At 31.8% G+C, this 124,643-nt stretch overlaps 6 protein-coding genes and 2 long non-coding RNA genes across 11 annotated transcripts; 3 read left to right on the top strand and 5 right to left on the bottom strand.

Moving 5' to 3' along the window:
* The first annotated feature begins 9,114 nt into the window (after window positions 1-9,114).
* LOC111710096 (putative ammonium transporter 1) lies at window positions 9,115-28,286 on the top strand. Of its 2 annotated transcripts, XM_023484124.1 has the most exons (22): window positions 9,115-9,204; window positions 11,111-11,598; window positions 12,055-12,110; window positions 13,613-13,657; window positions 14,110-14,189; window positions 14,317-14,347; window positions 14,814-14,932; window positions 15,359-15,398; window positions 15,955-16,053; window positions 16,418-16,512; window positions 17,515-17,548; window positions 17,770-17,839; window positions 20,350-20,405; window positions 20,992-21,107; window positions 22,793-22,885; window positions 23,846-23,940; window positions 24,274-24,400; window positions 25,639-25,726; window positions 26,388-26,459; window positions 27,193-27,228; window positions 27,550-27,641; window positions 27,724-28,286. In XM_023484124.1, the coding sequence occupies exons 2-21, from the start codon at window positions 11,120-11,122 to the stop codon at window positions 27,609-27,611; spliced, it is 1,893 nt and encodes a 630-aa protein (XP_023339892.1). In that variant the 5' UTR covers window positions 9,115-9,204; window positions 11,111-11,119; the 3' UTR covers window positions 27,612-27,641; window positions 27,724-28,286. The 2 variants fall into 2 exon arrangements, with proteins under 2 accessions (XP_023339892.1, XP_023339891.1); XM_023484123.1 differs by having other exon boundaries at window positions 27,550-28,286.
* A 2,952-nt stretch (window positions 28,287-31,238) lies between these two features.
* LOC111710084 (uncharacterized) lies at window positions 31,239-46,078 on the bottom strand. Its single transcript, XM_023484108.1, has 22 exons — window positions 45,394-46,078; window positions 45,170-45,335; window positions 44,685-44,789; window positions 44,096-44,149; window positions 43,800-43,936; window positions 42,737-42,757; window positions 42,281-42,343; window positions 41,832-41,961; window positions 41,318-41,440; window positions 41,005-41,116; window positions 40,355-40,446; window positions 39,435-39,478; window positions 38,073-38,165; window positions 36,482-36,571; window positions 35,828-35,959; window positions 35,365-35,434; window positions 34,687-34,868; window positions 34,017-34,093; window positions 33,485-33,543; window positions 32,800-32,876; window positions 32,069-32,121; window positions 31,239-31,379 (listed from the first exon to the last, which is right to left on the bottom strand). Exons 1-22 carry the CDS (start codon window positions 45,497-45,499, stop codon window positions 31,254-31,256), a joined length of 2,112 nt encoding a protein of 703 aa, XP_023339876.1. The 5' UTR covers window positions 45,500-46,078; the 3' UTR covers window positions 31,239-31,253.
* A 16,424-nt stretch (window positions 46,079-62,502) lies between these two features.
* LOC111710093 (uncharacterized) lies at window positions 62,503-71,411 on the top strand. Its single transcript, XM_023484115.1, has 6 exons — window positions 62,503-62,731; window positions 63,246-65,141; window positions 65,703-66,314; window positions 66,819-66,927; window positions 68,515-68,902; window positions 70,792-71,411. The coding sequence occupies exons 1-6, from the start codon at window positions 62,522-62,524 to the stop codon at window positions 71,132-71,134; spliced, it is 3,558 nt and encodes a 1,185-aa protein (XP_023339883.1). The 5' UTR covers window positions 62,503-62,521; the 3' UTR covers window positions 71,135-71,411.
* Window positions 71,412-72,885: 1,474 nt separating this feature from the next.
* Window positions 72,886-79,407, bottom strand: LOC111710083 (potassium voltage-gated channel protein Shab). The gene is made up of 8 exons (XM_023484106.1): window positions 79,387-79,407; window positions 77,921-78,002; window positions 77,383-77,520; window positions 76,265-76,347; window positions 75,903-75,981; window positions 74,913-75,040; window positions 74,660-74,734; window positions 72,886-74,360 (listed from the first exon to the last, which is right to left on the bottom strand). The coding sequence occupies exons 1-8, from the start codon at window positions 79,405-79,407 to the stop codon at window positions 74,064-74,066; spliced, it is 903 nt and encodes a 300-aa protein (XP_023339874.1). The 3' UTR covers window positions 72,886-74,063.
* A 17,415-nt stretch (window positions 79,408-96,822) lies between these two features.
* Window positions 96,823-109,962, top strand: LOC111710105 (major facilitator superfamily domain-containing protein 8). Of its 2 annotated transcripts, none has more exons than XM_023484135.1 (15): window positions 96,823-96,968; window positions 97,369-97,448; window positions 98,277-98,397; window positions 98,613-98,760; window positions 99,924-99,967; window positions 100,757-100,835; window positions 102,617-102,685; window positions 103,034-103,103; window positions 104,897-105,008; window positions 105,565-105,616; window positions 106,400-106,509; window positions 107,989-108,099; window positions 108,570-108,609; window positions 108,665-108,742; window positions 109,843-109,962. In XM_023484135.1, exons 1-15 carry the CDS (start codon window positions 96,939-96,941, stop codon window positions 109,902-109,904), a joined length of 1,206 nt encoding a protein of 401 aa, XP_023339903.1. In that variant the 5' UTR covers window positions 96,823-96,938; the 3' UTR covers window positions 109,905-109,962. The 2 variants fall into 2 exon arrangements, with proteins under 2 accessions (XP_023339903.1, XP_023339902.1); XM_023484134.1 differs by having other exon boundaries at window positions 99,924-99,976.
* A 1,350-nt stretch (window positions 109,963-111,312) lies between these two features.
* Window positions 111,313-112,803, bottom strand: LOC111710104 (uncharacterized). Its single transcript, XR_002766998.1, has 3 exons — window positions 112,673-112,803; window positions 112,382-112,421; window positions 111,313-111,713 (listed from the first exon to the last, which is right to left on the bottom strand). It is a non-coding gene; the product is annotated as an uncharacterized LOC111710104 (long non-coding RNA).
* A 1,222-nt stretch (window positions 112,804-114,025) lies between these two features.
* On the bottom strand, window positions 114,026-115,597 carry LOC111710092 (uncharacterized). 2 transcript variants are annotated; one of them, XR_002766996.1, is made up of 3 exons: window positions 115,562-115,597; window positions 114,815-114,926; window positions 114,026-114,114 (listed from the first exon to the last, which is right to left on the bottom strand). It is a non-coding gene; the product is annotated as an uncharacterized LOC111710092 (long non-coding RNA). The 2 variants fall into 2 exon arrangements; XR_002766997.1 differs by lacking the exon at window positions 115,562-115,597 and adding an exon at window positions 115,345-115,389.
* A 16-nt stretch (window positions 115,598-115,613) lies between these two features.
* On the bottom strand, window positions 115,614-122,055 carry LOC111710090 (F-box/WD repeat-containing protein 1A). The gene is made up of 8 exons (XM_023484114.1): window positions 122,006-122,055; window positions 119,877-120,189; window positions 119,718-119,812; window positions 119,402-119,495; window positions 119,250-119,327; window positions 117,979-118,096; window positions 116,411-116,604; window positions 115,614-116,219 (listed from the first exon to the last, which is right to left on the bottom strand). Exons 1-8 carry the CDS (start codon window positions 122,041-122,043, stop codon window positions 116,193-116,195), a joined length of 957 nt encoding a protein of 318 aa, XP_023339882.1. The 5' UTR covers window positions 122,044-122,055; the 3' UTR covers window positions 115,614-116,192.
* Between the last annotated feature and the right edge of the window lie 2,588 nt (window positions 122,056-124,643).

Below are 124,643 nucleotides of genomic sequence, written 5' to 3'. Positions count from 1 at the left end.
GGCCCCCCTCTCTGTCCACCCTTAAATTAGCCACGGTCTTTTTAAAGACACCTTTTGCTCCACGCTTTCCAGAACCTGTAAAAAGTACAATAAAACCTTGTTTTCAATATTCAAGTTATAACTTCGTCCAACATTGATAATATTTAATTTGGATTTCATACAAAGAAATCGTAATATACCCACAAATGACGACCAAAAATGTTGAGTTGAAATACGGACTATCACTGTAAAGTGTGCACTCAAAATCAAGCAGTATATTATTTTGCCAATTTATTTTTAACAATTTTTTAACAACGTAAGATTCTACCCCCTTTCATTTTTCGCGAACACTCCCTTTAAGCAAGAAAAAAGTCCATTACATTTTAAAATGTATATTGCACAAAAGGGCTACAAAAAAGTATAAGGTAGTTGGTGTGGTATATAACCAAAGGCTAAGGCGTTGCGAAGCTATAAAGCTGTTAAAAATTTGAAGAGTTTACAATTTCGATGAGAAAATTTAAAATTCAATTTAAAGAGCATAAATACCCTTGAAGTTTTAAGTAAAAAACGAACTGTTACTCAATTAGTCTTTATTCGTTTCGGTTATTTCACTAGTGGTTAACAATTAGATTAAAAATACAATACTCAAATATCAAGGGGATGGTAGTTTTCTACCTGTGTGAGCTCAGTTAGCTGTACTGTACACTTACAACTGTTTACTAATATTGATTTACAAAAGGTTAGGCCAGAATCTCCTTATAATTAACAAATATGCAGTACGCTCCCGGTATATTTGATGGCCTATACAATTAGTATAGGCCATCAACTATTTATTAGGATTAGTGTACATAATCACTCTATACACTATAACCTCGTTGTCAAATATTCAACAACCTAATTAATCAATCAATCAATTAACCAATCTTTAAATGAAAAGAATCAGGCAAGGATCTATGACTAATAACTGGACACAGTTATCAGTGAGTGTTTGAATAAGTTTTACTGTCAAAATAGTTTTTTTGTGCAAAAATCTGGGTTTTGACTTTTTTATGGTTCGCATATTCTGAAAAATACAAATAAACATTCTAGTTTGTTGAAACTAATCTTGAATAGTTCTTGAATTGGAATTGATAGAATAAACAAAATATTTTGCTGATCCAAGGTCAAGCTTATACAGACTTCGATAACCTGGGGTGGTCGTAGGTACTCAACAGTTGTAATGAAAGAATCAAACATTGATCCTCAACAAGTTTAAGGGTTTAAGATAAAATATTCTGAACACAAAACTTGTACAAAATCACATTATATTGTTTTATCATTGGAATTCTCTGCTTTTTTACCAGTTATTTTTTGTGCAATGCTGTACATAGGGTTTGCAGCGAAAAGGAAAAATCGTTTGCTCGCAAAAAAATGCAAAAATCATCGCTTGTTTCGCGAAAAATGGAAAAAATTTCCGAAAAAAAGCAATTTTTTTTTGAACATTTATCAATAAAGATAAAATACAGCTTCAACACCTGTGGTTTTCGCGAACAAAATTTACGCAGAAATTTTTCGCAACATTTTTTTAACGAAATTTTGCTTCGTTTTCGCATTTTTCGCTCTATTCATTTTCTTTCAAAATGGGGAATTTCGCGAAACGTTTCGTCCGCTGCAAACTCTAGTACGTAAGTAAGTAAGTATAAGTATTCATTTATGAAATAAAACAAAAACATACAAATTTAAGAGTTTTAGGAGAAAATATTTTAAAACAAACAAAAATAGAGGTTATAGGAATATTTTTCCCCAAATGTAAAAAGAAAATAAAGGAAAAGGAAAGGGAATGTAATGAAAAGTATAAGTTACATATAATTGGATTGTTGGTATTTTTCGACGATGAGCTAACAACTTTAAAATACAAAAATTATAGATTTATTTGCAATGTTAAAAAAAATGAATTAGGCTTTATGGGTTGCGAAAAAGATTTAGATTCTACGCAAAAAAGGCATTATTAGGCATCTTTTTCATTCTCGCCAATGTTCGACATCATTTATGTTTGATTATATCTTTTACTCTTTTTATTCTTTTTATTCTTTTCGTTGTAAAATCGTCTTTGCTTTCTTTAATTCTTTTGCAAACATAGCATGTGTTAGGATTAAAACATTGGTTCTGCTGATAAAAATCTTTAATTAAATTATGTTTAAAATTCGAAATAAAATTGATTCTGATTCATTATTATTTAGTGTGCTGAAAATATAGTTTAAAAGCTTAAAGTGATGCTTGCATAACAAAACGTCCTGGCAAACAATCCAAATTGATTTGTTTATAAAAGTTATTATTGTTGAGAAATGAAAGCATTCTTTTATGCAGAATTTTTTCCAGAATTTTAGAAAAAAAACATTGATTAATCCAATTTAATTAGAATTAGATAGGTCGTCTTTTTTTATCTTTTTTATGGAGTAAAGTTAGTATTATAGTTTATATTTTCAAAAATACTATTAAAGTGTACGTTTGTAAAGTTAGTAATAAAGTGTACGTTTGTAAAGTCAGTATCAAAGTGTTAGTGTGTAAAGTTATGATTAAAGTGTAAGTGTGTAAAGTTAGTAATAAAGTGTAAGTTTGTAAGGTTAGTATTAAAGTATATGTGCGTAAAGTTAGTATTAACGTGTACGTGTGTAAAGTTAGTATTAAAGTATACGTGTGTAAAGTTAGTATTAAAGTATACGTGGCGTAAAGTTAGTATAAAAGTGTATGTGTGTAAAGTTAGTATTAAAGTATACGTGTGTAAAGTTATTATTAAAGTATTCGTGTGTAAAGTTAGTATTAAAGTACGTGTACGTGTGTAAAGTTAGTATTAAAGTATACGCGTGTAAGGTTATTATAAAAGTATACGTGCGTAAAGTTAGTATACAAGTGTATGTGTGTAAAGTTAGTATTAAAGTGTACGTATGTAAAGTTAGTATAACAGTGTATGTGTGTAAAGTTAGTATTAACGTGTACATGTGTAAAGTTATTATAAAAGTGTACGTGTGTAAAATGTACGTGTTACTGAATAAACTATTTTGAACAATGAGTAATAAATAATAAAAATAATTTAAGCACAATTTCTAAATATGCGGGAAAACAGTGAAGGAAAAGTTTTATGAGTTACGGCCACAGAATAGGTAGAAATAGATGCAGAGTTGACGCGACGACGCGTCCCTTACTTGTCATGTATTTTGTTTATTCAGACAACTGAATTGTCAAGAAAAAATAAAAAAGAATGAAATAAGATGGTTCTAAAGTAAAATATCATTTTTTATCAATAAGGATGCAAAGAAAAAAAAGATTTAGTTAGGGCAGTGCAGAACCTCAGAGACACCTATTGGAGAAAAACGGAACTTGAAAATTCTGTGATGAAGTCCTGAGAATTTCTTAGGAATTTCCGGAGAAGCATTCAGGAGAATTTCTCAGGAATATCTTGGGGTGAAATTCCGGAGAAATTCCCAGAAATTTCTAGAAATTAATTTAATTCCCCTAAAAACCTGTAGACTTGGTGACCAAGTACTAAGAATTTCTCAGGAATTTCCGGAAAAGCAATCAGGAGAAATTCTCAGAATTTTCTTGGGGTGAAATTCTGGAGAAATTACCAGGAATTTTTCGGAACTAATTCTCTTAATAAATTCCCCTAAAAATCCGTAAACATGGTGATTAAGTCCCTAAGAATTTCTCACGAATTTCCGGAAAAGTATTCTGGAGAATTCTGAAAAATTTTCTTTTGAAAAATTCCGAAGAATTTCTCAGGAATTTCTCGAAACTGAGTCTCAAAACTGTGATCCCACAAAAATCTCTCCTCTTGGACAGTAATTCTGGGGAATTTCTCGAGAATTGCGAGGAATCAGTTACAGGAAATGATTCTCGAGAAATTCCTTGGAAATTCTTTAAAGAAAGTCACCACGGTTGGAGAATCTGGGGAAATTCCTCACTTGGGATACTGGTGACGTGATACAGATCAATCAGCTTAATGCATTATATTTAGGTTGTATTTAAAAGAAACATTGAAATTTTGAGTCACCCTCCTTTTAAAGAGGGTCTCGGTTCACAACGGTACCCTTTCAACCTTAATATGATCAATTCTATAAATCAGATTTTCTTGCAATCTTAGAAACTGTTGAAATATATTATTTACGTTCTAATTGTCTCCACACCGCAGGTCACTTATATAGAAAACCCACAATTAGAAATTTTTGATTTTTAAATAGAAAATTGATGATATTTTCACAATTTTAACTCAGACAAAGGTTAAATGAGTACCGTTGTGAATCAGGCATGCTTCTATTTTTAAAATGTGAAGTCACTTGAATTTACGCCGATAGTACCTTTAAACTGTAACATAGATAGATGTGATGGTATTGTGTGATCATATAATGTTAATAATGTGAGTTAATCGCAGTTTGATCCTATTCAGCACCAGGCCATGTACAAAACATACATTATACAATAAACATAAAATAATTGTCTGCGTGTTGTTCATATGCTGTCTGTCTGTTGTCTCTCTGTTGTCTGTCAATTGTCTATCTGTTGTCTGTCTGTTGTCTGCCTTTTGTCCTTCTGTAGTCTTTCTGTTGTCTAATTGATATCTGTTTGGTGTCTTTCTTATGTCTATCTAATGTCTGTCTGTTGTCTGTCTGTTTTCTTGTCTGTTGTCTTGTCTGTTGTCTGTCTGTTGTCTGTCTGTTTGTCTGTTTGTTCTCTGTCTGTTGTCTGTCTTTTGTCTGTTTGTACTCTGTCTGTTGTCTGTCTGTTGTCTGTCTGTTAGGTGTGTATAAAAAGGAATGATAATTATACTAGAACTTGAATGAAGGATATTTATACTGAATTTATGAATTTAATTCGTATAATTCTCTACACTACCATCCCTCCAGCAAACCTAAGAGGAAACTACAGAATCTGGTTGTTTTTTGTCCCTTTAAAGGAAACCAAGGTTCTTTAAAGGGAATGTCGACGTAGTTTTAAGAGAGGCATCAATCGTCTTGCTTAGTGTAAGGCCAGACATTTCTATGAAATCTTAAAGCTAGACCGTCGTCGATGTGAATCTATCTATCTATCTATCAATCAATCTATCTATCTATCTATCTATTTATCTATCTATCTATCTATCTATTCCCTCCCCTGAGACACGATTTCCCCCTCACCGGCCTTAGAAAATAATTCCTATCCCCCTTTTCTTTCCTCTAGAAAAGATTCCCCCTCCCAAAGACTGAAATTGGAAAATAACAAAAAAATCTACATTTACGGGATAAAAAATGGGGATGTTGATCGCTATTTTGTCACTAGAATTGACGACGAATACACAATATTTAAGGTCTTTAAGTTGTCTTATTAAAGGACTGTACGCGTAATTTCAAGTGACCCTCCATGCAAAAATGGCTATGCCCGATTTTCAACGATAACCTTATTCTAATCAAAAATGTTTTTATAACTCGAAAAGTTGTTGATTCTAATAATCTCACCATTGCCACGGTGGACTAAGCCAGTGGGGTCGGTCAAATAGACCTATAGATTAGGCCGGGTACTGTAAAAAGTCTGAACGCGCCATGGGAGTTGTCATAGTTAGCCCTCCGACGGGACCCTGTCAAGAAAATTGACACCTGCCGTATGTTACTCTGGTTAGGGCGACGTACTGTACAGAACATGGTCATAGAATCGGGTCAGTACACGCTGTTATCTGACAGGCCGGTACAAACTGGGAAGGTCCTATTTTAATTCAAATTTACTACGGCCCAGAGTGATTGCAGATCTTAAATATAAAGATATGCGCAAGTCACTTACACAGAGAAACCGCAAATGTAAAGAAACAGAATAAAGAAATATAAACATGGATATCTAATTCATACTTGATCAGACAAAGTTTTTAAGGATACCACTGTAAATCGGGCATTATCATCTTTGCAGAGAGGTTCACTTATAATTACGCTTACAGTCCAATTTAGTCATATTTAGAATGACTCCTTGTATGTATATAGCTTGGAGGATTGAGAATCCCAAAAATGACAAATCATTGATTTTATTAATATCGTTATATGAGGACAAATTATGATTGATCATTTCTCATACATTCTATCCATTTATTTATCATCATCTAGTTACAATCAGTCAACATTGCCATTCAATTAATCAATAAATATGTCCATTTAAACACCATTTAAAGGGAATTTTGAAGTAATTAAAAATAATCCTCGATTTAGAGAGAGAGGCAGAACTTTTAGGTTTAAACACGTTCTTAGTTAAATAGGTTGGGTCTTATCAAGAAAACTTTTTTCCAGGTACAGCTGGGTTCCCAAGCTATTTGCTAGTTTTATAAATACAGTGAAACCCTTCATAACGAATACATCGAAAAAATTCATCAAATGTCGTATTCTTCACTTTCTGATAATAGAATGTTGCAGATATTTAGTTTTTTAATTAAATGATTATATGGAACTCTTTAAAACTGTTCCCGCATATTCATGGCTATTTATTTATTTTCGCAAATACTAAAATTTACGTAATATAGTATAAAACTTATTGAAAAATTGTCAAGACGACTTTTGATAAATTCTTTCGATGTATTCGTTATTAAGGGTTTTACTGTAGTAGTAATCTCTGTTTGTTTGTATGTCTGATAATAACTAGGGAACCCCTTGACCGATTTGACTCCAACTCGTTAAAACCATGGGAATTTGGTTTTTGCTTTGTTTAGAAACTTATAGAGTTGAGTGAATCGACGTACATTTTTACAGGGAAAACTAAGTTTCCTGGCAAAGCCCTGTAGGTATAAAATGCCCCAGTTTTATAAAATTAAAGTATATAGTGTCAAGTTCTAAGGTAGTGAGATTCATAAAAAAAAGTGATATTGAAAATCAAAAATGAGAATATGAAATTTAAACTTTTATTTTCAAACTCTGGTATTGGTGGTAGTGAGATTTGAAAATGAAAATGAGAATATAAAATTTTTTTCAAACTGTGGTATTGGTGATAGTGAGATTTGAAAATCAAAAATCCAAATATAAAATTTCGATAGAAATCAAAATCTCACTACCGCCAATACCACAGTTTAAAAATAAAAGTTTAAATTTTAAATTCTCGTTTTGGATTTTCAAATCTCACTACCCTCAATACCGCAGTTTAAAAATATATGTTGAAATTTTATATTCAAATCTCACTACCGCCAATAGCACAGTTTGAAAATAAAAGTTTAAATTTTATATTCTTATTTTGGATTTTGAAATCTCACTACCGCCAATACCACAGTTTGAAAATAAAAGTTTAAATTTTATATTCTCATTTTGGATTTTCAAATCTCACTACCACCAATACCACAGTTTGAAAATAAAAGTTTGAATTTTATATTCTCATTTTGGAATTTCAAATCTCACTACCGCCAAAACTTCTAGTTTAAAAGTATTTACATTTTCTAATTTCGAAAAAAAGGCATTTAATAATCTGAAAAGTCTCAAAAAATGTACAAAAACTAGCTCTCAAAGCCTTCAATACCATTTTCTTTTAATTTGTACATAAAATTTTCGCTCAAAAAGAAGGCATTTTATACAAACACGGCAAAGCTAGGTTCCCAAGCTAGTATATCATAAGAGAGATTAAGTTGTTTACAATATTAAATATCTCTAATCGATCCTTCATGGAAATATTACTTTTACAAAATATATATTTAAAATGTTTGGATTCATGGTCTTGACTTTTGGATTTTATAAGAGAAAAATATCTTGCGCAAGATAATCATTTTCACTGGTTTTTATTGTAGTTTTTCACTTTTTTATATTTCTTTGATGCATGAGAGATATGACGTAAGCTCATTTTTTTTGCTGTTTTGAGGAAGACGATTTTTCAGTACACCAGTTTCAGAAGTTCTCTAAATCTCTACGTTTTTGTCAAAAAGGGTTCTTGATACGAAAATGTATCTATTAATGCGTAGTTTTCTTAGAAAATGTAAAGAAAAGAATAACATTTAGATTATTATAAAAAAAGGTAATTGACCCTGCAATCTTAAAGTAAAATTGCAATATTTTCAAATTTAATATTAGAAATTCCATATCGTGTTAATGTTCCGTATCATATATTTAATGCAGCTGAGCTACGCAAAAAAATCAAGAATCACCTTTTATACAGTTGACCCCTAAATGAGCCATACATCGAACAAATTTATCAAATGTCGTCTTGACAATTTTTCAATAGGTTTTATACTGTTTTACGAAAATAAATAATTAGCCATGAATATGCGGGAACAGTATAAAAGAGCTCCATATAATCATTTAATTAAAAAACTAAATATCTGCAATATTCCATTATCAGAGAGTGAAGAATACGACATTTGAAAATTTCTTCCGAGGGTTAAACTGTAAATAAAAACCAATTTCATTTAATATGTGATTTAATAAGTTACCATAGTGAAACCATTTATTTTGTAAGAACATCAGAAACATTGAATCATTGCATTAATGTCGTCTTCCTGTTCCACCGTTGTGTGGTTCTCACTGCAATATGTAGCAAACCGAAGAACTTAATTAATAACTAATTCTGGTATTTGTAGCAAGAAAACAATTCTAATAATAATAATAAATTTAATTTTTTAATGTACGAAATTTACAATATTTTCAGAGAAATTATTTCTTGAATTTAAAATTTTCTTTATTCAATTTATAAACAGGATATAAAAATATTCGTCTAACAAGACTGGATTCAGTCACGAGAAATTTTTAAAGCATCAAAAATGGATGGTACAGGGTGTCCCAAAAAACATGGGAATTCAGTGACGAATTCGATATCGTCTTTTATATGAATAAGCATTGTAATATATCTAATTTAAAAGCCATAATATTATTATGTCTGCTAGAGTTTGTTTTATGAAAAGGGTAAATGGCTGTTAAGATGTGTCTTTAATGTCTCCGCAAGATGAACAGTGAAGACGGTCAAGTTTACTCTGTTTGAATACTGCAATTTTCTTGTTTTACACCCTTACGTAAATTGGGCTTTAAATCGGAATCCTAGCATTAAAATGATAATAATATCGATATAGAAGCAAAGGTTATATAAATGCGCGCGCTTAGTTCATTATGCCGAGGAAATGTTGAACCTGAAAAAAAACCATTAGCAACTTTAATCCGGTTTAGTCAAACTATTCATTTATATTTGATTTAATGGGCTCCAGAGAGCTCTTGCTCTTCAGTTCTTATCCGACATTGTAAGGTGCTGGAGGTATCCGGTAATCGTCAGGTAAGCATCACCATCGGACATCACGTTTAAGTTACAGGGTTTCCCAATGAACATGGGAATCGAGTGATGATTTCGAGATCATCTTATATGGTGATACACCTACATAGAATTCCAAGTACAAACTACCAAGAAGTAGATTCCCAACTTTAAATTTTCCAATATTTTTACTAAAGATTTTCTATTATTCGAAAGGCATGTCAGGTTTGTGCCATAGTAACAAAATTATCTTTTTGAACTATTTATATCTTTTAATTAATGTCGAGTAGAAAAAACTGTCTGCATTCTTACAGAGATGACCAGAAAACTCTGAAATAGAATGACAATTTGTATAGACTCAAAGGGACTGTAAAGGAAAAATGAAAGGGGGTATAGACTGAAATCTATACTTTTTAGGAGTTGACCAAGACCAATCAGACTTCTATCAGATACAGACGGTTAAAAGTTAAAAATTATTAAATTAAAATAATAATAGGAGCAAACCTAAGTTTTTCAGGCTCCTCTAGCGTATCGTCGTTTAGATTAATGGTGTATTTGCTGAAAATAATATGTTTAAAACTACAATTTTTATACTCATTTTTTTAAATATAAATTTTCGTAGAAATTTGACAACGTTTTATATCCATTTCTCGAGACAGAATCATCAGATAAAACTTTTTTGGGTCTTGATCAACTCCTAAAATGTTTAAGTTTCAGCCTATACCACTTTTAATTTTTCCTTTAGAGTCCCTTTAAGTTATGACTTTATATAGTCTAAGAAGCATGGACACCGCAATTGGACCCATTTCACTTAATTAAAGTTATTTAATGTGTCTAGTAAACCTATTTGTAACACTTAAGTACTGCAATAAAGTCGTCTTCTTATTTCAGACTTTTCTGGCAATCACTGAATATTTACATATATTCTTGATAATGGTATTTTTCGTTCTTGTTATGCTTTGTAATATGTTGCAAATATAGATTATATTGATCTTATTATTTGTGTCCAAACCTGACACCCAGTGTCAAGTTTAGAACATAAACACGGTTTGGAAGTTGCGTCCCCTGCATACACAGTTTTATGAAAAAGTTGAATAATAAGTTGGGAAAATAGTACCCCACTTCCAATTATATAATAAAGATTTAAATGCCAAAAAAGTTTTAATTGAGCAACAAGTTGTTTACGGAAAGTTTCCTTAAAACTTGATTTGCTGCAATAGTTTGACCCGTTTATTAATTATTATACTTTCATTGTTTAAATTACAGCAATTAATATCATTAAGAAACTGGTTTGGGGCCCATGACGTATAATCTAATCAAAATAATCATAATTCTAGATTTTTGTTTATTTTTTAATTAAAATTAAAATAATATAGCTTCACAGTGCACAGATCATAAGCTTATAAAACTAAATATATAAAGTGTAATTTGTGTTAATTCTTAATTTATTGTTTTTCAAATTTATTTTGTTTTTACTTTTAAACTTTTTATCTGTGATTTATCATCTTTTAAACTTAATATCGTAGTTAAATTCATTCAAACTTAATCTTAGAGTTACATTCTTTCAAACTTAATCTGGGAGTTACATTCTTTTAAACTTAATCTGGGAGTTACATTCTTTCAAACTTAATCTGGGAGTTACATTCTTTCAAACTTAATCTGGGAGTTACATTCTTTCAAACTTTATCTGGGAGTTACATTCTTTCAAACTTAATCTGGGAGTTACAATCTTTCAAACTTAATCTCGTAGTTACATTCTTTCAAACTTAATCTGGGAGTTACATTCTTTCAAACTTAATCTCGTAGTTACATTCTTTTAAATTCTTAATCTGGGAGTTACATTCTTTCAAACTTAATAATAATGGGTGTTACATTCTTTCAAACTTTCAAAAAGCAAAGTAAAATGAAAATTCTTTTTGTTTTTTTTTAGAGCAGAGCCATGTCATCAGTTCTACCTGGGGTTATTTCTTCAACACCAACAACAACCATTTTTCCAACTACTTCAAATAAATCGAATCCTTTTAGTTCTAAAGAATCTAATGGCATTGGCGCCCTTCCCTTCAAGAAGATTGAAAGCAAGGATGATGTTATAAAACCTGATTTATCACCGGTCCTAAAACATCTCCCTGACCAACCCGTGAAGGTAAACCTTCAACCCTTCAACCTCTCTGCCAGTATTATAAACGGTGAAAGTACCAGACAGTTTTTCCGTCCGTCCAACGCCTCCTGGAAACGCTGGCAAAGACCACTGCCCTACCAGACCAAGAGTAAAGAATATCCTGTTCTGACTGTTGAGGAGCTTTCTAAACAGCTGTTGAGTCTTGAGAAGAGTACGGATCATTTCTTTTTGATCGTCTTCGGTGTGATAATCTGGTTTATGCAGTGTGGATTTGCTTTCTTAGAGGCAGGAGCTGTAAGGTAAGTTGTTAACTAGGTTCAGGGAATTTTGTTGTAATTTAAGGTAACCCCAAAGTTAAAGAGCGGCGCCATTCGCAATGGTACCCTTTAAACCTTTGTCTGTTTTTTTTCTGACGTTTTTATTTATTTTCTATTTTCGATATCTTTCTCAATGTTACAAACGTTTAAATGGTGTCGTTGTGAATCATTCATGTAACTCTGGCAGGTCACTTAAAATTAAGTCTCCTACAGTCCATTCACACGTGATAAATGTTTAAACCAATTGTTTGGTACAGCAATATATTCAATAATTGTTTGGTACTGCAATATATTCAATAATTGTTTGGTACAGCAATATATTCAATAATTGTTTGGTACTGCAATATATTCAATAACTGTTTGGTACTGCAATATTTCTAAGTGAAAGTATATTTTCAGTATCTTTAAAAAAATAATATTAAATTATATCTTTTTTAGATCCAAGAACACCGTAAATATTCTGATCAAAAACCTGCTGGATGCTTTCATCGGAGGAAATTCAACTTAATATTTAATTTCTTTTTATAAATTTGCTAAAAGTCAAAAGTTTTGCGCAGTATCCACGGATATTTAAGCAAATAAGAAAATCCTGATTTGATATTTATGATATATAATTCATAATTATATACATCTATTACATAAACTATTTATATGCATCGGGGGCTATATTTTATACAAAAAAGCGTAGGATTATCAATCTTTGACTCATCTGGTTTTTAAGGACATACTGTTTAACAGTAATAACCTCCCCCCCTCCCTCCTTAAACCTATTATTAACAGATAATTCCTAATGATTCAATTCCATTAAATATTTTGACTAATGTCTCCCCACGGATTAGCCAAGACTGGTTTCCTCATGATAAATTATACAAAATAAAACAAAACAATTAGTTTAATGAGAACAAACTAATTCTACAGGTTTACACCAGATTTGACAGAAAATGGAAGGAGTCGCTGTGATTCCAACGCCTTGCTAAAACCGGATATAACCGGACAAATCAAATTTGATTAGGATTCGATTAGAAAAATAAGTTATTTGCCAAAAAAAATTATGATCTGGTTCGCGAAAACCAAAAATCGTGGAATTTCTTTTATTACCCTAGTCTTTAACCTTTTTAAAACAGTCTTTAACCTTTTTTAAACCAGAAGGAATAGTCCGGAGAAGCAATTTTTTTACGAAACATTTAGCAAAATTAAGAAACTATCGATGAAAGTAATATTAGAACTGATAATTTTTATCATTATTATCTTGAATTTTTCATTTGGTATAACGGAATTGAATCTTAGTTACACACTCTGATTTTCTAATCCTTAAATCTTGGAGGCCCAATGTTAAGATAATGTAAGTTTGAAATATCAAAGGTTTAAACTATCAAGTTGCAAAGATTTATGGATTAGAAAATTTAAGTTAATGGCAAAGACTCAATTCCTTTGCTCACAGATTTATTTAAATGTCTTCTTTGCAACAGAATCTGCTTTAAACGTTAACGATCGTTGACGACGACCCTTCGTTAACGATTGTTAATATAATTGTCAATAATGTTTGTCCAAAAACGATAGTTTTTCAAAAACGATAGTTTTTTCACAAGCGATCGTTTTTTAAAAAATAATGTATGAAAAACAGTCGCAAATAGTTTTATAAAAACAGTCGCAAATAGTTTTTATAAAAACGATCGTTTCGTTTTCTAAAAGTTCAAAATGAGTGGGTCGCTTTTAAAAACGATCGTTTTCTTCCGAAAACGAAACGATCGAATTCAAAAACAATTGAAAAACGAAACAAAAAACGATCGTTTTACTATTAACTATTAACTATTAACTATTAACAACCCTACCTATACATGCCAGTAGATTGTAGAATAATTTGAGATTTTAGATTATTGAGATTTAAGAATTGAGATTTAAGATTATTGAGATATAAGATTATTGAGATTTAGAATGATTGAGATTTAAGATTATTGAGATTTGAGATTATTGATATTAAGTTGGATATCTCCAGGAATCTCCTATTGGGCTTTTGGCTGGGGATTAGCCTATGGATCAGGTAAAAAATATAAAAAGTAATATAAAACTTTTTTTGGATGGTGCCACGACATTTTTTAATCTTTTCTACCGTCATTTTTGCTCGTGCCAATTTTTCTATATCCAATTTTGCTAGTTGCAATTTTTACTGCACGTCATTTTTGATATGTTACTCTTTTCCTATGTGAAATAATTCCCTAGGTTCTCATAGCCACAGCGCTTGGCCCCTGCCGGCCTGTCCTATTCACAGTGCTCAGTCCTCAATTGTAGCATGTAGCCCAACCTAACCAAAAATAATCTGACGGGTATTGGGGGATGTTTTTCAAATAAAAAAATATTGTATCACAAAAATGACGTTTCCCAGGGGCCAGGACTCCCAGCTAGCTCCTAGCTAGGTGAACATAGTAAAAATGGCGATAGCAAAAATTACACTAGCCTCCTAAAAAAGCGTTGTCGACATCTTTGCTTTTTCAGGTGGAAACGGTTTCTGCGGAGCGTCGGAATTTTTGAATTATCATCTTGACTATAATAAGTATCCAAAGTGGTTTTTCCAGGTAAAACAAGAAAAAAGTCAAACTACTAAAAAGCCAAATATAATATAGCATTTTTATGGTTTCTCTACCCTTTTTTGCCTATTCTTTTGCATGTAAAAAAAAAATAAAACAAGTTTAACTTTTTCAGTTTGGATTTGCAGCAACATCTTCCACTATAGGCAACCATATTTTAAACATTTAAAACCTACCTAATGAAGAAATGTTTTGTATTTGTGCAACTTTTCGCAACTGTACTTATTTTACGAATAAAAAATTCTTGGGGCTTATGAAGGACATTGAACATGTATGACACACCTAGGTGAGGGGGGGGGGGCCTGGATATATAGTGGGACAAATAAAACTCTGAAATAGGAAGACGACATTTATTCAATCTCATGTGATAAATCGTTAGGTAACCTATAAAGGCCGAATTTAAAGAATTTGAGCCGCGGCTTTAATTCATTAAATTCGGACATTACTCATCGAAAGTCGAAACCCCAGTCAGATGAGAGCTTGCACATTCACACCAGTGCAGTGCTCTGCTAGATGCTATGGACCTTTAAATAGTTTATATAAGCTGTACTGCCTTCGTAAGATTACAATTAACAGCTAACAATATATAAATATGAAGAAATGGTTTGTTAGTTGCTGGCGCTATAGCAGAACGTTGTCAAATCGGCGCCTACTTTATCTACAGTACTGTCATCACTGGGTTTGTGTATCCCATTGTATCCCACTGGGCCTGGGACTATGGGGACTACAATGTAAGCTTTTATTATCGTCAAATATTGGTTTCATTTAAAGGGACAGATGGCGTAATTTGAAGTGACCACTCCTTTAAATAGAGGGACATGCCCGATTCACAACGGTACCCTTTAAACATTCGTATCCCATTAATTTACAATTGTGATTTCTCAACAAAAGGGAATTGCCAATGGTCTTTAAAGTGTTTGTCAGTAATTAGTAGATTTCCAAAAAGAAAAATTATGATAGCTTCCTCATTGTTGCATAGATTAAGGTTTAAAGAGTACCATTGTGAATTGCACATGATACATTTGAAATTACGTCAAAAGTCCCTGGAATTTTAGATAATTTAAAATTTTTAATTTCTGCATCTCTAGTTTTTTTTCAGTATCACACTTGTATGTGTTGAGTGCTGACATATTTAAGATTTAATTATTTTTTTTCAGGGCAATGGCCAAGGCTGGCTGAATGAAGCTGGATTCTTAGGTAAACAAATTTTGTCACAAATTCTTAACAAGTGTTAATCTTTTAAAGAGATTGCCATTGAAATTTCAAGTGACCCTTCATCCATAAAAAATGACTGAAGGAGAATGTAAAATTCAACACTTGTATTGATAGTGAAACAACAATGCTATCAAACACACCGGTGTTTTTATCCTATACTTAGAGCAGGAAGGGGAGGGTGGTATATCTTCCTAATATCTTTTTCTCGGATAAAATGTTCAATGGTATTGTTGTAAATCAGAAATACCACTTCACAAGTGGGGGGTCAATAAAATTTCTTACTGTAAACAAGTATGATCTTCTTGCTTTCTTTGCTAAATCATTAAATAAGAAAGAACATATTCAACGCAGAAAATTTAATTTAAAGTCGTCTTTACAGTCTCATCCTTTATAGCTAACCCCGTATCTACAACATCTCTTATGATATTTTTTGTCCTATAGCGGTTATTTTGAAGATAGCTGGGCCTAGATTTCTACTGGATAAAAGTTAATAATTTTTGATTATTATTATCAATATTACTTTATTCCTTTTTATCAGATTTTGGTGGATCTGGCGTAGTCCATTTGGTTGGTTCATCTTGTTCTTTGGTTGCCTGCGCATTTATTGGAAGACGACGTGGCCGGTTTAATAAACAAGGTTATTTAATAAAAAGTCAATACCCCCCCCCCTTCCCCACCTACAAATCTGTGTTTTACAAGTGAACATTTTCTGTAAAGATAAAGATATTCGTTTTTCAAATCTTTCAATCAAAATTGCAAAGAAAAAATAATGTCACTAATCACGATACAAATATTTCTTTTCAATTGAAAATAAGTATTTCTTAATCCTTAAAACATGACAAAGATATAAATATAGATATTGGAACCTTTTTTAATTTAGTTACCTACAGTAAACAATCAAAAGTTAACAATCACATATTTCTAATATTTCAATGTTCAATATTTTGACGTTTTCCACACACAAATGAGACACTGACATAAATATGAATATATGTATCTAGGCCAGGTTCTGGAAATGTTGGGACACTCTGTACCTCTCTCTGCACTTGGAGGATTCATCCTTATTCTGGGATTTATTGGACTATCTGCCAAAAATGTAATGGATTTGTAAAAAAAATTTCGCCGAAAATTTCTCAGTTTTTTACATTTTGTTAGTGTAATAAGAAATATTCGCATAATTTCGCCAAAAGTCTTCGTTTGCAGAGCTGAAAACTTTAGAATGCGATATTCTTAATCCCGATTGGTTAGTTAATCTTGAGATTACGAAAAAGAGGAGAACAAGCATTATTTAATCTCTAGATTAAGAAAAAGAGTGGATCAAGCATTAATCATGATATCCACTATTCTAAAGTTTTCAGCTCAGGAAACCCTGTAAGCAAAACAAGTTTACAGTAGTACCTTTAAAACTGTGGAATAAGAAGACGACTTGCTCAAGCAAATATACAAATGGACATGAAAGGACAATTGTGCGGTATGTATCAAGCTCATATTATTTGATAAAATCGATCATCAAACAACATCAAATACACATATGAGCTGAAAACTTTAGAATGAGGTATCCCTATTTCCGATTACTTAATATGAGTATCCAATGGAAACACTTTCGATTTTCTTTTTAAATCGTCCTTTCTTGGATATAGAGGAGAAAAATCAAAAACCGGTTTTTAAAATTAGAAAGTTCCTCCCGTTTCTGTATATTAATCTTAAATGGCGCACAAAATTTCAAATTTTTAGGGTTCATATACGCGACTCTGATTGGTTGAATGTTATACACTTTTTAGGATACAAAACAAGTACAAGATTAGGTTAGTCTCGATATTAAGAAAAAGAGAGGATCAAGCATTAATCTCGATATCCACCATCCTAAAGAGAGGATCAAGCATTAATCTCGATATCCACCATCCTAAAGAGAGGATCAAGCATTAATCTCGATATCCACCATCCTAAAGTTTTCAGTTAAGGTTTACTTAAATGTCATCTTCCCATTCTACTGTGTCATGGGTTTGACTATTATTTTTTAAAGAGGTATTTGTGAAAAATAAACAACTTGAATTATGCTTTGAAAAACGTTTCATATCTTAATTTTTTCTTTTTTTAGGCATCAATATCCCAAGAAGGAGACGGGGCTACAGGACTACATTTATTTCATTTCAAACATTGTTACATTTTATTTTGAAAAAATCAGCAAAATTAATACTTGTTAATTTTTTTTTGATTTTAATGACAATATAAAGAGTGCATGGACGATTAGAAAATTTAAATTCTAATTAATTTGCTTTCACATTTCCGCATTTTCACATAAAAATCATTTTGAATTTGTGTTTTTGACTTTATTGAAATGAAATCTGTTTAGTGGCGCTTGCAATTGTAAACACTGTTCTAGGAGCAAGCTCAGGGGGTATCAGTGTTCTTCTTATTTATAGGTATTTATAGGCTTTTTAGGACGCTTCGGGCCCATCTTCTATTTCAACTTTTAATTGTGGCTCTATCTGTGAGCATCTTCTCTTTGTACAGTATAAAACAGTAACAAAAAAAGCTCGTGGATTTTCAAATATTTTTCGCAAATTTTAAAGATTTCACAAAAATTCAAAAGCTTTTGGATACAACTTTTTGTAATTCTAAGCTTTCATAAACCTTTCCTAGGGTCATGCGAGGTTCACACAAAATTTCGGCCCGATCGATTAGCCGTTTTTACGTTTATTGGAAACAAACATACAAACAAACAGACAAGCAAAGTATATATATTACATATACTACTCTATACTCTATAGTAACCCTAATCCTTATACTATTCATATAGTACAGAAAAACCTGATTTTGATACTTAAACCTTTAAAGGTGAACTTCGTTTCTTCCATTTTTAAATCTTCCAGGTTTTTTGCTTTCAGGGGACGTCAGAACATTCTTGCTTAAGTCATCATTTTTTCATCCTAGGCCGAATTTAAAGAATTTAAATTTAAGCCGCGGCTCAGATATGGCTGGGTCCGCTTAAAACTGTATAAAATTTTTCACGATTTAAGCTGGTGTTCAATTGAAACCGGTTTTGGGGGATTTAGGACGCGACTTAAATTCATCAAATTAGGACACCGTAGAAAATGTAAGCCTAAGCGAAGCATAAACGATCTGAAAAATCGTTAATCTTTTTCCAAAGTTAATATTTTGCATAGTGTAATAAAATCTAACTTTAAGAGAATACAGTTTTCAAATATACGTCTCATGAAAGCTTAAAAAATCACTAATGTAAAAAGGGATGAAAATGATACCTTAGTTACTCTACTGATTTTATGTATAATTTTAAAAAGGTCGTGGACTCTAATTAAAGGTCGTGTACTCTAATTAAAGGTCGTGTACTCTAATTAAAGGTCGTGTACTCTAATTAAAGGTCGTGTACTCTAATTAAAGGTCGTGTACTCTAATTAAAAAAATTTAAATCCAAATATGTTTCGACATCCAATTATGCATATGGGGTAAATCCTAAGAAAAAAGTTAAGCAAATATTATATACTAACTTGGGAACATAGTTTTGTCTTAAAAACTAAACCTTTAAAGGGACAGACTGGCTATGTAAGGTAGTTGAACTGAGTATGCAGTGTTGTGGAAAGCTTCTTTATGATTCATTTAAGACATTATAAAACATTTTAAAGATCTGTAAGTCCGAGTTTGAGCGCAAATTTGACGTTAAAAACTCGTATTTTGGGGGTGGATACGTTTTCAGAATCGTTTTTTTAAATTATTAAATAACAACGACAAAAAAAAGTAAAAATTATAATTAAATGGTTAGGAACATATTTCTCAAAAGAAATTTGTCAATAAATCAGTGCTAAAATCAATTATGTCGTTTTCATCATTATATTGAACTTCTTATTTTCTTTGAATTTATTCGCAGGTTTCTTCAAATTCTTCAAATGTCGTCTTTTCAATAATAATTCCAGAAAATCTTTGTGTATAATGAGAAACCAGAATAATGAGAAAATAGGAACTAACTGAACAAGATTACTTATTTTCGATGATAAGATTAATTTCCATTTTCTCAACCTGCTCCTAAACAACTAATTAGTTTAATGTAAAATTTTTTTTTTACATTTTATGTTGTCGATATTTGATGTCTCAAATGAATCCTACAGGGTGTCCCAAAAAACATGGGAATTCAGTGACGAATTCGATATCGTCTTTGTTATGAATTAGCATTGTAATACCTAATTTCAAAAGCCATAATATTATTATGTCTGCTAGAGTTTATTTAATGAAAAGGGTAAAAGACTGTAAAGATGTGTGTATAATGTCTCCGCAAGATGAACAGTGAAGACGGACAAGTTTACTTTGTTTGTATACTGTAATTTTCTTGTTTTACTAAGTACAACCGGTTGCAGTCAAAACATAAACAAACAAAATGTAAACATAGCAGACGAAACTCTTACAGATTACAGCTTTCTCAGTAGGTATCACTATACTAAATCAAAGAATTATTTGAAAAGACGATATCGAATTCGTCACTGAATTCCCATGTTTTTTGGGACACCCTGTATAGAAGCTTTCCACAACACTGCATACTCAGTTCAACTATCTCACATAGCCGGTCTGTCCCTTTAAGTCAACCTACTCAATAATTTGCAAACCAAGCTGAAAAACATTCCCATGGTTCTACCAAGTGTCTCAATCAAAATCAAAATATGAGGCAAATCGGGCAAGGGGTTTTTAAGTTATGATCGGGCAAACAAACAAACAGACACACAGAGATTACAACTTTATATATATAGATTATACATTTTGACACATCAAATTCGAATATATTTTGAGTCTAAAGTTAGTGAGGGGTATGTGTAGATAGAAAAATTCTTTTTGAATAACTCAAGAAAAAGATAAAACTTTTTTTTTCAACACTGTATCTAAGATTGTATGGTGGCTTTTAAAATAAAAGACTTTATTTTCTTAGATTTGTTTTTCATCATCATTGGAGCTTTTTGGTGACACTAAACGGTTCCCTCGCAGGTTAAAGATTTAGATTTATAAGTTTTCTAAACCGAAGAAATAAATTTAAAAAATTCAAAAGTTTCTAACCTTTGTGTTTTCTTTACTTTTAGACCTATCAATGTCAACAAACAGAGGCCATTAATTAAATACCAAACTCTTGACTTTTTTATGCAATTAAAAATGCCGCAAAAGTTAAAATTATACCCCCTGAACATTTTTAGAACTTCATTACACATTTAAAAAAAATATTTGTTATGTCTTTCATGCACCTCAAATAATAAAAACTAACGAACATTTCCTTTTTTGAAAGCATACGTTTGTTATTTGCAATATTCCTTTCATTTTTTATCCTGAACGGTTCTTCAGTCGTTCACGATTTGAAAATTGATAATTTTTCCGTTCGATAACTGAATTGTTCGATAACTGAATTGTTCAATAACTGAATTTTCTGTTAACTTAAAACAATGGGTCTTTCGTTAAGGGGATGTAACCTAGCCTAAAAGTCTAAATTACGGTTGTAAAGCATATCTAACCCGGAAAACAAAAATGTTGCCAACCTGCAAGAAAGTAAAAACGCAACATAAAGTCGTCGTTAATTGTCTAGGAATGGTTTCTATTTGTGGCGGAGCTAACGTTTATGAACCATGGGCTGCTCTTGTTATTGGAACAATGGCGGGTATAATATTCCTGGCTGTTAGGCAGCTTATGTTTAAATTACAGGTAACCCCGGGGTAATCATTAATGCATTAATTTTCAGAAAAGGGAATTCTTTAAAGGGACTGTTAGTGTAATTTCAAGTAACCCTCCATGCAAAGTAGACAATGCCCGATTCACATCGGTACTCATAAAACATAAAAGCTTTGGCGGATAAAGTAGGAATTAGATATTAATTTTTATAATATTTTCAATTGCGGGTTCTCTGCAAAAGCAAATAACTTGCGCATTTCTACTCCAAGAAAACAAAAAGGAATTTTAAGAACTGTACTCTTTTAAACCTGGAAAAAATACAATATTTTCCAGTATATTGACAGATATAGGTTTCAATGGCATCCTTGAAAATTGGGCATTGCCATCTTTGCATGAAAGGTAACTTGAAATTACGCTTACAGTCCCTTTAAATGCAATTTTTTGTTCAATGTGATAAATTAAGAGTGGGCGGGGTAGTTTTTGTAATATTCGGCGTAATATGACTGCTAGAAGAGTGGAGAAAGGCAGGCGGCCATTTTCCCCTTCCATGTCACAAATTAGCTTTTTTTTCTTCTGGCAGCTATAAGCCACAACACAACCGTACAGTATTCCATGCCACAACATTTGTCCCTTCCGGCAAAAATTAGGTTTTCAATTGGTTAAATGTAGTCCATTGAAATTTCGATTGTTAAAAACCAGCCACATCATGCAAAAAATATATATAAAGAAAGATATTTATATTTCAGTTTTATATTGAAATAATAATTATTCATTTTAATGTAAACTGCTAAACCTTTTATCCCAAAAAATAAATTCAATCGTTCTCTAAAATAGGTTATTTTTTAAAACATGAACAATGAACAATTTTTTTCTGTGAATCTGTAGCGCTCAAATGATGCCAGTTAATATTGTGATTTTTCTCACCTTTTCTTCTTATTCTTTAGACTCCCCAAACAATTAATTCGGTGCCCACGATGCGTATAATGATGTAAAATCTTCTTTGTAAAATGTAAAGCAGATTATAAACTAAACACACAATTCATTGATCTTTTATGAACTTCTAAAACTTCTTAAAGATATGATCTATCGCGTAATGCGGCTAGATTTTTGAAAATTGCAATGTCAATGCACTAAATTTATCATTTAAAAACGTAATAATTGCCGGAAAGGTCAAATGTTTTGGCATGGAAGAACGTACGGTTGTGTCTTATGACTGCCAGATGACAAAAAAAGCTAATATGTGGCATGGAAGAGGAACATGTTATGGCTTATGACCGCCTGCATTCCCCCACTCGCTGGAAGCTAGTTTTATTTTTAAAAAGATTGTAATAACTGTAGGTATTTTCCCGTGCAAGGTTTTATTATTTACCAATAGTTGTTTATTTACATTTCATCAGTTTCTAGCAATGTAAAATTTACACAAAACATTCCCCCCCTCTCCCCCTACCTATTTTTTTACGTTTAAATTTTTTTAAATTAAGTTATTAAGGATGTGCTTCGCCATTTTTTGACAAAATTACATAACATAATTTTTGTTTCGATTATTTTTTATCTCATTTTACTTTCCTTTCGGTACTTAACAATTACATTATTAAGATTATCATTCAGTAACTTAAAGAAGAACATTAGTGTGTTTGAAAATCAATTAAACACTTTTTATGTTTAAATTTTTAATACTTTTTTGCATAAATCAAATTTTGATAATTTTCCATGTTAAGCTTGATGATCCGCTTGACTCAGTAGCTGTCCATGGTACAGGAGGTGTTCTAGGACTACTTGCTGTTCCATTCTTCATGTATGCAACTCTAGATGTAAGACATATTTATATTTTTGAATACGACATTCACGTTAATTTAAATCGATTATGTCCCAATATATATGGAATTCAACATCAACTTGTAAATCGTTTGCGATAGCGGATATACGAAGTGGAAGAAAGAATGTACATATACATTATTATTGATAGACATATTAAAATCAAATATAATTGATCAATGTTAAGATCGTAAATTGATTCCCAATTCCCATGCAGTGGCGTGTATAAGGGGGGATCAAAAGAAAAAATGTTTAGAAAAATTTTGGCGCTTTGCGCAAATAATCTTACTCAATCAACTTAAATAAAGTAACATAGATAAATTTTACCCAAAAATCGAGTTTTTTAATGCAGTAGCGTACTTGCACTATATGTCAAATTAGGTATATTAGGTATATATATATAATATATGTACAATAATTAAATTAAATCCAGTTTTTTTTACAGAATAAATGTAGTCAATGTAATTAGTGAATATATAAGGTGTCCACTATGAATAGAGACTTTGGAAAAACGCTCTCACTCATCAGTTTTAAATTTACGTTGGTTGATTGGATTTTGACTAAGGGCAAATTTCATGAGAAACACTAGCTCCAAAGGTAGTTTCTGTGTATGCATAAATTTTTTTTCCAGTATAAGGCCCTCAATTTTCAGGGAAAATATGTATCATAATTGGCAAGGTAGTTTTGGTGTAGAACCTACAAGAAAACATTTTCATCCACTCCTCTTTCATGTCCGTAATCTTCTCTATGTTGAAGAATATATACTTTGTTTGTTTGTATCCAAATTTCTCTTGAATCTTTAACTTTTAATCGCTAGTAGGTAGGTAGTTTAACGACCTAGCTCAAATTCATTATATTCGGTCCCTGGTCCCAGATAAATGTTTTATGGATTAGGAATTTTTAACAACACACTTTTTCTTCTAAATTTGAATACAAAATTAAGCTTTTTCTTTTAGGAAGGAAAGAGAGGAATATTTTTCGATGGACACTTAGCATACCCTTGGACAGTGCTGGGATATAATGCTCTAGGGTGCTTCTGTATTATAGTTTGGTAAATAGAGTCAATTTGATGGATCTTATCCATGCATGAATCATGTTCGTATATGCAAACACCTTTCCTTTTTTCAACTTCCAACAATATGAATTATTAGAATAAATAATAATATATTTGACATTTTTTTGATCAAACAAAAATAAAAGTTTTGCAAAAATAATTAAAAATTTTAAAGACAATCAATTTTATTGGTTTCATCATATTTTCCTTCTTCAATCATTGTTTAAATTTTTTAAACTTTAAAGATTCTTAAAAATTACCGAGGACAATTATCATTAATAGCAATGATAAAATGATGTCATCCATTTTATTTAAATGTTTTATTTATAGGTCCTGTTTTTGGAGCGTTATTATTTTTGGATTAACCTCGTATTTTGGGCTTCTACGGATCACAGTTGATATGGAGCTACGAGGGGTTGATTATCTTAAACACGGAGAATCCGCCTATCCAGCAGAGGTACAGGGGGATTCAATAAACATAAAACTGTTTCAAGAAATCTTTTCGTTATGATGAACCAAAGAAAATCCTGATTAAATCTGAAGTACAAACATTTTCTTTCTTTTGTGCATCTTTAATTAATACTTGTCCGATTCTGAATGGTTTCAGAACTTTGTCGGATTAAACTTTAAACCTTTGTCGGATTAAACTTTAAAGCTTTATCGGATCAAGCTTTAAACCTTTGTCGGAAAAAGCTTTAAACCTTCGTCGGATTAAACTTTAAACCTTTGTCGGATCAAACTTTAAACCTTCGTCGGATTAAACATTAAACCTTTGTCGGATCAAGCTTTAAACCTTAGTCGGATCAAGCTTTAAATCTTTGTCGGATCAAACTTTAAACCTTTGTCGGATCAAAACCTTTATCGGATCAAGCTTTAAACCTTTGTCGGATTAAACTTTGAACCTTTGTCGGATCAAGCTTTAAACCTTTGTCGGATTAAACTTTGAACCTTTGTCGGATCAAACTTTAAACCTTTGTCGGATTAAACTTTAAACCTTTATCGGATTAAACTTTAAACCTTAGTTGGATCAAGCTTTAAACCTTTGTCGGATCAAACTTTAAATCTTTGTCGGATCAAACTTTAAACCTTTGTCGGATCAAGCTTTAAACCTTTGTCGGATTAAACTTTAAACCTTAGTCGGATCAAGCTTTAAACCTTTGTCGGATCAAACTTTAAATCTTTGTCGGATCAAACTTTAAACCTTTGTCGGATCAAACTTTAAACCTTTATCGGATCAAGCTTTAAACCTTTGTCGGATTAAACTTTGAACCTTTGTCGGATCAAACTTTAAACCTTTGTCGGATTAAACTTTGAACCTTTGTCGGATCAAACTTTAAACCTTTGTCGGATTAAACTTTAAACCTTTGTCGGATCAATCTTTAAACCTTTGTCGGATCAAACTTTAAACCTTTGTTGGATTAAACTTTTAACCTTTGTCGGATCAAACTTTAAACCTTTGTCGGATGACAATATATAAAAGTAATTCGTTGATTTCTAGAGTAAGATAAACAAAAAGGAATCCTAAAGAAATTATATATTTCCAAGACACAAAAACTGACAATAATATCTTTCTCTCTAAAATCAATGGTGGATATAGGGCTAAAGGTTACCGTTGTGAATCGTGTATGTAACCCTGTAGAAGCGGGTCACTTGAAATTACGTCTAAAGTCCCTTTAATACCTTTTTGTACTGTAGGCCTGGGTAGAGTTTCAATACAAGCCTAAAGCAGGAGTTGGAGAGAACTATACTCCAGATCATATGGCTTACTTAAATACAACACTTGGTAAACAGTTTTTTCTTTAACTACCAAAATACAAAATAAAAGTTTGGTTTCAAGAAAACAATTTCGAAAAATTAATCTTAAACATAGATTAATAACAATACGATAGAACACTAGATGTCGTCTTTCCAAAATTTAAAGGCTTTTTGTTCACAATAACCCTGAGGAAGAAGCCCAAAGAAGTTGTGCGTAGACTGCAATGAATTACAAATAAATAAATAAATAGAGTTCATTATGATAAAAATCCGAGGATTAACATTCATATAAAATAAGATTATACATTGTATTTATATTATTGCCTATTTTAAAAATCTTTAATTTTCGGAAATTTAAAATGATTAATTAAAACAAAATTAATTAATGCTATAAAATTTTAATATAATATTTTTCTGATGTAATGGTTATTTTCCAAGTATAGGGTTCCCCCAATGGATGAGACTTTAAAGAGAACTGTTCGGAATTTTATCCGCATTTTTTCTTACATCCATAATTCCATATAGCTTTAAACTTCTTTGACAAAACATTTAATACCCCTTTAAAAGACTATTCAAACTGAAGACTAAAACCGACCTTTAGATCTTCAGAATTAAAGAGTTCTAGGGCGTCATTGAAGTCTCATTGTGGGTAATTGCCCTGTATATCTAATCATTTAACATTTTTCAAGGTTTTGATGGAATCTCCTTGGATAAAAATATTTCTTCTAGTAATGATCCTCATATTCTTCTACCAACTACAGGTCGAGCATTATGTACAGGGTGTCCCAAAAACAAGGGAATTGAAAAAAGATTTTGAGATCGTCTTTTTGATTTATTATGTTGATGTCTACCAAAAAAGACGTATAAATCTGTAAATATTTCGTCTGCTAGAGTTATGAATTTGTTTGTTTATGTTTTCTTTGATTGTTGTATACTGGTGAACCACTCTGGACTATCCAGAGAGAGATATATTCTATTTGATCTTTAAATAATAATTCAATAATCTTTAAACTTACGGAGCTGTTTTTCTTACCATTTCATTTAAAAAGCGCATGCCAACAAAAAAAAGTATTCAGAAGAAAAAGCGAAGAATTTATGTTTGATAAATCAAATTTGGATCGATAGCCACAGCTTGCAAGGATAAGAAAGCTGTACTGTACTGTACTGAACTGTACTTTACTGTACTGTATTTACTGTACTGTGCTTTACTGTACTGTACTGTACTGTACTGTACTGTACAGTACTGCACTGTACTGTACTGTACTGTACTGTACTGTATTTTAAGCTGTATTAGGATAAATACGTTTCATAAGTTTGCAGGTTTGAAATATCTGAGCTTTTTCATGAAATATTTGATATTTTAATTTTTTTTTTTTTACTGATAAAACATATTGTTTCCCCGCTAATAATAAACAGATAATATAAATTTCATTTTTACTGGTGCTAAAAATGAAAGAAACCTAAATTAATGATTATAAGACTACTTTTGTTCAGGCATTTTGATGAATAACATTGCCAGAGGTGCACTAGGTAAAATTAAAATCTCAAATGAATCTATTTCTGGGGGGGGGGGGTAGAGGAAAAATTGTTAAAAAAACGTAGTGGGCCATAATAACCTGTATTAATCAAATTACAACATTTTGCTTTTTGTAGATTGTAAAATTATGAATTCTTTTTCTTTAATCTTTAACGTTAGATTTTCTTTGGTTACATCTGCCTTGCTTATTGACGTTTAATAGCATATTAAATTATTTGGTCATGAAAATACAAGTTTGTGGCCTCACGAACCGTGAATATAAAGAATAAAGTCTCATCATTTGTGGGTAACCCTGTTTATTTTACTATTCATAGATATGATTGATCGTCATGATGGAGGAAGAGGCAAAGAGAACTTAGGATATCTGCACAGTTAAACACCAGTTCATTCTGGAATAAACCAGTTGAACACTCTACAGAACCAGTTCATTATGGAATAAACCAGTTGAACTCTCGACTGAACCAGTTCATTATGGAATAAACCAGTTAAACACTCTACGGAACCAGTTCTTTATGGAATAAACCAGATAAACACTCTACAGAACCAGTTCATTATGGAATAAACCAGTTAAACACTCTACAGAACCAGTTCATCATGGAATAAACCAGTTAAACACTCTACAGAACCAGTTCATCATGGAATAAACCAGTTAAACACTCTACAGAACCAGTTCATTATGGATTAAACCAGATAAACACTCTACAGAACCAGTTCATTATGGAATAAACCAGATAAACACTCTACAGAACCAGTTCATTATGGAATAAACCAGTTAAACACTCTACAGAACCAGTTCATTATGGACTAAACCAGATAAACACTCTACAGAACCAGTTCATCCTGGAACAAACAAGGTGTTTAGAAACAAATTTTACTACTGTTTTAGCAATGTCTTTTTTAAAATCTAACATTGTGGACGGACAGAGTTGATATTTAAGTATTTTTATTTAACTAAAATATTATGATTATTTAATTATATGAATTAAAAGATTACAATTTATAGATAACATTGCGTAATATATGTTTATTCCAAATAAAATCAAATAAAATATCTTACAGTTAATAACATAAAATAGAAGATCTGTAGAACAATCGTACCATCATAGATTTCCAGATTGAAAATAATCAGTTTACAAAATTATAAGTATTGATCTAATTCGAATATACTTGATCAGACAAAGCCTTTTAGGGTATCGCGCGTTATGACATGGGGCATTGCCATTTGGATGGAAGGTCACTTGAAATTACGCTTACAGTCCCTTTAATTAACCGTAATTTAAAGAATGTCATCAACGATTAACAATGCCGCCTTTTTATGTTCTAAATGTAAATTATATAATGATTTTTTTAAATTTTATTTTCTTTGAATGCGCATATGTTTTTAGATTAAAGTAAAAATTTTCAATCGTTCATGATTAGATAGATAAAGGATTGAAAACCGTATTTGACATTTTGAATGCAGGATGGTTTTTATAAATGTGAACAGTCTCTTTATGTAAAGGGACTAATCGCGGAAGACTAAATTAGAGTTTAAGGTTTAATTAAAGGAAAAAGTTCTTTATGTTTGATTCAAAGATTGAAATCGATGATAATTTCGCCCCTTACTACTTCTGAAGGATTGCTAAAAAGTAAAAAAATTGATTTTAAATCATAAAATGTAAATGTCTAGGGCTTTAAAAAAGTTTGAAGTGAGATAAATCAAAGGCAAAATTTCCAAGGCGACCCAATTTTGAAATATTGTGGAATTTTTCACAACAGCCGAGGGTATTTGTGGAATGTAGATGGTTTGTAATAAAATTTAATCAGCCTTTAATACACTTAGAAAAAATTAACATTATTTAATACGTAACTGAAAGTATATATTGTTGAACCGGTCTAATTTAGTTTCGGTAATAACCTTACAACTCTGGAATAGGACGACGAATTTGGACTCAAATTTAGATCTTGAACTGTCCAATTAAAATCAAACCCATAAAGTTAATTTTTCTTTGAAATCAAATAAATTCCCGAATTGTCGTCTTCCTATTCCACAGTTGTATGGGTATTACTTTATGATATAATAAGATTTTCAAATAATTTTAATTGTTTCATAAATATTTTTATATAAAGTTTCCGCATGTTGGAAAGTTCTCAGGCACTTTCCCCCAATCACTTTCTTCACCTAAAATAAATTTGGTTAAAAATTCCAAATTCAAAGAAAAAAAATTGACATGTTGATTTCTTCTTTTTAATGAAAGCCAACCTTATTCTAAAACAAATTTCTTGTACAAAGCTTGTAAAAGATTATTTCGAATTTAATTTTGATTTCAATATCCTGGTTGAAATAATTTTAATTGTTATTATTTGAAAGTTTTTCATCAACGAGAAAAAACCCTNTATTAAAGGTAAATGTGTTGATATTAAAGGTAAATGTGTTGATATTAAAGGTAAATGTGTTGATATTAAAGGTAAATGTGTTGATATTAAAGGTAAATGTGTTGATATTAAAGGTAAATGTGTTGATATTAAAGGTAAATGTGTTGATATTAAAGGTAAATGTGTTGATATTAAAGGTAAATGTGTTGATATTAAATGTAAATGTGTAGATATTAAAGGTAAATGTGTAGATATTAAAGGTATATGTGTAGATATTAAAGGTAAATGTGTTGATATTAAAGGTACCTAATAAGTGTGTAACCAGAGTCTGGAACAACTACAGTGTCCTAGAAAAATTATTTAGTAGAAAGATTAACTTTAAGTTCTAATGGTCTGATTATAAGCTTCAAATGCTTTTTTTTGTCGTCAATGTGAAGGGTAAATTTATCTTAAAATTGTTGAATTTTGAGAATATTCTTCTACGACTTTGCTGCACTAACCCCCCCCCATGCTTTTCTTTGCCGTCAATGAGGAGAATAAAGTCATTTTTTCTATCTTAAAAGTGTTGAATTCTGACAATCTTCTTCTTTGACTCTGCTGCATAACCCTACTAAGAATTGAAAGTTAACAGTTGCGTAGACTAAGGTTTACAGTGTATTGCTTAACGGGGATGCCTATTGTCCAAGCTATACCTGAAGTCCCTTTTAAAGGAATTTTTAGGGTTAAAAACACATTTTCTTAAATGAATTGATATGTAATAAAACTTACATAAGTAGTAACGCATCCTTAAAATGTCAGAAACCATCTTGCACTTTGAATTGTTTTTCTCAATCTCTTTAAGGAGATTTTTTAATGAAAGTGAGCTGTAGTATACAGGGTTACCCACAAAGTATTTGACTCCAAAGACGACTGTACAAGGTGTACAAAGACGACTGTACAAAGTGTACAAAGACGACTGTACAAAGTGTACAAAGACGACTGTACAAAGTGTACAAAGACGACTGTACAAAGTGTATACTGTCTGTTTATTTATATCTAGGTTTCCCTGCAACTGTAAACTTGTTTTTTTCTCTTTTCTAAATCATCAAAGAGCATTCAAGACAAACAACTTTATTTACCCTAAGAGTCGTCAAATTTAAGAGTTTCAGGTCGTCCTTACAGTCTCATCCTTAGTGGGTAACTAGGGCTTCCAGCGAACGAAAACTTTCGCGGAAGAATGAGAAAACTTTGGTTCGTATTTCGCAAACTTTTTCGCGAAATTTCGCATTTTTCATGTTGTAGCTGGAATAATTAATTGCGCGAAAAACTTGTTGAAATCTCTGCTCTGAGAGCTCAGCATTATAGCAGTTTCATTATATCATAATCAATAATTTCTCTTCCGTATATTATTTTGCAAAATTTCGCACTTTTTCCCACCGAAGTTGTTTCACTCTTTTTTAACAAAAATTTTTTGCGAAATTTTGGCATTTCTTTTTCGCTAAAATTTAGCGAACTGAGAATCTTTCCTATTGATCTAATTGTCTGATCTTTGTAACCTTATTTCTTAGACCTTTGTATATTTTCGACTCTGAATTATATTAGATCAAAAAGTCAAAGTTTAGACATTAAAGGGTTACTCCATTAGATTGCGAAGATAACGGGATTCGAATATAAATAATTTTTATCACAAATATTTCTTTTTTAAATTAAAAAAGTATTTGCTGAAGAATAATTTCCTTATTGAGTTTCCTGGAGGACTTGAACCAAAAATATGATCTGGTTCAGCAGCAAACCTCTCCATTGACAGAACCTTACATTTTCAGGGAGCTATTAAAGTCGTATTTTCAGGTCACCTTCCCCTTGTAGAGTGGTATTTCTGATTCACAACGGTACACTTTATTAAGGATGACAGAGATATCCTTATTTCATACATAAAACAATTGTTTTTTTTTCTCGACCGATCTTTTAGGACTTGAAGTTTCGGAATTTCCATGAAACTTGTACATTGTAATTTACTCGTTAATTACAATGTACAGTGTACAATATACAATGTAGGTGCGCTAGTAAACACTACAGTTTTCAATATGATTTGCTTAAAAAACTCTGGCGTTGATAATCAGTTCAAGGTTTACAGGGTAACTTTGTGAATCGAATATGTAACTCTTAAATAGAGCAATACATAATTATATACATTGTACAGCAATTCATATAAATATGTACAATGTATATACCTACGTACAATTTACCTACCATTGTACATTTTACAAACCACCGGACAATTTACATGTTTAGTACATTGTACATAAGTATTACAATTTGTACATACTAGATAAATATGCACATTGTACATAACATAAGTATGTACATTGCACAAAAGTATGTGCATTGTACAATGTGCATAAAACTGTACAATGCATGTACAAAAGTATGTACATTGTACATATGTACACCCTTATGTACATAATTATGTAGATTGTACATAATTCTATGTAATAGTACCTGGAAATGAAGACCATGAAGATGGAATGGATGAGAAACGTCCCATGGCAAACCTTAGTATTTTTAATCCAAGTTAGTTTTGACGATTTTTGTAGCAGCTTTTTTATGGACCGGATATAATAACACAAATCTATGTAAGGTTAAAAAAATGTTCGGAGGCCGGATATTTGTGAACCAGGTAGTGTCGTCTTTGAATGTGGAGGGTCTCATAAAATTGTGAACCGGGAATTGTCGTCTTTGCATTTGGATGGTCACATAAAATTGTGAACCAGGTAGTGTCATCTTTGCAGGATGGTTACATANTCGTCTTTGAATGTGGAGGGTCTCATAAAATTGTGAACCGGGAATTGTCGTCTTTGCATTTGGATGGTCACATAAAATTGTGAACCAGGTAGTGTCATCTTTGCAGGATGGTCACATAAAATTGTGAACAAGGTAGTGTCATCTTTGCATGGATGGTCACATAAAATTGTGAACCGGGTAGTGTCATCTATACATGGATGGTCACATAAAATTGTGAACCAGGTAGTGTCATCTTTGCATGTGAAGGGTCACATAAAATTGTGAACCGGGTAGTGTCATCTTTACATGGATGGTCACATAAAATTGTGAACCAGGTAGTGTCATCTTTGCATGTGAAGGGTCACATAAAATTACGTTTACAGTCCCTTTAAGTAGCAAAAATGCACAAATCTGTAAAATTAAATTTTTAGAAAAATATATTTTCTTACCTTCGTCAATAAGAAACATATCAACGATATCTCCAACTTTGAATTTTTCAACATGGTAGCAGTGACAGAAACCCTCCCTGAATTTATTATTTAAATTATAATTTTTACCAATATTCAAACTATTTGATAATTCAGTTATGACCAATAAGCGATTAAATAGAAAGATCCAACTTTAAACAAAGAGCACAAACCCATAATCCAAAAAATTATTTTTACAATTTTAATTTTTTCTTGTTCTTATTTTGATCTTTCATCCAAATAAAGAAAATGTTAGTGTTGACTTTGTGAAGGACATTTTTTACATTTAATATAATTCTAAAATATAAAATAGAAATCAATAATATTTTGTTGAAATTTTCCTTTACAAGGTGCATATATGTCTCGCCTATTGACCAACATTTACCAACCAAATGACTTTGAGCCTATAACAGAGTTTCTTATCGTCCCTTGGGACATTGATAAAAATAACGACACGATCTAAGAAGTTTTCGTGAAAAATTCCCGCATTTTTCGGAAAATTATAAATTCTTTATGAACCCATGGTAAAGTGCAATTCCCCCTTAACACCCATGTAAACTAGATGTAAATAATTATTTACTTCTCAAGAGAGAGAAAAGTAGCATAACATCCCGTTATTATAGAAAATAAAATAGAACATGTTCTTGAAATAGAATATTAAACTTACTTGCAATGCTTCTTTTGATTTAGATTGTCAGAGTTACAAACCATATCAGCATAAACATCCTAACGTTATGATTATTTTCGTAAAAAATATTTTTTTTTCTTCACTGCACTCAATTTACAACTAGAAAAATAAGAATATCTTTGGGAGAAAAATATTTACGGGGCATCTACGTTAAACAGATAATCCCCCCCCCCCCCTCCTACGAGTAAGGGGTCATTATGAAGTTAGTTTAAAATGTTAGTCTTTTCATATCTGTATCAGATCAAATTGTAATATGGAGGATATCGTAGTTTGTCTAGCTTAATTCTGACAATCAACTCCATACGATCTGTGAGAAGAAAGTCACTCTCGTAGAACAACCACAAGTGAAAAAGTCAATTCTCAAGAAGAGAAACATGGATAGCTCATTTTTTATTGATCAGATATATATTTGCAGGATACCGTGGTTAATCTGACATGCCATTCTAATATATAAGAGTATAGCCACTTGACTGAATGATTAAATATCCGTAAACTGTTTATTAAATCTAACCTTGTATTGGGTCAGCATAGGAGATACAGGAGACATCATTGTTATATTGTTGATTTGGGGAGTCCTGGTATATTTTACTTTTTAGGATTAATTAGTTTTTAAATCATTTAAATATTTTCTTTGCGAAGTTGAAATATCCATCTAATCTCGATCTTAAAATTGATCTTGATCTTGATCTCGACCTTGATCTTGATCTTGATCATGATCATGATCCTGATCTTGATCTTGATCTTGATCTTAATCTTGATCTTGATCTTGATCTTGATCATGATCATGATTTTGATCATGATCATNCTGAGATGGAATTTAAAGAATTTGAGCCGCGGTTTAAATCTGCCAAAACCCGGTTTAAATTCAGCGCCGGCTTAAATCTTGAAACATTTGATACAATCATATTTAAGCCGCGGCTTAAATTTAAACCGCCGCTCAAATTCTTTAAATTCGGCCACAGGACAACTCATTAAGAACATTTTAGACCTCTATCTTTAATAATTATGGAGCTAGCAAGGAAGGTAAAAGAAAAAAATATATATTTCTATATTTTTCTATCCTACCCTGTGCATCAACATTTATTTGCATTATATGTCTTTTTTTAATGTTGTAAATTCAAGAAGTTTGAGCATTCTTTATCAAACAGTTTTTTGACGTGTCTAAATTTTGTTAGTATTTATTTCTTCTAATTTTTTTGCATTAAAGTATCTAAACAAAACCTGGAAGGGGGAGCACGTATATTTGTGGTGAATAAAAAATCCCTGATGATGGAAATCTGGATTGTTAAGATCGTAGAATGAATATGCTAGAAAAATTGTTCTATCTGCCTCCCCATCCATTCCTGGCACTTTAGTCATCGATCTGGAATATAGATAGATCGATACATACAGTGTTAACAAGAACATCCTGAAATAGGAAGACGACTTTTAGAATGAAGTTTTAACTTTAAGAAGTCCAATGAGCATGATACACATCAATTGTGTTATGTAAACAGACCCATTTTACTAAATTAGTGATTTGATAAGTGTCTTGTAAACCTATTTGCTTTGTGACAACATAAAATACTGTAGATATATAGATAGATAACTAGATCTGAATTACAGAATATATAAAACACACTTTCAGAAGATAAATTCTAATTTCTTGTTCGAATGTCAGAACAGAATGTCTCGCAAATTTTTAAGCTGAGCATAATTTGTGAGATATTCCTAAAATTCTGTTCTCAAAAACTTACAAAATGTTAAGTGTGGAATTGTAAGAAAAAATTGTTGTTTTTTTCGTCATTTTTTCTATTTTTCAATTTTTTTTTGAATATTTTAAGGTTTTTTATTGTTAATTTGTTTTCAAATTTTCCTACCTAAGATCTGTGACTGTAAGTTTGTTTTCAAATTCCCCAGAATTCACATTTAAAGAATTAACTTGTACTCCTTAAGACATGCATTCATTTCTTATTATTTTTTATATTTATTTTGCAGATCTGGTGCCTTTAATTAATTTTGAACATCATACACTCATTTTGAAATAAATGAGTTTCTAATGTTTTACATGCTAACATCATCAAAACATCCTGATATCCGGTTTATATCCGGTTTAGCCCCCGCGTGCAGGAATCCTATGACATATTAGGATGAGATGATGAGATCAAACAGGTCATGAAATCTTATTAAAATATTATATTTTTGTTAATTCAGAGTAGTTCTTCAAAAAAATTCAGATTTAAATGGTTATTTGTAAATCATTACTATTAGATTTCATAGAATACATTTATCATAAAAATCATTTTATGAGAAATATTTTCTTAAAAAAATAATACATGTTTCCTTTAATGTTTATATACTCCGAGTATTTAGTTTCTCCATCCTTGAAAACATCCTTTATCTGTTTATCTGAACTACCCTTGTACACCAGTAGTGCTGTACCATGTACACCCTTAGCACCACAGTCAAACAGACCTATACATTGTACATACATTAGTCTTGTTAACATACTGGGTTACCCACAAAAGATGAGAAGTCAAAGACGTATTTATTCTTCAATTTTTTTTTCAGAGTATAGTTGGAAAAATTCAATCTTGAAATTATTGTTTTAATCGTTTTTATGTTCATTAATTAAGTCTTATTCTATGTGGATAACCCTGCAGTACGTGAGTGTCCGTCTTTCAAAACATTTAAGGACAACTTTTACACACACAGTTTTAAGACTAAACTTAAATATTGTCAAATGCAACCTACATATAAACTAAAATGAAAGAAAAAAAATTACTTAAACAAACTCAGATTTTCTAATCTTTTTATCTTTGCAACCCAAAGTTGTAAACCTCTAATATTTCAAACCATGAATTCTTTTATATCTGCAAATAATCTCAATTATTAAATATTGGAAATTTCACCAACTAAGATAAAAGGATTGGACCATTTGAGTTTGTGTCAAAACAAAGATAAAAATAAAACCAATTTTAATATTATAATACTAACCTCCGAATTTGATTTTGTATGGTTTGATCTGGTTTCCAGATGTATCAATCACAATATCATATCTCTCACCGTTGTGTGATACAAGGGAGTCTAAAAACAAACTTGGATTTTTAGAAAATTTTTGAAGTTGATTTTTTAATACTTTCATTGAGCAATGTATAAAAATAATAATAATAATAATCGTCGTTTCTCCATCTGGAAAAGTGTTGAATTTTGGGTATTTCCTTCTATGTTTCTTCTTTGGCTGAGATAAAAGTTTCAAGGGTTGACATGACCCTCTTTAGATGGTGGGTAACCCCTGACTAAAGATGACGTTTAGCAGCCCCTTTTTAAAAATGTAAAAACAAAGTATTTTATATACTTCTAGATTTTTCATTATGCTACTATCATATATCTAAGCTTTCAGTGCCTCCTCCAATGATTTGAAGCACTCTGCCCGAAAATAAATTGGATTTTAGTGGAGAAAGAGTAGCTAAAAATTAAAAGTTTTACATTGTAACTTTAAACAGAATTTAGTTCTTCTTCAGATGAGTTGTTTTCTTTTCTTACAGAAATGAATTGAGTTTTTGCCAGAAACTAAAATCCCTGCATCTTGGCAACCTGCTGATGCAAGCCTTTGATATTTCAAACTTAGACTATTCGATCTAACATAATTCATAGTTTGAAATGGCTCAGCTACATTTTGCCTAGTCACAATTTGCCTAGTCACATTTTGCCTAGTCACATTTTGCCTAGTCACATTTTGCCTAGTTACAACTTGCCTAGTCACATTTTGCCTAGTCACAATTTGCCTAGTCACATTTTGCCTAGGTAACAGTTTGCCTAGGTAACATTTTGCCTAATAACATTTTGCCTAATAACATTTTGCCTAGGGTAACATTTTGCCTTGAGTAACAAAAGAGCGCATTTTTCGCCTAGACTATAATTTTTTCACAAAGAAATTTTCAAAAATCCGATAATATTTTTAAAAAATCCGCAAAGTTTTTTGCAAAAATTGCGCAATTTTTTTTTTGATAATTCAATTTTCTATAAACCAATCAGATCGAGAGACACATTGAAAATGGCTCCTATGATAACTGCAGGGCTTACCATGTGGGGTAAGCCCAACTACAGGGATAAGAATAACCATGGCCTTACCAACAAGCTGCTGAAAATTAAAGCCACAGAAAAGATTGAGAAATAAGATAAATAATGATAAATAAAGATATAAAGATCTACGACATCAGGTTGAACAGATATACGTATAGGAAAATCAGAGTTTGTGGCAAAGCATCAACTAGTTTAAACTTCAACTTGTTTGTAAACAAATGGGGTTTGAAGGTCTTGGATCAGCTGTTGTATCTTTTCTAAAATAGATTGAGAAAAAAAGATCTTAGGATAGGGGTTTAGGGATTGTATACATCTTACTGCGTCGGCACAGGATATTTTGTTTAACCATTGTTTACAATATTTGTTAATGTTTACAATAAAACTAGTTCCAGAGCTGTTCTCGGGCGAAACAATAACATGTAAATAATATCTTAATCCTAAGTTCTATGTTCTTTTACTCTACTATAATGACAACACGTTTTTTATTTTGAATACAAGTTTCCTGCAAGAACTGGTTTTATATCCATTCCGTCCGTTGCAATAACCAGCATCTTGTGACCCTCTATTGACATCTCAACTGGACACATGCTCACACCTGGGACAATAAACAAAATAGAAGTCGGGCGACAGAAAAAGTTCCGTTTAAAGGGACTGTAAGCGTAATTTCACGTGCCCCTCCATGCAAAGATTGCAATGCCCGATTTACAACGGTAACTTTGTCCGATCAATTAAATAAGCATGTTTTTGTTTATTTAAACTGTTTATTTTCATTTGTGGGTTCTCTGCAAAAGTGGCTTGCGGATTTCTTGCTAATAAGAAGTAATGGAGACATTATCAGATTGAAATACTTGTTAACTCAGGTAAACAATGGTATCTTCCATACTTTTGACCATATTAAGGTTTCGATGGTATTGTTGTAATTCAGGCTTTATTTGCATGGAGGGTTACCTGAAATTACGCTTACAGTCCCTTTAAGAATGGGAGTTTTGTCGCTTACAGTTCCTTTAAAAATGGGAGTTTTGTCGCTTATAGTCCCTTTAAGAATGGGAGTTTTGTCGCTTAAGTCCCTTTAAGAATGGGAGTTTTGTCGCTTACAGTCCCTTTAAAAATGGGAGTTTTGTCGCTTATAGTCCCTTTAAGAATGGGAGTTTTGTCGTTTACAGTCCCTTTAAGAATGGGAGTTTTGTCGCTTACAGTCCCTTTAAGAATGGGAGTTTTGTCGTTTACAGTCCCTTTAAGAATGGGAGTTTTGTCGCTTACAGTCCCTTTAAAAATGGGAGTTTTGTCGCTTAGCCTTACAGTCCCTTTAAGAATGGGAGTTTTGTCACTTACAGTCCCTTTAAGAATGGGAGTTTTGTCGCTTATAGTCCCTTTAAGAATGGGAGTTTTGTAAATAAAAAAAGAACCAATAATGTAAAATAGGAAACGAAGAACGGAAAAGAACTAACATGAGGGATAAGTTTTGTTACTTCTATGCAGCCTAAAAAAGGAAAAGTAAGTTTATTTTAAAACCTTTCTTATATAAATGTTAAGGGGGGGGGGGGCAAACTAATCTGCAATTTGTGCCTTAATTGGATGTTAAACCAATAGTTAAACAGTTTCTATCTAATCGCTTATGGCACGATCGATGAGGTCAAAGAACTTAGAAACTCTCATTTCAACTAGGATTTGGAATTTGTCGATCATTATTTATTTCAAAAAATGTGCTCTCAACATTTACGGTTACGAAATTTACAATTCACAAAACCCCTAGCGAGCATTTCATAAGTCAAAAAATAAAAGTAGATGACTTTTTTTTATATAATTCAAAATTTAACAAGTTTTCCGAATTAATTGCGATATTATGGAAATGTTCAAAATTTACCTGCGTTAATAATTCTGAATCTGTATTTTTTCCCTTGCTCAACACTGAATTAAATTTCAGAATATGATCGAAAAAATTTAACTTTAAATAATTTGATTTTTGACAAAATTGCATTTTTTAACATAAAGAATAAAAAGAGAGGAAGAACTTATTTTCAAATAAATCATGATTTTTAAGTTGAAAAACGATCTGCTTAATCCAATTGATCAATTATGTAGCTTTTTAACAAACATTATCGACCCATAACTACTTCGATTAAGTACTTTGCCGGAATTTGTGTTAATGATCACCGATTATTTTTGTCAGAAGGCGATAAAAATGGGTGCATTACTTTATAGAAAATGTTAGGATATACTTTATGCTGTGTAAGATAAATTAAAGTTAGAAAAACTGAAAAAAGTTTTTTAAAAAAATTTATAAAAAAACTCTTTTAGATGCACAAGAAACCTCATGTAAATTGTACATCTTTATTTACATACATGAAAAGAGATTCGTAAATTCTTCAATCAAATAAACAAAATTTGTTTGTTTATGTTTCGTATTCCTCCCATGAGATTGCAGTACACTTAAATTGCAAGCAAAGGAAACAAACTCACATTTTCTCATCCTTGTATGTTCGCAACCTGATGATGTAAACCTCTTATATTTCAAACTTAGTTAGACTCGTTTGAAATTTGGGTTGCAAAGATATAAGGATAAAAAATCACAGTTTGTTTAAAAACTCCTGTTTTGTAATCCCAGAGGCCGAATTTAAAGAATTTGAGCGGCTTAATTTGGTTGGTTTTACTTAAAATTGTATCAAATGTTTCAAGATTTCAGCCGGCGGTCAATTTAAACCGGGTTTTGGCTGATTTAAGCCGCGACTTAAATTCTTTAAATTCGGCCTCAGGATAAATCATAATGATAGATAGATATTCTGCCTGAATTGTTCAACGGGTGTGAAGAGCCCGGGGACGACATTTATTCCAAAATTCTTGAATCGTCCTTTTCCATTTATGAGAAAACTCTCCGGCTAATCAAATATTTTCAACAAAATTTAATTTTTAATTGACTGTTGTTGCAACCTTACATTTTAAAGGGGCATACCCTATTCACAATGGTATCCTTTAAACCTTTAGTTGATCAATAAAATATATTGTCATTTTTTTATTTTAAAAAGTGTTCTATTCTAACAATTTTCTCCATTGTATCTGAAGTAGATGTTCGTATAAAGTCACTTTTTAGAAATACAACAATTGGAAATTGATTATTGAGAATATCTCATGCAGAATATTTGATCAGACAAATATTTGAAGGGTACCGTTGTGAATCCATTCAGGGTAAAAAAAATCTTTTAAATTTTATTAATAAATTCATTAAAAGTTTTGATTTTCTTGCTTGGGAAAAATAATCAAAGAATCAAATATCAGCTTCTCTTTGTTTTATTATAAACTTGTAATTCGAAGAAAGCTTTTTAACAATCAAAACCTTTGTAAAAAAAGTCGTCTTCGTTGTATTGATATAAACGCCGACCACTGCATCTTATATTGATACATTTTTAACTAAAAAGTAAAATTTTGATAAAAATTTCCTTGTTTGATCCATCATCCCAATGATGAGGAATAAACTGATCGACCCCTGTCTTGTGAACCCAGTCCTGGACGATCATCACGTGATCGTCCAGATCCTCGTCGTACAAACTCCTGACAATCAAACCAATTAATATGAGTCGATCAAAATTGTTATAAACATTGCCCTTGATTCAATTTCAGTAAGTTTTTTCGATCAACGAATAAATTGAATACAGGCACATCATACAAGAAAGGGTAAAATTTAAGAGAAGATCTAAATCAGTTTTGAAAAGTAAAAGCTGTTTAAAAAAGTATAAAAATTTTACTTCTAACCTATGAAGATTTTCTACATCTGGTACTCTAACTATAAGTTTTCCGTAGTTTCCATCCTCACGCTGGAACGCAGCATGCGCATGATACCAATGTGTTCCAGCAGGGTTTGCTATAAACTTATACCTAGATTTAAGGGATTCTTAACAAATATTTGAGTAGGTACAGTACAAACTGGGACCGGAAAGGTTGACCCTGCTCGGAAATTTAAATGTACTACGGCTGCTTGTGACTTATCGCCGATTTCAGGGTAAATTTAAACCGTAAAAATAAAACATTTTCAAACCTGTATTATTTCTTTATAGTTCATTAACGTGCGCTTAAAGGAGATTATGTTAAGAACTTCACTTGAGTGGATTTAATTATGTTAAATCAATCTTTGAAATCTATTTTTCTTTTAAGAAGTGTTTATCAAATCTATCTATCTATCTATCTATCTATCTATCTATCTATCTATCTATCTATCTATCTATCTATCTATCTATCTATCTATCTATCTATCTATCCCAGGTATAACCTGAAGGTTTGTCTAGGTAGGATAGGACACTGATTGACTCCCGGTACTCCATCCGACCAGGGGGTTGGATTTTTTATCCTCCTTGATACTGTATTTCGTCTTCTAATATTTCGAGGCAGGGGTCTTTTATCTGAAAAAGTATAAATTTCTATGAAAAAATTTAATCTTTTTCTAGGCAGTTGACATAAAGATATTTTCTGATACAGTGATCGAACCAGAAAACTCTGGAATAGTCAGATGACTTTAAGACTCTAGTAAAGAATTTGAGTAGTCCCAATGAATATGAGAAGTGTAAATAGACTTATTTAACTGAATAAGTTATTAATCAAGTTCCTAGTAAATTTTGTTTGCTTTGTAACAACATCAAATAAACTTAATTGTTACTTAATACTTTAATGTCGTTTTCCTATTCCACAGTATTCTGGTTTTCACTGTTTTTAAAAGCTTACTCTTTGGTCTCCATCCCCCCATCCCCCATCCATCTATCCATCCCAAAACTCTGTTATTGTTTTCTATAAAGAAATTATTCCATCTTCGTTGTTTTCAATTGATTGTAAATATATAATCAAGCTAATGTATAAGCATGGGATTTTAAAGCATAAAAATGTATATGCGCATTATGTTAAATTAAGGATATTAGTTATTAACTAATGTCATAAAAAATCCCGAATTTTTGAGAAAAGCATTGATTCTTTACTTAACCAATTTTCCCTTTAAGTATGAATTTTTCGCGTTTAACAATTTCAATTTTTTGTTGTGCTAGATACAATTTTAACAGAAAGTCAAGATTTTGAAGCAATGTATATATTGCACATAAAAAGTCTGAATATCCCCCTCCTACAAATAAAAGCTTTAAAATTCCACATTAAAACTTATTTTTTTTTAACTATTGTGCAACATCTTACCTAATCCAACATAACCAATCTCTAAAACAGAATTTGATTTTTTTAAAATAAATGGGAATTTTCATTTTTAAATATCTGAACAATCCCTTTAATTTATTTGTCAAAATATCTGAACAATCCCTTTAATTTATTTTTCAAAATATCTGAAAAATACCTTTAATTTATTTTTCAAAATATCTGAACAATCCTTTTAATTTATTTTTCAAAATATCTGAACAATCCCTTTAATTTATTTTTCAAAATATCTGAACAATCCCTTTAATTTATTTTGTTCAAAATATCTGAACAATCCCTTTAATTTTTTCCTTCAAAATATCTGAACAATCCCTTTAATTTATTTTTCAAAATATCTGAACAATCCTTTTAATTTATTTTGTTCAAAATATCTGAACAATCCCTTTAATTTTTTCCCAAAATATTTGAACAATCCCTTTAATTTATTATTCAAAATATCTGAACAATCCCTTTAATTATTTTGTTCAAAATATCTGAACAATCCCTTTAATTTATTATTCAAAATATTTGAACAATCCCTTTTATTCATTATTCAAAATAGTTGAACAATCCCTTTAATTTATTATTAAAAATATCTGAACAATCCCTTTAATTTATTTTTCAAAATATCTGAACAATCCCTTTAATTTATTATTCAAAATATCTGAACAATCCCTTTAATTTATTTTTCAAAATATCTGAACAATCCCTTTAATTTATTATTCAAAATATGTGAACAATCCCTTAAGTTTGTACTGTACTGATTCATTTCCTATTCACAACGGTACCGAATACCCTTTGCCTGATGAAAAATGAATGAGCTATTCATGTTTCTATTTTTGAAATTTGATTATTTCAATTTTAGTTTCTCTAACTTTAACAGAAACTTATAAACTCAAAAATTGATGAGTCATATTAAACACTTTTCGAGCCAATAAATTACGATATTTTTTAATTCTTGATAAGATAAAGTTTTTAAAAATACCCAGATTCGTGAATCCGACAAACACTTCACTTCACTTGAAATTTCAACATCAGTCCCTTAGATATTTCATATTTATATTCTTACCTTCCTCCCCCTCAATATCTCCATGCATATACTGTCCGTGCCAGTGCATTGTTGTTGTTTCTACTGGGAGTTTGTTTACAACATCTACCACAACCTTATCCCCAGAACATACAGATATAGGTGTTCCAGGCAGCTGTCTAGGATAATAATAATAATAATAATAATAATAATAATAATAATAATAATAATAATAATAATAATAATAATAATAATAATAATAATAATAATAATAATAATAATAATAATAATAATAATAATGATAATAATAATAATAATAATAATAATAGCAATAATACCTATTAACTGTAATAACTCCTCTCTCTACCCCATCACCAGCAACACAGTGAGGTCTAATTACAGATTAATTAAAAGAAAAAACAGAATAAATTCATAATTTAAGAAAATGGAATAATTAATGCATTGCTCAAACTGTAATGTTTATCTCTAAACATAATAACTTCTCATTCCTGTACTGAAAACTTAAGAATTGTGAATATCAAGATTAATAATGTTGGATCTACTTTTTTGTTAATCTTAAAATTATTTTAATCTGTATTTTGTATCCCGTAAAGTTTTAAAATTTAACCAATTATAGTGGTTTACGCAGAAGCCAGAAAATTTGAAATTAAAATTAAAAATAAACATAAATTTATGAATAAATTCTGTTGCAATTTGCTTAATTTTCCTGGGGGAGGGGGGGGCGAGGGGGGCAAAACTATCCCCACCAGACAATTGACGGCAGTTATCATTATTTAAAACTTATTTAGTTTTCTGTAACAGTCGGTGATACTAAAGAAATATCTATTCACCTGTAACAGTCGGTGATACTAAACAAATATCTATTCACCTGTAACAATCGGTGATACTAAAGAAATATCTATTCACCTGTAACAATCGGTGATGTTCAGAGGACACTCAAAGCACGCTTTCCCAAGAACTGAATACCACTCAACAATAAACTCATAGTAGCAGGTTTTTGCCTCCCCAACTCTGTAAATATTCAAGTTTTAATAGTTTTGATTTAATTACTTATGTTCACTCGCAGAAATATCTTTTTCGAGAAATTATGATCTAAATTAAAGAACTCTAATACTTAACATTTGTCCTTTCATGATTTTCCTTATGGGCTGCAACCTATTTCGTAACTGTATACAGTATTTTTCAGAAATATACAAATTATAACAGTCAGAAGTTTTCCAGGGGTTTTGATTATTGGCCAGTCATTGCAAATGAATCCCAGCATGAATCTTAAAAGTACGTATAACAAAAAAAATGGAGTCATGCAACGGCCAGGATGTATGGTTTAAGCAGGATCAATGGACTGCAAATTTCAATGGAGTATCGGTTTAAGAATTCTCAGAATAAATTACTTGCAGGTTCGGCTACAGGGATGTGGATCCAGGTTCTTGTCTGGCACGCATCTATCGTAGTGAGGATCACAATTGTTAAATGAAATGGAAGGATCAAAAATTGAGTTTTCTGGTTCAAGCGGAAATGATATATTATCTTCCTCTTGATCAACAGAAATATCTGCTCCTAAAAAGTATTTTAGATTGTAAAATGGTTACAAAATTATTTCTGAAATCATTCCCACCTTTTCCTTGTCTGGCATTCATAAGAAGAATCATCATAGGAACCCAAGATATTGGTGGATTCATTGATTGATGTAATGTCGTGTCTACGCCCATATTCCCGAACATAATGTTGTGCGGCAACTGATCTTGTCCTGTTCCAACTCCACTAGCGGGAAATCTGGAACTATTGATTAGAAAACATCTGCCCTTCTAGTTTAATTTTATTACACATTAACATTGATATGCTTGAGAAAGGTTGTAATTACATAAAAATTTTATCTAGAAAAATAGGGGATGTTGTTAATACCAGTATGATAACAAACAAAAAATTGTATCATTGAACTCTTATAGCGGCAGGGGGGTTTAAAGCCTAAATGTGTATTATATTTTTGATAAGTAAAATTTTTATGGAATTTAGATTATAACTCTGTAGATCTTTAATCTCGTTTTTACTATAATTTTTTTAGTAATTCACTTTGTTTTTAGCAAAAAATGTTTTTGTCGTGACATCTTTTAAATTTCAGGACATTTGGGCTTGATCTTTCAATTTTTCCTACAGGGCTACCCACAAAGAATGACACTTTAATTACGACCTAAAACTCTGAAATAGAACAGCCCAAAGATCGAAAAGGACTTAATGAAGGTCTTATAAACCTCCATTCAGAACAGAAATATTCCCGATTCACAACGATACCTTTAAAACCTAAATCTGATCAATAATGTAAAAGATTTTTCTGGCTTGACAAGTGTTTAATTCTGATATTTTCTATATTGTTTTCAAAAAAAAATACGTAAATCACTTTTGCAGAGAAACCACAGATGAAAGTAATCAGTTTTCAAAATTAAAAGCGTGGATACTAATGATACAAATTTTAAATCTCACTCATTATTAATCAAACAAAGCTTTTAAAGGGTATCATTACAAATTCCATTCTACCAATGGATGGTTAATTCCGTACAGTCGTCTAGCTATGAAATCTTAAATTTTTCAGATAACCCTGTAACTCTGCAATTGGCTCCAATCACAAAATATAACTTTTGGATGAATTATCGTCCATCTCTTGAACTCTTGATCTCGACATCCGATGTGGGTTCTTTCATATATGAGAATCAATGCTTGATCCCTCAAGTAAAGTTATCCCCGCTATGGGACATCGAAGAGGAATTAAATTAATCCGTCGCGTAGGTCTGCATAAGATAAAGGTCAATGTATAACCCCGAGATTAACAACACAAAAATTCTGACTTCTGTGTCCGAATTTAATGAATTTAAGCTGCGTCTCAAATCACCCAAAACCCGGTTTCAATTGAGCGCCGGCTTAAATCTTGAAAAACGGAATACAATTTTAAGTGGAACCAGCAATATTTGATTTTAGTTACGGCTCAAATTCTTTAAATTCGGGCCTCTGGATTCAAAACACAAAGATTTGACCTAGCTGTATCTTTCTTAGATAGATTGTAATAATTGTTCGTTTTTCATTTTATCATTTATTTTGAGTTCTTGACTTCTTAGGGAGAGAGCACTGAAGTTATAATTTGTCAAATGTAATGTCTGAAAAATATAAACAACTTATGATTATAACAAGCAAATGTATATTGAACAGTTACTGATCAAAGACTGCTTTTAAACCAAATAAACATTTTTTTATTTAACTGGTGTATTTAATAGGGCGTGGTTCTTTTTGCTTTACAATTATAGAAATTTCTGACAAGTTTTACAATAGGATTCCATGAATAAAACTGCGCTAAACAATGCTTGATGGGCATGGGAGAAAGAGTTTTTATTTTACAAAACATTAAAATTGACGAGGAAAAATTTAAATTTGCAGAGAAAGGAAGATAAAAAATCAAAATAAAAAAATCCAAGATCTTAAGCAAAAATTTATCCGGATTCTACCAATAACTTGTTTTCAATTGAAGAACAAGAAAATTCAGTTTTGAAATGTACATATCCAAGGCTTCAAAAAAGTAAAATCGAACCAGGCCGTCGAGGAAAAAGTAAACTTTGTAGTTTATTTCTGAAGTACTTAACAAAATTCTTTGAGGAGAATACACCTCCCAAAGCTAAGGTTGTGGGAATATTTTCCGCAAATTCAACAAAAGTTTTAGTTTAAGTTTTTATATTTTAAGTTCATTGGTTTGGTGGCGGGTTGTTATACGTTTTCGACGATGAATACAATAGCTTTTATGAATAAGAATTGTAGAATTCATACTAAAAATATAATAAAACAAGACTTTCGTATATATATGTTGCGTATAGCCGGCCAAACGGCTGCACCGATTGGGCTGAAATTCTCTGTGGACACAAAAAAAAATTTCAACGGGCAACGCCGGGCCCTTCAATAATATTGAGGAAAAATGTTTAAGGTTTGCGAAATAAAATAGAATTTCAAGCATCTTTTTAATTCGTGCTGATTTTTGACAATCTTTACGTTTAGTTAGTTTAGCTATTTTTCTTTCTACTTTGCGCCCATCTTCTATTTCAATTGTGAACATGTTCTCTTAGTATACATTGTAAAACAAAAACAAAAAAAGTTCGCCGATTTTATAAAAAAGAGTCCGTGGATTTTCAAAATTTAATGAAAATCGAATTTTTTTGGAGGCAAATCTTTGAAATTTTGATCATCCAAAACCTTCCCTGGGGTCATGCGAGGAAAAAAAGACATGAACACAAAATAAATTAACAAGATAGGATGAACAAATATCTTGGACAAAAAAATTGTCAGATTGAGTACAAATAAAAACTTGAAAAACAAGCCCAAACTGTGCAGAAAGGGTAAATATTGAAGGCTAATGTGTTAATGACTCAATTCTGTTATTTTGAAGAAATTAAAGCTCTACATATTGAATGAAATGGTCCTCTAGAAAGAAGTGGCATGATTCCTGCGCTCTGATGAATGTGGTAAAATTAAAAATAAATAAATTAATAAATTTGTGTTATTAACGTGCATCATGTTTAATTTGGCATTTACTAAAATAATTGTCTAATTGAACCCTGGCTAGATTTTGGTTAGTTTAGACAAATATAATTCAGTTTGTCTATGAATCTGATTCTTCATGTGTAAATTTTAATTTACTATATTAAAGTATAAATCAGAAATATAACAATTCAAAACTATATACACAAGAAATAAATCTTTTGTGTCAAAAAAGTAGATTTTTTTTCTGTCTTAATTAAAATAATGTCATCCCCCCCCCCCCAACATGTAATAACACAAAAATTTCTAAAAATAAATAATATTTGAAAGTTTTTAACACCCTAAATAAAATGCAAACTCAGTTTTGAATAACAATGAATCATGATCACTGATAAAATGAACAACTAGTCAAATGACTTGGAAAAAACCCCAAATAGTTTAATCCTCCGATTCTATTTTGCGTTTCAACTTTTTTGTGTACAATAAATCTTGCACATGCGAAAAAATTCTAAGGACATCCCCCCCCCCCCGTTGTCCCTGAATTGTTATCCACAATAATCTGGTTTAAAGCTCTGAACAATCCATCTGTTTAAATCTAATTGGTTAAATCTAATCCATGGTCTAGTAAACACTTAACAATATAAAAAACAAGATTCCAGATCTAAAGCTCTTAACAGGACATACACAGGGATACATATACAGGGTGTCTCAAAAAATATGATTATTTTCAGCAAGTTTTGCTATTCTCTATATAGGCCCTCCGTCAGAATATAGCTGTACAAATACAATTTCTAAAAATATATATCAAAAATGTTGTAAATTTGATTTCTACATTTAATAATTTGATATATTTGTATCCTCAAATAGAGTCAAATTGTTTTGAGAAAGAGAATATACACTGGTGCATTTTTTTGAGACACCCTAATAAACACAAATTGAAAACTTCAAGATTTGAATGAGATATTGAAAGGTATATAGCGTTGTTGGGATATAACTAACGAAACTAAGCGTAATGAGTTTTGACCGCTGATATCTGAAAGAGTACAAGTTCAAAATCCAACCAAGGGCACATAAAAGACCTGATTTATTGGGGTTCCCTATACAATGCACAGTGCATTTATTTAACAACGGTTTACCATAGTGGTTACAGTTAGAAAACCCCCTCACCTCATCCAAGAAATATTTATCAAAGGAACCAAGATTAGAAAGTACCCCCCCTCCTGAAAAATGGTTTGTCAAGGGATTAAAAGTTTGAACGTCACCCCCCCTCCTCTCTTCCATTCGGAAATAAGTAATTAAGTAATTGAGAAAAGATATGTAGATAAACAATTGAATACTGCACACTTAGGACTCACAATAGCCGATCAACAAGAACAATTATGAAGAGAAATAATATTTCAAATTTTTGGGGGGGGTTTTCATTTTAATTATTTATGAATAAGACCATAAAAGATGTTCTGGATATTATCGTAAAAGCTCAGTTTCTAAAGTTGAACTGATGACAAAAAGCAGAAATATTTGTGTGGAATCCCCAGAGTATGACACAGTCAATCTTTTATTTTATTTTCACCTATTTTGGGTTTCTCCCTTTTACAACCATATTTGGCATTATGTACGTTTATTCCATTGGACAATTTTCCTTGTGAGCTTTGATCAAATATAAGTACAGTTTCTTATAATACAAATTACTCTAAACCCCCAACATACCCATTGGTAGAAATGTACTGGAGTTATTAATTTCTGTAAGTTGTTTTAGAATTCCCAGCGAGTGCAATTGTTGCATCATAACCAATCTTTTATCTTCAATTTTTTAAAGCATACTTAACAACTTTTCAAAATCAAGTTTGCATTAAGAAGACGATTTATGGTACTTCTAAAAGTAAATTAAATTGTTTACTTTGTCCGTTTTTAAAACTAAATAAAAATGAATTAAACAAAATTTGCAATGCCCTGGATTAATGGATATGTAAACTGCTATATTCATGTGACAGAAACATGCTTGAATTAGTCCTACCGCCCACTGCACTGGCCGTTTTAGGGTTAAAATCGGTCAACAAGTTATCAAGCTTTTACTTGTAAATTTAATAACTAACTGAAAATTTTCTCTCAGAGAAAAAAGTATACATATCAGTATATATATATATATATGAAATCTGAGATTCATTAAAAAAACCTTAATTTCTAAACAATATGCGGACATATATTCCTTATATTCGTAAACATATATTCGGCTTGTTTGTTTATTTGTTTGTTTGTTTGTTTCCACATAGGATAGGCGCAAATATTTTATAGTATCTCACATATCCCGAGGACAGGTATATGTCGAATTTATGTTGAATACATTTTTTGAAAAGATCCATTGAAAAATTCGCAAAATTGTTAGCTTAACAATTTTAAAAAAAGAGCGGCTTGATAAAAACGTTGAAAAGCTAACATATTTACTTTTTATTTGTCTAAAGGGTATCCGTTTTTTTTAAGTGCCTTTATTCTTAAACTGAATGTCGTCCTGTCTTTTCCTGCGCTTTCCTTAGGATTCCCTGTTTTCAAAACATATTTTATATTTGACGTAACTTTAAAATTGGGCTTTTTTTAAATTTTCATTTTTTAAAAACCCAAAAAAACAAGATTTTGAATTCGGAAGAAAACCAAAATAACACCCTGTAATTTAGTTTTGAATCTATAAAATTGTCAATTTTTTACTAGAAAAAATTTAACGACATTTTTGGAAACTTCTTTTAAAGATCTAAATAACTAAAACATGAAAAGTAAAGTTTGAAGATAATTAAAAAAATTATGAATTACCAAAGTTTTTTAAATTTTCATGTTTTACAGGTCACCCTGTACAAAAAAAAATTTAAAATTTAATTGAATATGTTTTTTTCATGAGTACAATCAAGTTTTGTTATGACAAGATCCTTCTAAAACAACTTCTCTAATAGTTAATGGTCTCGTCACTAATGGGTGTTATTATTCAATGTTAAACCATGAATGCAGAGAAGATTATCAAGAAGGGACCTTTTTGATGAAATAACCATGCATTGAGAACTTTTTTGAGAATGTTTAAACTCTTATAATCAAAAGGGGTAAAATTTCTCATTGATTCTAGTCTTAGTTTCCATAACATTATTTTCGGGTTGGATTGGAAGCAACTTGTGAACCATAATATTTTAATAATTAAGGTTTTTGAAACAATCCATCCACCCACCCCGCTTATTTTTAGGGGCTCAAAGTGGAAATGACAAGTTGAATAATGGCCATCTATACTTATTTCAAGGCCATAATATTTGTATTTGGTGATAAATATTGCAAATACAGATTTTAATTTCAACTGTTTATTTGTAAATCAAACATGTTTCTTTTCTTCAAATCCTTCAAACATAGTTTATTTATTTTGTAAAAGTATCAAAACTATTTTGTCGTATTTACTGTTCAATATTCCCTCTTTTTCAGTAAACCCATGCATTCACCCTACAGTATAAGAATCAGTAAACTAAATGTCGTCTTTCGACTCCCTTTATGCATAGAAATGTACGTCACCAAGGATTTTGTATAGTTTGCATTTATTTAATGAAAATAAAAAAAACTTTTCTCAACTAAACTGTTCTTTATGTTGATGCCCCCTCCCTCCTTTCCTCCCAACAAATCTACTGAAACGTGTAATTATATATTCGCACAATTTGAGATTTTCCACAATATAACTTTAGGCAATGAAAAGCTTGCAAAACCATCGACCGGGCAATTACATAAGATTAAGACATGCAAAATTGCCAACTTCTTTTTATTGACATTTTTAGCATTTAACAATTTCTTGGAAAACTAATAGTTGAATAAAATTAATAGTATACCCATGATACACGAAACCTTTAGAATTTAAAGAACCAAAGAAAATGGTAGATTTAAATAAAGAACCAACAGAGCGGGGATATGGAAGGTTTGGGTTTAGTTTGCTCAGAAAATTTGTGATTTTTTTCGCAAAAAAGTTTGATAATAATGATAATTATAAGAATGATCATGAGGATATACAATAACAATGTAACAATATTGATTAAAGTATAAATAATATAAAAGTAATAATAATAGTGACAATAAATATTGGTAGAAATGTACTGGAGTTATTNATCCCTTCCAACCTTTTTCTCTATATCCTTCCAACCTTTTCCCTGTATCCAATCCAAAATTTCCCTTTATATCCAATTCAACAGCTTTTCCAAATATCCCTCCAACCTTTTACCTATATCCCTCCAACCTTTTCCCTATATCGAATTACCAATTTCCTGTGAACAGGGAATCTCAACAGTCTGTACCAGTTTTTTATTAGATCATACCAAAATACCAAACTATTTACTCTTAACATTTTTAAGAGTAAATATTTTTTAAACAAATCGAATTGGAATGAAACATTAGAAAATACAAACATTGTAAAATATACATGAAAAAAAACATTAGACGATCAAATATTTTCATTTTTATTTTTAAAGATTTGACAGAAGGGGAATTCCTAAAAATGTCCGTGTTCAGTACACATGGGATTGAATTTAATCTATTTTTAATTTATTCAATTATATCTGTAAATACTGAAAATTAATTTCAAATTCAAATAACCATATGAAATTTATGAATCTCAAAAATGTTTTTTTTAAATTTTACACATTTTTTAGCTCAGACGTTGACTCAGGTCGTTTCTTGATTGTAAACAAAGTATTTTAAGAATGTGAAGATGCTAAAATATTATAAACTAGGTTTAGAACAGAGTGTTTCCCAGGTTAATTAAACCCGCTGTTAACCCGCGCTTGGTCGTAAATTACGATTTTAGCTGTTTTTCCTTTTTTCGACCAGTCCACTAGGAATCTAAAAACCAAGAACATTTCCGTGGTTCTCCCGAGTTCCCCAATACACATTTGAGGCAAATCGGTCAAGGGGTTCATGAGTTATTATCGGACACACAAACAAACAAACATACAAACAGATTGCAACTTTATATATATGGATGACGTACATAGACATGGTCAGGAACTTAAAAAAGTTTTATTTGTAATATTTTTCATAGCATAAACTGTCTACAGTGAACTCCATCAGCCAGTGAACACAGAGAACAAAAAAGATAGGAAAGGTTAGATGGAAGAGAAAAGACAAAAGAAACAAAATCAATTCTTAAAATAATTCATAAAACATTACATATTAAAATATTTAACATTTTTAACACATCAGTGTTGGGAAATTTTGAATACATTAAACCGGGTTTAGCCATAACAGATTAAGATTAAGATTAAGATGAAAGGTTTTGTTTAAGTTCCTTCAAATACTTTTCAATTATTCACAGATTTTCATATTTGGAAAGTTTTACTATTAATCATAATATTTTGATTTATTTTTCCAAATTTTGGAAAATATAGAACGACAAACCAAGAAGAGGGAACAATTTCCGTTTAAAAAACAGATAAATAAAGATATTTTGATAACTTTAAGTCCCTGAGATTGTGAGGATCTGTGTGTTATAAAGATTTTATTTAAGACCTGGGTAAGGATAGTAGGTTGTAGGTGAACCTATGCCTGGCATATAACTATAGGCTTGAAGGTTTGGTAAAGACCATGGTGGCTGCATGATTAGGTTTAAATAGGAGTTCTCTGCACTGTATATATATTGATACTGTAGACATCAACGTACCGTCATTCACTGTTCATTTACTTAATGGGGGGGACACTGGTAATATATAAACATTTAAATCTTTATATTAAAGATTATACAGACCGGACACACTAGCTGGTAATATATAAACATTTACATCTTTATATTAAAGATTATACAGATCAGACACACTAGCTGGTAATATATAAACATTTAAATCTTTATATTAAAGATTATACAGATCAGACACACTAGCTGGTAATATATAAACATTTACATCTTTATATTAAAGATTATACAGATCGGACACACTAGCTGGTAATATATAAACATTAAAACATATAGTTTAAAGATTATACAGATCGGACACACTAGTTGGTAATATATAAACATTTACATCTTTATATTAAAGATTATACAGATTGGACACACTAGCTGGTAATATTTAAACATTAAAATATATTGATTAAAGATTATACAGATCGGACACACTAGTTGGTAATATATAAACATTAAAATCTTTATATTAAAGATTATACAGATAGGAAACACTAGGAGGTAATATAAAAACATTTAAATATATAGATTAAAGATTATACAGATCGGACACACTAGCTGGTAATATATAAACATTAAAATATATAGATTAAAGATTATACAGATCAGACAGACTAGCAGGTAATATATAAACATTTAAATATATAGATTAAAGATTAAACAGATCGGACATACTAGCTGGTAGTATATAAACATTTAAATCTTCAGATCAAAGATTTTACAGATAGGACACACTGTTCTTGTAATTTCAAGCGAATCTCCATTTAAAGGAAGCATGCCTGATTCACCGAGGTACCCTTTCAACCTTCATCTGAACAATAATTTAGAAGATATCGTCGTTTTTCTAGCTAAAAATTAATTAATTTTAACAATTGAAGAAACCACAAATGAAACCAATCGTACCGTTGTGAATCGGAGATAGCACTCTATAAATGAAGGGTTCCCTTAAAATAGATACGTACATGTCAATGTTATTTTGATTTTGTCTTGCCCTTTTTTAATCAACAAATGTTTAAAAATAAAAATAAACCCTCGATCCCCGCACACACGGTAAAACCCTTTATTAGAATTTTTCTAAATATATTTTAGTAACAAGATTTGATTGAATATGTTTGAAAAATGTCCAAGAAAAAAATAGTTTAAAGACAGTTCCTAGATTGTTTTTACTTCATTATGTATTGACGTAATATGGTTTACTTACGCAATCTGCGTAATCCTATACATATTACATACAACAGTGTGCTCAGAGGTGCGTAAACGTTTCCTTAAATGACGAGGGGAAATTATAACGTGACATTCCCCCCCCCCTTCTCTTATTAATTTAAAAGATAATGTACTTTTGATTTTTTTTAAAAACTTTTTTCGACAGATTTTGAGCGATATGGAGATGGTTTACCGCGTCGATATGTCTTTTCCGCTAATATTTCCCAGAATTGGGTATTATTATTATTCTTTACAAAAACAAAAATTCTCCCTCACCCCCCCCCCCTCTCTCGAAATTATATCTAAAATTAAAAAAAAAAGATTTAAAAATCTAGACATATTAAGGAAAAGGTCAAATATGTGTGACAACTTTGTAACCAAATGTAAGTATACTGCATTTATTTGGTTCCATATTAGAACTTCAACTCATTTCTACACGCCTCAATAGATTAGATCTTATAGAAGAGGAGCTATGAATTATGATATAATGATAGAAAACATGTATTAATTCAGAGTAACTTTAATTTAACATGTTGTGTCGAGACTAACTTAAAAAACAGTTTCGATAATACATAATAATTTGATTTACAGAAATTAAGATTTTGTAGGTCATAAAATAAGATAAAGTAGGTTTGTAAAAATCATGTATAAATTAACTTAATTCACATAAAAACTCTGAATTTTTTTCAAAATAATCAGCATATCTAAATATATATTTTGCTTGGGTGTTTGTTTGTTTGTTTGTATCAAATAAAACGTCAAAACGGCTGAATCAATCAGGCCCACATTTAGTGTGGCACCTCGCGTAACCCCAGGGAAGATTTATGTTTGATTGAATTTTCAAAAATTCGCCTGTAACAAAATTCGATTTTTGAAAATTTTGATAAATCCACTAATTTTTTTTTAGAAAATCTGCAACATTTTTGTCTACAGTGTATACAAAGAGAACATATTCACAATTGAAATAGAAGATGGGCGCGAAGCGCCCTAAAAGCCTAGTCTTATATATATTGCACTATTAAAAACTCTATAGAGAGTTTCTTAACGAGCTTTATGATGTTTTTTTTTTGCAGAAACTTTACACAAAACAATCTCTTAAAAACACATTTGCTATTTGTTATGAATTTTAACTGACATATTGGTAACTGCTTTCACATAATTATAACTTGACTTTAAACGAATCAATAATTTTTCTATCACGATATAAGATTGTGTCAAATTTTAATTCTTTTTAAATTATGTTGCTGAAAATATTCTGAACGTATAATAAACATTTTCATTATGATCAAATTAGAGCAATACAATGGGATTATATAATATAATGTATTTTATTTATTTTACGTTATTTTAGAGCCAGGGCTAGAACTGTGTAAAGAAGCAAATTTCCACGGGCAAAAAAAAGGAAATGTTGGTAAAAATCAAAATATTTATTTTCCAAGAAAGATTCAAAATTCAAGATTTCATTTTAAACATATTTTTCAATCAATACATGTTATTTTTAAATTTTTCCTTTCCCTATATCCACTTCAACATTTTCCCTATATCCTTCCAACCTTTTCCCTCTATCCCCTACAACCATTTTCCCTATTTACCCTCCATCCTTTTCCCTATATCCCTCCAACCTTTTCCCTATATCCCTCCAACCTTTTCCCTATATCACTCCAACCTTTTCCCTCTATCCCCTCCAACCTTTTCCCTATATCCTTCCAACCTTTTCCCTATATCCCTCCAACCTTTTCCCTATATCACTCCAACCTTTTCCCTCTATCCCCTCCAACCTTTTCCCTATATCCCTCCAGCATTTTCCCTATATCCCTCCAACCTTTTCCCTATATCACTCCAACCTTTTCCCTCTATCCCCTTCAACCTTTTCCCTATATCCCTCCAACCTTTTCCCTGTATCCCTCCAACCTTTTCCCTATATTCCTCCAACCTTCCCAAGTAACAATTTTGCGGAAAATCCGTGCAAATTCCCAGGAATCTTTCCTGGGAATCCGCGGAAATTCCAAGGAATCTTTCACAAGAAAATCCGGTAAAAATGTCGATAGCTATTCCTAGGAATTTCTCGTAACCCATTCCGAGGAACCAGGTCCGAGGAATATCTTGTAACCCATTCCGAGGAAATTCTGATAACTCTATCCAAGGAATTTCTTGTAACCAATTCCGGGGAATTTCTTGTTACCAATTCCAGGGAATTTCTTGTTACCAATTCTGCAGAAAAACCGGAGAAAATGTCGACAAAATTTGGGGAAATTCTTGGGAATTTCCAGCGATAAGTTCTTCAGAACCAATTCCTCGGAACTATTCCCAAGATTTTCTCAAGAGTTCCTCAGGAATATCTGCATATTCCTGTGTAAATTCACTAGCCAGGACTTAGGCCCAATAGTAGTGAATAACTTAAGAACTATATTTTCCCCTCCAACTTTTTAGAAGTATAACCATCTTCTTAAGTCAGAATGTTATAGTTGTTTTTAATCTTACTGAAGTTGTCACATACTTTGTTTATTCAGACAACTGAATTGTCAAGAAAAAATAATAAAATGAAAAAAAATTTCAAAATTTTTTTTAAAAAGATGGTTCTTAAGTAAATTATCATTTTTTATCAATGAGGATGCAAAGAAAAAAAGATTTAGTTAGAGCAGTGCATAATAGAAAAGAACCTCAGAGACACCTATTGGAGAAAAACGGAACTTAAAAATTCTGTGGTGAAGTCCTGAGAATTTCTCAGGAATTTCCGGAAAAAATTTCCTGAGAAATTCTTAGGAATTTTTGAGAACAATTCCAGAGAATTTCTCAGAAATTTCTCGAAACTTATTCTCTTATTTAATTCCCCTAAAAATCCGTAAACTTGGTGACCAAGTCCAAAGAATTTCTCAGGAATTACCAGAGAAGCATTCAGGAGAATTTCTCAGGAATTTCTTGGGATGAAATTCCGGAGAAATTTCTAAGAATTTCCCGAAACTAATTCTCTTAATAAATTCCCCTAAAAATACGTAAACATGTTGACCAAGTCCTAAGAATTTCTCAGGAATTTCTCGGGAATTTCTTGAAACTGAGTCTCAAAACTGAGATCCCGAAAAAATTTCTCATCTTGGGGACCAATTCTGGAGAATTTCTTGAGAATTTCCAAGGAATCAGTTGCAGGAAATGATTCTCGAGAAATTCCCAGGAAATTTTTCAAAGAAAGTCACCACGGTTGGAGAATCTGGGGAAATTCCTCACTTTTGTTACTTGGGTTTTCCCTATATCCCTCCAACCTTTTCCCTATATACCTCCAACCTTTTCCCTATATCCCTGCAACCTTTTCCCTATATCCCTCCAACCTTTTCCCTACATCCCTTCCAATTTTTTTCTCTATATCCCTCCAACCTTTTCCTTATATCCCTACAACCTTTTCCCTATATCCAATCCAAACTTTTCCCTGTATCCTTCCAACCTTTTCCCTGTATTCCTCCAACCTTTTCCCTGTATCCCTCCAACCTTTACCCTGTATCCCTCCAACCTTTTTCCTATATCCATCAAACATTTTCCTTGTATCCCTCCAACCTTTTCCCTATATCCAATCCAAACTTTTCCCTGTATCCTTCCAACCTTTTCCCTGTATCCCTCCAACCTTTTCCCTGTATTCCTCCAACCTTTTCCCTGTATCCCTCCAACCTTTTCCCCTATATCCCTCCAACCTTTTCCCTATATCCCTCCAATCTTTCAAGATGAGAGATTTTTGTGGGATCACAGTTTTGAGACTCAGTTTCGAGAAATTCCTGAGAAATTCTCCGGAATTTTTTCCCACAAAATTCCTCAGAATTTCTCCAGGAATATTCTCTGGAAATTCCTGAGAAATTCTTAGGTCTTTGTCACCATGTTTACGGAATTTTTGGGGAATTTATTAAGAGAATTAGTTTCGAGAAATTCCTGGGAATTTCTCCAGAATTTCACCCCAAGAAATTCCTGAGAAATTCTCCTGACTACTTCTCCGGAAATTCCTGAGAAATTCTTAGGACTTGGTCACCATATTTAGGGATTTTAAGATTTTAAGGGGAATTTAAAAAAGTATTAGTTTCGAGAAATTCCTGGGAATTTCTCCGGAATTTCACACAAAGAAATTCCTGAGAAATTCTCCGGAATGCTTCTCCGGAAATTCCCGAGAAATTCTTAAAACTTGGTCACCAAGTTTACGGATTTTTCGGGAATTAGATAAGAGGATAAGTTTCGAGAAATTCCTGAGAATTTCTCAGGAATTTTTCTCAAGAAATTCCTAAGAATTTTCAAGTTCCGTTTTTCACCAATAGGTGTCTCTGAGGTTTTCTTTATGCACTGCTCAAACTAAATCTTTTTGTCTTTGCATCCTTATTGATAAAAAATGATAATTTACTTCAGAACCATCTTTTAAAAAAAGAGTTACAAGAATTTCCTCGGAATGGGTTACAAGAAATTCCTCGGAATGGGTTACAAGAAATTCCTCGGAATGGGTTACAAGAAATTCCTCGGACCTGGTTCCTCAGAATGGGTTACGAGAAATTCCTGGGAAAATCTGTCGACATTTTCACCGGATTTTCCTGTGAAAGATTCCTGGGAATTTCCGCGGATTTTCCGCCAAATTGTTACTTGGGCTGTATCCAATCCAAACTTTCCCTTTATATCCAATTCAACAGCTTTTCCAAATATCCCTCCAACCTTTTCCCTGTATCCCTCCAACCTTTTCCCTATATCCCTCCAACCTTTTCCCTATATCCCTTCCAACCTTTTTCTCTATATCCTTCCAACCTTTTCCCTGTATCCAATCCAAAATTTCCCTTTATATCCAATTCAACAGCTTTTCCAAATATCCCTCCAACCTTTTACCTATATCCCTCCAACCTTTTCCCTATATCCCTCCAACCTTTTCCCTATATCCCTCCAACCTTTTCCCTGTATCCCTCCAACCTTTTCCTTGTATCCCTCCAACCTTTTCCCTATATCCCTCCAACCTTTTCCCTATATCCCTTCCAACCTTTTTCTCTATATCCCTGCAACCTTTTCCCTGTATCCAATCCAAACTTTTCCTTTATATCCAATTCAACAGCTTTTCCAAATATCCACTCCAACCTTTTCATGATCCCCTCCAACGTAATTTCTGTCAGGATGGAGTATTTTTCGACCTACGCAAACTTGCTGTACTCCACTTCTAACCTACGCCGAATCCGCTATTACATATCCTACCTACTAGCACGTGGGGACATGTGGCCACAGCGCCTAGCCCCGGCCTAGCCTGTCCTAGCCGCGGAGCTCGGCCTCCTAGCCTGTCCAAGCCGCAGCGCTCGGCCCAGAAATTGTCTTAAGTCCAGGGGTGTACGAGGGGGGGATTTTTAATAAATTACAAAGATGAAGAAAAGAATTAAAAATTCTGATTCACAACGAGGGAGGGAGTCCAGATCTCAAATAGTAATCACCGCCACCCAAATCTGTTTTGCGGCAAGCGCGCTCCTCAAATAGTAATCAGACCAAAAAAGCATAAAATTAAATCGTTTATTTCTTTGAAATACCATATATTGACCTCTTTTAATGGCCCTATGGTGTACAATATTGTTAAAGCTTTCTTTATTGCTCCTTAGTTTCGAAAATAAATCAATAAATATGCCACACTAAGTGCTAGAAATATATTACGTTTTTTAGTTTCAAGTTTCGCTTTAAGAATGTTTGCGGCATTTTCCTCTGAATGTTGCATACTGTATGGATTTAACACCTAAGAAGACGACTATAACAGTTCTTATGATCGTTTCAACTATAAGTTGCGGCATTCGTCAATATTTTGTTTTCGTAATCGTGTGGTTACGGGCATAAAAGAGAAAACAAAACCAATATCGCACGGAGTGAAGAAAACCGGTTTTGAAACTTATGAATAGTAAAGCATGGATCAGTTTTTAGAAAACAGAGTAGCGGGAAAGTTAGAAGATATTTGGATATTATTTTGACCGAGAAATAGAAGTAATTTAATTTTCAAGAAGAGGGGGTGGTCCGTCCTAGAGAATGATTTTTGAACCCCCGCAGGCCCCCCCCCCCTCTCCTATCTATTTTGTACATGGCCACTTTTTCAACAATTTTCAATTAAAGGGGGTGGTCCGTCCTAGAGAACGATTTTGGACCCCCCGCAGGCCCCCCCCCCTCCTATCAATTTTGTACATGGATCTTATATGTTAGACATGGATATTATGATATTATTGACCATGTGGCCCCAGCGCTCGGCCCCCTACCCTGTCCTAGCCGCAGCGCTCTGCCCTGAAAGTGTCTTATCTAACCTAACCCGTGGCCGCAGCGCTCGGCCCCCTAGCCTGTCCTATCCGCAGCGCTCGGTCCAGAAAGTGTCTTAATCTAACCTAACCCTAAATAATAATAAATAAATACTAATTTAAATTTCGTCATGTACAAAATTGTTATGAGGGGGGGGGGGTCCAAAAATCGTAAACTAATACGGAGCCCAATTATAAATTAGTATTTATTTAGGGTTAGGTTAGGTTTAGACAGTTTCTGGGCCGAGCGCTGCGGCTAGGACAGGCTAGGGGGCCGAGCGCTGGGGCCTCATGGTCAATTATATCCATGTTCTTCAAAAATCGTTCCCCAAGAAATTACCGAGCGGGGGTCCTTAATTACTTTTCGTTATGTTCATATGGAGATCAACGGATATAAATGAAGATTGGAGACCACTTTGGAGACCATTATCGGGATTTGATTTTATTGAGCGTTTTCTGTAAAAATTCTTATTTATTTAAATTGATTAAACAGTCGCGATTAATGAATTTCCGTTTGAACTCCTCGTTGAAAAGGTTCTAAACGAAGAGCATTAATATTATTTTTGACGTAGCGTCCCTCCAAATATCAAGAGCGAAGACAAAAGTTATAAAGTTAGAAATAATATCGAAGCCCCCTCCACCCTCTTTTATCAATAGATCTTATATGTAATTAAGACATTGCCGGATATAATTTTAGCCGCGCTGCGGCTAGCGCAGTATTCAGAGAACCTATACTGTTGAGCCCATAAATCGGCTTACCACATTTTTACACGATTAATATCCGTTAAGTGCATAAAAATAAAAGAAAATTACCATTACTTAAAAAAGAAATGTTAAGATTTTTTACTGTAAATTGTTTATTTCGATCAATTTTTAAAATTTTAAATTTTTTACTGTTTTTATTTCGTGTTTCCTCGTATATGTGTAGGGACAAACATTAATTTCATGATTCTTTGTAAATTGTTTGACGTTTGATAAGATTTTATTCGCATCTTTTTTTTATAAATCGATTTAACACACCTTCCTTCATGTTCTTATGAATCAAGTATTTTTCAGAGTAATAAGTGTCTGCAGAAACAATGGAACAGCTTGTAAATAAATCCAACCATCTCGGTGTCTTCTGGGATATTGAAAATTGCAACATCCCCCGAGGAAAATCCGCAATGGAAGTTTGTGAAAAAATCCGCAGTTTACCCTTTTTCCATGGATACACTGAAATACAGTTTGCCGTGGCTTGTGATGCTACGAAAGAGAATCCTGGAATCCTAAATGATTTAGGCAGAGCTCAGGTAGAATATGTGTTAATATTTTGCTGTGCCTAGGATCCGGTTCCTTAGGATCCGCATCATTTTGGCTTTCTGGATCCGGATCCGCGAAAATATGCGGATTCGGAGCCAAGGGGAAAAATTCAATTAAAAACTGCAAAAACAAACTTTTTACTTTTAAAACTCAAATATAAACTTTTTATAATGAAAGATTATCAAAAAATTCTTATGGCTGAAAATGAAAATGATTTTTTTTGGTATACATTTCGCACTAAATTTTTAAATTATTCCAGTAAAACAGATTATTTTCCCCTATAATATATATTGGGGAACACAAATAGTTTTTGAATGGAGGGGGGGGGGGTGATGATTTTGCAAGAAAATATATATTCCATAAAAGCTCTAATTCGAAATATATTTAATATTTAAGGGTACTCTGTGGACCGGATATTCTAATCTATATATATATGGAACCTTAAATATATCGACATAAAAGTGATTTGTAAAGATATTGTTAAAAAATATTGTTTTTTTTCAGGTTGATATATTTCACGTGAACTCAAACAGTAAGAATGCTGCGGACAAGAAACTTAAAGTTTTGATGAGACGATTCGTTAATCTTCATCCTCATTCAAAAATAGTTCTCATCTCAGGAGATGGAGACTTTACCGATGATATTTTTGATATTAAAACTCACAAATCTGTTGAGATACTGCTCATTTACCCACACAAAACAGCGGATGCCTTGAAAACCTTTGCTCACAGCTCCATGAGCTATAACAAGCTTGTTGCTGATATTAATGCTGATATTGAGACACAACTTAAGATTACAAACCTACCAAGTTTGGTAGAGGATGAGAGATTAAATGTAAACTCACAAAACTTTTTGTCCTCGAAAGTAAATAATTTTTCAGGACGTATTATGAGCTATGATGGTGAGTCGGGTTCAGCTATACTCTCCTTCTCAAACACTGAGGATGCAAGAAGATTTAAGGACGTTTACTCCAACCATAGGATCGGTACAAGGAATATATTCGTGCAGAATCACAGATCTAGATCAATCCCTGCCAGGCCCGGAGACAGGTCAAGGACAGTTAGTAGGAACAGAAACCGGATCCGTAGATTTTCGTCCCAAGAGAACGTTAATAATTTCTCTGGTCGTAATACTCCAGGATTGATGGGAAATAGCGTGTTTGACCAAAGAATCCAGGTGAGCTCTCAAAACGTGAGAGATACTCCCAGTTTATTGGATGAACCTGTTCCTCCGCCCCAACCTAGTTTATCAAACAGGATGAAGGAAAGGATCACTAGAAGGATAAATATCAGGGATAGGAAGCAGAGTGAGGCAACAGAGGAGTTTAAATCAAGAACTGAGTTATCCTACCAGGTTCAGATGAAACCAAGCGCTGAGTCTGAGTCTAGGTTTCTGGAGTTGGTGTACAGAAAAGTTGGAGAGTACTTGGTGGAAACTATCTACAACGAGTATGAAACTACGTTCAAGATCAAACTTGCAACATACGACCAGGCGGTTAAAATCAAAGAAGAACTCGAAAAGAAAGAAAATTTTGATACCGATTCTGACATTTACAATTGCAAACATGAATGTTATAATTTCACAGACGAGAAACTGGTGAGAGTAGTTTTGATTATCAAATCTTTGAAAACTGAGATTTCTGTGGCCAGAATACAGAAATCTTACCTGAAAATATACGATGAACGAATTACAGTCGACGAATTAATGTCTCTGCTCAGCCGATATCGATCTCGGAGAAAGGATGAAGAGAGAACAGTTGAACCAAGCAGGGATTATCACAACCCGGAGAACTTGTTTGAAACCTTGAAACTTGAAGCCATTCATAGCAAAGAAGGTTTCATACGACTTGACGAGTACAGTGTTTACCTTCGTAAGAAAACTTTTAACGACCCTGATGTATTTATATTGACGCAATATAACGAGACCCGACTGGTTGCGTACACAGGACGGTTTGCACAAAGAAGTCTGTTCTATGCGCAACGATTGTACGCTTTGTTGATAGTTAGCGGTATGGAAGACAAGCTTGACGCACAAAGAGTCGGACTTAAAGTAAATATGTTTGAAAATTACTTGATGACAACCTCTGCACATTTTTCGCAGGAATGTGTATTGTTAAAGCACATTTGTGACATGCCAGACTCACATTTTATGCTGAGTGGGGAGTATATTCAAGCCTCCCCCACCCTCATTACATCTATTACAGCACTTCAACACCTCAAGCATATGAGAATATCCCTCGCCACTCTCTCTGCATTCGAGTCCGAGTATGTTCTCAAACATTTTACAAAGATGAGAAACTTGTTTTTCTTTATTAATAATAGAACAGAGTTCCTTACCTTCGATATAGAATGTGGTATGGAGAGACTGGAGTTTATATTTTCAGATTTATTTGATTTTCAGGTACAAAATATAGAGCTGTTTTATTTTTGGAATGTTTTTTCTTCTAAAATTTAATTATTTCTCCTATGAGTCATAATTTTGTTCCGTCAAAGTTATGATTTAGAAAACTGAAGACTTTTGGGTGTAATAAAGAATTTTTTTCTGTAGCATTCCGATTATTTTAACAAACACCATTTTCATAAAAAAAAATAATATTTCGAAATTTTTTGTGAGATGTCATTTCACTTTATTTTATGTTGGGGATAATTGTTATGAAACATTAAGGAACTAAAATCTATTTCAATTGTTACGAAATTAATAAAAATTATCAATCGGTAGAGATAAAGGGATAGTGGAGATGTCCAATTTGATTAAGGAAAATACTAGTGACGCAACATAATGTTGCTTGTCGGCTACGTCAAAATTGCTATAAACCGATGGGCCTAATTTGATTTGGTATCTCGCAAGACACCAGGGAAAGTTAACGGACAATTAAATAGAAAAAGTTAAAAATTTTATTTGAAAAAGAATGCAAATTTCTAAGCGCACTAGAAGTCGTGAATTTAATAATAATCATTACAGGATGAAGATACAGGGCTGAAGGAGTATATCCTTGAATACTTGGAGAAAGAACTCCTTTCAGTGAAATATCAAAGTTCAAGAAACTCAATCTTCTCTCCTCCTTCCTTTGGTTCTCATGCTTCAGGCTCTCCTTCTGCTCCAGATTCTACTCCCGCTCCAGGTTTTACTCCTGCTCCAGGTTCTACTCCTGCTCCAGTTTCTCCAAATCCCATCACACTCTTTCAGGAGGACATCCGCATTTTACCAGACAAGTTCCAACCACCCGTCCTCCAACGTTCTATTCTTCAACCTCTCGTTCTCCAACCTTCCAACCTCCAACCTTCCAACCTCCAACCTTCCAACCTCCAACCTTCCAACCTCCTACCTTGCAAATTCCAACCTATAAAATTTGATTTTTATGTGGGGGGTATTCACCAACCTCCAGATATTCTTGGAGGTTTGGTAAAGATACCCAACCACGGAGCTTCTTCAAACTTAGTCTCCGACCTACAGAAGTTCTCCGATAATCCATCAGTCTCCGGTATCTCTTTGAATAAGAGAAACCTAGGAGTAGTACCTTTAGCCAGGCTAACAGGAGAGGGGGTTGATCTGTTTGAACAACAATATGTACAGGTTAAAATTTTTTATAAAATCAATTTCAAGAAAAACTGTCAAAACGTTTTTTATACAATTTAATTTTATATCTTAAGAAAACCTAAAAAAAATAATTTTTTAAAGAATATTTTTTTCTACAAAATGATAAAAAATAAGTGCATAAAATATTTTTATGGAGGTTTGAATCACCGAAATGTTTTTTTTTCTCTGTGTTAAAACATTTCGGAGAGAAATAATTGATTATTTGAGAAACCGGACATGTTTTGTTTTCTCTTTCTTCAACTTTAATGTTAAAAAACATTTTTCATTATTGAAAGCTAGTCCTTCTGACTCTGAGGCACGCTCCGGATATCGATGGAATCTTCAAAAAAAAGGAAAAATTAAAAAAGAATAAAAATCCCTAACATTTTTTTTATTTGGAAATTTTCCCTCTTTATTTACCTGTGGAATTTGCATTTCTGAAAGTTTTTTCTTTAAAGTTTAAAAACCTTTATTGGTCAAAGATTTTTTTATGTTTTGTAGGTGGGGAAGGATGATAATGAATTGAAAGAAGATAAAGATGTAATAGAAGAGCAGGAGGAGGACGAGAAGGAGGAGTTTGCTCTATCTCAACCTGATCAGTTCGACTCAGGTAAAGTTCTAAGGACTGTTGACGTAGTTTTGAATGATTTATTCTAAAGTGTCAAATATGTTTCACAACGATACCATGTTTAATTTTATATCAAAGAAAACATGAACAATTTTTGATATTGAACAATTAATACTAGCTGTAGTGCCCAGCGTTCCCGTGGGATTTTTCTTACTCCAGCTCAGAGTACCCATAGGTTTCCTCAAAAAATGTCAGCCAATTTGGTCCAGCCGTTTGGCCAGCTATATGATTAAAATGTTATAAGAAGGTTGTTGCGTTTTCACTGATTTATACACAATATATATGCATATACAATATACATATACTAGCCTTAGAGGGCGCTTCGCGCCAATCTTCTAAATTAATTGTGAACATGTTCTCTTTGTGTACATCGTAAAACAAAAGAAAAATAATTCGCGGATTTTCACAAAAAATTTCGGGGATTTTCAAAATTTTAAAAAATTTAATGGAGATCGCATTTTGATGGAGACAAATATTTGAAATTTTGACCATTCATAAACCTTCCCTGGGGTCCCTAGATGTCCCACAAAAAATTTGGGCACGATCGGTTCAGCCGTTTTGACGTTTATTGGATACAAACATACAGACACCAAAACAAACAAACAAACAAACAAACAGACAGACAAGCCAAATTTATATATAGATATGAGCTTTATTATATAGATAGTTGTGCAAGAAAATGTCCTAGATTTTTCCTATTCAGAACGGGTTAATATTAAAACGTGATAAACCAGGGTTTGGGTGATGGAATTTTTATACTCTTCATCATATATTTTCCCAAAGGAATTAAGTCTTGGTCATAAACTCAAATTTTCTCATCCCAATATCTTTGCTACCTGATAGTGAAGCCTTTGATATTTTAAACGTAGATTCATAATTCATAGTTAAAAATGTCTAAGAAATATGACATTGGGTTGCAAAGAAGTTGGGATTAGAAAATCGAGAGTTTGTAAATAAAGATTCAATTCCTTTAGCCAGAAAATAACCGTCAAGGCATTTTTATTTGCGGGAGGGGTGGGGGTAGAAATTTTGGAAAAAAGTTATCCTTGATTTAAACCCTAAAATAATTAAATGCAAAGTAAAACAACAGGTCTTTAGTATTGGTTGGTCTTTAAACGATATGATTCTCCAGTCGAATTTAAGTATACAAAAATAAAAATTCAAATAGAAAATTATTAAATCTTAGACACTGTAAGAAAAAAGTCGATAAAAAATTATTTGCTGTTTTAAAATTTTATTTTTTACTTAATTTTGAGGAAAAAATAGTGTATAGAACAGAAAATTTTGTCTGAATTAGACCCTTTTTCCCTAAAGCTTAACGATTACAACATTTTCTACTCAATTCTTAAACGTGCTTCTGAGATATCTTATTATGTTTAAATTAATGTATACCATTTCGAAAAAAGCCATTGTTCACGTTCTAGATCATTTATGGAATCAATGTTTTTAAGGTTATATGATACAATTTTAAGCCATGATGCAGATACAACATGATGAAAATACTGTTTGAATGTGACCATTTGTTTCTATTAGTTTTGTTAGTTTATCATTTTTATTTTTTTATTTTAGATGCGTCAGTTTCTGATACTGACACAGGGATGAATATTTCCTCTTCAACGTCAAGAGACATTATCACTATTCCCCAGGATCCACAATCCAATACTTCTTGGAACAAACCTGCTCAAACATGTATAGAAAATGTTCAGAGAGGGGCACACATATATGGCCAAAGAGGCGCACCACTACCTGCTCAACGACGCACACCAGAAGATGCTCAAAGACGGACACCAGACTATAAAAGAGGTGCACAAGAAGCAAACTTTACACATTTACGGTCAAGACAATCTGCAGAAATGTTAGTTGGAGGAGAAGTATTTGCAGCTACTGAATTAGAGCTTCTGTCAGCAGAGAAGGAAGCTAGACGGTTAGCTGCAGCTAATAAGAAAGAGTGTGCAAGGTAAGAAATGATAAAGTTAAAGGGGTTTTTAACCGCCGAATTGGTAAAGAAAAAATGATTAAAGGCCGAAGGTGAATTTTTTTGAAAACTTAGTTAATGCGTTATTTGGTTATTCTGACTATAAAGTATAAACAGCTTTTTTCCTTTCTTTAAAGGGACTGTTGAGGAAAAATGAAAGGGGGTATATGCTGAAACCATGAGAATTTCAGTAGTTGAACAAGGCTCCAGTACAAAAGGTAGAATTACAAAAGGTAGAATTACAAAAGGTAGAATTACAAAAGGTAGAATTACAAAAGGTAGAATTACAAAAGGTAGAATTACAAAAGGTAGAATGACAAAAGGTAGAACGATCATAAGGTAGAACGACAAAAGGTAGAACGATCAAAAGGTAGAACAAACAAAAGGTAGAATTACAAAAGGTAGAACGTACAAAAGGTAGAATTTTCCAAATTAAATTTTTTTTTAAATGTCAAAAAAAAGTCAAAAAATAATGTTTCTTATTTATTAGGATTAATTTTTATTTTACAAATGTACATGATTTTAGTCCATGCCCATAATTGTGGCAAGCTGTTTCATATAGTCTGGTGCAGGGATATTATTATACATTTCAGTCATGTTTTTAATCCTAGTACGTTTATCTCTCTGTTTTTGTTTGCGAGCGTTCTCAGTGCTGTTTGAACTCTGTTCCATTCTTAATTTTCTCAAAATTATATTCATATTTCTGGTCGTCAATCAATGTTCTTTTCTTCTTTTGATTCACCCCATAGTAGACCAACCTCTCCATGCTGAATTCAACCGAGAAATGCAGTTTGGTGAATTTTTTTTTAATTCGCGGATTTTCTTGTAAAAATTGGAAACTTTTCTTCCTTCTCAAAAATAAAAAAAATTCTACCATTTGAACGTTCTACCTTTTGTTTATTCTACCTTTTGATCGTTCTACCTTTTGTTTGTTCTACCTTTTGTCATTCTACCTTTTGTCATTCTACCTTTTGTAATTCTACCTTTTGTACGTGAGCCATTGAACAATATATAATAACATCTATCTGATGTTCCTGGTTTAGGAAATCGATTTAAAAAACTGTGTCAAAATTATACCAATTATATCAGATTTTGCATTAGATTTGTAGTATTCAACAATTATTCCACCAATTTGAAAACGACGATATTCTAGAGAAGCTAGAGAAACTCAGATTTGCTCCTGTTATAATTTATAATTTTAATTTTTAATAGATATAATTGATAATATAATTACGTCTAGTCCTTATAGTCCGTATTACATGACCAGAACTCCCACCAATGGCAGTGCAGTATCGTTGTCACGTGTCTCCATCTGTATCACATGACCAGTATACTGCACTGCATTGGTGGGAGTTCTTGTTACGTAATACGGACTATACGAATATATAAGTAATATTAATTATATCTATTTAAAACGCAAAAATAAATTTATGAATTATAACAGGAGCAAATCTGAGTTTCTCAGGCTTCTCTGGGATATCGTCGTTTTCAGATTGGTTGCGTAATTGTTGAATGTGATCTGTTTAATACTTTCGAATCTTATACAAAATCTTCTATTTTTGACTTGTGGTAAAATTTTTTTTTAGTTTTATATCAATTTCTCTAGACAGGAACATCAGATAGATGTCTTATATTTATCGCTTAACTCCTGAGATTCTCAGGTTTCATCCTATACCCCCTTTCATTTCTCCTTTATAGTCTCTTTAAGAATCTTATAAATTATCTACAAATAAAAAGTTCATAAATGTATAGAAATATTTAGTTTTTAGTTAAAAATGTAAATGTTTTCTCAAGATATGGATATGAATTTAATAATAAACAATATAAATAAGAAAAAAATGAATGGAATTAATTACAAAAAGTTTACTCAGGTCCGGGTTGAATGCGCTTCCTAGAAACTGGATTCAAGGATGGGATAGAACTCCTGGAGTAGATTCTACATCTAGAGATGATCCTAAATCCGGAGCCAATTCTTCTACTCCTGGAACCAAACCAGAGAATCGGGTCAATCGTAACCTAGGTTTCCACCTCCTTTCTCCAATACTTGCAGGGGGACCTGGAGAAGGGAACCCAGTAAATTCAGGGAAACCTGGAGAAGGGAACCTTAGTTCTGTACTTGAAATATCAGAGTCAGGAACACCGCGGAAAGAGAAGAAGAAGAGAAGAAAAAATCGGAACAGGATTGCTGCAAATTTTTCTGTTACTTTTCAATAGATCATGGTATTTAAAGGGATTCAATCCATTATTAATATGGTTGTTAACCCACATTTATCTTGATATTTGCACTACGCACAATGCACATAGTGCTTACCATGATAATTATCGCGCAAACTTAAATTTGCACTACGCATAGTTGCGTAGCATAATACTAATGACTCACACTTTGATATTTGCAACTAATATCATTATTTTCGTACGCATTGTTCGGAAATGCCGACTAGATTTAATCACTTGTATAAATGAAAAGAATATATTTTGTATTCATTCAGTACCAACATCGTTTATTTTTTATTTATTTTGCAGACTAATATTAATCTTTTTGGCAAAATGAATTATCAACCAATGATAATTCAAACTTTGATTTTTTACAAAATCCGTTCGTCAATATTATTCTTTAAATTGAAACCGGTTTTAATGTAAAGTAAAAGACCTTCCAGACTTGAACTGTTGAATATGTTTTGTACTTATTAAAAGTACAAAGATATATAAAATTTGTTAACCATTTCCTCTTACTAGATGTAAAAATGTTCATTTTGTTATTATTTAGTTTTTTTATGTATTTGATAATAAAATGCAAGTGTCTAAAAATAAATCATTATTTTTTAGAGTTCCGTATTTTTAATCTTACTGTTTGGTTTGGTCAAAATAAGCATTTTTTGTTGTTGTCAAACTTACAATATTTTAGAAGGCGCAACTATTAGCGGGAAGGGAGGGGGGGTCATTCCTCACCTTCCCCGCACAGTTTTCTATTTTGTAACAAAATATATTTTACGTTTTCAATACTAAACCAAACCTTCTGAAATAAATTCAAACATATTCATCCTGTTTATTTCCAACCACCCTCTCGTAAGTTCTTTTATTTTAGGCCTTTTTATGAACATTTTCATGATTGGGATAAAGGTTATAATGCAAGGATAGATTATTGCAAGTGTATACTCTGCGTACATATTGAAACCAGTTCTCTCTGGGCGGGATTTGTAAACAAGAATAGATGCATCAGTGTTCGTTCAGTATCCGAGGAGGTTAAAAGCATTTAATTTTGATAATTTTGATAATTTACACAATAGGTTCCTGTGACCAGAGCATTTCATTGATTATTTTTGTGTTTACTTTTTCGCCCAAAGACAGTACAAAAAATGCGTACACCTCTGAAATAACTTTCCTTGCATTAGTATATTGATTGGGATAAACAATTTAAAACAGAAGCAAGCACAGCGTGTTTTGTCAAGAATAATTTCCTAATGCGGAATGATTAGATTTGTTTTGTAATAATCGTAAAAATAATAATTCCGAAAATTCGTGGTTTGTTTACTTCTCCTGTTATTGGTTCAACAACAACAACAAAAACACTGTAATTAGTGTCTCAACAAGCATGGAAATTAAGTTAAAATTTAGATATTGTCTTGTAAACGAATTTTGATTTTGTATGGTGATTATGTTGATGCCAACTAGGAGAGCTGTAATCCGTAGAATGCTAGAATTTGTTTGATCAAGTCTTGGTGTTCGAGTGGTGTAGGGTGAGACTCCAAAAACTGAACTAAGAATACGACATTTTACTTCAGTATTAAGTGTAAATTGATGTTGTTACAATGTATATACCTTTACTAGTTAGATATGTATATTGAATAATTGTTTTATTTCATTTTCATTGAACTACCTAAATCTAGAACTTAAGTATTAAAAGTCGTCCTTTCTATCCCACAGTTTTCTGGTTCTCACTGCTATATATTTAATAAAATCTAATCTTAAGAATAAACTATATTTTCAACCGAGTTTAATCAATAACAAACTAAAAAAATCACAAAGAAAGAGTTAAACTACAGTTAAAATCATCGTATTTTTTTTTGCGGAACAACGAACTAGACAAAAATCTATTAATTTCTGAACTTATGTTAACCCTCTAGTAGCGAATTTTGTGCTAAAAATTAAAAGTTTTTACATTTGTTTTTATCTTAGGGTTTAATTTGCGTATTAATAGTAAAGTATGTAAATTGTGCAATGTACACTGAACCGGTGTTTATGTACACTGAGCTGTACTCCCTCGCTGTACAGTACATAGTGCCGGCCTGTACTTTATTTTCAGAATTATGCTTTGTGGCAGTTGGTAGAAAGACTATGTGGAAAGGATCAGGATCTCTTAGATAAACACAGGAAAAGAAGCAACTAGGGGGGGGGGGTGCTGTCTTCCCCTAACTTCTCAAGGGTGCCCAGTGCACAACCCCCGCGCTGTGGAGATTAAAAAGGTGGCATTTTAGATTAAACTAGGGGCAAATTTATAACATGACTTTATCTATCTAAAATTCAGGATTTCGATCTGAAAAATTATGGATACGTTTTTACTCATATAAAATATCCTTACCCCCTTACAATATATCCCAGTTGCGCAAATTAAATGTAATTTTTTCAAATTTATAGAAATCGTATATACTGCAAAATTGATTATGTTAAAACAATTTGAATTTGACAATCTATGTATAAAGCTAGCTTTGTTTTTCTCAGTTTTTGTGTTATAACTCCGGAAATTTAAAAACTATTTTTTTCGACCCTGAATCTCTGTTCCACAAAGCTTATCTAACCTCATAGTCTTAATACTAGAAATTACATGAAAACTTTAATACTGAGAATATCATAAGATTGTCACTTTTTACAATGTTTTTTTTATATTGCACAAATGTTGAGCTTCTGTTTCACAATACAAGTATCAGAATATGATTGGTTGCTTATTAATTGATCTTGAATTGCATATCTTTTGTTAGCCATTTAAAGAAAATAAATTTTGTGTAAATAAGATTTTTTTTGGAGTAAAAAAACATTTTTTTATACATTTAACAAATTACGTATATTTTGCTGGAATGCAATACTCAAAAGAGGTTCTTATATATATATAGTTTTTAAGTGTGCAAAAAATCTTCTTGGAGTGATTTTAAAATTTCTTTTCGACTGTTCCATTTAGTCTAATCCTTGATAGTCCATCAGGCGGGGACATGGGTGGACTTGAGAACGCCCCTGGTTTACTAGCCAGGGTACGGAGCAGTCCATTCTCAGCAAATGTCTTCGCCTTGGCGTCAAACTCTGCCTGGCGCGCTTGAGCTTCGCGCTTAAGATCCTTGGCCTCCAGCTTCTTTTGCTCCGAGTAGTAGTCGGCGAAGTTGTCGACGACGATGGGGATCGGGAGAGCCATGACAAGGACGCCACACACTCCACAGCAGGAACCAATACACTGGTAATAAGGGTAGATTTTTGTCAGGGATAATTATTTTAATAGAAAATCACCCCCACCATCACAATTAATTTCATAAACATAATCGTTATTTCTCTCATTATGGTGTCATAACAAATAGTCAAAGTCCCATTTCAATTTTCCCAATTAAGCTTCGAAATTCAGATATGAACCCTGAATTTTTTTCAGTATGGTTTACAAAAATCATGTGTGCCTAAATAAAATAGAAATAATCTTTTATTAGTGAATAAACAGGGTTAAGATGATTTTTCATTTATTTTCTACATATGCACACTGACCTTTCCAAGAAATGTAGTTGGAGCAAAGTCCCCATATCCCAGAGATGTTAACGTCTGCACGGCCCACCACATTCCCTGGAATAATCACTAATCAGCTGTTTACTTGTTTATATACAAATATTAAAACTTTAATACTGACATTTTACTTTTAGTATACTGAGTTACCGATAAAGAATGAGACTAAAATCATTTTTTTAGCTATAAAAGTGATTAATTCAAATCCTCCATTGTTTCTTTAGCACTTTTAAAGAACCTGAGGAATAGAGGTGAACCCTGTATCATCTTCTTCATTCTCTATATAGTATTCTAGGCTTCCAAACACCAGCATTCCCATTCCAACCAATAGAAACAGTAGGCCCAAATCCTTCCAACTCGTCTTCACTACACAATCAATCAATTAGATTCTTTCAACCCGTCTTCACGGTGAAATATCGTTTGCAGTAATGATTGATCGGACTAACGTAATTCGTTCAATTGCACTAATAATTACAGAAAAAAATTAGTTTCTTTGAACAAATATTTGTAGTATTCCAGATCAATTGCAATAATGATCATTTGTACTAAATATCACTGGCGGGAAGATAAAATTTTAGTCCAAATGAACACAGTAAAGCTCGATTTGTGTTCATTTGGACTAATGTTTAATCGTAATACAAACCTGTTTCTGGTCAGCTAACCTTAGTGCAAATGTACGTTAGTTCAATCAGACATTAGAGCAAAGGATATACCATCATCTTCACTACACAATCAATTAATAATATTTTCCTAACCCACAATCAATCAATTATATTATTCCAACTCGTCTGCCCTTTACAATAATTTAACTATATACTTCCAACTCTTTTTTACTATACAATCAATCAATTATATTCTTCCAGGTCGTCTCCATTATACAATCAATCAATTATATTCTTCCAGCTCGTCTTCACTATACAATCCATTAATTATATTCTTCCAGGGTCGTCTTCATTATACAATCAATCAATCATATTTTTCCAGCTCGTCTTCATTATACAATCAATCATATTTTTCCAGCTCGTCTTTCTTTACTATACAATCAATCAATTATATTCTTCCAGCTCGTCCTCAGTATTCAACTAATAATTTTTTCTTCAAGGTTGTCTTTACTATACAATCAATCAATTATATTATAAAGACTAACTATTGCACCCCCACCCCCTCTATAACTAAAAAAATAAACCCTTTTGTAAATTATTGTTTCTTAAACCTAAATGCTGCAGACCTGTATGGGCAATAGATTGTAGACCAACAGACCTTCGTGCAAGTTTAAAGATCCTCATAATTCTTGCAATACGGAACACCTTGAGAAATTATTAGAATTTTTAGTACCCATAATCCCCGATTTACATTGGTTACCCTTGAAACCTTAATGTAATAAAAATGTGTATGTGAAAAATGATTAATTCTGACAATTTCTTTGGCACAGAAACCACAAATGAAAATAAATAGTTTACAGATACATAAACATGGATATCTAATTCGTAATTGATCAGACAAAGTATTTAAGGGTTGGGAATGTTTTGAATTTTCACTGACAGCTCCTGTAAATGACAAATTTAGTAAAATAATTGAATAGAAACAAACCTGCATAATTCTACCAACATCTCCAAACCCTCCTTCGTCATCTTTAGGATCATAGGGAGCATTTGTAGTCCCTCCAGTCATATCTACAATATTTAGGATCATAGGGAGCATTTGTAGTTCCTCCAGTCATATCTACAATATTTAGGATCATAGGGAGCATTTGTAGTCCCTCCAGTCATACCTACAATATTTAGGATCATAGGGAGCATTTGTAGTTCCTCCAGTCATATCTACAACATTTAGGATCATACGGAGTATTTGTAGTCCCTACAGTCATATCTACAATATTTAGGATTATAGGGAGCATTTGTAGTTCCTCCAGTCATATCTACAATATTTAGGATTATAGGGAGCATTTGTAGTTCCTCCAGTCATATCTACAATAATTATGGATTATAGGGAGTATTTGTAGCCCCTCCAGTCATATCTACAATATTTAGGATTATAGGGAGCATTTGTAGTCCCTCCAGTCATATCTACAATATTTAGGATCATAGTGAGCATTTGTAGTCCCTCCAGTCATATCTACAATATTTAGGATTATAGGGAGCATTTATAGTCCCTCCAGTCATATCTACAATATTTAGGATTATAGGGAGTATTTGTAGTCCCTCCAGTCATATCTACAATATTTAGGATTATAGGGGGCATTTGTAGTCCCTCTAGTCATTTCTACAATATTTAGGATCATAGGGAGCATTTTTAGTCCCTCTAGTCATATCTACAATATTTAGGATCATAGGGAGCATTTGTAGTTCCTCTAGTCATATCTACAATATTTAGGATTATAGGGGGCATTTGTAGGTAACCCTGTAGATTCATCTTTTTTAAATTCCTGAGAAACTTATCACATAAAAACAAGTAAGGATTTTGTCTTGAATTTAGTTTTGATTATATTGTGTGTTGATTCTAATTTTTAAATATGTTACCCCTGACAGTTTTCACATTTGAATTTTGAAGGAAGTCATTACTCGCAGCTCAAACTTAATTTTTATTCTTCATTTTATTTTCAACCGAATGTGTTAGATCTTCATTTGATAAGACAGTACCATATTATAGGGTGTACACCATCAGGTTGTAAAGATAAAATTAGAGTCTGAGTTGATTCTTGAACTCACCTATTGGGCCCATTTCAGGCTGAGGCATAAAAAACAGTGTGAGATAATACGGTGCTATAGCCATAGAATCAATCACATTCATGGTTCCCTTCAAGAAATCAGTTTTCTTTGGACTTCCAGCCAATCGCAGCAAATATTCTGAAACCAATTGCAAGCCCTTGATTTAAGTATCTGAACTAGTGGAAACTGATCTAAGGGTTTTCTTACCTAAAATTGTATTAGACCGTACATTAAAGTAGGTTAAGGTTAGCTGGGTATGTTAGATAGGGGTTAGACGTTTTTTTTATTGAAGAGTCGATTTAAATTTGTAAAAACGCGCGGGGAGGTGAAACTTAGTGCGGAGTACGGATACCCTTTAGCTCTGTTTCCTCTAGGTCAGTTTTCATAGCATCCTTTTGTTGGATATTACAGATTAATTTTACCTTACATAGAGTAAATACAATATTGATGATAAGTTAAATTTTGAACCACATTTTTCTAGTTAATGATATTTTCAAAATAATCAGGTTTAGGATAGTTTTAATAAGAGTTGAATTGCCTATGGTGAAGTAAGATATGCATATTGCTTCTATGAGCGCCAGTTTAGGATTATCCACTGCATTCCCGTAGATATCTTTAGCCTGCAATATATATATATATTAATTTTCGGGTACAATCAGGTAGTTTTCTACTGTTAAACCTTTTGTAAATATATTGTTAGATTTTAAAACCATTTTAAAGGTTAAAAAAAATTTTGTTAGAACTTTTAGATGCCAGGTCTAATGAGCTATTTATCAACGGAGTAGAGAACAATCAAATTGTAGATTTTATAAACATTTTATGTTCTGACTGATTTCATCTGTATATATAAAACATTGTTTTTATATTTATAACCCTTATATATCTGTACCAAATAGATTATCAAGTACAATAGGTGGTAACAGAGAAATTGACAACTTTTACATGACGTCACAAGTGTCAAATATAACAAGGAAAACAAAGTTTTCTCACATTAGTTGACATATTTCCAAAATGAAATAAAAAAGTGTAAAAAAGAAAAGAAAAAAACATAAAATTTCAATTATTTTATTGTAAGACAATCACTTTATTCTAAAATTATCACTATTATTTATAATTTTGTCGGACACAAAAACTAAGTTGACACTTGTGACGTAGAATACAGCTGTACTGAGAGTGTACAAATTCTACGTTGCCCTCTATTCTACTATAATCTATTTGATCTGTACCATAACCTTTGTGTACGAAAATAAATAAATAAACAAATACATAAATAATATTTCTAGTTGAACTAAGCATATATTCTTGTTCTAAGAAGACAGAGTTCTTATAAATTGGTTAAGTTTAAAATTTTTGTCTTCCTTAAGTTTTTTTTTTTTGAGAATTTCTGCCCTTATTGAGAAGAGTAAATATTGGAATGTGTTTTTTACAAAATTTTATTTTCTAACTTTTTGTGGAAACTTGGGAAAGGATTTCAAGTGCGGAAGAGGTCACAGAGGAAACTCAAAGGGACTGTAGACATAATTTCAATGGTCCTTTCAAATATAGATTTTCGTGTCTGATTCACAACGGTACCCTTAAAAGCTGTGTCAGATCAAGCATTAATAAGCTATTCATGATTTTCTTATTGAAAATTATCAATTAGGATTTTTTTTATTTATGTTACTTTGGGATTTATGCTTGAAACTCACTTCAAGCAAGAAAAACAAAATTTCTCTTACATTTTAATCAGCAAAAGGTGGATCGGAAATAATCCTTGTTAAAGGGAGTGACCGTATCTAGAAGGTTCAAAGTTGGCCCGGTGCTTGAAATGAACCGGAGTTTCCAGTGCACTGGTACCGGAGGGTCTTGCATACCATGTGTGTAGTCGACCCAGCACGTGTTATGCACTGGGTGGCTGGATCGATGGGATCGGACCCGTAGCTCAGTATTTAAAAAGGACTGCAGGTTTAAAGTTTTACCCTGTAACTCTTGTTTAAAAAGACTGAAGCTGTAAATTCAATTGACTCTCCATTTATAGAGAGGCATGTCCAATTCTCACTGGTCTCCTTTTAACCTCTTTCCGAGTCAAAACTAACGATTTATCCCAATTTGATGATCTTAAATTTATGTTCTTCCTCAAAGAGAATTATGGTCGCGGATTTATGAAACATAGGAGAAAAAGGGAAATTGTCAAGATTCAGCAATTTATTTTTACAGAAAAATTCATTGTTGCTCAGACAGATTTACAGGCTACCGTTATCCCACTCTTTAAATAAACATAAAATCACTTGAAATTACGTCTACAGTCCCTTTTTATTTGGGGGGGGGGGGGTATATACCTTTCTGATACTGAGCAAAGTATCCGTCCCCAAAATCTTCTTCAACCTCCTTTTCCTCTCCTTGGGTCATCTTCTCCTTCTCAACCTCCTGCAAAATATGCTCCCTCCTAAATATACAGGAGGCATTGATGGGTGGATTGATAAGATACATTGGTTGATCGGTTCATTGATTGATTTTTTGTTTCTTAATAGACGTATTAATTAATGGGTTTTTTGATTGCTAGATATATTGGTTGATTTCTTGGTTGATTGATTCATTGATCAATGCATTTAATGATTGGTTTGGTAATAGACACATTAATTGATTGGTTGATTTATTAATTGATTGGTTTGTAAAAAGATATATCAATAGATTATATTTTTGATCGATTGATTTTGATTTAGTTATAGATTGGTGACTGACAGAAACATCAATTGATTGATTCGTTAAACAATTTATCGGTTGCATGGTTGTAAACCTTATTAATTAATTGGTTTGTTAAAAGACAAATTGATTGATAGATATATTAATTGAGTAGTTTTTTGAGTGACTTATTCATTTATTTAATAATTGATAAGTTGGTGAAAAACTTATTGATTGATTTGTTGATTAAAAAACCAATTGATTGAAGGATATTCTGGTTGATTGGTTGTCCGATTGATTGATTTTTAATAAGATGATCCACTTAATTAAAGGGACTGTAAGCGTAACTTCAAGTGGCTCTCCATACGTACGTATACCCTTCAAACCTTTATCTGATTAATAATGGGGCAGATATTGTCGTTTTTCTAAGTTTAAAGTGTTTTAATCTGATTATATGTTTTCCTGCAGTAAAAATGTGAAACCGCAGTTGAAAACAAAATTATAAACATTGATATCTAAGTTATACTTGATCAGAAAACGCAGGCATTGTAATCTTTGCATAGAGGGTCACTTGAAACGGAAAAAATTCCGAGCAATGAACAATGGCTGTAATAGGAAAAAAACTACCTTGCATTGAATTTATCTAGACAACAGATTTCTAGGTTTAACTCCTTAATCATCCAGAACTCTAGATCATCAGCAAAATCCAGAATACAAACCTGAATCAAGGATAGATATTATTTCAGAGATTTTTATTATTTATTTCTTTTTCATTTTCATCGATCGGACTTTTCTTAGCTACCATTTTAATAAATCTGACATTGATTAATTGGACATTTATTAAATAATAGCTAAATAGTTTCATATATCAGACATTTGCTTAATCGGACATTTCTTAAATAACAGTTTCATAGTTTTATAGATCAGACATTTGCTTAATTGGATATTTCTTAAATAACAGCTTCATAGTTTCTTAGATCAGACATTTGCTTACATTTCTTATATAACGTTTTCATAAATCAGACATTTAAAAGATTGGACATTTCTTAAATAACTGTGTTATAGTTTCAAAGATCAACCATTTAATTGATTTATAACATGTCATTTAGCTGATCGGACATTTATTGAATAACAGTTTTCATAGAAAAGACATTAAATTAAGGTTGACATTTCGTAAATAACGTGACCATAGAATTTGACATTTATTTGATCGGACATTTTTAAACACTTTAATCAAATTCAATTCAAGAGGAAAACTTTGAGAGACAACTAGGCTGAAAAAAAAATGATTCAAAAAGACCAACCCTTCGTAAATCATTCGTAAAGGGTTTGTTACCTCGTCAATAATATGCAATCTCTCTGTCCTGTAGAAGTTGAGAACACAGTTAAAGGTTGCCGGGTCCCGGTCAAAATAAAACTCATTATCCTAAATTAGATTGAAGGGACTGTTAGCGTATGTTTGACCCTCCATGCGAAGCTAAGATTGCAAAGCCCGATTCATTATCTGATCAATATTGTGGAAGATATTATTGTTTTTCTTGGTTTATAAGTTTTTGATTATCAAAGTTATTTTTTGTTTTCCTACATTAGAAATGTACAATTGTAACTTAGTAGAGGAATTTGGAATAATACCAATTTAAAAATGGAATTATAATTCAGGCGTAATCAGACAAAGCTAGCTATAAAGAGAACCGATGTGAATCTGCATTTTTAACTTTGAATGTATAATGGAGGGTCACATGAAATTACACGTACAGTCCCTTAGCTGAAAAGTCGCATTAAAAACAACCTTACTCCAACGTTTTTGTAATTTAAAAACTTATTTTTGAATAATATGCAATCGTTATAAATAAAAAACTGAAAAAAAATCGATCTATTGACAAAGGTTGCAACGTAAGCGGTGAAAGGTTGTTGCAAGCTTTCACGCGAAAATCTATGAGAATTTTGCTTATTGCGTCTTCAAAACTGAAGCTTTATTGTAGTAAAATCTACATGTCTAGAGCTACCAATAACTTAAAAATGATGTTTTCTTATTCTTACTGTATAATTAAACTAACCTGTAAACTGTAAGCATCGCACAAATTCAGAATCTCTGAATGAGTTCTTGCCTTACTCATCATACCCAGCCTTGTCAGGGGTCTCTTCTCCAACATTCGCCACATCACCTAATATATAAACTTTAATGTACCCTTCATCTTTGGAAAGGAATTGATTACTCGCCACAAACACTAATGTTTAAATTAATATAAACTAATATCTTTGCAACCAGATGTCGAAGACCTTTAATGTTAAACTATAAAATCTTAAGGATCAAATAACATACAGTGATAACCAGAAAACTCTGAAATGGAAAGACGAGTTTTATGACTTAAATCTAATAAGCACAGAATCTAGCAATTTTTGCAGTGTAAAAACAGGCCCGTTTCACTTAAATAGTGATTTAATAAGTCTTAAAGAAAAACTATTTGCTTTGTAACAACATTAGATACACTTAGCTATTTCTATAATGTCGTCTTCCAGTTTTCTACTCATTACTGCAATAAGGGACCACATTCAGTGAATAGCGAGATGTGGTTGACTGAGTTGAGCCAGTTATCTTGTACACCGGATAAAGCTAAAGAAAAAGTTCAACTCAGTCTACACATGATTCAACAATGCCTCTCTATTTATTAAACCTGGCCCCAAGAATTAAATAGGGATTATAAATTAATATTAACGACCTTAACATCTTGTTCAATAGGCTCAACAAATCTCACCGGCTTAAAAACTCGATATCACGATCGATATGCTATTTTGAGCTATATTTATTGCGAAATAGTGGTTGTCTATTTATAGTAAGGGCTGCAAAATGTGCCTTCGAAAAGTATATTGTCATCATAGTTATTTGAGAAGACTGTAAACTGTAATCTCTGAAGTAACCAACCCTCCATTTATAGAGTGGCAAATCCGATTCCTATCTTAGTAACAAATTACGGAATTTATTGTCGAATTTTTATCATAGAAGAGTGTTAAATTCTATCTAATTTATCCTCGATAAATGATAAATGATTTAGGGGTACATTATGAATCGGACATGCATCTCTACTGTGGGGGGGGGGTCACTTAATTTCAAGTTTCCTTGCCCTTAAACATCTGGTTTGCCTCTAGAAAATAGAGGTGAATCAACTATATTTGCTTACTACGTACATATCTAGGGAACAACACCTGACAACGTAAAGCATGAGTTTCAATTGCAATATTCTACAAAAAGCATAAAATCTACGACACTACATTTATTTAATTTTTATTAATTTTGATTGATTTAATCTTACAATCACTACATTTATGTACCTCACTAACATCCTATACAGTGTTTACTGTACATTGTACAGGGAGCTGAAATGTTTAAAAATGTACTGCAAGGAATTTGAGAAAGAAATGCATATTACTGTATAACTACCAACGGCGGTGAATTTGGCAATTTTTTATGAAATATGTTATCTATTTTTTGTTGTTGAAAATTTAGCTAATTAAAGTCGGTCCATAAATAAAAAAATAACTTTATTAAAGGTACTGTAGACGTAATTTCAATTGTGATCTCATATTTAAAAAAGGAGCACACCCAATTTAAAACTGTATTCTTTAAACTTTGGTCAGTTCAAACATTGCATGTTCAAGCGTTCAATTTTGAATAAAAAGTGACATCTTGGATGAACGGTGAATTCAGTATGTTGTGAATAAATAAATGCCACTTTTTAAACCCGGGCAAATAAATTCAAAAATACTTTCTACTTTCGTTTTAAGACATAATTAACTAAAAAGAAACTTTTCTTTTTTTGTATTCTTGCGGATTTTTGAAAATAGGTGTTGGATTTTCAATTATTAAGTCTGAAAATTTTCAATTTTACATATGGATCATTATTATGTTTTATGAGTTGCAATATTCAGAATATAAACAATTGTGGTTTACAAAGAGTCGAAATTGAAAAAAATTACTGTCAGCTGCAATTTTGATGAACAAAAATGGTAATAGATAATATATACTAGGGGAAAGATATATTTAAGGAGTTTGTAATTCCGCAGTTGTTGTCGCCGGATTTCCGCATTCCGGCTTTTTATTGTTATGAAAATAAGTCATATTTCTATTCTTAATTTTACCTCATGTTTCAGTCCGCCAACATTAATTATTACTTTAGGATTGTCTTTTCTAAACTTAGATATCATCGCGGTATCAGGCTCCTGACAATATTATTATTATTATTACCTCAGGAATTTCAACAGGAGATGTTGATCTTGGGGAAAATAACCATCCCTGAAAAAGAGTGTTTTATTTTTAAAAAACTTTGAATTATAATTTTTTATTAAACAATCAGCGGTTTGCTCTGATTAAAAAAATTGTTTAGAATCTTTTCTTTAAACCAAATATTTTGTAACGACACTGCGCATGACTGTACGTTAAGTAAACAAGGAGACTTTAGAAGGGAAAAAGTTGAAATAATTTCCTTATTTTAAATGACTTTTTAAATTTTCATTTTACAGTAAGCTGCACGGCGAGTTAAAGTAAGTTTAACGAAAGATTGACATTTTCATGTTTTCAAGCACAACTCATCTTAGCTTATTGAAGATCTCTTTAGAAGAAAAAGATATTTAAATTTCCTCACTCTATCTTAATCAGTTTCCGTATATTTTTTACTATGTAGGAGCTATGAGAATACAAAATCGTCTGGCAATTCCGCATAAAATTGGCTTTCACCTTCCATTTATAGAGGCTGACATATATAGCACACAAATTGTACATTTTTTATTATTCCGGACTCATCTGGGGGTTGAAGAAAAAATAGGTGAATTCATAATCCAAAAAAAGTGAGAAATTAGGAGATATTTTGAAAAAAATTATCAATCCCTTTAAGTGATTTAAACCTAGGCAGGGGAATATTCAGGTTTAACAAAGGAAGAATTAAAGAATCAAACTTTAAAACATTTTATTTGAATATTTAAAGTTCATGGAATAAAGATAAAGTTCGTGGAATAAATATAAATTCCTTGCATTTGAACATGGGGGACCAAGGATTTTATGCAAGGAAAGTTATTTCAGAGGTGCACGCATCTTTTGTACTGCAGTGTACTGTCACTGGGCGGTAATGTAAACACAAGACAGATGTCGAAACCTGACATGGGATCCATCTTTCACATAAATAGGCAATGAAATATTCTGGTCATAGAAAACTATTGTGTGAATTATTAAAATTATCAAAATTCAATGCTTTTAACCTCCTCGGATACTAAACGAACACTGGCGCATCTATTCTTGTTTACAAATCGCGCCCAGTCNGGGGGGGGGGTCTTATATTGTCACTGTCGACGTAATTTCAAGTTTACTTCTTTAGCAATAAGCATGAGACATGGCCGTTTTTTATATCATTAAAATTGAAAAATTAAATTTATAAATTTTCTCTCTTGTTTCTGTTGCTTATGGATTCAAAATCCGCATGTCACATATAGAGAGAAAATCGAGCGACGGGCATGTTTTCCAATTCAAATACAGGTTCCCTTAAAGTTACATCGAAATTAAATTTGGATTTTTGTATGTCCATTGTCTATTGTCCATTGTCCATTGTCCAATGTCCATTGTCCATTGTCCATTGTCCATTGTCCATTGTCCATTGTCCATTGTCCATTGTCCATTGTCCATTGTCCATTGTCCATTGTTCAATGTCCATTGGCCATTGTCCATTGTCTAATTCAATAAAATAAACAAAATGGTATAAGATTCTATCAAAATTGTAAATGATTCAAATAAAATTGTATCAGATTCTATCAAAATTGTTCGGAATTCAAAATGTATGAGATTCTATCAAAATTATATAAAATTCTATCAAAATTGTATAAGATTCTATAAAATTTTATATGATTTCATCAAAATGGTTCAAGATTCTATCAAAATTGTATCAGATTCTATGAAACATTTTGGCCTTCCCCCCCCCTCCCCTGGGTAACATCCCTCATATTAACCGTTTTGGCAAAGAATGTCGTTTTCTGACGTAGAACGTAGATTTCAGTTATAATGGTAGTACGAGTGCGAAATAGTTGTAAGAAGAAAACTGTTAAATTTCACAATTCTGTTAAAATGGTTTTAATATTTTTGTATTAACTTTTTACGAGCACACCACATCATTTTTTGGTCCGTACCACAAATGACGTCACAACTCTAATTTTTCTTCCGACTAGGGTTTGCAGCTAAAAGAAAAAATCGTTTGCCAAAATTTCGCATTTTTCGCGAAAAAAGAATTTCGCATTTTTTTGCATTTCGTTCGCTCGCGAAAAATGCAAAAATTTTCGCGAAAAAATTAGGAATTTAAAAAAATGCTACATTTTTTGCGAAAATTCATCAAAAAGACAAAATACAGCTTCAACACCTATGATTTTCGCGAAAAAATTGGTATTAAGACCAATTTAAAGCAAAGAACGAAAAATATTTGTGCTTCGCCTATTTTTCTTCTGGACCAAACACCTATTTCACTCCTAAACTGCAACTTTTAGGGTATATTGGGCTCAGAGTTTTAACATTTTATCTGTAGGGAACATACAAATTTGTATCGATTTGCTTGAGGGAATATGAAATGAAATTATTTTTTGCCTACTGTATCTTCATAAGTTCTTCTTTTTTACATAAGACAGGATACATGTTTTTTATCCATTATAAACAACATGATGCGGCTCAAAATTCTAATATAATAATATTAAAGTACAGTGATAACCAGAAAACTCTGGAAAAGGAAGACGACTTTTAGGCTCAAATTATGACTCCAAAAAGTCCAATGAACATGAGACACAGCAATTATGGAGTGTAAACAGACCCATTTAACCTAATTAGTTATTTAATAAGTGTGTAGTAAAACTATTTGCTTTGTAACAACCTCAGATGCACTCAAGTATTGATATAATGTCGTCTTCCTATTTCATTATTTTCTGGTTATCACTGTACTTAAAACTAAAGAAGTTGGACGAAGGTGTGGTCTGACAAAAAATGATGAATTTTGACGTCATTTGTGGTGAAACAAAAAAATTGTGTGTTGTGCCTTCCCTCCCTCACTTACCTGTGCATTTGGATGTGAGACCCCATTCTCGAACTCCGTCCTGAGGGCGGGGAACTCGAACTGGTGAGCTCCCTGACTAGAGTAGTGGGTGGGTGGAGCCTGCCCGCCCCCTGTATATCCAGTATAGTTCCCCTGCACCTCCCCTGCTAAACTACAATCATTCTCGGCATTCTCCAGTCTCCTGCGCTCACAGAATACTCGTGATCAGAATTGAGTTTGTCAAGGGGGGTGGGTAACCTTTTTCAATTTACTTTTAAAAGGGAGCGGGGGTGGCTCAGCCCATTTAGCCCCCCCCCTTATAAGCCCTTTTCATGTCTGCCCTTTAAGCTAAAAAATGATTTAATTTTCTCTTTACAGGGACTGATGACGTAATTTAAAGTGACTCGCAATTCAAAGAAAGACATATCCGATTTAAAAGATTATTAACCCATATAATGCTTTCCTTGCTCTTTTCAAAAATTATTTTTTTAAACTGTGGTTTTTCTGTTATCTGACTGGCGGATATCTCGCTACAGGAACTTTTCAAGCTAAAATTTGACGATATTAGTTGGACTCGTTATAATCTATAAAAACAAGAAGTAACTTGATAGCAGTCTTAACTACCAGCTTATTTTGAGAGGAAATCAGCTTATAGAGTAACTCAATAGCAGAAATCTTTCTCATTATTGGTCAGAATAAGGTTACCCGTGGTAAATCGGACAAACCACTCTTTAAATAGAGAGTCAAATAAATTAACGTGCTTTAAGTCAGCTCGTTTTTAAAAGCATTTTTATGTTTTGGTAGCTCAACATTTAGCTTGGTTTCAGTCTTTAATCTTTCTGTATAGTACATAATGTACAGCAGTGTGTCACTGTACAGCAAAATGTTTCAGTACTCTGGGTTGCCTGAGTAGATCTTCCACATGATGTCTGGAATCCATGATCTCTAGTCCAATTGCGTTCACAAAACTCGAAACAGCCTGAAAGGAAATGCTTACGAAAAAAATTATATTTCCAATCGATCAGTTCAGTGCACGGGCGTTTTTTAACAAAATAAATTTTTGTCTTCAGTCAATTTTTTCCATGTGGTTTTCAAAAAAGAATTTACTATTTACATTGAAATATTTGTTTAATAAAGATTGATTTCTTTGCATCTGTTAACTATTTAAGTTTCTAATAAACGCAGTTAGAAAATATAAATATTTTTTGTGCAGATAAATTCTTAAAAAATTCACACCTTAAAAATATGAAGATTTTGCTGTTTTCGGGAAAGTTGAAGAAAGTCTGGATCCATCCATTCTGTTCCTCCACCTCCACCCCTTACTCCTCCGCCACCTCCACCCATTTCCCAACCTCCTCCTCCAATATCTCCATCAACCTCCATTCCACTACACCAGTTCTCGCGCATTTAACATTGAGCACACAATTCTGAAAAAATAATGCAGAGAGCTATCAGTGATTCATCAATTTTCTAGACCCACTCTGAACTAGACAAAAGATGAAGGTAAACTTAGTGCTACATTGCTTGGCTCTCTAGTATGGAATTTGAAGTATGAGAAAAGGAAATTGATCTGGCTACATATTAGAAATTGAAAACAGTTTTTTCTCAATATATCTTCAATAAGATGAGTTATGATTGAAAACATAAAAGATTGCAATCTCACGTGCAGTTTATTTCAGTTTGTCAGTATCGCAATGCAACCCATTGGTCTTTAATTTTCAATTGGATCATTTCAGTTAGACTTTGAAATATACATTTTAAAACTACAGCGCGCTTACCTCTTAAAGTTTAAAAGGACTAATGGGCAAACTGCTATTATTTTTGCGTATAACTGGATTACTGTGATAATGTTTTAATTCTTATAATTTTTTATTTCACTTGAGATTTTGTTAGGAAACAGGAAATTTTGTTAAGAAACAGGAAATTGCAACAAAAAACTACAACCGTACAGTCTTTTTTTCAAACTGAAACAGTTTCTAGTCATCTGTCACATTCAGTTTTTAAGATGAAAGCTGAAGGTTTGGTACATAGTGTTGGCCTATGGCCGGGGTACAGACACCCTGTAAAAAATGTCCAGCAAGACCTGTTATTTTAAAATCTACTTTTAAACAACGCTAGAATTTTTTTTTGCTTAACAATGAAAGCTCCCTTCTGTTAAAGAGAGAAAGTTTGCATTGAAGAAACCAACTTTTGTCGCAATGTTATATTTACTCATGAATTTTGTACAAAGATTATATAAGACAATACCACAGACGAAAAAAATGTGTTCTTTTATGAACCAAAGAGACCGCTTTCTGCCCATATACCATGCTAAATAAACCCTGTTTACATTCCTCACGACGATCCCTCAATCAAGAGTCTTGCCGTTTTCTGAACTCTAAATATTAAAAGAAAATGAGGAAAAAGGATGTACTGGAAAAAAGGTAAAGGGCATATGAGACAACTTAGAATTGAGGGGAGTACTGGAGAGTGGGGAAGAATAAATGGAGTAAGGAAAATAAGGAATAAGGAGAGTACTGGTGGAGACTGAAGAATAAATGGAGTAAGGAAAATAAGGAATAAGGGGAGTACTGGTGATGAATACAGAGAATAAGAAAAATGAGGGGAGTAATGAAGGCATGTCAAAAAATTAAGAAGATAATAAAGAAGAATGAGGAATACGGGGAGTACTGAAGAAGAGAAAGAAAAAATAAAGAAGAATGAGAAATAATGGGGGTACTGAAGAAGAAAGAGGAAAGATAAAAAAGAATAAAGGGAGTAAGGAAAATGAGGAATAATGGGTTTACTGGAGAAAAACACAGAGGATAAGGAAAATGAGAGGAGTATTGAAGACATGACGAAGAAATAAGGAAGAAGTCAAAAAGAAAGAGGAATAAGGGCAGTACTGAAGAAGAAAAATAAAAAATAAAAAAGAATGAGAAATAATGGGGGTACTGAAGAAGAAAGAAGAAAGATAAAGAAAAAAAAGAATAAAAGGATTAAGGGAAATGAAGAATAAGGGATTTTCTGGAGAAGAACACAGAGGATAAGAAAAATGAGAGGAGTAATGAAGACATAAAGAAGTCAAAGAAGAAAGAGGAATAAGGGAAGTACTGAAGAAGAAAAAAGAAAAAAGATAAAGAAAAATCACTGAGGTAGAGAAAAAAATATTTAAGGAGGATAAGTAATAAGGGGAGAACTGAAGAGGAAAGATAAAGTAGATAAAGTAGATAAGGAAGATTGATGAATAAGGTGAAAATTGAAGAAGAAAAAAGAAAGAATCCTCCAATCAACTCCTTACCTATCTAAAACATATCTTGATATGTGTAACCAATTATATTGAGTATCGTTAATTAACTTCGGGCCAACCACTCAAAACAACCAAGCCTGGTTAGGCGGGTCCAAACTGCATAGTAAATTGTGATTGCTTATTTGTAATATCTCATGCTTTGTAGTTGAATAAAAATATGGATGAATGAATGAAGATTATGAAGACTGAGGAATAAGGGGAGATCTGAAGAGGAAAGATAAAGTAGATAAAGAAGAATTAGGAATAAGGGGAGAACGGAAGAAGAAAAAAGAAAGTAGATAAAGAATATAAAGATAAAGAAGATTTGAATAAGGGGAGAACTGAAGAAGAAAAAAGAAAGAAGATAAAGAATGATGAATAAGGGGAGAACTGGAGAGGAAAAAAAGTAGATAAAAATAATTAGGAATAAGGGGAATACTGAAGAAGATAAAGAAAGTAGATAAAGAAGAATAAGGAATAAGGGAAGTATTTAAGAAGAACTGAGGAAGTAGTTATAAAGAATAATGAGGAGTGCATGGATAAAGAAGAAAAGTAAAAAAAGAAAAATGAATTCATCTAGAAATGTTAATGCATAAAAAAACACATCAAATGAAATGCAAAAATAATTCATAATTACAAATTATGAGTAATTTCATTAAATGTGACTGAAGAGGCTCAAAATATAGAAATTTAAATAATGTTCGATTTTTTATATTTTTTAGATTTGTATAACATAATCTAATTTATATGGGGGTAATAAAACCTTATCTCATTAAAGTTTCAGGGACAATTATATCTTACTTATTTGTGGTACTTTTCATACAAAGAAATTATTAGTTTGATATCTTTAAACAATAAGTTTTATTTGTTAAAAAAGTAGAAAAGGTTTCAGTGACAATTTTGAGTTCAGTCTAAAGAAATGAAGTTTGTAAAGAGGTTCTTTTCTCGGGGAGCCGAGGTAAACCAAACCAAACCTATAAGATATGACCAAACCAAATTGTTAGGATATAACCAAACCAAGCTTTTAGGATACAACCAAACCAATCATCTAGGATATAACAAAACCCAACCTTTAGAATATTATCGAACCAAGCTTTTAGGATATTAAACCAACCCAAACTTTTAGAATTAACCAAACCCAACATTTAGAATATAACCGGACCAAACATATAGGATATAACAATTTTTAGTATATCACCAAACCAAACTTTTAGGATAAAACCAAACCAAGATTTTAAGATATAACCAACCCAAAATTTTAGGATTTAACCAAACCTATTGGATATAATTAAACCAAACTTTTTGGATATAACCAAACCGTTGGGATACCACCAAACCTTTAGGATATGACAAGACCAATCTTTTAGGATTTTACCAACCCAAACTTTTAGGATATACCAAAACGGAACTAATATTATAACAAACTCAAACTTTTAGGATATGAAGTGAAATAAAGTGCATATTCGAGAATTCATACAAGTTTTTCTGCAGTAGAAATGCGCAAGTCACAATTAAAAATAAACCGTTTTCAAAACTATAAACATTGACATTATTTATACTTGATCAGACAAAGCTTTTAAAAATACCATTGTGAATCTAGGGTCACTTGAAATTGCGCTTACAGTCTATTTAATGAAATGAAATTATAAAATATTCCTCTAGAGTTGTTTATTCTAACATCAGGCTGGCTCTGATGGCTCTGATGGCTCCGACTATCTTGAAACTAGAAGTGAGAGAAGAGCTCGTCTTCGTTCCTTGTATATTGTTCATGTTTCTATGCTCGTTGTGTCCTTAGGAAACAGTTTTCTCAATTTTATCAAAATAATTAAACTAGACAATTCCTTGTCTCTCTGAAAACTTACATTTTTAAATTTTTTTACGTTATAAGCATCGAGATTTAAAACTAAAAAATCGGAAATTTTCTCAAGTTTCGACCTGTCATAAACCTTCCCCGGGATCATGAGAGTTACCACAAAAAATTATTCCCAAATGGTTCAGCCGTTTAACGTTTAAGGAGAATAATATCCAACTAAATTCGACAAACAAAATTGTAAATAGATAATTTAAAAATATATTTTTTAATCTAACTTTAAATAACAATAGTTGATGGATTTAGATCTTTACTGTTTCTTAAGCATTTGATTACAAATTACAAATCTAAATTTAGTTTAATTTTGATGTGAGATATTGAGGTTTAGTTCCCTAAAAATAGGTCATAACTTTTGTATTGTTAATTCCTATACAGAACCAAATAGATTCTATAGATGGCAATGTAGAATTTGTACACTCTCAGTACAGCTGTATTCTGACGTCAAAAGTGTCAATTCAGATTTTTTGTCCGACAACAATATCTATAATAGTGATAATATTAGAATAATGTGCTTATGATACAGTAAAATACGTGCAATTTAATGTGTCCTTTATTTTCTTTTTTTATAATTAAAATAATCTTGGAAAACATTTTAACTATTGTGAGAAAATTTTTTTTTCATTGTTATATTTGACACTTGTGACGTTGTGTATAATTGGTCCATTTTTCTGTATCCACCTATTGTACTTGATAATCTATTTGCACAGAATGGTCTCTTAAAGGCAGAACAAACAGATTTGAAGCCACAAAAAAATGTTCTCTCGGCCAAAAAAAAACAGCGCAAAAATATATTCTGTTTTTTTCACAGAGAAAGCACTCACACGCTTCAAATTAAAATTTTCTGCAGTGCATATCGAGTTCAAAGTTGCAACCTCATATAATTTAAAAAACTTGTACAGGCAGCAGTATTATCTATACTGGGGTCAAACCTTATTTGGAATCAGTAAGTATTTTGTAATCATTTCAAATGATGTTTCTGAGCCCGCGATTTAAAAAACTCGGGAAAATACGGCTCGGGTCTAAGCTGTCGTTGGACCTTATTTACGGCTTGAGCTTTCGGATTCAAGCTGCATCTTATTTTCCACGGAGTTGAATTTAAAAAACCGGTGTAATATTCTATTTGGTAAGGAGGTTTACAGGTAGACATTAGACTAGGAGGTTTACAGGTAGACATCAGACAAGGAGGTTTACAGGCAGACATTGGACAAAAAGGTTTACAGGTAGACATTAGACAAGGAGGTTTACTAGTAGACATTAGACAAGGAGGTTTACAGGTAGAAATTATAGACAAGGGGATTTACAGGTAGACATTAGGCAAAGAGGTTTAAAGGTAGACATTAGACAAGAAGGTTTACAGGTAGACATTAGACAAGGATGTTTACAAATTACAAGTAGACAAGGAGGTTTAAAAATTACAAGTAGACAAGGAGGTTTACAAATTACAAGTAGACAAGGAGGTTTAAAAATTACAAGTAGACAAAGAGGTTTACAAATTACAAGTAGACAAGGAGGTTTAAAAATCACAAGTAGACAAAGAGGTTTACAAATTACAAGTACACAAGGAGGTTTAAAAATTACAAGTAGACAAGAAGGTTTTTATGTTATTATGTTTTTTTAAGTTTTTTTATATTGAGTGTTGTCACAAAAAGTAAAGAAAAGATTTAAATTTAGAAAAGCTTAAAGTTGTTAAGTACTTCATGTATTACAATAGACTAGAAACAGTAAAAACTTATTTTAAAGAAACAGAAACAAAAACTATAATTCTGACTTTCAGAGACACTTTTAAACGGTTAGATGAGCAAAATGGTGTTCCTAAAAACAATTGGAATATAGTATCCATCTTTGAAAATAAGTGATTAATTTAATTAAACCTTAAGGGTGAAGAGCGTACGGCCTGTAGCACTGCTTTGCTGTTGCTTGTTCTGCGGGGGGAATATTTTCTATTCTCTTATCGGAATGTTTGACAGGTAATAATTCATTATGAGAATGTGTGACAGGTAATATTTCTTTATCGTCATATTTGACAGTTAATATTCTCTTATCGAAACGTTTGACAGGTAACATTACCTTATCAGAATGTTTGACATGTAATATTATCTTCTCGGAATGTTTGACAGGTAATAATTCCTTATGAGAATGTGTGACAGGTAATATTTCTTTATCGGAATGTTTGACAGGTAATATTACCTTATCAGAATGTTTGACATGTAATATTATCTTATCGGAATGTTTGACAGGTAATAATTCCTTATAAGAATGTGTGATAGGTAATATTTCTTTATCGTCATATTTGACAGGTAATATTTCCTTATCGAAATGTTTGACAGGTAATTTTCTTATTGGAATATTTGACAGGTAATATTCTCTTATCGAAATGTTTCACAAGTAATATTTCCTTATTGGAATGTTTGACGTGTAATATTACATTATTAGAATGTTTGACAGGTAATATTATCTTATCGGAATGTTTGACAGGTAATATTTCCTTATTGTAATGTTTGACAGGTAATATTTCCTTATTGTAATGTTTGTCAGGTAATAATTCCTTATTGGAATGTTTGACAGGTAATTTTCACTTATCGGATGTTTGACAGGTAATAATTCCTTATTGGAATGTTTGACAGGTAATTTTCACTTATCGGATGTTTGACAGGTATTATTTCCTTTTACATATTTTATGACCTGGGAAAGATATCCGATGACCTGGAAAAATAGTTTATTTCCTGGGAAAGATATCTGATGACCTGGAAAAATAGCTTATGACCTGGGAAAGATAGCTGATGACCTGGAAAAATAGTTTATGACCTTGGAAAGATAACTGAAGACTTGAAAAAATCTCTCATGTCATTTTAAGGGGACTATCGTTGTAAATTTCAAGTGACCATACATTTTTTAAAAAGATGGGGGATACCGGATTCACAACGGTACCCTTGAAACCTTTAATTGATTAATAATATTAAGGAGATAATGTCCCTTGTCTAGCTTTAACAAATTTTCAAAATTTTAATCTTAAAGACTCCCTTTAAGATTAAAATGTAAGGGGGTATAGGTTTAAGCAAAAAATAATCGCTTTTGATCGCTACTAATCTTAATACTATCTGTTGCCTCTATAAGGAGATAATTGTTAAAATGACTCATGCTGAAGAACGTAGCGTCCATACAAATTCTGAAAGATGCAACATACAACTAAGGATCGTAAAATAATCAATTTAATTACAACCAAATCATTCAGATATTACAAACAATAGTAATCGATTATTTTTCGACTCATTCGCATAAAGTTAATATTTTCGAACATTCCTTGGAAATATTAAAATGTCGTCTTAATTATCAAAAATCCTCGAAACAGGAAGAAATGTTTCAAAAGTAACTCTCAGATCATAAAAAACTAAAAAATATTATGAAATATCAACTTTATACGAATGTGTCTAAAAATTATCGATGATTCTAGGTTGTAATATCTAAATTATTTGTTTCTAATCAAATTGATTATGTTGCATTTTTCAGAATTTGTATGGACGCTACGTTCTTCAGCATGAGTCATTTTTAACAATTATCCCTTTATAGACGCAACAGATAGTATTAAGATTAGTAGCGATCAAAATCACTTATTTTTCGCCGTGAACCTATACCACCTTTTTCGCGAACACTCTTTTTAAGCTTGATGATCAAACAAAGCTTTTTAGGGTACCATTATAAATCAGACATGTCACTCCATAAATGGAGGGTAACATGAAAGTACTTTTATAGACTCTTTAACTCTGAGTTTAGACACATCCTGTTTGGTTTTTTATAATTTTGACTCATCATAAAACTCCGGCATGCAACTAATTAAATGTGAGACCCCTGAATTTATGTCGACTGTCACTTAATATAATGATGACTTGAAACTCTTTAAAATAAGAAACAATCAAGAACAGTTTGAATTTAGCCATGGAAATTTATGAAAATCTATGAAAAGGAAATGAGTCTTTGCCACAAACTCAGATTTTCTAATCCCGATATCATTTCAACCCAAAGTCGTACACCTTTGATATTTCACACTTAGATTCTTTGATCTAACATAATTCTTAGTTTGAAATATCAAAGGTTTACAACATTAGGTTACAAAGATATCGGGAATAGCAAATTTGAGGTTGTGGCAAGGACTCAATTCCTTTATGAAAATCTATGAAAATTTATGAAAATTTATGTAAATCTATGAAAATCTATGAAAATCTATGAAAATCTATGAAAATTTATGAAAATCTATGAAAATCTATAGAAAATCTATGAAAAAAAAATTTGTCATAGATAGTGCAATTTTACATACAGCTGAAGGAAAGAAATATTTTGAAAAATCATCATAATTATTAAGATTATAATCATTATTTTAGCAATGAAATATACTATTCAAATTGACAAGCAATAAACTCTTTCTAGCTATAAATTCTCCTATTTGTATTCTAGCAATACACTCTACTATTTATATTCAAGTAATAAACTCTTACATTCTTTCTTTAGAAATAAATAATTTATTTGTATTTAAGCAATAAACTCTAATGTTTGTATTTTAGCAATAAACTCTAATGTTTGTAATTAAGCAATAAACTCTAATGTTTGTATTTTAGCAATAAATTCTACTGGAAGATACTATGTATCTCTAGCTACAAGGATAGAAGAACGAACTACTCATATTGCTCTTTTATCTCTCTTCCAAACCATGGGGTTCATCATAGGACCTGGAATTCAGGCAATTAGTTCTTTAATTACAAAAGTCAATAAATATTTGGACTTAATGACGTTTCACGCTACATTTTTTAGTAATAAAATAAGCTTTTAAATTTTGATTTTTAAGCCGCCTTTTTTATTTTCCGGAATTGTCTGTTATCATTTATGGTTGATGGATTTCGGCAAAGTTTTAAAGCCAATATTTCTGGGCAACATTTTAGCATCGACTGGATACAGAAAAAAATGTTTAACGTACATTTATTGGTCACAATAAAAAAACTGACAAATCAGCAGCAGACAAGTCAAAGACATAAACTTTATATATTTGTCGAATGTTTTTTTAAAATAAATAAAACTTTATATTAACGAACGGTCTATGTCCAAAAACCAGTTTACATATATGTAAATTCTGTTAATATTAGGCTGGTTTGGTTCCTCTAGGTGCTCAAAGAATTTCAGGGGAAAGTTCAGGCATATACCTTGATATGTACACAGCTACTGGGTAAGTACAGGCATATACCTTGATATGTTCACAGCTACTGGGTAAGTACAGGCATATACCTTGATATGTTCACAGCTACTGGGTAAGTACAGGCATATACCTTGATATGTTCACAGCTACTGGGTAAGTACAGGCATATACCTTGATATGTTCACAGCTACTGGGTAAGTACAGGCATATACCTTGATATGTTCACAGCTACTGGGTAAGTAAAGGCGTATACCTTGATATGTTCACAGCTACTGGGTAAGTACAGGCATATACCTTGATATGTTCACAGATGCTGGGTAAGTACAGGCATATTCCTTGATATGTTCACAGCTACTGGGTAAGTATAGGCATTTACAGTGATATGTTCACAGCTACTGGGTAAGTATAGGCATATAACTTGATATGTTCACAGCTACTGGGTAAGTATTTTGATTTGCTAAGTATTTAGGGTTTGTTTATTAAAAAAAATAAAAAGTAAAAATGGCGGGGGATAAAAAATACTTAAAAGCTGTGAATTTAAAATCCCCGTCCTAAAATGAACTTTACCAAAAATTAAATTGAGCTAGTGATATAAAATATAAAGCCGAAGCATCTTGAAAAGGAGTTAAGTCTTTGCCACAAACTCGAATTTTCTGATCCCTAATATATCTGTGCAACCTAATGGGGGAAACATTTTATATTACAAACTTAGGTTATTTTATCTAACAGAAGTTGTAGTTTCAAATATTTAAGGTTGAAGACATGGGTTGCAAAGATATAGAGATAATAAAATTATAGTTTGCGGTAAAGACTCAATTCATTTAACAACTTTGAAATTGCAAAGAAGGATATATCTAGGTGGGTAAGTGCTTCTACTGGTGCCCTGTGTATAATTCTGTACCTACCCTACATATTCCAAGAGAAATATATTGCTGTGAAGGAAAGAGAATTTATAAAAATTCAAGAGAGAAATGAGAAGGTAAGGTTTGTTTAAAAGAATCTATGTAATAAAGTTAAGGCAAAAAACATTTCTGAAAAAAAAACTTGGAAATAAAAGCTTTGGTAAAAAAGTCCCAATTTTCTGATGTCCTAGGACAGAATCCTGAGTTTTAAATTCCCGGGACTTTTTTTCCGAAAATAATATGGGGTCTGCAAATATTATTATTATTATTATTATTATTATTATTACTATAGTTGCCTCCTGTCAAGAGAAGAATATTAAGAGAAGCCTCCAGAGTATCCCTGGGTCCAACTAAGATAGATACACAAACTGCAGAACCTCGCCAGCTTCTCAAATCATATTCTCGGATCTCAGTCGTGGACGGGGGTCTTAACTTTAACAGTGAGTTTTCATTCCTATTTTATCCTCGAGTTCAAAATACTGGAGGGACACTGAACTTGAAGAGGTCTATTCATAATGGTAACCTTTAACATTGATCAAAAATGTGGCAGATATCGTTGTAGCTTTAAAAGTGTTAAATTCTGACATTTTCTCCGGTGTTTCCGCAGCAGAAATCAGCATGACACTAATAAATGTGCCATTCGGCATCAAACAAATCTTTTAAACATTCTTATAGACTTTAAAATAGTTTGCTAATCTAAAAGGTGAAATCCTCAAAACATGTTAAGTTAGATAAAAAACTAGATAGTTATTTAAATTCTTTTGCAAATAAAGCTTTTAATGTTTAGGGGTCATAGTCATTTTCAATTACAAGTAACCATTCAAAGACGATTTCATCTAAGCTAAATCTTTGAAAACCTACAGGGTTACCCACAAACAGACTTCAGAGACGATTTTACGGATGCCTGCTTCCAGGCGCGTAGTGGAGGTTTAGCCTAGGGGGGAGCACATTTTTTTTTGTGTGCACCCCTCTAACTGTTGATGTGCACCCCCTAAAAAAACCGGTATTAAGAAAAAATAAAGTTTAAAATCTATACTAATCTACCTGAAGGCTGAGTATTAGTCATGACCATAATTACCAATCATTGTAGATAAGATTAAGGTACAAAAAAGAATTTGAGAAATAATCATAAAATGGACAAATTGTGACATTGTCGATTGATAAGAAAAGTAAAAAATCTGAATATTTATGTAAGTTTACTGTTTAATAAATTAGAGCCTGCCTCTGGCTCTAGGGAGGTGCATGTCAAGGGGGGCACAGTGGTTCCGGCCCCCCTCCACTACGCGCCTGCCTTTTTCCCATGTATTCAAGATTCACTGTAACTGTAAACTGTTTATTTCTGCAGCCAAATAAGTGAATAAGTCGTTAGATTACTATATCTAAGACAGATTACTTAATTTAACCTTGAGATCGTCATATCTTAAGAGTTTCCGGTCGCCTGTACAGTCTCATCTTTTGTGGGTAACCCTGTCGTCGTCGTTGTGCTTGTATATAATTTGTCTAGTTCACGTTGCCACCTATTGTACGATTATAGATAATCTATTTTGAACAATTTGTTTTAAATTTCAAATATTTCAGTAATGGTAGTTTTTGTTGTATTTAGGAAAGCTTGAAGATATTGATGATGATTCTGAAAATGGAGAAATGGTAACCACGGTAATTCAAAATTCTAAAATCCCCCCCCCCCACTCATTAATGTGTTGTTCATGTGCAAACTTTAAAAAGGGGTGTTTATTCTTTTGGTGTAAAAATCATTAAGAGAAAGGGGGGGTCCTGTAACACAACATCCCCCTCTGCTACTTAGAGAAAGGTCCTGAGCCAAAGAAAGGTGCAAATTGCGAGGCATGTTTTACTCACTCGTAGGCGTATATAGTTTAAAGTCCATTTAATTTTCGAAAATTTTAGACCGGATTTTCACCTTTAGTGACTACAGTTCTAAATTTATAATTTTAAGCCTGAATAAATAATAGTTTCTCACAAATAAATCTAATAATTCTCTTCCCTCATCTATATGTAATAAAGCTGTTCACTTACATTATATTTGTTTGTAAAAAGTTTTTAGCTTTAGCTGGCCAAACGGCTGGGCCAAATTGGCTGACATGCTTTTAGGAAATCCTCAGGTACCATGGGGCCTGGGGGTAGCATATGCTTTAAAAAGTTGTAAATTATTTTTTTTTTTCATTTCTTTTTTTTTCAAATTTGGTTTTTTTTTTAATTCCACGGGCAACGCCGGGCTGTTCAGCTAGTAATACTTTATTTGAAAACAAGTGAGTTGAATTGATTCTCTGATGCAGTTATGTTTAAATTCACGTAGTTTTTAATTTTACTGAACGTTATTTTGCTTTATTTTGGCGTGGAACAGGTAACAAACTTTCCATCCCAGGGGCTATATGAGATTGCGAGCAAAAATGCGTGAAAACTTTAATTTATTTTTAGAAAGCGTATCCACCAATAATACCAGCATTGACCTGTCTCTACAACTACTTTTCTTTCTTTATCAACTTTGTTCTGTTAGGTAGGACATTTCTATACCATTGATAGATCGACATTTAACGAAAGAATTTTTCGAATGAACTATTAAAACCACAGTCGTTTTTTCATAGAACGAACTCATTTAACGAACGAACGAATTGAATTTGACGGTACAGTTAGGAAACTAAATGGGGTCGTTAAGGAACGTTGAACAAAAGAATTGAAAAAAACACTCCCGTCTCTTCTCAAACACATATATTTCAGGGGAAGAAAGTTCCAAACCGTGATTTGGCTCAGACCTGACACTGAGTGTCAGTTTTGGGCCAAATGAGCAAAGTAATCTTTTTAAATTTAAGTCGAAAAGTAAAAAACCGTCTGCATACTTATATTTAGAATAGTTAAGGTTATATATTTATAACAAAAATTTAAGTATTAAACCCTTACAAATAAATAAATTTCAATTTTTGATGATAATTGAATTCATTTTGTCACATTTTTGAAGCAAATTCACAAAAGACGTTTTGGAACATGTCGCGATTTTTAGACATTTAACAGATTTGTATCAATGACATTTTAAAGCATAATTACACAATTTTGTAACAAAACAAGTTTTTCGCATTCAGTTGAATTTAAACAATGAAGGAATAGAAATGTAAATAATACATTATATGTTCTGATAATTCAAAATATAACGACTTCAAACTTTGAAAAATTCTAATATTAATTAAAACAAAATTGAACAAAAAAATGCGGTAAATTTTTTATTGAACATGAAGGAAACTTGAAATCATCTGTACTCTCCGTATTTAAAAGTTCAATGTGCAAACAAATTTTAGAATAAATTAGAAGATAAAAATATTTTCAATGATTCATGCAATTCTGTAAATTATGAAAGTGTGTTTTGTTCTGAATTGTTGAATATTACCAAATTATTGATTGTTCTATAAGTTGGTTTATGTTCCAAAACGCGTTCAAGATTCAAATTCATGCTATTAGCAAAAATGGATGGTCGATCTTGCTTCTCAAGCTGAGCCCATTCCGTTGCCAGTTGGAGTTCGTAGTCTGAATTCGTGAATTATAAGCAATCTCTTCGTATTGGCAGTAAAGCAAAGATGTTGATAGGTGATGAATTATTGAGTTCTATGATATGCTGAAGAAGGCATGTGAAGCAAAGAATTAGTATTTCTCTCGAAGTATCTCAAATTTTCAAAACGAAGAGAGAAATGAAAAACCTTGAATTGTTGTTGAAAATGGTATCCGGGGTTTAATTGAAAATAAACGATCACTCACTGTTTTGATTTTAGAAAAGAAGTAAATAGTGTTTTTTTTTTGGTAGTTTTCGTCTTGTTTATTTATATTTTGGAAATAGTTTCTTTAATCAATATTTGCACTCGGCACTGGAAGAGTTACTAAAACGTTGATCATAGTATTTGTGCCCAAACCTGACTCTCAATGACAGGTTTAGAACATAATCATGGTTTGGAACTTTCTTCCCCTGTATTTACACAAAAATTACCGAAAGGTTTTATTTTTGGAGAAATATCGTTTTAATAAAAGTTGAATTGTGTTCATACAGTATATTTTCTGATTTTAGTTTTCTCTGTTATTTTTATTTTGTTTTGACACAACTTTTACTAAATGCTGTGAAAGTGCTTAATTCTGACATTTTCTTCATATTGTTTCTAGCGCAAGTAGATCAGGGAAAGCGTTAAAGAGTATCGGTGTGAATCGGAACTGCTACTGCCTAAGTGTTTGGGCACTTGTTGTAATACAAACTGTTATGTTGATTAAAATGAGCTCTTTAACGCTAATTTATATTTTTAGAAACGATACTTACACCCCTTGCTATGGATATGTGGGCTTGGACTGCAGCTGAAGCTCTTCAAAATATAGGTTAAACCTTTAAATTATTTTATTTTTGGAGAATTACTAAAATTATTCAATTCATTCTTTCAAAGTTACTAAAAAAGCCCTGAAACTAATTAATTCACGAAAACAGGAAATATGATGGCCTTTGATTGGTAGGGCATTTGTTATCAAAACGGCTTGCGTGGTTTATAAAAATAAAATTATACTTTTTTGCTATTTTTTATATTGTATAAAAAGAAGATGCTCACAGATTGAGCCAGAATTAAAGTTGAAATAGAAGACGGGCACGAAGCGCTCTAAGAACCTATTACCTTAAATATTTCAAACTTTGAATTCTGTCAGATTAAATATAGTTTAAAATATTCTTTCTAGGTTTAACCATGATCGGTGGAGGATTTTTGTCCCTCTTGGTGTTTGCTCTGATTGGTCCTCTATCGAAAAGGTCTGTATTAAAGATCTATTTTTATCCTCGTCTATTTTGTAAAAATATACCAGAGCTGAAAACTTTAGAATGATGGATATCAACAGATTAATACTTAAACTCCTGGTTTTACTAAACCAGAGATTATTTTAATACTCATTTGATATCCAAGAAGGAAGTTTAAAATTCAACTAATCAGCGTGTCATGTTAAGATGTACTCGTTAACTTTTGAAAAACTGGTTTTTATATCTGGTGTTGATGGTGTCATATCAATTGAACTAAACATCGATTGAACGAACGTAAGTTTTGGATTGATTTTTATTAAGACTAACGTTCAGAATGACAATAGTCCTAAAATGTGATAAAACATGTTTTAACAAACATGATTCAATTTATATTTGTTTAAATGCTCTAAAAGCCGGCTTGTGAACTTTAATCAAAGATAATATATATATATATATACAGGGTGTCCCACGAAACATGACAGTTGGTATAAATAGTTTAGAATGTCTTCTTCCATAATTTGATAAATTTTTTAATACGAAAGACAATAATAAAAATATTATTTAGGAGTCATATTATAGTAAAATTAATTTCAAAGTAAAATATACTAGAGCAAAAGATTTTTTAAACGAAATAAACTGCAAACAGCCTTTAATATCTAATACAGTGTATGGAAGACGACATTCAAAACTATTTATCAACTGTCATGTTTCGTGGGACACCCTGTATATTATCTTTGACTTTAATTCAATCGGATATTAGTCCAATTGATATAGCATTGTATCTGTAATTGTTATCAAACGTAACTTTTATACAGTAGGGATAATGGATATCCAAAGTAGAGGATTAAGGAGAAAATCAAAAGTGTGTACATTGGATACTGAGATTAAGCAATATCTTATTCTAAAGTTTTCAGCTAAGGATATTTTCTGATTCTCAAATAAAAAAAACTAAGATTGCCATCGTTTCTTCCTTATAGCTTGAGAGGCACCAACTCCCAATCTTGTACAGTCTGCAGAACGAGAATTTTTTTATTGATACATAAATATATTAAAGATCTACCCAACCATATGTTTCTAAACAATTTATCGAAAAGAACTAAACATTGTTTTCTTTTTTTGGTTTTTCTTATGTCAAAGGGCAGTATAATTAGTTTACAATCTTGGATTAGAGGGTAACGTCATTTAATTCAGTTTGTTGCTAAATACAAGTTCTTATCTTAATATTATTTTTATTTATTTATTGTTGATTGTAGAGGTATTTATATGATTTCACTGCAAAATTCCTGACAATAAAATGACGCATAGAAACTTGAATAAAATCACAAATAAAGATAAAAATAACAAAAATAAAAACAAAATAAATAGTCCCGCCTCTGTTGTTGAATTTCAAGTAGATCTTTATTTAACTAAATTCAGTTCCGATTCTCTAGGGTAAGCTCTGTACCAGAAATCAACATGTCACTTCTCTAGACAAACCACAATTAAAAATAATCATTTTTAAAGTTTAAAACTTGGATAAGTTATTCATTTTTATGATCTTAACAAACCATTGTGAATCATATACATGCTATTTAAAAACTGTAGAGTCAATTCATATTTTTTTCATATTTCATATCTTTATTCAACTACAAAGCACGAGATAATACAAATAAAGAAATCACAGTTTACTATGTAGTTTGGACCCGCCTAACCAGAGTAGGTTGTTTTAATTGGTTGGCCCACTATAAACGAATGAGAACTGCAAATAAAAACAATTATCTCAATTATATCAAAATTGTGTTCTCTCCCTTGAATTTATAAATGTTTAGATTTGATGAAAGAATCCTGCTTCTAGTGATGGGAATACTACCGATGATATTGGGAAGAGTTGTTCTCTTCCCCTTCCCTGGAGCAGGATATCCTTTAATGAGAGTTGTTAACGTAAGCTTTTAGTTTCTTTAAATACTAGCCTTTCAGTAGCTATATAATAAACCAAGACATCAAATATATATATATATATATATATTGCCTATAGCCGTCCAAACGGGTAGACCAATTGGCCTGACATTTTTTTTTTGATACTCATGGGTGGTCGGGGGTTGTTTTAAGGTAAAAAAAATTTTTGATCAACATTTAAAAAAAATGTTTTTCATTTTTAATTTGTTTTCCACGGGCAACTCCAGGCCCTTCAGCTGGTATATATATATATTAAGTTGTAATTTCTCTGTTTGTAAGTTTGAATGTCTGATTAACTCATGAACCCTTGACTGATTTGCCTCAAATTTTGAGGGGAGAACTCGTGAGATCCAAGGAAACCTTCTTAGTTTGACATTCTAAGTTGAGTGACCCACTGTTATAGGAGGAAAAACTGAAATCGTAATTTAAGCCCAAGCGCGAGTAAATGGTGGGAGTAACTTTGAGTATCCTGGGCAACGTAGAGTTCCCAAGCTATGTACTGTAAAATGTATATAACCTTATATTACTCCATGTTTTTTAGTCCACTCTGGGAACTACAGTCAGCCCAGTTGATATGTCGCTAAATACTGCAGGTCTCTTTCATCAAATAATTTTCTATAAACTGGGGCCAGATTTAATAAAAAGCATAACGTAGTTGAACCACTTCTCTTCCACTCGACCCGGTGTGTTTTCAAAAGTAACTTTAGGATTACAAAAAAATAAAAAATAAGTTATGAAATATCAATTATTTATGAAATATGAATGCGTCGAAAAAAAATCGATGACTAAAGGTTGTAATATAACAATATAAGGTTGTATAATGTAACAAAAATTCTAAAGTAATTTAATTAGATGTTTAGGAACAGGTTGAGAAAATGAAAATGAACAACTTATAATCGAAAATAAGTCATCTTATTCAGAGTTTCTGTAATCTCTTATTGTTTACAAAAATTTTCAGTAGATTTTCTGGAATTTTTATTGACAAGACGACATTAGATTTGAAGAAATCTATGAACAAATACGTAAAGAATAAGAAATTCAATATAATGTTGAAAAGGAAATAATTGTAACATTAATTTGTTGACAAATTTATATCGAGAAATATGTTCCTAAACATCTAATTAGTTTATTGACACTGTAGAATTTTTAATACATTTTCGTCGTCGTTACATAATAATAAAAAAATAAAAAACGATTTCCTAAACGTAACCACCCAAATGAATGATTTTGAACACCGACTTTGCGCTCAAACTCAGTAATTTTACATCATTAAAATGTTTTCTATGTCTAAAATAAATCCTTAAAAAAATTCTCCATAATACTCAGTTCAACTAATATACATTTCCGGTCACTCCCTTTAAAATTTCTTTGTTTAGATTTCTCCGTGTTGAGTCTCTACGCTAGATCTGACCAAGATTTCTCCGTGTTTAGTTCTGACCTAACTAGTACAGGGTGTAAATATGAGTGGTGTACCTATATTCCAAAGGAACTTTTAAAACAAGTTGTGGTTTTAACAGGCTCTTCGAAATCTTAAATATGGATTTAATGCAATCTTGAATATGGATTTAATGGTCTTTTAATTTATTTTTGATTTCATATTATTTATTATGTAATTTATTAAGTAATTCTCAAGTACCCTTCCACACTAAATGATTAAGGAAGATGTTGTCCTATTTAATCTGATTCAGTAATATGTTGTCGTTTTTCTATCTGATTCAGGAAAATGTTGTCGTTTTATCTGATTCAGGAAGATGTTGTCGTTTTATCTGACTTACGAAGATATTGTCGTTTTCTATCTGATGCAGGAAGATGTTGTCGTTTTTTATCTGATTCGGGAAGATGTGGTCGTTTTCTATCTGATTCAGGGAGATGTTGTCGTTTTTATCTGATTTAGGAAGATTTTGTCGTTTTTCTATCTTATTAAGGAAGATGTTGTCGTTTTCTATCAGATTCAGGAATATGTTGTCGTTTTTTATCTGATTTAGGAAGATTTTGTCGTTTTTCTATGTTATTAAGGAAGATGTTGTCGTTTTTTATCTGATTCAGGAAGATATCGTCGTTTTCTATCTGATTCAGGAATATGTTGTCGTTTTTTTTATCTGATTCAGGAAGACATCGTCGTTTTCTATCTGATTCAGGAAGATGTTGTCGTTTTCTATCTGATTCAGGAAGATGTTGTCGTTTTTATCTGATTCAGGAAGACATCGTCGTTTTCTATCTGATTCAGGAAGATGTTGTCGTTTTTTATCTGATTCAGGAAGACATCGTCGTTTTCCATCTGATTCAGGAAGATTTTGTCGTTTTTTTATCTGATTCAGGATGACGTCGTCGTTTTTTATCTGATTCAGGAAGATTTTGTCGTTTTCTATCTGATTCAGGAAGATATTGTCGTTTTCTATCTGATTCAGGAAGATGTTGTCGTTTTTTTTATCTGATTCAGGAAGATTTTGTCGTTTTCTATCTGATTCAGGGAGATTTTGTCGTTTTCTATCTGATTCAGGAAGACATCGTCGTTTTCTGTCTGATTCAGGAAGATGTTGTCGTTTTCTATCTGATTCAGGAAGATTTTGTCGTTTTCCATCTGATTCAGGAAGATGTTGTCGTTTTCTATCTGATCATTTATCTAATTTCTGTAAACTTCCTTCTTAGCTTCTGCTACATTAATCTGTAAGTAACTTTTATTAAGAAACTGAGATTGAAGAATCTCAAATCTGAAAAAAAGGATATTACGCCATTTTTTCTCAAGACAAGGTTTAAATGAAACCGTTGTAAATTGTGGATAAAATAACATTGGCTGATTATTATTGGGAAGTTTTAGAAAATATATTTCTGTATGAGTTTACATTAAACCCTGTTGGGCATAAATCACTTCGATTTCCACACAGAATTCAAGCCCATTAGGTTCAGCCGTATCGACGTTAATTTGAAATAATCTGCTATGATGTTTTGAAAGCTGTGAGCCTAGATAACTGTTGCACAGTTTCTGGTTGGGTATGCTCTAGCTACGATGGGATATCCTTTCTGTGTCACTCTCACAGCTTCTCTCTACTCTAAGATGCTGGTGGGGGTAAACCAGGTGAGGGACATATAGAAGATACAAGATACAAGATTCTGTAAATATGATGAAATAATAATATATGTTTAAATATGTTTATATCCGATCATTAAACCCTTGACCGATTTGCCGCAAATTTGGATTGGGGAATTATGGGAATATTCTTAGTTTGGTTTAACAATTCTTTACCAGGGAAAACTTAGTTTCTAGACAAAGACATCATAAGATATAAAGTAGTAATTTTTAGTTTGGGGTGGGTTTGGGTTGGTTAAATTAAGCCCGGTCAAAACTCACGAACCCCTTGAACGATTTGCCTCAAATTTTGATGTTCCTCATGTTTAAATTTGTTCAATCATTGCAACCTGAGGTTACAAACCTTAAAAAGTTTTACACCATCAGATTACGAAGAATAATTGGAAATTAGACTTTGAGAGTTTTAAGGTTCTTAGAAAGAATGCTGGTACACATTTTGCATTTATTTTTTTTTACAGGGGCTGTGGTTAGGACTGCTAACAACATTTGGAAGTTTAGGTAACATTTGCAAAAACAGTGCTTGGTCCATATTCTTGAAATAATGTTATTTCAGCACGAGTTATCGGTCCTCTAGCTGTATCCTCCCTGTATGCTGAATATGGAACTTACCTTATCTTCGGACTCATTACAGGAACAGAAAATACGAAATTTTAATTGGTTTTCATTTTTAAGGTTTGTTTACAGTAATAACCAGAAATCTCTGAAATAGGAAGACGATTTTCCAGAAATACTTTAGTGTATCTAATGTTGTTACAAAGCAAATAGTTTTACTAATCTTAAATGGGTCTGTTTAGACTGCACATAACTGTCCTTCATGCTCATTGAACTATTTAAAACCATAACTTGAGCAAAGGATGTGACTTCAGAGACAACTGTAAGGAATTTGCTTGGTCCGTTTTCTTGCATTCAAGGCCAAAACTGGCTTATTGTCCGTTTTCTTGCATTCAAGGCTAAAACTGGCTTATTTCTGTGCTTAATCATTTAGTAAACCATCAAATTACTCATTTGAATGCAAAGACCAAAAATTAAACTTTATATTTTTAGAGTTTCAGGTCGTCTTTTCAGTCTTATCCTTTTGTAGGCAACCCTGTAGTTCAGAGTTGTCTGGTTATCACTATAAATTTATCATACAGCTGTTTTGAATGTATTGGACGATTTTTTAATTACAACGGAGTCGGACAACGCCGCTGGATTTACTGTCACACCTTGGACTAACTATAGCTCCGGTTCCGTTTTCTTTAATTTGTATTTAATTCTGCACGTTTTGATCTATGCTTCAACAATCACTAAACTTAAACAATATTAGATGTACTTTTCCACTTCGAGATTGAAAATGCATCCTTCGACCAAAAAAAAAGTAGAAAAGAGGAGAAACGAAAAATTTAAATTTCATGGGTCATTATTGATCAAAAGGGACAGCTTGGTGGGGCATGGACCACCCTAAACTTAGCCGAACGTGTACTGCAGTGATCTGTAGTACACTGACAGAAGAAATTGTGGTTTTTAGTGGAGAGTGGGACCGTACTGTTAATCTCTTTTAATTAAACTCTATAAAGAACGTTTTCACATGAGAAAATTAGCAATGGTTTGATAATGACTATTTTTTATCAAGAGCGTATACAGGAATAAATGAATAAATAAATACTGTACACTTCCTTATAGCTTAACCTAAAATCCAATTTGACTACCACAAAAAACTTGATTATCATTGATATTTTCTGTTTTTATCAGGGTCTTTGGTACTGGCAGCCATCCTAACCTTAATTTCATTCAAGAAATTGAAAACAGTCTAAATTTGAGAATAAATATTTATTTACCATTTATGTTAAATATACATTCTTAAAATATGAATATTTATTATAATATCTTTAAACTACAATGCGAACTAAATAATAAGATTAAGAGTAAATTATTAATAAAAAAAATAAAAAATGGAAAAAACGTTAAGAGTTTCTTCGTACATCCATGAATTATAAATTTTGACTTTAAAACAACGTGCCCCACACCCCAAACCTATATTTGACATGCAAAAATAGTCCACAATACAATGTCGTCAAAAAATTTTAAAGTTTAATTTAAAATCTCGTGAATTATCTGCTGTTTAAAAATAGGTTTCTAAGAAATAATGTTAAGAAACAATGTAGATACATATTTAATGTTTGAGTTTTCGAAACTTTTGAGGAAATCTGAATTTATCAGCTGATTATTTAGATTGCATACCATATGCAGACACACCATGGACAGCATCTTTCATTGGTCGGATCTGTACTAATCAATATCAAGCCAAAGACTCGAGTTTCACAAACGCTTAAGCTTACGAATGTCGGGCTTTACTATTAAAATCTGATGCTTAAATTGTGGGTAATATATACGATACAGTCACCTTTCATTGGATTTGGCCGCCTGGTGACATATTGTTTGTACTTCTAATTTGATGTTCCTTCCAGGGTTTAATTATTAGAGGTTGATTGTTCCATGACCTACTGCTAGGTGGCACTAGAGGTACTTCAATGCTTTGTTTCAGCTTTTAAAGGGAGTGACCGGATATGTAAGGTAATTGACCTGAGTATGCAGTGTTGTGGAAAATTTCTTTCGGATTCACTTGAGACATATTAAACTTTTTAAAGATCTTTAAATCCTGAGTTTAAGCGTAAATTCGATGTTCAAAACTCCTACTTTGGAGGTGGATACGTTTTCAGAATTAGTTTTAGACATAAAATGTAAAAAAGTTCTACAATAAACTACAGACATCATGTATAGGAACATGTTGAGAAAATAAAAATTTGTCTTATCATCGAAAATAAGTAATCTTGTTCAATTATTAGTTTCTATTTTCTGATTATTCTGGTTTCTCATTATTCACAAAGATTTTCGCAGATTTTCTAGAATTATCATTGAAAAGACGACAGTTGAAGAATTAAAAAAAATCTGCGAATAAATTCAAAGAAAATAAGAAATTCAATATAATAATGAAAATGAAATAATCGATTTTAGCATTGATTTATTGACAAATTTCTTTTGAGAAATATGTTTCTATCCGTCTAATTAGATTACTGTATAATTTTTACTTTATTTTTCGTTGTCGTTTTTTAATAACTAAAAAAAAAATAAACTAATTCTGAAAACGTATCCACCCCCAAAGTAAGAGTTTTGAACGTTGCGCTCAAACTCAGGATTAACAGATCTTTAAAAAGTTTAATATGTCTCAAATGAATACGAAAGAAGTTTTCCACAACACTGCATACTCAGTTCGACTAAATAACATAGCCAGTCACTCCATTTAATATAATCTTACTCTAATCATTGGCACAATCTACATATTCCAATACATTTGATCTTTAAATCACTGTTTAATCACCATTCTTGATCTTTATCCTCCAAATCCTTCTCAGAATTAGTCACATATTGATCTTAGTCACCTTTTTTGATCTTTATCCTCCAATTCCATCTCAGAATCAGTACATATTGATCTTTATCACTGATTAATCACCATTCTTGATCTCCATCCTCTAGTTCCTCTTCAGAATCAGTAACATACTCAATAATAAACTCATCTTCCTCTTCACTGTCTTCCTCGATAGTCTGTGGAAGCTGAAGACGACCTGAATAATAAACCTACGTTTTTCCTTTTCAAAAAAACTCAGATTTTAATGTTTAAATAAATATTCTGACGATCCCATATCGAGGCCAAAGCTCTATTAAAAGTATATTAGAAACAAAAACTTGTAAGAAGCCAAATTTTTCTCTGGGAGGAGGGAAAGGTAATATTTGGAGTTAATTTCTAGGGTCTGAAGTAAAATCAAAGGGTTTAAATTTAAAGCTTTAAAATCATATTTTTTTTTCGTTTGAAATTTCATCCAGACTAGGGTTTCCAGCGAATAATAATTTCGCAAAAAAAATGTGGAATATAGAATTGTTATTTTATCATAATTAATAATTTCTCTTCCTTTACATTGTTAAATGTTTGCTGAAGAGAACTTTGATAAGCAGAATTGTTTTTGCAAAATTTTCGCATTTCTTATTTTGCAAAAATGTTCCGTTTTTCGCCAAACAGATTACAACGAAAAAAGAGAAAGAGAAAAAGAGAAAATTTGCGCATTTTTCGCGTGCGAACGAAATGCAAAAAATGTGAATTTTTCCGCAAAACTATTTCCGCTTTTCGCTGGAAACCTTACTCCAGACCTTGGGATTCTTCTCCGAACCTCAAGATCTGCTACTCACCCCTTTAAAGAGGTCTGGATGGCAACATCCAAAATAGAACTTTATTTACCTTCTGCACTTGCTGTTGTTTGTCTCAGAGAGAAGCTGACCTTAAAAAAAAAATTTCTAAAAAGTAAAAATGAATAGAATTTAGTAACAAAAAAGTAGAGTTGAGAAATAACCTTGAATAACCTTGAAAAAATAGAATTGAGTAAAAAATAAATAAAATTGATGGAAAACCTGGAAAAAATAAATAGGATTAAGTAAAAACCTTGAAAAATAAATAGAATTGAGTATAAACCTAGAAAAATGAATAGAATTAAGTAAAAACCTGGAAAAATAAATAGAATTGAGTAAAAACCTGGAAACTTGAAGAAGATCTTGCAAGTCCTGTTTTTCCTGCTTTACACAGTCGACCTTGACAAACTATAGTTGGCCGGTCAACAGAAGGAGCCAAACCATTCTCTCCCTAGACATCAATTTAAAAATAATATTACAGTGTGACTCATAAAACATTGGATTAGAAAGACGTCATTTAACAATCTTACATGGGTATATTGATGTTGATATATTTTCCAATAGCTTTCACTCAACCTATGTCGTGTAATCATAACTTGAGCTTTATACTGTCGTCTTCCTATTTCAAGGTTTTACGAGTCTCACTGTATTTTTTCTTAAAGGGAGTGACCGGCAATGTGCGGTATTTGAACTGAGAATGTAGCACTGTAATTTTTTAGTATTTAGGTACATACAGGGTGTCCCGCGAAGCATGCCAGTTGGTGAATGTCTTCTTCCATAATTTGATAAGTTGTTTGATACTAAAGAGACTAATAACATTTTTTATATGACAGTTATATTATTGTAAAATTGATTTCACAGTAAAATATATATGAGTTAAACATTTTTTTAAAGAAATAAACTGCCAAAAGTCTTTATTATCTAATACAGTATGTAGAAAAAAGACATTCAAAACTATTCACCAACTGTCATGCTTCGTGGGACACCCTGTATTTTTTTAGCAAGAGCGCAAATTCAATATTCAAAATCCTTATAGATTGACAATTTTGGAGGGATGATTTGGAGAATCGGTCAGTTTAAGTACCATACATTGCCGGTCACTCCCTTTANCAAAAGCCTTACTTACGATATATTTTGTTAAAAACTAAGAAATTAATTTTCCCTAATTCCCTTATTTCAAAATGTTTTCTTAAAGTTTAATAACACAAAAATGTTTTTTTTTTATCAGTGAAGAATTTATTGTACTTTGTTATTTACATAAATGATAGCAGACCCAATCAATCCATTTCGTACACTTAAAAAAAAATTTCCTTGATTTCTTAGAGAAGAAATAAAAGACATTTTTAAAAGTAACACAAAAGGTATCAAATGTCAGTATTTTCGAAATTGTATTCCCCCCCCCCTGCAATTGTTTAATGCTTACGTATGTAGAAAGATCTTGCCATCGCCACTACAGCTAATAATTGTATTACCCAGCACTCTAGATCAAGATAAATTCAGTAAACTGTTAACACTTGTATTTACAAAAGATAAGAGTACACATGTACTAATTCGTCTACTTTTATGAAAAACAAACAAGCTTAGTTTCTTTGAAGACAAAAAAATCTGACTTTTGATTTATTAATAATTTGGAAATAAAAATCTTGTAGTTAAAGGAAAGGGGGGAGGGGGGGGGTTAGGTAAGAATTTAAGCTCCCTGACAACACTTAGATAATCTGAGTGTTCTCTCAGAATCTGCAGTTCTGTAACATCAGTTTTCAGAATACAATCTTCATATTTCTCAATCTAAATATTAAGCTCATCTTTTTACTATGTACATATTTATATCTATATATACTTTGCTTGGGTGTCTGTTTCTTTGTTTGTATCCAATATACGTAAAAACGGCTGAACCCATTTGGCCCAAATTTTATTTGGGACCTTGCGTGAACCCAGAGAAGGTTTATGATGATCAAATTTTTAAAATTTGCTTTTAACAGAATTCGATTTTTGAAAATTAAAAAAAAATCCACGAAATTTTTTGTTTGTTTTTGATTTACAATTGAGAACATGGTAACAGTTGAAAAAGAAGATGGGTGTGAAGCGCCTTAAAAGCCTAGTATATATATGTATCTTCTTCATTCTTATTTTCCGAGGGTTAAATTCTACCTTCCAAAATTTAAGGTTTTCCTCTCAAGTTGTATGCGCGCAGCCTTCCAATTTTGGAGTCATTCAAATTTCCAAAATTTTAAGCTCCAAGTATTTCCTCTGAATTTGAAGTCCCACCTTCCAAATTTAAGTTATAGCTAACAAATTTTGAGCCCGAGCTTTAAGTACAAAATTTTATGTCCTACCATTCAAATTTGAACTTCTTCTTTAAGAATGTAAGTTCTGCGTTCCAAATCATTTTTAAAACTGACTTTTAAAATTACTTCGTAATTTTGAGTTCTTTGAATTTTGAGGCATAACAGATTTGAATCCATTATATTTAAATTTTGATTCCTACCTTCCAAATTTTAATAAATTTACTGCCAAGGCTGGCAGTGACCATATATCCATTATCACAAAGAGTAAAATGATCCACCGTCTTATCGTGATATCTACTGGATCGACGATACCTAAAAAAATTAGAAAATCAGAAAAATCACAATTTTGTTTTTCAACATGTAACCGCACGATGGCACAATAAAATACAATTCTTTTTTAAACTTAAATATTAAAATCAAAAAATTTGTGATTCCTGAATCAGTTATTTTTTAATTGAGGACTCAATTGTAAAGAGAAAGTGTCAAACTTTTGTTATTGAATTAAGAACCATCATAACGATTTTCTGAAGAACTCTTTAAGGTACAGTGTAGACGTAAGTTCAAAAGACTCTCCATTTAAAGGTTTTAAGACGACATCGCTTTAACCTGGACATGTTCCTTTTTAAATTGAGCTTGAACGTTCAAACAGTGGCTTAATAAGGGTTTACCTTCCCGTCCCTACCAAGATGTTTGGTTTACCCTCCCGTCCCTACCAAGGTGTTTGGTTTACCTTCCTGTCCCTACCAAGGTGTTTGATTTACTGTCCTGTCCCTACCAAGGTGTTTGGTTTACCTTTCCGTCCCTACCAAGGTGTTTGGTTTACCTTACTGTCCCTACCAAGGTGTTTGGTTTACCTTCCTGTCCCTACCAAGGTGTTTGGTTTACCTTTCTGTACCTACCAAGGTGTTTGGTTTACCTTCCTGTCCCTACCAAGGTGTTTGGTTTACCTTCCTGTCCCTACCAAGGTGTTTGGTTNCCCTAAACATTAGATATCCCTAAACATTCGATATTCCTAAACATTAGATATCCCTAAACAATAGATATCCCTAAAAATTAGATATTCCTAAATATTAGATATCCCTAAACATTAGATACCCCTAAACATTAGATATCCCTAAACAATAGATACCCCTGAACATTAGATATCCCTGAACATTAGATATCCCTGAACATTATATCCCTAAACATTAGATACCCCTAAACATTAGATATCCCTAAACATTAGATATCCATAAACATTATATACCCCTAAACATTAGATACCCGTAAACATTAGATATCCCTAAACATTAGATACCCCTAAACATTAGATATCCCTAAATATTAGATATCCCTGAACATTAGATATCCCTAAACATTAGATATCCCTAAACATTAGATATTCCTAAATATTAGATATCCCTGAACATTAGATATTCCTAAACATTAGATATCCCTAAACAATAGATATCCTTAAAAATTAGATATTCCTAAATATTAGATATCCCTAAACATTAGATATCCCTAAACATTAGATATCCCTAAACATTAGATATCCCTAAACATTATATATCCCTAAGCATTAGATATTCCCAAACATTAGATATCCCTCAACATTAGATATCCCTGAACATTATATCCCTAAACATTACATATCTCTGGATAACTGGATACCTGGATACCTGGATACCTTGATACCTTGATACCTGGAAGTCTGTAAACCTAGAAAACTTGGAAGCCTGTAAACCTGTAAACCTGGAAACCTGGAAACTTTGAAAAACAATTACCATCGATAAAAAAAATATTTAGTGTTTTACCTGTGTAAGAGAGAATGTAGATATACAAGTAATATCTGAATCTTGAGTCAGGGATTGAAGAATATCTCCTGATGCAAGATCCCATAGTTTCACTGTACAATCCTTGCTTCCTGAGATCACCATGGTATCGGTCATCTCCAAGCATGTTATCCAACCACTGTGACCGTCAAGCTGATGCCTCTTTTTTAATCGACCTGATAATTGAGAAGTAAATTTGAATTTTTTAAAATAGACAGGGTGTACCATAAAACATGTGAATTAAGTAATAACATCCATTTATAGCTTCGATAGTTTGATTTGTTTGATAAAAAGAAAAAATTGTTGATTGATTGATTGATTGATATTAGGGGCAGAAATTAACCATGTTGTTATTGAAAACAATTGTAAATAGTATGTCAAGTTGTAGAAAATATTCCATACTGAAGGGTGTACAGTGCAAAGTGCAAGGGAGTGTTTATTTTTCTGTATATCATACTTTATCTCGTACATTTATTACTGATATTTACATCTTTTAACACCCCAAATGCAGTACACATTTCTGAAGTGTACTTCTCGTACAAAAAATAACACAGCAAGTTTATTTTCATGCCCCTCATTGTACTTTAAACCTCAAACCATTTGGGATCAGAAATGGAATTATATGGACCCCTTATCTCAAGTCGTCTATTATTTCTTATGTTTATGGGAACACCCTGTAGCTGAATTTATCATCTGTATTATCTGTACTGTACAGAACTATCCTATGATCAGCTATACTTGTATTATCTGTACTGTACAGAACTGTCCTATTATCTGCTATATACCTTTATTATCTATACTGTACAGAATTATCCTATAGTCAACTATACTTGTATGATCTATAATGTTATAATGTACAGAACTTATCTTATGATCAGCTATACCTGTATGATCTGTACTGTACAGAACTATCCTATTATCAGCTATACCTGTATTGTACAGAACTATCTTATGATCAGCTATACTTGTATTATCTGTACTGTACAGAACTATCCTATTATCAGCTATATACCTTTATTATCTTTACTGTACAGAACTATCTTATGATCAGCTATACCTGTATTATCTATAATGTACAGAATTATCCTATAATCGGCTATATACTGTACAGAATTATCCTATAATCAGCTATATACATTTTTATCTTTACTGTACAGAACTATCTTATGATCAGCTATATCTGTATTATCTATAATGTACAGAACTATCTTATGTTCAGCTATATCTGTATTATCTATAATGTACAGAACTATCCTATAATCAGCTATATACCTTTATTATCTATACTGTACAGGACTATCTTATGATCAGCTATACCTGTATGATCTATAATGTACAGAATTTATCTTATGATCAGCTATACCTGTATGATCTATAATGTACAGAACTTATCTTATGATCAGCTATACCTGTATTATCTGTACTGTACAGAACTATCCTATTATCAGCTATATACCTGTATTATCTGTACTGTACAGAACTGTCCTATTATCAGCTATATACCAGTATTATCTGTTCTGTACAGAACTGTCCTATTATCAGCTATATACCTGTATTATCTGTACTGTACAGAACTATCCTATGATCAGCCGCTCCTCCTGAGACAAGAGCAGTTATTTCTCCGTCCTCGCCCAATCCATCCATTCGGAGCTTTTTCACGCATAAACACTTCACAAAAATAATAAATATTTATAATTCCAAAAAGAAGATAGGAGACTTAATCTAAGAAATGTTAAATTTTATTGCAATTGGATTTGGTTTCTGTGCTCAATTAAAAAAATTTCTTGCTTTGGCCGGAGTTCATATAAATGCTACAAAAACGACTTTTTGAGTTTTGATTTCCAACAAGGTTTTTTAAATGACAAGTTTATATCTTTGTTTCCATGTTTATTATGCTATTTGAAAGCTTGGCAGAATAATTAAAAATTGAAATTGAAAGTTTTCTTCATTGTATTAATATATACGACGACGACTGTAGATAAAAATTTGACATTTCTTAGAGTATTGTGAACTTTATGTCAATGTGAAATAGCACTTTTCCACATTGTCAAAACTCACTCGTTTTGGAGATTTTTTGCGATATTAAATTTTAAAGCTAACATCTCGACAAGTTCAGAACTTAGGATCCACGAAAAAAATGCATAAAATGTCGTCTTGACAAGTTTTCAATAGGTTTTATACTATTTTACAGGATGTCCAAATTAACATTGGTCTATAGTAACGCCTTTTAAATCGTTTTCGATCAATGCGGCATTTTTTTCGTGAACAAAATTTGTGCAATCTAATATCAAAATCACCGGGTCTTGAGATTTTCAAAATGTGGTCTACTATTTTGCATCTTCAAAATGGACGGAGATATTGCAAAATTTGTACAAATATCAATTTATATAATAATTCAAAATTGTCTTAATAAATATCTAATGAAAAGCTTATAAAAAGCTTATAAGAAGTATACAGTTTTTTATACTTTCTTTCCCATGCCGTAAATATCAGAAATCAAAGCCGACTTTCAAGTCGTTTCTCAATCACCATCTTTATTGGCACACCCTGTACCCAAATCTCAGTAATTGTAAAAATAAATATAGGGTTATGAAATATACGGGATCAGTTTTAAAGAGCTCCATACAATAATTCAATTAAAAAAATAAAAAATATTTTCAGCATTCCATTGGTTTAGAAAACGACATTTGTTAAATTCTTTTGATGTCTTTAAAGTTCTGGGTTAAACTGTATCTGAGTGTTCCAGTGTTCAATTATCAATATAAATCGTTTAAATGAAATGTAGCAACGCTTATAAATATGAATGTCGTCTTATCTGTACCTGGACATAATCCCTGTGATCATTAACTGCTTCTATTTCTTTCCCTGTTCCGAGATTCCAACTTCTTACAGTGCAATCCTTCAAAAACACAAAAAATGAAAAGTTTAAAAATTCAAAAAAGTTTAGAAGAAAAAGTGACCTGATTAGAATACCTTGGATCCAGAGTACAAAATGTTATCCAGGATTTGTACTGCTTGACCCCCATAGTCATGTCCACTCAATCGATGAAGTAAATTCAGATCTTTTCTAAAGAATTTCAAATAGAAATATTCTAAAAGTAGAAATTGGGAACCCAGCTTTACCTGGAAGCTAAGTTTACCCGATAAAAGTCAATTTACTTAACTAAAAACTTAGAAAAAAGTTTCGAACATTTCCGTCGTTTTTATCAAAATTTGAAGCAAATTGGTCTAGGGGTTTCTAACTTATGATTGAAGTCTCATACTTTGTAGATACCATCTGTATACCAACCTTGAAAACACATGTATTTCAGGTTCCAAGAAGAACTGTGCAGCTATATACTCTTCACTAATTGCTAGTCCCGTCACTTCTTCCCCTGCTTCAATCTTTAAACAAAACAAATTTTGAAATTTATAAATCCTCATTTATAAAAAATAAAATTATAATTACATTTAATACAGAATAGTTTAAGCTCTCCCAATCTGCCCCGGCTAGTATATTAAGAGGAGCGTCATCATTTATTTCCTCTGTTAGATTTGCATCATTTTGAATCTGATGGTCGCCATTTTGGATCTGATAGTCGCCATTTTGGATCTGATGGTCGCCATTTTGAATCTGATGGTCGTCATTTTGGATCTGATGGCCGCCATTTTGAATGTGAAAGTCGCCGTTTTGTGTGATTTTCTCTGTTTCATCTGTTTCTTGAAAATTATTCAGACCATTTTGATATTTGATAACTGGTTCAATTTTGACATTGTCAACACTACAGATAAACATAATAAATTCAGTGAAATGCATTATTGGTAAATTTTAATTTCAATTTTACTTTATATCTTTTACTTAAAGTTTATCATCGTTTTTTATATTCAGGTTTTTAAAGGCTCCGCAATTAAATCTTAGAAATTTTGTATTCTCAATACTAAGTTTAGTCCAGAGATGTAGCAGTTTTTGTTTTTGTTAATTGATTATTATTATGCTTTAAATGGAATGGAATTATTATAATGTTATCCATATTAATTGCTTATTTAATAATTCAATGCTTTAGAATGTGTAATTAAACAGAGGTAGGAACTATCGTAATGTGGATAACATAGATAAAGATAGATTGCGCATAAGACGACATTTTTCATCTTAAAAGATATAAATGTACAGAGATGTTTTAAAGATATTCCTATTATATAGATTAACTAGTAATTGTAGGATGAATTTTATTGACATCATCCAGGAATTGATATAATTTCTCAATAGAATCTGTCCAGATTCCAAAACAATCATCCAGAAATCTTTTCCAGGTCTTCAGGGGGCACTCATCAGTTGTAATGTGGAAAATGATATCGAGATAAATGCTTGATCCACATGGATCAATCTAATCTTTATGCCATATCCCGTTATGGGCAGAAAATGTGAACAGTCAATCAGAAATCAAGGAATATAGCGTTCAACAAATGAGAGAACAGAGACAGCAGATTCTCCGTAAAATGGATATGAAGATTAAGCGGGTAAACATCACAAAAGTTCCAAGCTCAGAAAAAAAGATTGAGAATTAAAACTTGCCGTAAACTTGTTCTTAAAAGTATGTAAGTACTAAAATGGCAAGTTATAAGATGTAGGTCTGTTTTTTACTCATCCTGTATTTTACGATGTAATAAGGTCATTAAAACTTTTTATCTCTGATTGCAAATCTATGCATTTGATCATTAAAAATGAAATTAAGGTCAAGCAGAAAATATTGAACGAGGAAAATTTCACGACATCGATCAAATAAATCCGCCAAATAAATATTTCCTGCAAATATTTAATTTTAATTTGTTGGAGTGTACATAAATATATGTAAAATTATGCACCCGTATTTTCTATTTGATGCAGTATTTTAAATATTAAAAAAAAAATTTGAAAATTATATTCCAGAAACATGTAAACTTTGCTCAAAACAAAAATTGTCTTAATTTTCGAACAGCAGAACCAGAAGTCAAATCTTGAGATCAAGCATTGGTCTGATTCAGATTTACGGATTAATTTAATTCGTCTTTGATATCACATGATGGTCATACACTGCTGGGTTAAATTGTATTGAGGATTTAAGTGTTGATCCTCAAATTTAAAAGTTCTCACATCGGATATCAAGATCAAACGTTTAAGTTCTAACCACGGTACATATCTTATTTTATAAAGATGGTATAAACAGATTTTTAAAAAAAAATAATACAAGATTATTCGACTTTTTTAGCTTGCATTTTTATTTCACTTAGGAAACGCGCATGGCTAGTTCTTGTATGTACTTCTAGCTGTATTCTGCTATAAAGAAGTTAAAGCAATATCAAATACACCTTGAATGAATAACATTATATATTTTGTGGATTTTGTAAAATTTATTCTTTTATTTGTGTTCATCTTTAGTTATCTTAGCACAGATGATGATATTATAATATATAATATCAAAATATTTGTTCTGCGTTTTAATTTTAAAGTTTAAATCTTTTTCTTTTTAACTTTGAATCAATGAATCAATAAATAAATAAAATTTGTGATTTTTGTTTTAACAATGATAGTTCTTAATGAGATATTAAATATTACGTTTCCTAATTTTGAAGCTGGCAGATCTTTTAAGAGGCAACATTTTTTCTGAAATTCTAGAGATTTTAATGACTATTTTTACACATAAACTGAATTTGATCGTCCATAAAGTTACAATAAAAATCACTGAAAAAAATACAATTAATAGATGAAGGTATAAACCTTAACATAAAAAATTATTTTGATGTCACTAATCACAAAACTAATTCCATTATTTAGTTTTATCACGTTATTGTCTCTTCACATAAAGCAGGGACACTGTTTAAAGGATGTAATCGAGAAAAATATTATCTTGCGTAGTTTCTCAACATTTAATGTCCCGGTGTGTGGACAAACTGTATTTCCGGGCAGAGTCATGTATAGAGGTATATTTAGAGCAGTTGACCTGCTTATACATACTGACTTCTTAAACATAGATAGATAGATAGTTCGATAGAAAGATAGATATATAGATGGATACATACATAGTTAGATAGATAGATGGAAATATGGATAGATATAAACATAGATGGATAGAAACATAGAACGATAGATAGATACATAGAAAAACAGATTGATCGATTGATCAATCTATAGATATATAGATAGAAAAATAGATAGAAAGTTAGATAGATAGATATATAGAAAGATTGATAGAAAGTTAGCTAGATAGATACGTAGAAAGACAGATCAAAAGATAGATGGATAACCAGACACTAGACAAACTGTTAGATAGATATATAGACAGAAAGACTAATAGTTAGATAATTATATAGATATTTATATCCACCAATCAGAAGGCATATTTCCCTGCATATATATGATAGATAGATAGATAATAGAAGAAATACAAACAATACAATATTTCCGTGCATGTATTGTATATGATAGATAGATGGATAATAGAAGAAATACAAACAATAGAATATTTCCCTGCATATATGTGATAGATAGATAGATAATAGAAGAAATACAAACAATGCAATATTTCTGACTGCTTAGTGATTAATGAAATTGTTTCCATAACAAACATTATCAAATTTATTAGATTTTCATCAAACAAAAATAATCAATTTTTATTCCAAACTTCACCACAACGCACAATTAAGACAAAATAACTTTTTATCAAATTTTGTTGAATTATTTTTAAAGCTAAAGTGAAAGGAATAATTTTGTATCTAGAATATCTCTATAATCAAGAAGACAAAAGGGTTAGTATCACCAATAATAGAGCCAATCAATATTACAAAGGCGATCCAGGTTCAGAGACAAAAAAAGGAATTGAATGTTTGCCAAAAAACCAAAATTTTCTAATTTCGTTTGCAACCTGATGGTGTGAACTTTTGATATTTTAAACTTAGACTCTATGATCTAACAGGATTTATAGTTTGAAATATCTACGGTTTCCGACATTGTAATGCAAAGATATAGGGATTAAAAAATCAGAGTTTGTGGCAAATACTCAATTCATTTGTTATAGAGGTGCAGATTGCTTTCACGTCAAATTAACGTAAACTTTACATTATATTTACATTATATTTACATTATATTTACATGCTATATGCGCATTTAAAAACAGTTTTAAGTTTCTTTAGTTCCAAATCAATTTTCTTCACAATTGTGCATATAATCAAAACTAGAGAAGCTACGAAGTAACAAAGTAGTACAAGTAAAAAGGCATTAATTTCATCTTTTTCTAATGTCTACATTAGTGTGCTGTGACTTTGGTTGCGTAATTTGTTGAGCAACGTCTAACTATAGAAAATAAATAGCAAAAGGGAATAAAATGTTTTTAATCATAACTTTTCTTGTTCATAAGTTTTGGGAGAATGAAAAATATTTTAATTTTTAACCGAAAAAAGGAATTGAGTTTTGCCACAAAATCTGATTTTATAACCCCTATATATTTGTGACCCGATGTCGCAGATCTTAGATATTTCAAACTATGAATACTGTTTGATCAAATAGTTGAAGTTTGAAATATCACAGGTTTACATCATCGGGTTGAAAAGATATAGGGATTAGAACAATTGAATTTTTGGCTAAAACTCAATTCATTTGCCTCTGTTTTCATATCAAAACTAGAGGAGCTACGAGGTCACAAGGTCGTACCAGCAAGGTCGCTTAAATTTTAACTTCTTAGATTTCAGTGGAAGTAAGCAGATGGAGGAAGAGGACAATTTAATCATTTAACGTAAATTAAAAATGATCTTTACATTGTAACAGTTTAATTTAGATATGCAAAGGCAAAGCTAAAAAAGCTCCACAGGAAATTATTTCATTTACTAATTAACCCTATACCGGTTTTAATTTTGTGTAAAAAGGCTATAAACATATGTTTTTTTCCCGAAATAGTTCGCCAACACAAAGACGACATTATAAATATATTGCGGGTTTACAGGACAAGGGAAAAGTACTTATAAATTGAAATCATTATAAATCAACGCAAGCTACAATTTATACAATGTTTGTAAATGAAAAGATTATCAGAATATTTTCATTTTGTCCATTCTCACCATGAAACATGAAAAGATAAATGCATTTTAAGTGGAGTATTGAGACAAAAACTAGTACCCCCTGACCCCCTAAAATGCCCACTGTGCCCCCCCCTGTGATTTTTTTCTTCAAATTTTCAATTTTTTATGTATAGGGTAGAATGGAGAA

The sequence above is a fragment of the Eurytemora carolleeae genome, unplaced genomic scaffold (genome assembly GCF_000591075.1).
Source record: "Eurytemora carolleeae unplaced genomic scaffold, Eaff_2.0 scaffold676, whole genome shotgun sequence".
NCBI lineage: Eukaryota > Metazoa > Arthropoda > Copepoda > Calanoida > Temoridae > Eurytemora > Eurytemora carolleeae.
This window is presented reverse-complemented; position numbering and strand designations above follow the sequence as displayed.

Bases quoted from the DNA above. Each gene is read 5' to 3' on its own strand.
- LOC111710093 (XM_023484115.1), top strand. From the start codon at position 62,522: ATGGAACAGCTTGTAAATAAATCCAACCATCTCGGTGTCTTCTGGGAT. The intron at 65,142-65,702 runs GTACAAAATATA...TAATCATTACAG, and splicing joins CAGATTTATTTGATTTTCAG to GATGAAGATACAGGGCTGAA. The intron at 68,903-70,791 runs GTAAGAAATGAT...AAGTTTACTCAG, and splicing joins AATAAGAAAGAGTGTGCAAG to GTCCGGGTTGAATGCGCTTC.
- LOC111710084 (XM_023484108.1), bottom strand. From the start codon at position 45,499: ATGTTCGGGAATATGGGCGTAGACACGACATTACATCAATCAATGAAT. The intron at 39,479-40,354 runs GCAGAATATCTA...AATTTAATTCAG, and splicing joins ACACCCGTTGAACAATTCAG to TGTTGAGCAAGGGAAAAAAT. The intron at 34,094-34,686 runs TAAATACTAACA...AATCCTAAAAAG, and splicing joins TGCAAAAAAATTAGAAGAAA to TAAAATATACCAGGACTCCC.
- LOC111710083 (XM_023484106.1), bottom strand. From the start codon at position 79,407: ATGCCTCTCTATAAATGGAGA. The intron at 75,982-76,264 runs GTTTGTTTCTAT...TAATTTCTCAAG, and splicing joins ATGTTGGTAGAATTATGCAG to GTGTTCCGTATTGCAAGAAT. The intron at 75,041-75,902 runs GTCTGCAGCATT...TTGATTGTGTAG, and splicing joins ACAATCTATTGCCCATACAG to TGAAGACGAGTTGGAAGGAT.
- LOC111710090 (XM_023484114.1), bottom strand. From the start codon at position 122,043: ATGTTGCCTCTTAAAAGATCTGCCAGCTTCAAAATTAG. The intron at 120,190-122,005 runs GAAACGTAATAT...GTTTATCTGTAG, and splicing joins TCTGCCAGCTTCAAAATTAG to TGTTGACAATGTCAAAATTG. The intron at 116,605-117,978 runs GTATATAGCTGA...CTCAATTATCAG, and splicing joins GTACAGTACAGATAATACAG to GTCGATTAAAAAAGAGGCAT.
- LOC111710105 (XM_023484134.1), top strand. From the start codon at position 96,939: ATGGGGTTCATCATAGGACCTGGAATTCAG. The intron at 106,510-107,988 runs GAACTTTTAAAA...CTGTGAGCCTAG, and splicing joins GGTGTACCTATATTCCAAAG to ATAACTGTTGCACAGTTTCT. The intron at 108,610-108,664 runs GTAACATTTGCA...ATGTTATTTCAG, and splicing joins AACAACATTTGGAAGTTTAG to CACGAGTTATCGGTCCTCTA.
- LOC111710096 (XM_023484124.1), top strand. From the start codon at position 11,120: ATGTCATCAGTTCTACCTGGGGTTATTTCTTCAACACCAACAACAACC. The intron at 12,111-13,612 runs GAAATTCAACTT...GGATATCTCCAG, and splicing joins GCTGGATGCTTTCATCGGAG to GAATCTCCTATTGGGCTTTT. The intron at 17,549-17,769 runs GACTACATTTAT...AAATCTGTTTAG, and splicing joins AGAAGGAGACGGGGCTACAG to TGGCGCTTGCAATTGTAAAC.